The 121,896-nt window shown below is 40.8% G+C and overlaps 3 protein-coding genes and 1 long non-coding RNA gene across 11 annotated transcripts; 3 read left to right on the top strand and 1 right to left on the bottom strand.

The window, feature by feature from the left end:
* Positions 1-19,413: 19,413 nt before the first annotated feature.
* LOC113990585 lies at positions 19,414-23,295 on the bottom strand. Its single transcript, XR_005562592.1, has 2 exons — positions 22,872-23,295; positions 19,414-21,339 (listed from the first exon to the last, which is right to left on the bottom strand). It is a non-coding gene; the product is annotated as an uncharacterized LOC113990585 (long non-coding RNA).
* A 457-nt stretch (positions 23,296-23,752) lies between these two features.
* On the top strand, positions 23,753-81,735 carry MARK1 (microtubule affinity regulating kinase 1). 8 transcript variants are annotated; one of them, XM_039378786.1, is made up of 18 exons: positions 23,766-24,115; positions 46,562-46,765; positions 47,341-47,394; positions 53,750-53,798; positions 54,922-54,987; positions 55,969-56,039; positions 57,042-57,098; positions 60,814-61,050; positions 61,140-61,259; positions 65,525-65,624; positions 66,226-66,338; positions 67,609-67,783; positions 68,841-69,034; positions 71,110-71,210; positions 73,432-73,590; positions 74,401-74,655; positions 77,463-77,507; positions 79,640-81,735. In XM_039378786.1, exons 1-18 carry the CDS (start codon positions 24,065-24,067, stop codon positions 79,992-79,994), a joined length of 2,406 nt encoding a protein of 801 aa, XP_039234720.1. In that variant the 5' UTR covers positions 23,766-24,064; the 3' UTR covers positions 79,995-81,735. The 8 variants fall into 8 exon arrangements, with proteins under 8 accessions (XP_039234724.1, XP_039234720.1, XP_039234722.1 ...); XM_027726130.2 differs by having other exon boundaries at positions 23,767-24,115; positions 67,609-67,762; XM_039378787.1 differs by having other exon boundaries at positions 23,767-24,115; positions 74,404-74,655.
* Positions 81,736-85,056: 3,321 nt separating this feature from the next.
* CUNH1orf115 (chromosome unknown C1orf115 homolog) lies at positions 85,057-89,444 on the top strand. The gene is made up of 2 exons (XM_027726135.2): positions 85,057-85,500; positions 87,990-89,444. The coding sequence occupies exons 1-2, from the start codon at positions 85,210-85,212 to the stop codon at positions 88,107-88,109; spliced, it is 411 nt and encodes a 136-aa protein (XP_027581936.1). The 5' UTR covers positions 85,057-85,209; the 3' UTR covers positions 88,110-89,444.
* Positions 89,445-101,592: 12,148 nt separating this feature from the next.
* Positions 101,593-110,153, top strand: LOC113988048 (mitochondrial amidoxime reducing component 2-like). The gene is made up of 7 exons (XM_027721282.2): positions 101,593-101,858; positions 102,001-102,174; positions 105,619-105,781; positions 107,432-107,572; positions 108,611-108,672; positions 108,761-108,832; positions 109,364-110,153. Exons 1-7 carry the CDS (start codon positions 101,608-101,610, stop codon positions 109,491-109,493), a joined length of 993 nt encoding a protein of 330 aa, XP_027577083.1. The 5' UTR covers positions 101,593-101,607; the 3' UTR covers positions 109,494-110,153.
* Positions 110,154-121,896: the final 11,743 nt, after the last annotated feature.

The raw sequence follows: 121,896 nt of genomic DNA, 5'->3' as shown, positions 1-121,896 counted from the left end.
TGCACCTACTTTGGAGCAGCCGTACCTTGATTTTTAGGAAGAGAAAAGTTCGGTATTTAACTCCCCTGCCTGAGCTTTAGACGATGTCTGACTCAGAGAAAGTAATAGCCATCTACTAAGAAATGTTAGTAATTTTGAAAAAGGAAGTCTGGGACTTTCAAAAGATCTGATGGGGTGCTTATCTCAGACCACAGACTTCAGAGAATCAAAAAAAAAAATCCCCTTTTTAATTGCTCAGATTATCTGTTAAGTTTTTAAAAGCAGATCTCTGTAGTCTTGTCCAAGAGTTTCACATGGAGCTTTGGAAATCAGTTCCTGGATTCTCTCTCCTAGTGCTGCTTTTATAGGAGCATGTGTTTCCCCTGACATTGGCCCAGCCTTTTGCCTCCACAGTGTTACACAATGTGCTTTGGGTAGTGGCAAATTCAGCTCTAATCTTTTCATCTCCAGAAGCAGCTGATTTTCTTTAGGTGCTGTAAGAAGAGACTTTGGGGATCCTCTGGAGGGGACAGACTGGTAAGTCAAATTCTGCACTGTGTTCACAGCTAGAACAAATAGCCTAAGGTAGAGGGAATCCTCCTCTGCTTCAGAAGGTTTATTCCCCTGGCCCCAGGCCATAGCAATAAAGGAGTCCTCTGAAATTATTCCCCAGTCCATGATAACGTTTGTAAATCCCACATCAGGAAGGGATTTGGCAGAGTTATAGCTGCTGGTGTTGCCATTATTCTTTCTTTGACCATCATCCAAAGCATGTTTGTGCTGCAGAAGACAGAGTGAGTTTTCCCTGAGTGCCTGTGCACAGCATGGATGGGGAAAGGCTGTGAAGGGTCTCTGCTCTATCCCCTCTTTTCTCCACGCTGCTGTGCTGGACTCTGGGAAGGGTAAAAGTGAAACTTCATGCAATAGTATCCTAATTATTATTAGTCTTGGGTAATATCCCAAAATGACATCAAGCTCACTAGAACATATAATAAGTCATTAAGAGGATTAAACTGAACTTAAGCTCTTCCTTGCTGTCAATATGTATTGCTACCTACTGGCATCTGAAATTGAGGAGGGGAGTCTCTGTCAGTCAGAGCCTGGTTTTCATTTCCACCGAAGGAATATCACAGAGGCAAATCCATCAGTTTCAGGAGAGATGCTCCTGGTTTGAATGAGTACAAAAAAGATGCGAATCAGGCTCCTAATATTAATATATTAACCTTCTGCTTGGCTACCCACCATAATTCCTTATTCATGCCATAAAGACATGGATGCCCTTTTGGTTTCTGGATATAGTTAAACAGGAGCCTCCTCAAGGGATTTTGCTGGGAGGAAATTGGTAGTGTACTGCTCTGTGCCTGCAGTTGTTGTACCTGAAGGCTCATCAGTGCCCTACTCTGCTTTTCCTATATGTTGTCTTTGATGTGCACCTGATGGTCTCTGAGTACTTCAAAAGCATGTGAGGGTTCAGGCTCACAGTGGCCTTGTGTGATGGGACAGTATCCCATTTTACATGGGATTACATATTGACTGCCAACCTTTAAGCTCCTGGCTTGGCACATAGGAGCCTTAGGCTCTTTATAGAGTCAGTTAAGTTCCCCTGCCACCTAAATTAGGTATTCTGAATTATCACAAGAGATTAAAAACCTGACTTTCAAACATGGTTTCTAATTTAGGGATGTGCCATTTCTGATTGTTCTGGGAGCACCTTGACTTCACATGGAGTTGGAGGTGCTAAAGGCCAGGCCTCCAACTGGGCAAGCAAAACTAAACACCACAAAGCCAGTTTTGAAAACAAATGCTACAGCTCTCCACCAAAGGAGGCCTTGGATAACTTGTGGGGGATTGCTCCCCTACATGTTGAGCCCAAATGCCATACCTTAACCACAGTACTATCCTTTCCTCTTGATGAGAGAAGTTGCAGAAAAGTCTGGAAGCTACAGGCCAAGTCCAAGTGTTTTGTATGGAGTTTTTAAACAATAATGCAAACCTCAAGCAAACAATGTTATGGGAAGGTATTGGCTATTTAAAGAAGGGGAAAATAATTTACTGGGAGGAAGGGAATATGTTTTTCTTCCTACATAGATATATCTTTTGCTTGTAATGACAAAGTTATGAATAACCATGTTATTTCTTGATCTGTAATCATTGAATTTTTTCTCTAAATGTTCTTGTGGTTGCCTTGCCTGTCTCTGAGAAGTGCAGGGTTTTATTGATCATCATGGTGTTTTTAACTATATAACAGTGATTTGGTCTTTTACCTTTTCCCTCCTCCTTTTTTTTTTTCTTTTTAACATTTTCACTTTCTTTCCCACCAGATGTGCCTGCCTGTTTAACATTGTGTTCTGTCTTTCTTATAGTGAAATATATTTCTCAAATACTATAAGCTGTGAAACATGCTGGGCCATGCACGTAATGTCCCTCACATATCTTCACTGTATATTTGGTGCAGTGAGAAACAAGCACTGCTGGAAATTTGCACCATCTAAAAAGAGCTTCTTCTAATGAAAGAATAGGGATAAAGGTAAATTTTAAGGCCATAATCTGCCTTGTTTACTCAGAAGGCAAGGAAAACAGGGTTCAGAGAATAAAATAACTACATAGCTGCAGTATTCAATACTGCTGGATCCATAGGCAGAAATGAGCCCTAACTAGCAATGCTGGTGAAGTACCATAAAAAGTGAGAAAGTAAAAGCTATGCAATATGCTCAGATAAAATAAAGTTAAGAAAACTGGGGGGGGGGGGTGTTGTACTCTCTTTCAATTTCTTTATTCTCAGACATTGCTACATAAAACAAAACCAAAATCAGTGGGGAATTCTGAACTTTCCAGCCTGAACTACTTGATAGTGTAGAAACAAAAGGCCTTTGAAAAGACTTCTACAAATCCTCAGTAAGTTCCTGTATCTTAGACATTCCAGAGTTGACTAACTGAATGATAAAAATGTAAACTTCCATATTTGTGCTCAAAGATAAAAAAAGTCTCCAAATGAGCCTCAAGTTTTCTTGTGAATCAGATCCAATTTCCTTAATCTCTGCTTCCTGACCAAGTAGAAAACTACAAGGGTTACATACTAATCTATGAACAGAAGATTTCACGAGCCCCAAATGGGTAGATTTGTTCTCTGTATTATTAAGATTATCTGCCTTGAAAGAAATACTTTTAAACTGAGTTGTCATTTCTCTATCCCTTGCCCTCTTTATGATGTTGAAAGGCATCATGAGAAGATTTAACCTCTAAATAACATTGCCTTGCTTTTCTTTCACCTCGTATCATCTGGATTGTCAGTTCTGGGTCTTCACTATTTTTGCATGAACATCTGCTGGCATCCTGTAAGGATGATTAAAATCACCAGGAGGAGGTGATGTGAAGGGAAAGACACACTCAGTGGTGGATAGCTTTGGAACAGAGGTTTCCTTCTTCCAACACATTAATTAATTTAAACTCCAAACAGACAAGTGCTTTCTAGGAGAACATATGGATGGAAACACAGAGCCATCATTCCCTGACTCCATGTAAGCTAGTATTGCTGAGTGAATGCTGATGTCATGCCATCAAACGATGCCAGAGTAAATCCAGCCACCTTGTTTATTCTGAGGCTACATTGCCCCACATTAGGGCAAAAATTTGACATTTTGGGCACACAGAAATCACAAAGAGCTAAAAAAAATAAAAATCTGTCTTTTAATGTTTGGTTTTTATTTCCACATGGCAGGTCATTTTCAGCTGGTACTCTGTCAGCAGTACAGTAACCTGTCCTGTCTGCTCACCTTCAGGTGCATTTGGACATTTGGAAGAAGGCTGTGTTGCTTGTGTCTGTCATCACTTGTTGGTGCAACTTTTTAATTAAAAACTGACAAGACCAAGAAGACTCACTATGCAGTTGTCAGTGATTGATTTACAAGAAGTTTCTTGAAAGATCTCTTTATGAATGGAGGTTCTTTGTTATTCAACCAAAAGAAGAGCACACAAATCCCAGACGTTCTCATAATCTGAGAAGGCATTTGTCATGACTGAGTGAGAGTATTCATTTGAAGTGCTCAGGAAATTTGGCACGATAGATCCCATTTTAAAATCAATCCATTTTCTCAGCCTTAGGGGCACAAAGTGAGACACAGAGGAGAAATCTGACATCATCCAGTTGTCTGACAAATCAAATGACTAATAGAGTTGTTGTTCGAACAAAACTTTGGGATGGGCAAATGATTCACAGCACTATCCAGGGAATGATCTATGTGGAGTCTCTGGAATGTGAAGTTGGTCAGTGGTATATTTAAAAGACTGATGTGCTGCTCACCTCTATCAGTAACTGCTTGCATTTGTGTTAATTTCTTTGGTTAAAATTGTCTACACAATGCTGCTGGGAGAGTTCAACGACAATTGAAAATTATGTTTCCGTGACAAATATTTTTGTGGTCATTTGTTCAACTTCCTAATTAACCCTCTTCCACTGTATTAATCAACTGGCAAAAGACAATTGCTGCAAATTTTTTGTTCCCACAACCCTGTATGTTCATCAAATCACTTCATCAATAATCAGAGTTCATTTTTACAGAAGGGATCAATATGTCCCTTTTATGGATGCTAAAATGAAATCAGGTGTTCCTATGTACTAGTGTACTATCACTTCTGGCTTGAGAGTGCAAAACTGGCCACTGTGGCAGACAAGGTTGGCTGATGTGGTGATAGAAACCTCAGCACTAGCCCACACCAATTTCCTTGTAACTTATATGGTGGAGTTTCGTGAAGGATCTTAAGGGGCAGTGTAGTATATACAGGTAATTTGAGAATTTAATGTAACAGCAAAGTTCTACCTTTCGGATTGGAATAGGAGGTGCATGCATTAATCACATCGCTTTAAGTCTCCAGAAAACACTCAGCGTGTGAATTGCTGTATAGCAGATTTCAGAACCTGTGTTTTCACAGAGAGGTAGGGAGCAGGTTGCTATAACCATGCAAATATTCAGTCTGAAGAAATCAGAACAAGCCCCTATTTTAACAGAAGTGCAGACTATAAAATTGCAGTGTGTAGCTGGTGACTCTCACAAGCAACGGTACAAAATGATAGATTGCAGTCCTGCAAGGGTGCCAAGGAGCAAAGCTGAATTGTGTTGTGATGTCTTAGAGCTTGAAATCAATTTTCAGAGACAAAATGGAAACTAGCAGAGCAGTAAGCAGGTGTGGCATGCAAGATTTCTAAGTTACTATCAGGAACAACTTCGCTAAAGAAAGCAAATCTTATTGGTCTTGTAGAATTTCTATACTTAGAACCACATCCTCCACACCTCTGCTTCCTGCAACTGTTGCTGCCACTCGTGGACTCAAATATAGGCCATGATCACTGCCACCTCACACCACGCAGCTCTGTGGTATGCAAGTGTTGGCAAGCTGTGCTTAGCACTGGGACTTGCCAAGTTTCCCAGGCTAGGCTTACATTAGGAGCTGGAAGATTTGGGGTCAGCACTTCATATGAGGCTAGTTTTGATGTCTATGAAGACCCCAGGTTGCAATAGTAAGTGTGAATTTGCTACTATTTGATATTTTAAAGAAGAGTAACTACAAGCACAGTGTGCCTTTTCTGAGAGAGAAGGTTTCACTGGCACTCATAGAGACCTCTGCAGTCTGTCCCAGAAGAACTACCAGAATGCAGACAGAGAACATTTAGAGAACACTTTCAAGAGAAATAGGGGATAATGAATACACCACACTGGCCACTCTCCTAAGGCAGAGCTACTAAGCTCTAGGTGAATGAATTACCCAAGAACAAGCTGGATCACCTCACTGCAAGTATTACAGGCAGAGGCTCTGAATTTTACGTGGTGGTTATGTATTTGCAAAGCACCCAAGGCTGCAGTGCAGGCACTGAAGACAACCAAATAAACAGCATAAAATCCATTGCAAGCTCCTTTGATCTTGTGTATGCAGTGGGATTCAGTCAGGAGATTTATGAGAGCTGCCAATGCTGCACAAACCAGCAGGGCTGAAAATTGCACAAGAACCCAGCACAGAGAGGAATACTGAATAAGCCACTGGGCCATCGTTGTAACAAAGTCCTTCCCCTTGCACAGGACTCTTGCAAGACTCTTTCTGATTCCTGAGGCTGTAATATTCTCCTGTACAAACAGAACTGGGAGTTCAATGGAATTGCCAACCTTCAAACTGATGTCCTCTATTTCTACAGGCCACCACAGCTCCTACCCCCTCCAGCTAATTCCCCCGTCTTTCCATACTCCAAAGCATCTCATCATTTCTACATGAAGACCTACAGCAAGCAAAAGCAATTTGGATTACACTTTACTGCCCTGTCTAGACTCCAGAGCATGAACTGAAGATGGAGCAGTGTTAAGGGAGCAGTTTTGTTTCATTTAGCATGAGGACTGATTTTAAGAAAGTATAACTTTAAACCCCTTCCTCTTTTTAAAGATCTGCTTTAGGCTTAGATCTGCCAAAGCTCCCCTGAAGTAGTAAGCAGTGCACACAGACAGAATGACCAACATGTAGTTCAAAAAGAAAAAGGAACAAGAGAGGGATCTGTTCCAGCAACTGCTGGACCTAATCCAACAGAAGGCCCTAAAGCATTTCCCGGAGAATCCTCAGAGGACTGAAATGGAGCTCATTGCCCTGGAAAGAGCCCTGACACAGACATTGCAGGGAGAAGTGTCATGGATCAACTTCCTTTGTGATTGTCTCTAATGACTGCACCCTGGAGTGCTGCACTCTGGAGAAGATACACCGTTCAGGCGGTATTGGAGGGCCATCCCACATCATGCAATTGCAATTCCACCACCAGAACATGGATGACAACAGAGGCATTACCTACACTGGTCATTCTTAATCTGTGGTCTGTGTTTTGCAGACCTCCAGCACTTTTCGAGCAGAGGTCCTGATTTGTATTCAAATAACTTACAGCATCTTCTTGCTTTATTACTTACCTACCTCATTACCAAAAGGTCAGTCCACCAGGGTCTCGTTATTCGAGAAACAATGTGCTACCCATATTTTTACATTTCTTTTCTGTTATTGTTTATCACAGAATAAACTTATCCTGATACTACTCAGTTGTACAATTTCATTGCAGTACCACCTAAAAATAGCATAATATTCTTCCATGCTGTTAACTCCAAGAATGAGTAAATGCAAGCACATATTCTTGGTTACATGACATTCCTTCCCTATTTTTTGGCCTCTAAATGGGAAAATAATGCCTCCCTGATCCTGTTTCCTTGACCACACGAGGCAACTTGCCAATGTATCCTTTTTGGCTTACATATGTCCAGAGGATCTCTTGACCTCCTGATCCCCAGTCCTTCAGCAACTTTCTTTACACTCACAAATGTGCAAAAGCCATCAGACACTTAGCATGACAGACTCAAGATGCTAAGAAACATCAGCTTTTACATAGGCATTGCTACTGACTCAGTAGCTACTGACTTATTCCGAAGCACATTCATAGCACTCTGCAAACTCATAATTCAGAATTAGACCACTGTTTTCTTCTGTCCAACCAACTGATGAAAGATTTTAGAAAGCAGAGAAGCATAAGGCAAGGTGTTTTTTCTATAATGGTATAAAGCACTGAACTGACATATGTCAAAATCCACTAAGAATAACCACTCTCACTGGTTGATGTCTTTGCATGAAGGGTGTGAAAGGAATTTGGGTTTGTACAAATTACCTCTTCACCAAAGCAGGAATCTGTGTTTTGGGCTATGTGATTTAGTTTTGTGCGGTCACCTTATTTTTTATGTTATTATGAGTAATCAAAGTATTAATGTGTCAGCTGCTAAAGGTACATGACAAAGCCCACTTGTCAGAAACTGCTTGAAATGCAGTGCAACTAATATGTTTTTTTTCATTGCTATGTCTTATTAAGTGATACGGCAGCATCACAAGAATCACAAATGCCTATGTAACAACAACCTCCACAGTTGATCAGTCATTGTAAAAATGGATTTCTACAGCCATTAGCAATCTGGAGTGGTATCTGTAGAGAAGCTTTGTGTGAGTGCCTGTTGCTGATGCAGACAGGAATGGAACTTTTAGCAATAGTCACTCTCTTTGGTGCCCCAGGATGGCATTTGTACCCTGCTATACCCATCACTGCACCCTAAGTGGTGCTGCCCTGAGCAGGACTGTGGCAGGTAAATGTTCTGCTGAAGTACTAGCTCGGATTTTTCATAATCAATACTGTGAGAAGAAGCAGGGATATTAATTTCCAAGCCCCAAGACCCTACACTTTATGGTGGCCATCCCTTAGTGTACTGCCAGAGAAACCACCAGATGCAGAACAAAGGGGCATATCATCACAACAGGGGCTATCTTCCCAGGATACCACACCATTCCATTAAGTAAGGTCAACACAGCAGTCAACCAGGAGGAAACTATAAACACAATTTAATGATGTTTTGGCAAACAAAACACAACACAATATCTATATGTAAATGCACAGTTGTCGTAGAAAATAATGCAATGTTAGTTCCACAGAGGGGATCTCTATGCCTTAAACACTTCCAGAGTGGACAATAAGCCAGCCCAGCAGCTATCCTGAAAATCATCTTCCCGTTAAAAAGAACTGTGTGAATGCACAGGCAACATGCATTACAAGGTAGCCCACGGAAATGTTTCAGGAGCCTTTTGGCTGAGATCCAGCCTTGAGTCAGCTGAGCCTCTGCAGGAATGCTGGGCTCCTCACTGCAAGCATTGTCTTCCGGGCTGACAGCACCACAGCTGTGAGAAACCACACGAAGGAGCCTTGGCAGCACAGTCCTCTTTATTGGTGCAGAATATTGGTGTAACATATGATGTTTGGAGTAACTATTGGAGTTATCATTAAAACTCTATAAATGTGATGATACTCCTCCACTGCCTGAGGCTCACAGAACCATCAGTTTATCAGATATGAATGCGAGAATCTGGATCACACTCCAGAATTTTTTCATGTCATCCCAGTATAGGCTGCCTTAAAAAAAACAACCCAAACCCCAAAAGATAAATTAAAAAGAAAATTCCTGAATAAAGGCAAAAAGTTCATACCATATATGGCCAGGAATATTTGAGGAAGGCATGCTGATTATTAAAAAAAAATAAAAATATCTACACAGATAATTGCCAATTTTTTTTCTGACAAACACTTTTGGCATGTCTCATCTGATGGTGTCTAGTGCTTCTCAAGCACTAAAACAATTAAAATAAATGGAATCTGTCTTGTGACCCCATTGGGAATTGGAATTTAAGTGCCAGAATGCTATCAGCATTTTATCACAAGCTTACACACTTCCTAGTGGTCTTTCTGTCTCTTGGATTTGAAGATCACACCCCTTGAATAGAACACAAGAACTCCAGAAAGGGAGGCAGGGAAACCTTTATAAATATATAACCAGGGAAAAGGATAGATCCAGTAGACTAAAAGCATGACAAGCATGGGCACGAATAAAAATCATATAATTACTGTATGGTCAGAATCATAGTTGTTGTGGGGTGGTTTTTCTGTAGTTGGCCTCTAAACTGCAAGGGATGACATTCTTGCCCTACTGAAACTAGTGGGATTTGTGCCATTGACTTTAAAGACAGCTAGGGTTTTACCCCATGTAATGAGCTACGAAAAAAAGCCAAAAAAATCCCAAGTGTTCCTTGAACTCTGATGAACTGGAAATCCAGTTTCGAACTGCAGAGCGTGTGTTCAGCTCAGCATGAAACAGATGCAAAGCAGAGGCTGTCATCTGCAGAAATACATCCGTAGGGGAGCTAGTCCAACAGAAAATTTTGGGAAAAAAGAAAAACGACCCCAAAAAAATCTGGTTTTCATGTTGGTCTTGCTACTGCAGCTGTGTTCAAGTCAGTATGCCTCTCCAGTTCCTGCCAGTCCAAGAGTCTTTTCCCCCTTTTTTCTTGAAGGAAAGCATTTCAAGCATCAAAAGCTTTTGCTAAAATTTTGCCTGTTCATGTCCCAAGCTAAACAGGTGACTTATTCTTAACAAAAAGGAAAATATAATTTATTACTGTATTTAGAAGATAACCAGGTTCATGGTAACTTTTACGATATATGGGAGTTCCCTGTAGAGAATTTTCCCAAATACAAGTCCCCGTTTAACAGAAGAAAGAGATTCTTCTGTTGATGATTCTGTAACACAGAAGAAATTGGGGTTTAAACATCACATTTATCATATGCTATGTGTGACTTTATCTGCCAGTGTAATAGCTAATTGTACAAAAAGAATTGGCTGTGTTGCCTCATTGGCAGTATACAATAAACTATTTACAGAAAGAGTATGTGCCCAGTGGCTGCAAATTCCTTTCTAGAAGGAATATGGAAGGACCTTACTTTCTGGAGGAAATCCTCAAGTGCAATAGTTAATAGGTCATTTTTACTGTCCTCTCCCTGTTCTATCATTAATGTGTCCTCTCATGCCCACACTCATTTTATATTGATCTCAGCGGACTTCAAACTCAAAGAGCTGAGAGTGGTAGAATGATACTCTACTATGGGGAAATGAGAGAAATACGTTGCAAGTAGAAATCAATAATGGATTTGGGGGCTTGCCTTCCTCTACTTCCTTCCCCTGCACCTTGTACAAGGGAGGTTTTACATCTCCCTTGAGCAGACATCAGCAGCGTAGGGAATATCTGTCTTGGAGTAACCGATGTGTGGAAAAATAAGCCAGAGTTGGCCCTGAGGGCAGGATGTGACATGAGGTGGCTGCCCACTGCACAGACTTGTCCATCTTTTTAAGTGACTAACTGCAGAACTGGCAGCATAAGGAACAATCCGAAAGCTGGGAGGCATCCTGGATTCATTCCTGACTGAGAATATTGAGAAATACAGGCAGCCAGGGACCAGAAGACTTGCAGAAAATTCCTCGCCTGATTTGCTGACCGAAGTTAGGAAACCTTATTATAGTCAGGCCTCGGCAGCAACATCCTGAAAACATTTAGCAATAATATGTTTCCATTATATTTACAAGATATTCCAAGACAGCTATCCACATACTGTAGGCCATCAGTAGCATGAGATTATCAACACCCTCTCCCACATGTAAAAGCACAGAGACAGAAACTTTCACCTAAATTCCAGCCCTGTGGTTTTTTAGCAGTTGGATGTTTCTGTTTAGTCTTTCTCTGGATTTATTAAAATTGCAGTGGTACAAGAGCTCCCCGAAATTTTTATTCTGTACTATAAAGCTTGATAAAATATTTTGCAAGCAGGAAAACACAAGTGAGATGTTAATGGAAGCACAAAGCTGTATCCTGGATACAGTATGGTCCATTTACCTGTATCAAGGAGAAATGTCACACTGCAATGTGTGTGTGTGTTACCATGAGATAACACATGCCTTATGGGAATTAGGAAGCACTTTACCTTGCTTGTGCCTTCAGCAGACTGACAAGAATTATCTCATGGTAATAAGTAACCCCAAATGTCTAATTCTTGCAAGAAAGTGGCAAGGAGAAAACAAACAATTACTTCATTGTTATGAAAGATCACGTTCCTTCCCACTGACAAAAATGTTAGTGATTGAAGATGCCCTGGGAAGGTATCTGAGCTATCCATATGCCCCTACCTAGTATGTCTATGGGTGTGCAGTTTATTATGCATACAGGTATAAATGTATAGAGATAGGTACCATTTTCAGATGTGCATAGACATTTGAAAAAAACCTTTATGCCTATACCTAATAAATTATACACATATATTTAAATTTATAACTGTTTAACATGATGTTACTCTTTAACTGGAGTTTGGGATTGCTTTGAACATATGGTACTATTGCACCTTTTTAGATGTCCTAAATGTTCATGCTACAAGATGAAAATGAAGCTTTTACTACAAGGATTTGTGTATAGGTTCATAACTCAGTTTCAGAAGCATCTAACAAGAAGCATTTCATTTTGAAAACAACCAAATAGGCATATTTTAAATGATTCTATCAATTGCTTCTGTAAATGGCAATTAGTTTTTAACAGACTTTTAGAAAGATGCAGCTTTAATCCCAAGAATAATATCTTTTGTCCCCAAAATTTATTGTTTTATAGGTATTGAACCTTCTCTTGATTAGAGCAAACTGCAGGATTGTGACACATCATAAAGCACTTCCCTTAATACTTAACTTTCAAGGTTACTGCAGACTTACATGCCTGAAATCTGGCACAGAGAAGCAGGGACATGGCTATCTCATTATTTTCATCACCTCTGGGCAAAATTCTACCATTCTCAGCCTTAGGTTCTTTAGGAATTTGCCAGAAGCAAAAAACAAAACAAAACAAAGCAAACAAAAAAAAAAAAAAAAAAAAAAAAAAAAAAAGAAAAGAAAAAAAGTATGGGAGGATGTTAATATTTGACTTAAGGAATAGGATGGTTTTGTGTTAATTATTGATTTGTCATTTTTAGTGTATATGACATGTCCCTTAACATTGATGAGATAGCTATAGAATATTAACAACCTTTACCCAGACTAACACTAAGCAAAATATTAACAACAAAAATTGCATTCCTTTAGTCTTACTATTGGTAAAAGATCAAAGAACAAATTTGTAGCTCCATAAACATGGGCCTGGAGACATGTTCCTCAGACTAAGGAGAGGGAATCATCCCCTTCATTCATTTACAGAATCTAGCTTTCAGTGCTCATTATTATTTGATACACGACTAACACAAACATATTGCAGCCAATGGCTTGCTCATGAACTATGCATTAGGACAACTGCTTTGAGTACCAGCTGCCTATAATTTGGCCTGATTTGTTAGATGGCAGCATTGCTAATCCCTGTCTGTGCAACTCTCCAACCCATAGGAAGATTTCAGAATGGTTAATTCATGCAGTTTATGAACTAGACGAACACTTATACAGATATTTGCAAAACTTTCTCGCTATCTAGATATGCTTGCAAAGGAAATTCTGTTGATCAGCATTGTCAGAGGAAGCAAAACTGCATTTTTATTGAACTCAAGACCCAAAAATATAAGAAAAAGAAGAGAGAAGCTTGGATTAACATGTAGAAAGTATGGTTCCACAAAAAGAAATTCTTGGTAGCCACGGTAACATCCTGCATGTAAGAAGATTAGGTTTTGGGAGTCTCTCTCTACTGTAGACTTTCTGGATAGACTCATTTATTTTTTTCATGCTTTTGTTGCCATTACTGTGAAGGGTATGAGATTTCCTAAGAATCCCAAGACAGACAGGTAAAAGTGAATTTTGCAGTTGCACTGAGCAAGTCTGAAGGGAGGAGTACTGTAAGATCAGCGAAATGCAGAGGGGGATAAGAAAAGAGTTTACTTTCTTTCCCCTTCCCAAAAGCAACAGCATTCTCCTTTCCTCTGAGAAGGAGCAGCCCCAACCTCCTCTCCTGTGTCTCACAGGCTGCTGGGAATAGAGGGAAAGAAGACTGAGACAGTGGCATAGTCGTGTTGCAGGGAAACCAAGAGCAAGGGTAAAGAGAAGGATGAGATGGGATAGGGAGGGCCTGGAGCGCTGCTGCTAAGTGGTGGTGCCAGCAGCTGTGCTATCAGGGGGTAGGGATCAGGTACTCAGGCTAGGACAACCCATGCTGGCTGTGCAATCCCTGGAAGCCTGCCCCCCTCCCAGGGATGCCTGCTGCTGTGGACCTTCTTTACAGCTTCCCAATTGCATGGGATGTGAGAATTATAATGAGAAAGATGCTCAGGAGACATGGTAAAAGGTTGTATAAGTACAGGGATAGAATCATATAAATGGTCTGGGTTGGAAGCGACCTTAAAGATCATTTAGTTCCAATGGCCCTGCCATGGACAGAGACACCTTCCACTAGACCAGGTTGCTCAGAGCCCCGTCAAACCTGACCTTGAACACTGCCAGGGATGGGGTATCCACAGTTTCTCTGGGCAACCTGTTCCAGTGCCTCAGCACCCTCACAGTCAAGAATTTCTTTCTAATATTCAACTTAAACCTACCTTCTGTCAGTTTGAAGCCATTTCCCCTTGTCCTATCATTCACTACATGCCCTTGTAAGAAGTCCCTCTCCAGCTTTCTTGCAGGCCCTGGAAGGTGCTCTAAGGACCTGCCAGTCTTCTCCAGGTTGAACAGCCCCAACTCTCAGCCTGTCTTTTCATCTTGTCAAGGAACTCCCATATTCATTGATGGCATTGTTTTAGATCTATATTAAGGGACCTGATCAGTACCTTTCTGTAGCCTTTCATTGTGGTTTTCATATTGCTGTCACAATAAATGAGTGAGTATGTGATTGTTAAATACTAGTCAATTTTGTTGGACCATCTTCCCTAAACTAAACAATATTTTATTGGCTTTGTCCCTTGGTATTCCACTCCCACCCTGCTATTTACTATGCCCATTTATTGTTTAATTTGAATTTTAGGCTGCTCTGCCATTTGTCCTCCACATCTCAACATGCTATATACCGGTAATAATAATAATCAAGATCCATATTCTGAGCTTGTTAACAGGAGGATAAATTTGAAGCTTCTGTATAGGCTTCACCAGAGGTCTAGAGATCTTACAAGAACCATGATCTTGACACTGAAATTGCATATATATGCACTATTTTTAGTGCAGATCTTGTTGTAACATCAAGGTTTTTTTGTATGAAGCCTTAAATTCACTAGCCTCCTGGTCTCTCTCAGAGTATTAAAACAAATGAGCCTTATAAAGATTAAGTAGCACTTGTAATTAGTACCACAATTACAATGAGAGTGGAATCTATCACCATGCACTATTTAGATATTATTACTATGTATTAACATTTGCTTTATCCTCTAAGATGAGTCACTGTCTGCATTAACGATGATGGGGACCAGATTGTCTGCTGGTATATACTGGGATAGCCCCAGCGGGGTCACCAGAGAGGAGCTGCCTTATAGCCCCAGGGATTATGGCCCTGGCAGCTCTACCATGAGCCTCACTGGGAGTCAGATCCTGTCTCTAGTGTGTTTTCTCTAGAAGGTAAATAAAATGAATAGCTAACTAGGAATGAAAATTAGGGAAGGAAAAAATACTTGCACAAATGTGTGGTTCACTTTTGGTGATTCAAGTTTACTGTACATGCTACATCAAAACAAATCTTTGCAATTACATTTTTCTTGGGGGAAGGGAGGTGGTTTTTTTTTCTGAACTCCTACACCCTGGTTAAAAGCTTAAAGCAGGCTGAGTTGTGTAAGGTTGTGTTGAGACTGATTAGACAGGAAAGCACGCTGTGACACTCCCATCCGTGTGAAAGAAGAATGAACCAGCTCCTGAAGTCCGTCCTTGCTGCAGCTTGATCTTCCTCCTACATGTTCATGTCAGCAGTCCTGATGCAGGAGCAGCAGATGCATCCAGTTCTTACTCAGCAACAACTGCTATGGAAATCAGAAGGAAGGGTGTGGGCTCAGCTGGTTTTTATCCATCAGGATTTGAACTATTGCAAGTTCTCTTTCTAGTAAAAACTCAGTAAAAACTGACCAGGAGGCCTCAAGATTTCTTCCAGTGCATTTTCAATGTACTTCCGTGGGGCAAATATGAGCAATAGAATCATAGAATCATAGAATCGACTGGGTTGGAAAAGACCTCCGAGATCATCGAGTCCAACCCTTGGTCCAAATCCAGTCCATTTACTAGATCATGGCACTCAGTGCCACGTCCAATCTGCGTTTAAAAATCTCCAGGGATGGTGAATCCACCACCTCCCGGGTAGCCCATTCCAATGCCTAATCACTCTCTCTGTAAAGAATTAGAGTAGTGCCAAAACGAGAAGTGCCAAAAGTTAGGCTTATGACACAAATCTAACCTGAAATATTTGTATATATATTTCAGTTTTGCAACAGAAATAAACTTTGGCATTGTCAAAGATGGATTTGCAAACCATACCGGGAAAACATTTTGGTACCCCAGTGAGATCTTCTATCCCACACTTCATTGCAATCACATCGGGTCTGTGTAAAAAATGAAATCATTCTCTCAAGTAAACCATTAGCTTACTAAACTTATTCTCAGATATTCTATTTAGCTTTTTAGTGCTCCTAAAAGGTGCTGGACTTTACAGTACTTCAGCTATATGTCCTTAGTTCATTTTACATCACTATCACCAGCACTGCATAGCTGAGCATATCCCAAAATAAAGACTGGTATTTTCTTCCATCCCTGTAAGCACCGGCACCATCACAGAGCATTGTCACTGACTTTAAACTAAGCTCATGATTTACAGAGGGGAACAACTTTTTCTGTAGCAGCAGAGGCATATCAGGTGCCAGATAGGAACAACTGGCCATGGTTAACCCCTGATAGATTTGAACGGTGACCTAGATATCAGAAGCAGCATAGCACCTCACAACATGAAATACAAACAAAATCCATAACCTTTATTAAATACAGTGTTGCATTTCATCCCACTGCAGATACGTCATTATCGTGCTGTGGGCAAAGATGAAAATAGCATGCCTGATATTATGTATTTATATAATGCATAATAATGCTTAGCATACGTAGAGCACTGTTCATTCTCAAAACACTTAAAATCATTTAAACCTCAAAGAAACTGTGAGGTAGGGCAGTATGTTGCTTCTATTTGGGGTTTTTTTATCATTATTTTTCCACTAAAACTTACAAGTGCATCACATCAAGGAACAATAGACCTATGGTCAAATTCTGATCAAATTACTTTGGTGAAACCGCTAGTTATCTTTGAAGCCAATGGAAAATTTCCAGCACTATGACCAAAATCAGAACTTGGATCCTATTCATACGTCCCGTAAAGCTGAACTGTTATTGGATAGCTTGGTACATCTAAAAATAAACCCTCTGGTTTATTTTTATCTCATTCTGGAAATCGGGTTGACATTGTTTCTTACTTCTCTGGATAACTTGAAAAGTAGAATCTGACAACATGCTGCTTTTCTTGTTTTCTGTGTTCTCCTCTCCATTTCCAGGCACCCTCATTTCACAGGCTGGGAAAGCAAGATGACATGGTTTTGCACAGCAATGGTACTGGTGGCAGACTTGGGCCCTGTACAGTCAGTTATCACATCTCAGCAGTAACCAGGCAACTCAGAGTAAGGTTCCCTTTGCTCTTCCTGCACTTGACTTCAAGGTGTTGTTTTTGTGTAGACATTTAGTCAATTCAGAGTGAACTCTGGTGCCTTGCAATTCTCATCTGGTTGTTTGACACCCCCTAAGGACTCTTTAAAGGAGACCTCTAGAACTGGTCCTCTTTTAAATCCATCGCTGAAGCTATTGCAGACGAGGTTACTGCCAGCTCCAGCTCAGAGGCTGTTACAGGAGGTCCAGATGGCCTTTCTCTGCTCCTGATTACCTTGGAGAAGGCGGGACGGATTTCAGATTAGTCTTCAGTCCACTGTAAAATGCGGTCAGTAAGACTCATGGCAGTAAGCAGTTATTGGCCACTTTGTTCCGCATACAAGTTCTGAGAGAAATAAAATTTACTTTCTCTCATGGAAGTAGTGCATTCATTTGAACAGGTCATTGTGGTTGAACTGTTAAAAAAGTCCAAGAATGCCTGTGTCAGTTCTTCCCTTCCAACATTTTATTCTATCCTGTCATTTTGTCAATTAAGGCTATTCTGCCAGTTCAGTTCAGTCAGCGGAAAACAAAATGAGGAGTCTGCTTTTTCTGGGGGGGTGGGAGGGCTAGAGCAGAGATGGAAAAAAAGTACCACACGACTCCAGTCATATTAAGTCTCTAAAGTGGTAGAATGACTCAGTAAAAAAATGAAACCTAGTACACTCAACAAAGTATTTTAACCAAATAAAATATTACAAAAATAAGTCCTAAATAAGTAAAGAAATACACCCATCCCCTCTCCCCCCATACACATGCTGAAATGCTGCAGTCAGGAGTTTAGCTCAAATCTTTCTTTCCTTGCTCTCCTTAAAATGGGCAGAGGAAAGACTTCTCAAACTGACCCCATGCTCCCTGAGGATTACATAGGGTCTTTGCAACAGTTAGGGACTTTCCTGTTACAGAATCATTTATTGCATCAACTCGAAGCAAAACCAGGAAATTGTTCCTGGATCAAAAGCTGTTCTTCCTTGGATCAGAATATGCAATACTGCTGCAGGACAGCTTCGCACCTTTCTGCATCAAGGAGCTCTTGTTGTGCTACTGTAGAATACATCTTTGGAAAAATTAGATTTTTGCCAGGGGTAGCAGCTCTATTTAGCACAGAGTTTCTGTTTCCACAGAAACCGCACCACTGAAGTCTGCAGAGGGCAGATGCAGAGTGAGAATATCTGTGACCACTTAGGTTAATTGCCTTTCCCAACTCTTCCCCCACTTCTGGTCTCTAGTGGCCCTCTAAAGATCAATGACAGATCACCAGGCATCTCGTTGCAGGCTTTCTGCCATCCTTCCCCATCTCCTGGGGTTATCTAAAGCTGGGTTTAAAACAGTACCCAGAGGGTCCTTAAGGACCACTTTTAGCTAGTTTGCTGTCTCCTTTGTCCCTGGCTTCCTCTCTGTTCCTGGACAGGCCATTTAGTTCCTCTGCTCCTCAGATCCACAGCTGAGCAACAGCTAGGAAAGCTTCCCTGCTCTAATGCAGAGGTGCGTTATGTCTTGTGTGATAGCTCAGATACAGCTATGATAGGAATTGTGTAAGTACCTGATTTAAATAGTTATTTTACTCTTTAACATGTTTTCATAACAAATAAATATTTTCAGATAAAAGGAATACCAAGATATTGCATATACAGATACATTACAGGTACTTCCAACATGTTACATTCTGTTTTCATTGTTATTACTCTCTGATACATAGTCTTTTCTAAGAACATTAATGTTTCCCAAAAAAATGAATAGCAAAAAAGATATTGTCAGTGCTGATGCATGAAAATGATTTAAGCCTCACCTCCTTTGCCAAGATACTTAATCTAAACTCAAGCTACAAAAAAAAAAAAAAAAAAAAAAAAAAAAAAAAAAAAAAAAAAAAAAAAAAAAAAAAAGGAAAGAAAATGAGACTTTTTTAAAAAGCAAGTTTGAAACCACTACTGAAAGCCACAACAGTCAAAAAATGCTGCAGCAAATGAAATCAAGGGGTGAAATTCATGCAGTTGCCATTGCCCCAGGTTTCACTGTGGTTCTACCTCAGTGCTACAGTGGCTTGCTCGTTTCCTTTCTGAAACTTTTCAGATGTGGGAAGAAGTTGGCTCTGTGGCTGAAGAGACTGGGGGCGTCAAATGAAAGATGAGATATCAAAGCTGAAGGAAACAATCAAAACTACCTATTTTTAGCAATGAAAACCAGTGCAGAGATCTTTAACAAAGTGGGACCAGTTTACAACACACTTCTGGGTTTTTTAGGCCATCAGAGCATGCCCGAGGACAGAGCAACTACCCTTACAAGCTTCTTCAGACCATTGGCAACCTACATGTTTAAGAGATAGTTCTTCCTACTCTGGAGTAAATTTGCTGATACCATTTTAGAGGCCTTTGGGATGTGCAAGAATGCTCTGTAACTATAAAGTTGTACTATGATTTTATTATACTCCTCCCAGGCTGATCAGTGACAAATGCTGCTTTTATTTATTGTTTCCATATGAAGTTCCTACACGGGCATTCTTATGGCAGTTCCTCATAATGGCATCAAAATAATACAAATCTTCAGTTACTCAGAAAACGTGACGACACAAACTTAATTACATTTAGGGAAAAATGTCAGTATAACTGACCTTGAGACAAATTCCGGCCTGTTAAGCGTATCTAAAACTTTTTTTTGTTTTGCATATACATGATAAGAGTATTCACAAGGGGTATGAGTTGCTATTCAAATTAAAAGAAAAAGCTAATTTGTTTGCAGGTTTAACGTATTTGGGCAAATTACGAGTTCCTTAACTTTTCACTAAGACTGTACTTTCTAATGATTCTTGTAGCAAAATCAGAATCTTGACTGTAACTAATAATATATTTACAAAAGCAACACATATTCAGAGCACATATAATTTTGCCCTGTGTCCCTCATGAAAGTAAACAACCCATGGAGCCTTGTATTTGTAGTTTGTAATGACTCCAGGACTCCCTAATGCTATTGCAGCCTTATTACGTGCAGCTGGAGGTATTTTACTCTTTCATATTTGCCAGGTCTTTCATTTAGTTTTCCACACTACAGTAGATGTCCTGGTGTAATGAAAGGCAATACAGACCATGATTTTGCTCTATTTTATTCACATCTCAGTGGTCACCTGTTCCCGTGTTATTACTGAACCTCTTACCCTTTAGCTGTTGAGAACTGAATTTGAACATTGTGGGAAAAGGTTTCATTCAAGTCAGTGTCTGAAATCACCGCTAAGTAGTGGATAGGATCCAGTTACTGTTAAGGCGGTGAAATATCCACACTTTAAGTGCTGAAGTTCAAGTCAGTCACTAAATTAATGACAGACCATCCAAGGGGGGTCCAGAGGGAGCGCTGGAGCCAGGAAGCCAGCCTTGTGCCTGGCTGGAGGGACCAAGGCTCCTGTGCTTGTCTGGCTGCACTCCTCCCATCCAGCACATCCCTGCAAAGAAAAAGAGCAGGCCTAAGCACCAGCCATCTGGCTTCATGGAGGGGGAGGCACATGGGCTTGGCTTTACAAAGCACAAAGAAACGAAACTATTCTGCCTGTGTGCTGGGAAGCTGCAGCTGATTCACCGCTGGAGTTCCCCTTGGGAGGGAAAAGCGCCTACAAAGCTCACTGACACCTCAGTTTCCTCACTAAACAAAGTTGTCTAGTCACCAATAAACATGCCATTTCTGGCAAAATGAAGAAAATGAGCGCTTTTCTGAATAATAATGGTGTAAAAGTTTAAATCTTGAGATCTGCGTCCTTTCTCTTTGCCTGAACCAGCCAGGAACAAAACAACCAGGTACTTGCCTGGGGTTGAACAGGCATCTGTGCAAGTTTCTTGGAGCTCAGGGTAAAAGAGCACAACCTCTAGTCAGAGCTTTCTATTGACACGAGTCTGTTCTTTTTAATTCTGATGTGAGGAACCAAGGCTTCCTCCAGCTTCTCAAAACACGGTCTCCCAAGAGAAATGCTCCTACCTTTCCAAAATGACAGCCTTCCCCTCGCTGCCTGGTGCTTCCACCCCCCTACAGCTGCAGAGGCTGTGCTGCTGCCACCACTGGAGCCTGTGTGTGCTCTGTGACTCACGCTGGGCACCGGGTAGGACTTAATGCCACTTGAAGCAGCAATAACTTCCTGCATATTTTATTGCAGGTCTCAGATAGTTTGGAGCATCCTCCTTACAGGCCATTTTTGTGTTCAACCCATTGCCTCTCTTCTCTTTTGTCTCTTTGGAGAGTGGCCAGTGGATGATGGGACCATCTCTGTCATAACCTTCTCTTCCATGCAGCTCTTCAGTCATTGTCCCTGCATTTTTCCCACCTGGGGGAAAGAAGAAGCCTGAAGTAACAACACAACAAAATTAAACCAAGCTATTAAATGACTGAGTGACCTTATCAACAAGAAAGATGATAACAGTAACAACCACAGCCAAAGCAACTGCAAAGCAGTTCTTCAGAAAACAAGAATTATTACACTATTACACTTTTAATTTCTGATGACCCAACGTTTTGGGTCATCAATTTGAATTACTGACCAAAGCATATTCAAATTGTAAGCAGGAAGTCTTTCTAAGCTTTCCCTTAGTTGGTGGTGCCATTAAACACACTTAGGTACGTTCTTGTGGTCAGAGAAGAAAGGAGTGCAAACTCCAATGTCTTTCTAAATCCATACCATGATGGGTTTACATCAGTGGGAGTTTTGACCAAGTAAGGGTTGCAGAGTCAGACCCCACGCAGAGCCCCAGACACAGCCTTGTTCTTATTTGGGATAAAAGCAAATGCACTTTGATGAGCTAAGCAACTAAACTGGGTTAATATCCAGTTTGTCAACAAACTTGTTTTGACATGCTGGCTAGACCATGGCTGTTTACCTCGAGCAAACCCAATTCTGGATTATTTTGTTCCCAGTAAAAACAAAAGACCCTAAAATTTCCCTTGCAGTCAGTAGTGCCAGCTATGTGCGGAGAGAGCCATGAGCTCACAGAGGCCCTTGCCAGAATTTGGGAGGCTTTGGTCAGAGGACCAGCTGGGAACCTGTCATTCCAGACTGACAAATCATGAATGCTCAGAGCAACATGATGCTGAGTGTGCAAACAGCGAGTCCACTTATGCTGCTCATACAACACGGGGATGTTCTCTGCCTGTCCCTGCATCAGAAGCAGAGGAAGTTTTCTAAACATGTGGAAAACTCCACTCTAAGCTGACCAGTGCTGAGGAGCTGGGGGCATCTCTTGAATCACACCAGAATTAATACAGCCAGAATAAAATATCCTCTACTAGTGTATCTATAAATATAGGTGTGTGTATATATTATCTATAAATATAAGTAATGTATAACAGTCCATACTCTTTCACAAGCACCTAAGGGCTTCCTGAAGACAGACATACAACTCATGAAGTGCCTTCCAAAATGTTTTCATAAGGAAGATCTTACAGAAAAAGGATTGTGTTTACACAATTTATGAAGATGTTTACAGCCCCAGCTACCCAGATGTGTCGAAATATTGCAGTGAAAATTCAGACCTACTGTTTTTCTTTTGTTTTTGGTGCAGGCGAGGTTGTTCGTATTTTTGTAGATTATTTTTAGAATTTGGTGAAGGGTTCAGCTGGTTTTACAGCAAAAGCTGCTGCCATGTAAACACTAGTAACTTCTCAAAGATAAAAATGCGTATGGTTCTAATTTTAAGCACATGAGGTCACTGGTGAAGTGTTCGAGGACTGCGTACCCATCAGACATGAGTGGAAGGATGTGCTGCAAAGTCTTGTTGATCCCATTTCAGCTTCAAGTGGGTAAGGGAGGCCGGCTGGCCTTAGCAAAGGTGCAGAAATAAATGGTTTGATTTACACAGATGCTCTGTGGGGTTTACAAACCTCCAGAAAGTCGGTGCTTTGTGGACTTGGAGTTGTGGGAGAGGCAGGCAGGACTGCTCCTGGTAAGAAGAGACAACTGAGAGACGAGACAATCCCTGGCAACCCAATAGCCACCATCAGCGGGCCCCAGCACCCCCGCGGGCTCTGTCCCCTCACACAGAGGGTTTAGGAATCCCCAGATCCCCGAGCCCCGCTGGATTCCTCATCGCTCCCGGGCCTCCTCATCCCGCCGGGCTGAGGGACACGCCCGGTCCCCCGGCAGGCCCTGGCCCAGGGGCGCTGCGACACGCCCTTCCCGCGGCCTCCCTCACACCTGTGCCACAGAACCACAGGATATCCCAGGCTGGAACGAGCCCACAGGGATCATCGAGTCCAACTCCTGGCCCTGCACAGGACACCCCAAGAATCACACCATGTGCCCGAAAGAATTGTCCAAACGCTTCTTGAACTCTGTCAGGCTTGGTGCTGTGACCACTTCCCTGGGGAGCCTGTTCCAGCGCCCAACCACCCTCTGGGCGAAGAACCTTTTCCCAACATTCAGCTTTGACCTCCCCTGACACAGCTTCAGGCCATTCCCCCGGGTTCTGTCACTGGTCACCAGAGAGAAGAGATCGGTGCCTGCCCCTCCGCTTCCCCTCGGCAGGAAGCTGTGGACAGCTATGAGGTCCCGTCCCACCTCACCCCGGTCCCCACCCGGGCCGGGCCCGTGACGGGGCCGCGGCCACAGCAGCGGTGGCGGCGCCGGCCCCGCCCGCCCACGTTTGCCGCGCCCGCCCGCCCCGCGCGGCGCTTCCTGCGGCGGGGCCGGCGGGGCGGGGGCCGGCAGGGGGAGGAGGCGGAGGAGGAGGGGACAGACGGGGAGGGGAGCGGGGAGGAGGGGCTGGTGCCGCTGCCGGATGCAGTGAGGAGGCGCCGCGGCCCCCCTGCGCTGCTGGCCGCTCACCTGAGCGGGCAGGAGGGCGGAGGAGGAGGAGCCGCCGCCGGCGCCCGAGCTGCGCGGAGCCCGGCGGTGAGGCGGGCGGAGGGTCGGCGGGGCGGGCGAGGCGATGGCGCCGGGCGCGTAGCGGGCAGGAGGCCCCGCGTCCCGCCGTGTGCGCCCGGCTGCCGGCGGGGGCGGCCGGCGGGCTCCGCCGCGGCCTAGGAGCGGCCTCTCCCCTCAGAGCGCCGGGCGCGGCGCCGCGGCGGCCCACACCATGTCCACCCGCACGCCGCTGCCCACCGTCAACGAGCGGGACACCGAGAACGTGAGTGCCGCGCCGGGACGCCCTCCCTCTCTCCCTCTCCACTTCCCTCCCGCCCTCCTCCTCTCCCCGGCACCCGCGGCGGCCCGGCCCGCCGTGCTGCCCCGGCCGGGTGCCCCAGGGGCGGGCGGGCCTTGGCCGGGCCGGCACCGCCGCCTGCCCGCGCCCCGGGCTCCTCCGTGCGGCGCTGCCGGGGCGGGTCCGGCCCCGCCGCGCTCCACGTCGCCCCAGCGCCCCGCGGCCCTGGGCCTCCCGCAGGGAGCGCTCCCGCAGCCCCTTCCAGCGCGGCCGGGCCGGGCTGGGCCGGGCTGCCCTTATATGTCCTCGGCTGTCGGCGCACACGGGCCCCCGCCGGGCAGAGGCCTGTAGCCCCCGCGGGCGGCAGCCCCGCCTTAGGGCGTCCCCCGCACCGGGCACCTCCGCGCCTGGGCTGGGATATCCACTTGTGGGCTGTCAGACCGCCCGGCGCTTGGCCCTGTCTCGCTTTCTGGGGTTCAGCGGTACTTGCTCTTTGTTCAGTTTGCACCTCCAAGACGGTCCCTGGTGTTGCTGTATTCCTTCCTCTGTTTTGCTTTGTGTTGCCTCTCAGAGAGGCTGTGGTCGGGTCCTTGGTTCCTCCCGAGTTCGTTATATCTTCCTTTGTGCTCTGTTTAAACATCTTTGCGCTCTCCTCTGCTCCGCCCGGGCTCGGCGGAGCGGGAGCACGGTGGTGTTCTCTGCTGTGGTGGTCTTCCGTAGAAAACAACCAGTCTTGGCTACGATAGACGGTGTGCCTGAGGAATGCTGGACCCTGTCTGGTCCTGTCCATCAGTGGTGATTATTTAAATTGGTGGTAGTGTGGGAGGTGTGACGTTTTCCTCTTGGGGTGAGGGGACCAATGTTAAAAGTGGTATGTTTGCAATGTAGGTATTGTTAGTTGCCTTTGGGAAGGTGGCAGAAGGAGGGCAAAAGGAGCCATACCCACCTTCTACTTGGGTGGAAAGTGATTGGTAAGAAATGAAGAAAGATGACCTAATGGGTTGAAAGTGGTTGAAGAAGATGCTTGTTTGTATTGAATCAATCTACAGAGGTTCTGGTCAACAGTAGGAGCTTATAAGGTTTGGTACTGTACAGGCCCAAGCAATAGTCTCTTCTGAATAGGTTACTGACTGATATAAAATGAAAAGTGAATATGAGAAGAGGATTTGGAAGACAGAGGTAACAGAAATGAGGTAATATAGCTAAAGAAGTGAAACTCTAGCTTGGTGAATTTTTATAATGAGCTTTTAATATCAGCTGCTCAGTGGAAGTTTAATTGACACAGCGATATCAGCGTTATTACTGGTTAAAGCAAATAGATGTATTTGGTCTGTCCTTACTCTTCATGGACTGATGAGTTCTGTGTTATTGTCACAACGAAAGTAAGTCCTTGACATGAAAACTTCGATTTAATTAAATGATAAAGCCCAGGTTTGTGTGATATGTGTTACTCATGAGTCTCCATTTCAAATGTATATGGCAATGTCGCTGAGAGATAGATGACAGGAAGGGACATATATAGGTATATATCCAGTAATATAGTGCATAAGACTTGCAAAATTTACACAAAGCAGATGGAAATATTCCCAAGTGTCATCATCTTTTATAGAATGAAAACTTCAATTAAAATGTTAGTAGTTCATTTAAAAGATATGCTACTTGGAAGGGCTCAATTTTGACACTTAGGGAATAGTAAGTGTTATTTTTTATTGTTGTAATTTCAGGGAGTGCATTGGGTATCTAAAAACCCCATGTTTGTACAGGATATCAGAATACTGAAAATTGCACATTTGTTTCTGAAAACCTTGGTGTAAGTCTGCAACCTAATACTAATGAATATAATCCTCCAGCCAGATAAACAGCAAAGAGCTGTGCAGTAGTAAGTTCCTAAATCTGCACAAAGTAATTCTAGTACTGTCATTAGTGTGGCGTCTGCTGGGTTTTGGAGCAGAGACCTCGAGGTCTGCCCATGGTGTCCCTGACTTTTGCTAAAGTGGCAAAGGTAGGATGGAGGAGGTGGTCCGTTGCTGACTTCCTGATCAGCAGCATTCCTTGATTTAAAATGGATTCTGTGAGGGTGAGGTGAGACTCTTAATTTACTTTTAATGTGCTTCCTTCTGCTAATAAACACTAATGGACTGGGGAACTGTTTATGCTGATGGGTCTTGACGTACAAAGTCGAGCTAGTAAGCTCTGGGTAACTGAGGCAGTGAGAAGTTGCAAGAAAAGGGAGAAATAATTGGAAAGAGTGAGGAGTTAAGGAGCAGCTTTTGGCCTGGTAAAAAAATACATCTTTATAGTGCTTATTTCTAATCCTCGAGTATGTATATTAGCAAAGCTCTCCCAAGTTCTGCAGCCAGTGGTGATCTTCAGGAGAGGCTCTTTTCTTCCCTCTCATGCGTGTGGCCATCTTGGCAGTGTGGCTCCATTGTGTGACTCCCAAGGGACAGACTGTAGCTCTGTATCCCAGAGAGAGCTGATTGATGGTTCTGACTACAAACCTACGTGCCCATCCAACTGTGCTTTGCACATGGTGTGAGGTTGTTGCATGAAATCACAGGGAACTACCCTACCACCACCACTCTCTGTCTCTTGGCAGCTGCTTTCAGTACTTTAAAATAGAAAATAAATAAAACTTTAATGTGTCTTTCTCTCAGTGTGCAGGCATCTGTTACATCCTTTAAAAAATAGTGTAATAATTGGGTATAGCACCTATCATAAGAATATACATTTCTTGAGGAATTACAGGAGTTCCTGATGGGATGGGTGACAAACTTGCATATTTCCATAATTCTTTGTGCCTTTTATCCCACTGCATCCTTTGAAAGTAGTCTAGAAGGGATAAGATCATGCAGCATATTCCTTGATAAAGTCTTATCAGAAAGCTGGAGTAAGAAGTACAAGAACCATCAGCAACGGGCACACAACAGGTGGAGGGAGCCAGCGGTGGTGGAGCAGTGTGAGTGTAACTGATAGGTCTGCCTTGTGCAGATTCACAGCCTTTGTCTTTTCTTTGCCTTTTTGCTGTTCCTGACATCTCCCAGTGCTATGTTTAGCTTCTCTAGCAAATGTCCATAAATACTTTCCACTGGAAATGTTATTTCTCTTTCATGAAAGCTGTGTTTAAGGAAAATAAATAGATTATGATTGTCAAACACTTATTCTTACTGAACAGTTTATTGGGAAACTTGGGGAAATTAATGGGTGGAGGCTGTACTGTATTTTCATGCCTATTACCGGATTTGTTTTTTCAAATGAGGGGTAGGAGTGGTATTCAAAATAATAATTTCCCCGTGTTTTGATTTTGTACATGTAACTATTTACAGCTTCCTCTTGATACATTTTACGTAGGCTGTGACGGGTAATGTGTCAGTGCATTGAAACACTTGCAGTTGGGGTTAGTTTGGGTGAACTGAACTTCCCTTCTCTGCTCTCACTGGAGAAGGAGAAGGACAGGAATCAAAAGCTTTGAGCTAGAATCTCTTTTGTTTTCTTTGAGTTGGTATTAATTGAGGAGAGAGGAGCTTCTATATTTTTCCCTTCGTGGTGTGTTGTATTGTGTTGTTAAATTGGGGAATGGTTTTCCTGAATTAAGGCAAAAGAAAAGACATGCATCAGTAATATATTCTCCTAAATGTTTTTGGGGAGCTCTGTATAAGAAAATACTCATGGAGATTCAACAGTTGACTCTGTAATACTTGCTGTATAGTACTTTTAATAAAATTAATAAAAATGAGAATGCTGTAGTTTGCTTTTTTCTGACTTAAGGCCCTGGTTAGTTTGGCATAAGAATACATTTTTTTTTCTCTATGGTAAGTATAATTTAATCTTTCAAAGGTATTACTGTTACCTGTGAGGGTATTACTGTTTATCTGTGTTGTGGTCTCACCCATCTAGCTAAGTTTTAAGGTATTATTTTGTTTTGTACTTTTCAGAGGCATCAAAGTTGTTTAATTCTGCTGGGGCAGTCTGGCACGTTTACGGTGAAAGAAGGAACAAACAAGGCGGGAGTGCTGGATGATAACTCTGGCCAGGGTCAAGGAGGAATGTGGGAATTGTGGTTTGTCTTACCTAGCCAGTGCTATATGAGAATGATTGAGATGTCACATCAGGGGGAGTTTTAAGGAAGGATAAAACAGTGACCTATGGTCATGTGATTTGCTGCATTATCATATAAATAATTATGATTTTGACACATGCACACCTGTTTGTGGGCTAGTGAGGGAAGAGTGATGTCTCAGATGCCAGCTAAAGTGGGTGTGGTTAAGGATGCCTTTCTGATAGGGGAGACTACTGGACAGCTGCATTTTAAAGAGGAAAAAATTGAACACGGCAAGAGATAAGAGGATAGAGTGAAGTAGTCAAGTTGGGATGATAATGATTATACCATGTTTAATTTCTTTTTTTTTTCCCTTCTGGATTTGCTTTTGCACAATAAGAACACATGGTTTTGATTTGGACAGAGGGGGCGTGGGAGAAAGTATCTGACAAGAATTCTTTCCTTCAGTGCCTTAAGCAGAAGAATGGCCTAGTTTCCAAGCCTTATGGGTTCAAGAGTACAGCTGTATCTCTCTTATCCACAGGAGATGGACTTGAGCAAAGTGAGGAATGCCTGTGTTTTTTCCTTGCAAGATTGTTTTTCTTGATCATAAATACACCATTAGGTTGTATGTTTGTTTGAACAGGGTACGTTCTAATCTTATTTTGAGGGTTTGTGTTTCCTCTGTGCAGACTTTGTTTTTGTTGTTTTGCTTCACATCTGGAGCAAGCTCCTATGTTGTGAGGGGAAACCACACATTTAGCTAGAGCATCGTGCACAAAGAGAGCAAGGCTCAATTTGTTATAAAGTATGTTATCCATTTTGAAGTGAACCTTCTGTGTGGATCAGAGAGAGCAATTGGACAGGTGGTATAGATGTTTAGTTTCATTTTCCTTATGTAAAGAGAAATATTTTGGTACAAAGAAGTGAAAATGTAGCTTCATGCTTCGGTGCTCTTTCTAGGCATTGTGAAAGTGTTCAGAGTTAAAGTTCAGAAAGAGTTAATGCAGTTTGCTTGTAGTACTTGTTTCATTTCATACTTCATGGGGCTTTTGAGGTTCATAGGTAAACATAAAGTTGGATTGTTTGTGGTCGGTATTCTGAAAACTGTACTTCCATGGTCAGTGGAGTTAAACACTGAACTAGAACAAGGAGGTTATGTTCTAGGGAGACTTCTTGTCAGCGAGGTCTTTACTGGCATATTTTTCTTGATCATATGGACTTATTTATATTAATACAATCTTTTTTAAAAAAATTGACTCTACACTTAAAGTGTTTTAATCATCAGCAAAGGCATGATTTTTTCCCCGTAGCACCCAATTATATTTACGAATTAATGTTTCCACTATAAATGTGTTAAGTTTCTACCATCACAGTTGCTGTTGCTTAGCAGAGGAAGCTCCTGCTAACTTCTAATTGACCTCAATAGTTTAAACACAGAAAAAGGATTAATTTCATTTTTCTTTTAAGCACAGATACAGTGATTTCTGTGAAATTATGTTCTTGATCAGTGACTTGTATTCACACTTGCAGATCTTTTTTCTTGTTCTCAGAATTTATTATAGACCTGGCCTTTATATCTTACTGATGCTTGAGAGAACTTTAAACAATTTTCCAGTACAGCAGATTCACTGAGAAACTATCCTGTTAAGAGGAGAGACGATTTTACTATTAATGTGGAGCTATAAATCTATGGTGCAACTGAAGCCCTAACACAGGTTTCTACATGTTGGCCTACTCACAAGTTTTAGAGTTTGAGCAAACTTTTCATATGTTGCAATATTGGAGAGAAAGCATTTTACCACTTCTGTTTAGTTCTTATTTTTTAGTAGCTTCAGCCTTTCCTTTATTTTAAAATACACATTTGCACTCTGTGCTGCCCTCCAGGTTAAACATACTACTTGTAAGCTGCTGCAGACAGTGACAAGTTTTAAACTTAGCTTATTTATGTTGTGATCGTGACACCATCTATTTTGTTGTTGTTGTTATTAAAGGAATGCTTGCTTTTTGTGGTTTGGTTTGTTGTTGTGATTTTTTTTTTTTAATCTTTCTGGAATTTCAGAATAGCCAAAAAGAATTCTTTTTAAGGCTTGACAGTTTTTCCTGGGTCTTGATTACTGAATGTTTACTCTGCTCTAGATAGCGGTAAATTAAGAAGAAATGTTCTCCACAGTTGACTATTTGTGAAAAGAGCCATGAAAACAGGAAAGTTTCACCAAAACGTTCTCATTGTTCAGTGTAATGAATATAATGCAACTCAATCTGAGTTTTAATAAGAAGCTCTTTCTCCACGTCAGCTACCAAGCCTGTTTAATTGTTAGCATTTCTCTACTTCTTTCACATTCTAAATTAGCTCTTTTTTTGTGTGTGTTCTCTGTGCTCAGTGCTAAACTGAGCTTTAAATTGGGCCAGTTGTATTTCATGTAAGAATGAATCATCTTTGTTTTTCTGTGAATAACTTAGTAAAATAGCAAAGTCAAAAGGATTGATGAGATCTCTTGAGGTCAGTTTAAGACTTCATAGCTGTATGTTATGATGCAGCTTAGATAGTTTTCTTGAGCATCCTAGTCAATCTAAGGTTAAAAATTCCAAGAGGATAAGATGACCCTTGTTTTTAAGATATATTTCCCTGTAACTGTTTCAACTTTTGTTTCCTAAGTAGTCACCAAACATGCTATAGCTGTGGTGGTAAAATAGTTGAAGGCAAAAGCATTAGAAAGTAGCTCTCTGTGCTTATCATAATCCTGCTTTTTTTTGACCTGAGATGGCAATTGGAGAAAAAAAAAAAAGGTTGGTTGATGGGGTTTTTTTTTGGTTGGTTTGTTATTTTGGTGGTGGTTTGTTGTTCGGTTGTTTTGTTCTGTTTTTTAAGGTAAGCATTTTTATCAGGGTTTTCTTTTTGTGTGCTTTCAAAGAAAACAGCAACCTATGCTGAAAGCCATATGTTCACAGTTGTAATAAGGTGCCTGCACAGTTAAATTCAGCTGGGCTACAATTAACCTTTAAGGCAGTGAACCAGACACGCTCATGGAGCAGTGCCACAGCTTAGTCTGTAACGACTGATCAATAGAGTGTATTTATGTGAAACCCAAAAGCACAGCTTTAGTGGGCATCTCTGTAGAATGAAAGATCATTATGTTATTCTAAAAATCTCCATCTTATCAGGACAGCTGAGGGACAGACACCTGATATTGCTTAAATCACTGTGGAAAGCAGCTCTCTTTTGCTGGAATGAATGTGTCGTCCATGAGTTTTCAAGTTTTCCTGTTCTGCTGTTTGTTGTATATGGATTCAGGAAGAAGTAATTTTCCTTCTTTTATCTTGCTGTTCCTATGCTTGTGGGACACCTTAGGTGTAGATTGTGGTTGTCAAAAGGAGAAGTGGTCTGCACTCCATTTGTTTGGTTAGCATGAGTGTGCCTTACAATCAAGATGTCCTGCAGAGCTGTTCAAGATCTGAGTGCTCAGTACCAACAACTCCTGTCCCTTTCTGTGCAAATTATTTCAAGTTAGCAATATTTTATAAAAATGTAAGATTGTTATAGAAACATACATTCAAAATGCAGCAATACAACATGTATTGGACAAAAAACATTTTTCTTCTCATTTGTGTTCTTCAAAAGCCTGACAATATAGCAGAAAGAGGACTCTTGGTTATAATTAGCTTTAGCCAGAGTCATTGTTTTAATTTCCAAGATGTATACCGAATCTAAAAAAGCATTGAATGCCACACATTGATATGTGTGTTCATAGGTGTAATGATTTCCAAGGTGAGGATTGTTACACATAGTGGAGTTATACTGAGGTCAGAATGAAACACGTTCACGACTTCAGATCAGCCTCTGCCTTGTTCACTGTGACCTTAGTGATGTGTTGGTAATAAGCAGAATAATAATCCAGGTTTATGTTTAAACATCTGTAGAATTCACAAAAGTAGCAGAATGTTAATCAGATCAGAGAATGATGTCCAAACTTAATATATATTTTAATTGATTCTTGATGAGGAGCTTTGTCCAGCTGTGTTGCAGAACTGTATTTTAAACATACACAGCTGTGGGATGGGTAGCTTGAATAACAAGACAGAACCACCTCTGATGAAAGCACTTGTAGTACATTGGTGTTCATGTAGCTAAACATAGAGAGTTACTGGATAGCCCATGGCAGTCTTTTGCAAGAGCAGATAATGATAATAATACTACTGGTGACAAAGTCTAATTGTTTCTACATTATAAAGTAATAGTAGTACATGATAACTTTTAAAATCTCAAGCAGAGACAGAATTAGGCAAGGTTGTTAGAGAGAAGTGATATGTTTCATTAGGCAGATGTGGTTGAAGAAAATAGATTAGATTTGGATAGATTAGGCTCTAACAGGGCTTGCTGTAAAGGCTCTGCCCAAGGCGAGCCCTGTGGTAAAACCTGTAGAGCCTCTGCTGTGCTCCTGTAGGAGAGCCCATGCCTTACTCATGGTGCTGTAAAACACACACCTTCTTGTAAGCGGAGGCTCAGCCTTAGTCACTGTGGTACAGTGCTATTTTCAGCTCTCCTGGAAGCTTCCCTCCTGGCTTCCTCCTTTCCCCACTGTTAGTTCTTATCTTCCTCATCTCAACCCAATACTCAGGGAGCAAGTAATAGAAAAGCAAAGTAAAACACCTTTTACTTGTCTACAAGGGGAAAAGGCCATTTATTTATAATCTTAATGTTAAGGGTTATCACATAGATAATTTATCTTATTTAGTCCCTCAAATACTTGACCAATTTTGTTTTAAACCTGGTGCTAGTCTATAACCTACCATCACAGCAGCTTTATCCATACACATTTCCCCAATATCCATCTCTCTGAGTTTCTAATTGCCTATGTGGATTCGTTTCTGAGGGAGCTGGGGCTGTTTAGGCTGTGCCAGGGGAGGTTTAGGTTAGACATTAGATAGAAATTCTTTACAGAGAGAGTGATCGGACGTTGGAATGGGCTGCCCAGGGAGGTGATGGAGTCACCATCCCTGGAGGTATTTAAGAAGAGACTGGATGTGGCACTTAGTGCCATGGTCTAGTTGAGAGAGTGGTGTTGGGTCATGGGTTGGACTTGATCATCTCAGAGGTCTTTTCCAACCTGGTTGATTCTGTGATTCGGTGATTTGCTGGCCATTTAAAACCTGCAATTTGTTATATATCACGTTCTTGCTCCTCCCGCCTTGTTTTGTCCCCCATTTTGCTTAGTAATGTGTTTTTGTGCTTGAGCCCGGTGTACTCGTTGCCAGCTTCCTTGTGCTTCTCGCTCGTTCTGGGACCTTTTCCAGTTTTGCTCATTTAATGACATAAGCAAACCCAATACAAAGCTTTGCAAAAGCTACGTAGTTGTAGCTCCTGTTTATCCTCCAAGTAATACCCTCCTGTATGAATCCCAAGGAGCATTTTAATATGGGAATAATCTGAATTGTAAAGCTAAAGGGAGTGAAGAAATGCTTTGCTGTGGGTTGGTTAGGAGGACTTTTCTGTTTTGGGGGCTCTTTTTGAAGTATTAGCTAAAAGGATTGTTACAACTTGAAATACTCATCAGTTAAACCATATTTTCCTCTCTCCACATTTCCTTCCCTCCACCCTACTAGAGTTACTGTGCTTTCTTCTCTCAGATAACATCAGAGAGTAATCAAAGCTTTATAATGTTTTTAGAGATTTTCTTGATACGTGCAGATACTCGAGGATTTTAATGGGTGAGAACTGCAGAATTGGAGTGTAGGATGAACTGCAGGACATGTAGCAGTAGTGTAAATTACTTGTGCTAAATAGTAAATATCTGAAATTCCTTTTGAGAGTGCATGCTTGGCTTCGGTTGTGTGCAAGTATCTTTCTGTTTCATAGATGTTTCTGTCGTTACTTAAAGTAAGCAGAGACATAGCTCAGAAATTCAGAGAATCTTGAGTTAAGAAGAGTCTTTACTTCTGCCTTAAAAATTACCTTAGCTTGTGAAATGCTACGTTGAGCTCTTGCAGAGGATATGGTTGTTTTCCACAAATGGATTACATGTGTAATGTATTTACTCATATCTCTATTCCAGATAATACTATTGATTCAAGGTAATGTAATTCTTTAAAGCATTTGGGTTTTTATGTACTAATTTTCTTCCCAGCAGTAATCAGATTTTGTCCCCCTGCCATTATTACAGTAAGGACAGCCTACAAGTGGTTAAAAAGAAAAAGAAATAAAAAAAAAACAAAACAACAACAAACCCAGGAATATATATCTTTAATTGCTGGAGGACTAAAATAGTATTTTCTCCTTAAGATCAGACTCCAGAAGGAATAGCAATTTTAATCATTCAATACAAAGAAATGTGTACAGAAACTATTAATACTACTGTGCTGAGCAGTCTTTAGTAGGCATACCTATGTATAATATCTTTTCAAATTTGTATTTTTTTAATTTGATACTAAATGAACAAGACTGGCTGCTTTTAGAGTTCTTTCTTCCAGTTATGGACATAAGATGCACATGAACAAAGAAAATTTATAAAAGCACTTCACAATGAAACTCTTGCTCCATCTACTGCATAGTCCAGAGAAATCTTATCCTCAGAAAGTTGGTATGAGCAATGAGGGTTGAGCTAAAATAGGTGCTGAAATTAGTCAATGGAAGGCATAATTACTATTAGAGAATATATGACTACAGAGTGTTCGTAGTCAGGCTAAGGGAAATCTAGTCCCTCAGCCTGTGCAGAGTAGACTGATAAAATTAAAACTGCATTTAAAGGTCCTTTTTAAGAAAGCTATTTTTGCTTACCCAATGATTGCAGAAGTATAGTGCTCATATAAAAATGAGAAACATAAGAATGTTTTCTAAATACTACAAGATAACATATTGATTATTATTACTGATGCTGTTGTTACCATTACTAGTTTTATTTTACCTTTTGTAAAACCTTGTATTTTGTTATTGTGTGCGGGCTTTTTCACTGTTACTCATTAAATCAATTTCCTGGTGATGTGTAATATTAAGTTTCAGTAGAATTGTTTTCAAAGTGAGTGATGTCAAGCCTTCTGGAGTAGCATAGAGGAGACAAACTGGACTCCTTTATTCATGTGTTTGTTGTCTTTACTGTCACATAATAATTACTAACCTGAAGAAGCCAAATTAAATATAACACTTGACTATTAACTAGAGTTGTTATGATAAAGTGAAATGTTAATGGTGCATAAGCCATTTTCCTAATATTATCTTGATTTAATTGAAGATATTTCTAAGACTAGCTCAGCTAGTGACAAACAGAGGAAAATAAAAAAGCAAACCGGGAGACTGTCAGGTATGTGGGCAGGTAGCATTTATGTATATTTGAGTAAAGTATAACTCCACATAATTTCTGAGAAAGGGTAGGAAGCTATGCCTGATTCCAGGTCAGCTGTTGGGTCATAGGAAGGCAGTAGGAAATGAACAACTGGTTTGTTAACTGCTTGGTGAAATGAGAAAGATATTTAACACGGTAGCTCTCATCCCCTGAGATTGGAAGCATTCTAGTTAGTTTGGTAAATTAAGGAAAAAAATTCCCATTGAGTCTGTGATAATTTAGGGGTTGCAACATTACATAAAGGATACATGATCATCCTTCCTACAGTGCAGTGGCTTTCCTCATCTTTTAAAAGGCGAGGAGCATTTTAGGACCCTTGGCAGGTTGATGGTGGAAGAGAGAACAAAACATTGCTGACAGCTCATCCTAAGACTTGGAGTAATTCAGTGATGTCCGTTTGAAATCTGCAGAAGGATAACTTTCCTTTGAGATTTTGAGGGCGGATTCCCAGTTTCTGGTAGGGAGATTGGTAGTTCCTGTCACTTGCTGACATTGCCCTCAGGTTCCCATGACTTCTCTGCTTTCTCTTCCTTGAGACTGAATCAAATTAATCCAGCTACTCGAGCTGGAGATTTCCAGGCATGTTGTTTTAATGTTACCCAAACTGTTTGATGTCCAGCTCATGACAGAACCAAGAGTTGTCCCTGGTAGTGGAGGGCTGGAGGCCACCATTGCTGCTACTGGTTATTCGTTGTATCTCACCATCTAGATAAAGAAGTCTGGAAGTGTCCAATTTTGACAGTTTGCAGGCTGAGGTATGTGTAAAGCCCATAGCTGAGGATCTGGAATTCCTCACCCACAGATTATCAAGGACTCAAGAGAAAGTCACGTGTCTTTTCTCTTACTGTTGGATTGGCTGCTAATTTTAATGACTGTATTCATTTTGAATATATACTAGATTTGTTCAAACCTCTAATCGTAGATTATTTGGCTTGTCTTAAGTTTTAACCATATATATGTGCATACATGTACATTAGTTCTTCCACATTTTCTTACCTTTTTATTTTAATGGGCTGGGTAAATCCAGCATCTGTTGGTTTTAATTTTTTTATGCATTCTGTGATTTATATTTTTTCACTTCCTGTGACTTACATAACGTGGACTATTTTATTAATTCTTTTTCTTGTGCTTGGCTTTTATATCTCAGTTACACTCACACACGATTTCTGTTTATGATTTGAATTCAGGACGTTGACATGTATCTGGTGCCTATATGTGATATTGTCAGTATTTGTTATCTACTGTATTACTGTATCAGCCAGTTTAAAACATCTGAAGAAATGTATTCTTTTTTTTTCTAGCTATGTTACATACTTTGCAAAGTCTTTTAGGAATATTGCTGCTTTTTTTTTTTTAAATTAGCTTTCTAGTTGCATGCATCTCTTAAGTGCAAAATTACAGTAGTTTCTGATTAATAAATAATTGAAGCCCAAAGGTTAAAATAGGTGGTTACACAAGTTTAGAAAGAAGGGGCTCCACGGAAATTGTAGTCTCAGCTCTGTGTAAAGCGCACTCTTTGATCATTAGACAGGAGCTGGTCCAAGGGCCAGACAGTGTTTGGACAGCTTAAAGTTAAGCATGAATCTGTTGGGAATATATTTACTAAGCTGAAATGTGGGGTAGCATTATCCACATAAAGGTAAATAGTTACTGCAGCCCAACTGAGGACATTTTATTTGATCTGTTAATTAACACTTACGTGAAAAACAAGGCAGGGAGCACTCAGCAGAAGGCTGTCTTCATTTTGCTCTGTTTGTTTTCTTTGAGTTCACCAAGTTCCACTATACTGGTTGGCTTGGATACATCACCATAATCTTGCTCTGTATGTAAAGCATAGTTGGTCTTCTGAAAGCGTAAACTTAGTGGTGTCCTTATAACTATCTGCAGCTCCTACCCTCAGGTCAGGCTCTGCTAGACTGCTCTCAGTAGACAAAACCATTGTAACTGATTGCTGCTTGAGTGCAGGCTTGTTGGTAGGAATGTCCTATGCCATCTAAGGTGCTTCCTCCTCTTAGGAAGGTGTCTGCTTTTCCTGTGACAAAATGTGTTACTCCTCAAAGTCAACCTTTGTAGCAATATTTATGAAAAAAAAATGTCTGCAGAATGCTGGGCCTGATGATATCCTGGCTTGAATATGAAAACCACCTCTCCTTGGCAGGTGAGGCCCAGTAGGGACTCTGCACTTCACTCTGCTGAGGCAAGACTTGTTAATGACGTCAGAAGTCCTTGTTGCAGAGAGCTGGACCAGCACATAGTACTAAACCTTGAAGCTGGAGAAACTGAGCTCGTATGCTCTAGTGCAAGAAGCCATGAAAGTTCTCTCCAGCTCAGGAAGGTTCCCTGCCGAGGGCTGCAGCTCCTGTGGAAGGGCATGAGATAGGCCTTGTTAATCTGCTATAAGTTTATGCTCCCCCCCCAATTGGGCAACAAGTTAATTTTGAAGATTACTTTGTTACATTTATTTTGTATGTACTGTATTGTATGAAGGGAGATATCACGATGAGTCTCTGTAACCTTTAGATTCCTAAAAGGGATATGTCAAGAAAATATTGGAAAACCCTTCTGAACATTGGGTAACTGCATTTGAAACACAGCTTGACATCATCCTCAAACACTACAGAGTCCTGCACTGCTCTAGACAGTTTCTTTTCTAGGCCATGTGTGCATCAATTAGTATGTATTGCTATCAGGTTGGATATTTTAATTGGTCATCTCATCACTTTTTAGAAGCCGGCTTTACTTCAGGAATTTAATAAGACCTTGAGGTAAAATAGTCTTCAAAATGAGATGGTGATCTGTCTAGATGAATTCATCATTGGATCCATTGGATGAATGCAATAATGGGGATGTAAAGCCTTTAGAAATGCTGTCCAGCTTGTTAAGGGAGTAACTTAACTTTCTGTTTTGTGTAGCAGAAACGTTAGGGGTGCTTTGTCCATGCATGTCATTCCTAAAGGGGAGCTTCTTAGGCTCACATGGTACACTCCTCTGTCTCACACACACAGGGCAGGTAAACAACACAAATAAGCAAGTCTGTTTATTTGTTTGTGGGATTGGTTTTGATGGGTTTAGGAGTTTGTGTTTTGGGGGATTTTTGTTGTTGTGTTGGGGTTTTTTTCCCAGTCCTTCTGTTTTTTTTACATTGTTGTGGAATGGGAATAAGTATCTCCTGGCTAAAGTTTCGCTACTGGTGTCGATTTGCCTCTGGATTATCAAGAAAAGTGGTGTGATCAATTTTCTTTTCCATGTTGTTCCTGTTCTGATAGTGTGGTTCTGTGAGAGCTTAATGCAGAGCTGATGTGGTGCTGAATTCCTGGTGCTGGATGTTTCCCTTTCTCCATGGCCCTGTGCTGATGCTTGGGGAACTGTCTGGGGGTCCGTGTGCTCAGGGAGCTGGAAGTTACCCTGGCAGAAGAGTTGCCAGGGTTTGTCTGGCTTGGATGCCTGTGCTGGCTGCCTGTCCTGCTGCCCCATTGGTAGTGGGGTTGTAAGCAGGTGTAGACATGGGCAGTGTTGGAGTGGCTTCAGAAGCCGTCATGCCACATGGGGACTTATCCAGAGTTGTTTTAGGTATGCGATGGATAAGGGAAACGTTCTCGTTTCATAAACTTTGAGAGAAGGAATGAGTTGAGATTCAGAGCCTGGTCCCAGTTAGCTGCATGTATGCTTTCATTCTGGCCCAGAAGAGTGGTTGGTTGATCTTGTGTCAGACACACTTAACACTCTAATCTGGTCACTCTTTTGTGAGTAAACCTTGCCTCCTACTTCTGTTTTCCTTGTCTGGAGGAAAGCCTCAGGTTTCCAGATTGTAGTCTCTAGACTCTAGAGACAGCCCTTTCCCCTCAGTTTTGAAGTTTGATATTAAAGCATTTTTCACTTCTTGTGCCCCTGAAAATGTCTGAGAAGCTCTATGTGCTTGACATGATCCTGAACCATAAGTTGTTTCATGTCTCTTCTGTCTTTTATGAGGCCAGTTGAAAAATTACCTGGCTGCATCATTTGTAAGTGCAATAAAAACTCCTGCCAGTTTCCTTTGCCAGAAGTTTCGCTTTCTGGGTGTGTTCCTGTTCTTGTTTAGTTGGTTCAATTAATGATGAACATTAGCATGTAGTTTTCTTTCTGTTTCACTGAGGGTTTTGGAGCAAACTGTGGGTGCTGTACATTCAGAATCTGTAGTGCCCTGTAGTTGCCTATATCTCTGGGTGCTGGCAGGATGTTCTGGGTGAACTGGGAATGCTCACTGGGAGCTCTGTGCTGGCAGGTTTGAAAATCCCATGTAATAAGTCAAAAAAGATTGATGAAGTTAAACTGATCACTTCCTGAGAAAAGAGCAATGGCTGGAAAGAAATGTGGGAAGAACTCTCTGTCTCTGAAGGACTGTGTTTAAATATGTCCAGGAGTCTTTCTCTTTCCTTCTCCCTTCCATAAGTGCTTTTCTTCAAAAAGATAGGTTTGTGTTAGGTTTCATGGGTGAGGGACCTTAGCCATTTTATTTTGACAAGGTAGGAAATGTTTTACTCTTTTGCTCGGTAGGGCTGACTGTAGCTTCTAGCATTCTACCAAATGACAAATAAAAATGAGTAAACAAGAGGATCTTAGGAAAAACTTTGGGATTTTTCCCTCCCCTTGGCTCCACCTGTGGTTTACTGCAGCAGCTTTTAGCTGACTTGTCACAGTTTTCACTGGGGCTACGGGGAGGGTTCAGTTTTGTCATAGCAATTAATGGAGATGATATGGGCTGACTGTCCTGAATTAGCCCTGGAAAATCTTGTTTGTGTGTTTGGGATGAGTCAGGAAGGAAAGTGCCAGGTTGAAATAACTGTGCCAATTCTGAGTGAAATGGAACAAAGGCAGGAAGGTCCTGTTCTGCTGCACCTGCACGCCTGGCCGGGCTGAGGGCTTCGGGCCCAGGGGGAGGAGGAAGCGTGTTAGTTGAGTTCAGGTTACAAGACCTGATTTAATGCTGCGAAGGTATTTGTTTTTCTGTAATGTTTTCACTGACATCTCAGGGATGGACTAGCACTTTTTTTTTATCCTTTGAATAAAAAGGATCTGTGATTCCATGTGATAATGAACTCCACCCTTCCACATGATGTTAGTGCTGTGTTTAAAAAAAAATAAAGAGAGTGAGAGTAATATAACATGCACAGGATTAATACAGGTTGGTGCACCGTATGAAAATTAGAAGTATTCTGAAGATCCTTGTGTATGAAGTTCTGAAACTCTTACTAGCTCTGTCTGGTGCTGCACTGGTAGATAATGGGCTGTTTTCTATCCTAGATTGCTTCAAATATGGAACTGTAAACATTGCAGCCTGTGTATCTTGTGAGTAGAAAAACAATTCTGTCTTGAAGTGTGCAAGCTTGTTTCTGATATGTCTCACATATGTTGATCTATGTTGAGCACTTAAAAGACAAACAAACAACAAAAAATCTCAAACAAAACAAAAAAATCCACCAAAACTTTTAAGGGGTTTAGATTCTATAGTAACAAACACAGAATAAGATTTTACTCAGTGCTCAGCATGAGTTTACTTCTCGCCACTGTATATTATATGTCTGCTTTTAGAAAGGGAACTTTATTGTCTGTTGGCATTAAGGGATTGTATTTCACCTTGCAATAGAAATGTTTTGCTATTAGCTTTGAAATTGTTTTCATGAAATACAGAATATTACAGCTGGGAAGAAAAGGAAAAAGATGCAAAAAAAAAAGAATAAGGGGAAAGTTATTTTGTTCAGTATCTCTCTTAATACCATATATTGGACTTTTAATACTATATATTGCCTATAGATTGGATTTTTTTAGAAAGTTTTATAAAATGATTTTCAGAGTTGCAGCATCAGTTAATGAAATGTTTGCCTGTGCTTGACTGAGGCCAGCTTTATTCAAAATCCTTGTATCTTATTGCTGATAGCTTCAAGCTCTTTCAAAAGTTCATACCTGGAATTTCTACGTATTATGTAAATCTGATCTAAACAGAAGGATGCACATGCATGTATTTGATTATTTTCTTCATGCACTTCTGGAAAGCATGCATGAACAAGCGTGGGGTATGCATACATGTTAAATTTTGTCACAGTTTTGTCTGCTTCATTTCTGTCTCTGCCATATATTGACCTTGGTATCTGATTTAAAATCTGTATATATTTCTTCTCTCACTCTGCGTGTTTGTTGCTCGAGTTTTTCTGAGCTTAGTCCTGCATGTTATCTGCTGTTTCAATGGAGAAGGTTGGTTACTTTTCGTTTTGGAGATTTTTTAATAGCAAAGTTTCTGTCACACATTTCAGATCTAGTGTGCATTTAATTATTGATAAGAAAATATGAAAAAAATTGTGTGCATACATTGTCTTTTTAGTTGCCCCTTCCAAAGCACTCCTTCATGTGTCTGAGAGATGGGAAAAATTAATGCTTTAATAATTATGGTATGAAGTGATGTGTACGTGTAGCAAGGGTAGGCTGTAGTTTTGTGCAGATGTGAGGTGTACCTGGAAGAGGAGGCAATCTCCTTTTTCTGATGCAAGCTGAGGGATCAGGTGCTATAATCTCGTGCATCATACCTGTGCACCTGGACCTCTGGATGCTCTTCGTGTGTATGCAGAACAATCCAGTCTGAACAGCTCTGTTGGTTTCTACACTGAGGCTTACCCAGAGTTTTCAAAATATTTGACTCTTCCAACTTAGTTTGATTGTTACTTCAGTAAAAGAAGAGGACTTGCTTTAGGTGGCTTGCTGGAAGCTCCTACGTCCTAAAGGAATAGTTACAGGCAGCAAGCAGTTAAAACATGAAAACAGCTGGACATCCAGGATGTTAATTCACACCTCTATCCCCTTCCCCTGTATTGTCTATCCAAGCTCTTACAGATCACAGCAATATAGAAGATGGTCTTCTCAGCCCCTCAGACTCCTTCTGTCTGGGCTAGCTATTTTGAAAAATATTCGCATATTTGCAAAATATGACATCTGTTACAAATGCTCATGTGTGTGGCACATGCTTGAAACTGTTACGAGTTATGAATATAAAAATTGGCTGCGATGTACTTAAGTCCAGAACAGGATATAATATTGAGAGAGGAAGTGTGATGATGTGCCTTTTCTAGCACTGCATGTGCATACTTTGCTTCCGTGGGCTGACTCTGTCAAGGAATTTGCCTTGTGAAAATTCAGCACTAAAAGGTTTGTTTAATCGAGTGAGGTGTGTTTGTCAGCAGATCGATGTGTGGAAATTACCCTCTTACTCTGAAGGACTATGGAGACCTTCACTGTTGTTTGAGCAAGAAAGGCTGTGTGGATTGGTGACCAGAATGGTTTTGGGGAATTCTCAAGACTAAACTGTAAGAGCGGTTAATACAAGTTATGCTGTAAATTTAATTACAGTGTATAATCCATGAGAATACTACTCCAGTGGCTAGTAAGTGGATATGTTAAGTAGTGGAGCCCACACTTTGTACCTGCTTGGTGGGGTTAGTTCTTCTGCACTTTCTCAAAGATAATGTGTCTGGCCATCGGGTCATCTTGCTTTGGCAGAGTTACCTTGGGTAAACAAAGAAAACGATAGCTTTGAGTCTTGGGGAAGCACTGACTCAGGTTAACTCTCTTGTGATCTTAGTGCCATTGACTTTCTGTAGTAACTCTGATGGAAGGTGTCAGAAACAAACCGAACTGGGAGTAATAAGTGCTAATCGCGCTCTCTTCAGTGACAATTTAAACTTGGATGCTAGAAGCACTTTTTTGAGATTTCTGAAAACACAGTGGATTTTGTTTTGTATGAGTTTTTATGTTCTTATTTTTAAGTACTTGATTAGTGTGCAAAATACCTAAATGGCTGCTCTAATAGTTCCACCTCTAAACTTTTGTTACTGCTGCACCTTGTTTTTGTTTAAAACTGCATTTTATTTTAAGAAATGTCTAATTTTGTTTTTATTTCTAGACACATTATTTTACACTGACATAAACTGAATATATTCAGAGTCATATTCATGATGTACTAGTAAGGCAGTGTTTCCCACTACATTATACATATATTGAGATATATGATCAGGGTATGTAGAGAAATAACATAATTCCGAGTTAAAATCCCGTGTGGGAAATTCAGGTTGTTAGCTAGAATTGTTTTTAGATGGCAGTGAACTTCAAGAGGAGAGTTGGGTTTTGTTATCCCCTTGTTTTCAGCACCCTGAAAAATTTCTCAGAATTTAGAGATTGTTCTACTGAAATGGCATTTTAAATAGCCACATAGTAGCTGATGCATAATGAATGACTGTATTGTAATGGACCAGAAGGATCTTGAAACTATGTAGCCTGTCTTTCTAAACAGTGTGGATGTTGCATGCTTCTGTGAAATTCAGCTTCAGTATTGTTTGGAAATAGTCCCTGAGATACTGTTAGTTGACCTTGAATTTTTTTTTTTTCAACTTCTTAAGCTTTTGTTGTAATTTTTTTGAATGCTAATTTCTAGAAGTTGATGAGATTCTACTTTAAATCCCTCTGTACTTTCCAACAGTAGCAAGCTGTTTATGTGCAAAAGAGAGGCCTATTACAAGACTTAAGAATAATTTGAATTTCATTCAGTGTTGTTCAAATTCAGAAATTGTATATATTTATTTACATGTGGCTCACAAACTAGGAAACTTGACCTTCTTTATGCATGATTTCTATCATCATTGGGAATAGCTGGGGAGAATGGTTGACTCTGAAGATAATCTGTTTAAGAGGGAATAATTAGGAACCATGCAGGCTGGCTTAGTTTTTCTGTCACAAAAAGACCAAAATCCAGAGTCATCATGACCATGAACCTTGTTACTTTTTTTCCCCTCTCTTCAGATTTGGTACTGTGCTGTATTGCCATTATGATTAAATGATGCTTTTCCTGTTAAATCTGCATTAAAATAATCTGTCCTGTGAGGCCATCTTATTCTTTGTCCATGGCACTGGTTTAGCTTGCCTATCCAACTGTTTATCTAAGACATCTCTCCAACGATCTACTGGGAGGAGGCTAATCCAGTGAAGCATAGGAAACTGGCAATTGATATTAGGGTTGCTAATGCTTCTGGTAGGCATTGGATTTCCTGTAGTGAAGATGTAATTCTGTGTGTGAACAGGCTCAAAAACTTTTAAAACTTGCTTGTGTGGCACAGTGCTGTAGCTCCAGATGGGGTTCTAGGTACAGCTAAAGTATTCATTATTAGCACTATACTGATACTGATCTTGCAGGGTGTATTTTTAGGGAAGACTTTTATTTGGACTGTGGCTTATCACATCTGAGACTAGTGTCCGATTTTGAAGGAATTTTTCCAAGCCTTCTTGCCTGAGGCTGTCCTTCTGATCTTCTCTTTCCAAGTCCACAGAAAATATTTTAATTATGTGCTTCTAAAGGGTAAATACTATTACTAGCATGTTATTTCATGGCTGAATAAATTTGTCTGATATACAGAATCTAAACATGCCTGGCTTGCTTGGTTCCCCAGTAATTTGGAGAACAGTTTAGCAGTGGGAGTACAGTAGTGTTTTGCAGAGAGACTCAGGTAGTGAAAAGACAAACAAAATTATATTTAGGGCCATTCTCCTGGCCATAGTGAATAATTAATAATGCTGGAGATGATGTAAGCAGAGTTGTGCTACATTTGGGAAGAACATTCTGGTTGTGGTAAACTCCTTGTTTTTTCCGGTTGTGTTGCAGCTGTTTGCTAGTTTTCCCAATTCCACCAGTGCTTATGTCCTGAAATAATCTCATTTGGTTCAGTGGGACTGTCTGTAAGCCTGAGTGTTTACAGGATGGGTTTGACTTCAGTCTATAATAAATGCACTCTGAAGCTGCAAGTACTGATTTAAATTCTATTTTGTATACGAAAATAATTAATTCCGTAAGGAATGATGGGTGAGATCAGCAGAGAACAATGTTAGGTTGAGTATTGGGAGAAACAGTGAAATCTCTGGCTGCCCTCAGTCTGCTTAAGGTCAAGGATGTAGAAACAGGCTCAGTTAGTGCTCTGTACACAGATATCCACTCTTTGATTGAGGCAGTCAGTAATGGGAAGATATTAAGGTGTCTCTTGAGCTTTGTTGGTGCTTTATGCTTAGCTGGGAGTAAGCATGCCTTTCTGTTATAAAATCTAAAAACTCGTCTGGGAAGACACTGTTTCTACCTCCAGTATTTGCCAACCTTAAAAATCTGTAACTTGAAAGATCAGAAGCTAAATTTTACCTGTTAAGCGTTTGTACCCATCTGCCACTGTTAGAAAGTATTTGAAATACTGAAACACTTACCACCCCTTTGATATTTTTCGTTACTTGGATTTCTCCTTGGAACATTTCCAAGCCCCATCTGTATCTTGCCCCTTATATACTTGGAAGTTAGAGTACAGAAGCACTGCAGATTTCAGTGACTAACATCTAATGTGGGATGATGTGTTGGCATGCATTAAAAATAACTTCCTTTTAGTTCTTCAGACTTTTGAGACTTAAAATATTTTATGAGACATCACAGACTTTTAAAGAATAGGTATTTTAAAATAAAAATGTAGATTGTTACTCGAATGAGAACTTCTGTTACTTACAAAAAGATACCAACATGTTTGGGGAGCAAAGCTTACTTGAAAAAAAAATTTTTTGGTAATGTTATTTGAGTGAAAAAAGTTAAGAAAAAAAAAGGGAGTAAAACCTTGTTTCCAAATATATCAAAGTACAAGTATATTTTGTACTGTGTATTTTTAAAAGACTAAATTTGATTATGATTAGACAGGCAACATAATGCTATACTGTGTATTTGAGCATATTTTTAAAAGGTCTGTAATGGTTTGTTGATTACTGCCTAGATGTCTCTAGTTTTAGTTTGGAGCTGGTAAAATCTTTCTGCATGCTTTTTTTCACAAGACACGGATCAAACTCTGCCCAAAGACAGCCAAAGACAGCCCTTAGACTGCTGTCCAAAATTATCAGTTATATTGTAGAAGTAAATAAATTACTCCCCTCTGCACCTTTTTATGCTTTTAGTCTATTCTGTTGCAACTGCCTAAAACCCAAGTAGCTAAATTCCCAACTATGTTGTCTGCCTTCCAGCATACCTCTGTGGATGGATACACTGAACCACATGTCCAGCCTATCAAGTCAAGTAGCAGACAAAACATCCCCCGATGTAGAAACTCCATTACATCTACAAATGAAGAGCATCCTCACATTGGAAATTATCGCTTACTGAAAACAATAGGAAAAGGAAACTTTGCCAAAGTGAAACTGGCAAGGCATGTGCTTACTGGAAGAGAGGTAAGCCTTTAAAAAATAAAAGAAAAAAGTCTGACAGTCTGTTTTATGTTCCCTTTGGCTATCTTTATAATTAGTATTTCTTCTAGAGGCTGTTTCAGGATATAGAAGAAGTTAACTGAGATGCTTTCTCCTAACCACCCACCTCCTTTTTTAAAATGTAGCTTCCTGGGGAAAAGATCAAAAAGTTTGTTGTGCATCAGGGGGTATTTTGGGTCTGGGAGGAGGTCTGTTCATTCCCAAGCATTTCCAAAACTGAAGAGAAATATATTGGTGGGTAGATTCCATTGATATTGATAATCTGTTGATAGATCCTGTGTTAGAAGAGCCTGGTTTTGCAGTGGACAAGATAACATTGTTCTGTCCAAACACTGACAGAAGTATAAAACAAATTCCTTGCTTGCAAAATTCTGACATCCTAATAGGTTAGACAGTTTTGCTTGATGAAATGTATAGAAGTAGATTCATATGCATGTCTTAGAGGTGAATCTATGCTTTTGCTCACAGAGGTGCAATATATTTTCATTCAAACCTTTTTCTGAGTTTAGTAATTCATGTTTGTTTTTTTTTTAACCAAGGTTGCTGTGAAAATAATAGATAAAACCCAGCTAAATCCTACTAGTCTGCAAAAGGTAAGAATAGACCATAACATCTGAAATTCTGTAAACAGATGAACTGTGATCCTTTATTTACTTGACAAAAATATTTGATCCCTTTATCCTGTTAAACAACGTCTTTCTGTACATATGACCTTGGGAGAGGGTGATATCCTATTTTCTTTGCTATGATGTGCACATACCATTTGTCTGGGGGCAGTTACTCCATGTGGTTCCTGTATAAGCATTGCTGTTTTGCTCTTCCTTCCTCCTGCAGCTTTGCTCTTTGCCAAGAGTAAAATTTTTTTTAATTAGGTACATGAATACTTTGTCTACATACTAAATCAAGATGTAATGCTGTAAAGGATGGTATTTTTCTTGGATTTTTCTGTAATGGAGTAATTGTTTTTTGTGGACTTAGAGTACTGGTTTTTATTGCTTTAATGGGTTTCTCTACCTTCGTCTCTGTATTCTTTCAATTTTAATAAAATGTTTGCTAAACTCAGGGGACATGTGGCAATTACTTTTTGTGTATAGAATTGACAAAATGACTGAATATAATCAGAACGATCTTGTGTGTTTATGCCTGTAGAAAGAAATTCAGAAGTCCTTTATAATCATGCTGATAATTGTTTTATCAAAACCCTGGGGTTTTTTGTTTGGTTTGGGTTTTTTTTTTTACTGTTTAACTCTGCATGTGTTTTGTGGCTGAAGGACAGAAATGTTGTATTGTCCTACTGGAGGATACCCATTAAAAAAATTTGGGCTTTTTTTTTGTTTACAGATACTAGACTGCTGCTGTTGGTAGCTGTGGAAATGAGAGAAAGAGGCCAGAGCTTGTTGCTGTTCTTTTATCTCTGGCTGCCCTTACTTTTTTTTTTTTTAAAATTGTGTAACTTTGGTTACAGGGAGTTATAAACAGCTTTGCTTTATTTTCTTTTTTCTTTTATTTCTTTTATACTTGATTCATTTGCTTTAATTTCTCTTTTGTAGTACTTTTGAGTGTGAGTTCTTCCGGATTGGGTTTTTTTAATTCAACCTGCTGTGCAGTCCATGCAAAAGCTTTGCTGTTGTTAAGTCCTATGTCTTATATTAAGCAAATCTCTTTGCTGATATTTGAGCTAGTGAAGAGGGACCCACAGAGGCAGTATGTGACAGAGGATATTGTGGAAATCCTGTGCTGCTCATGTAGCTTGTTTCCTACCTAGCTGGCTGTTCACTTTTGGAGAGCTAGGTGAGTTTGTCTCATTGTTCAGCAATAAGAGGGTAAAAAAATGTTAAAACTTTATGGAAAATTAAGCAAGCAAAACTTAGTTCTGGGACAGTTGTTTTTATTATAAATTATATGCAGTTCAGCAAAACTTCTGGGCCTTCAGTCACTGCTGATTGTTATTAATCAAACAAGACAGATTTGTAGTGATCTTAGGCACAGGGTCATTGACAAAACCATCCCCTTTCCATTCACTGGATACTAAGTGCAAGTAGGTTTTGCCACGGTACTTGCTACTGACCTAATTAAGTGAAATGAGTCATCACAAGCTTGGCATGCACCATTCTGTTTTGTAAACAGAAATATTTGAGCACATACTTCAGTTGCTGAAAGTGTCATGCAAGCTGGGTCTGTAGTTAGTCACGGGTGTAAAAGCAAATAGCATTTAGGTTTTTTGTAGGTGTTCTCTCCAATGGCATTCATGCCATGTAGTATGGAGAGGGTACTTCAGACACAGTTGTTTTAACTGGGGTGGTCTCCTGACATTTGGAGGTTTAAGTAAGCTGACCTTGGGAATTTTTAATTTTGCTTTCTTGTACATGCAATTTGATAGTCTTAAATTACATTCTTTATCTCACTTCAGGACCTCTACCTCTTTAATTAGGAAATCAATGTTGGATTTGTTTTGGTTTTAGTTTGTTCGGTATATAGTTCCCACCTTACTCAGTGGCCACTTGTTTAGAAGACAGAGCTGGCTTTTTTTGTTGACTTTGTTACTATCTTGATAGTAACATATTGTACTGACTTAGCTTTTCCACTGTCATTATTGTAATTTGTTCCCAAATATAAGTATTTGGGTTTTGTCATAACTCAAATTTATATCAAAATAGCTGTTCTATTTTCTGCATGTCTGCTGCATTGGAAGTGTTGTCTTGTACTGGCTTTATCAGGGATGTTTCTGAAATAGCATTCTGCTGCTCTTCTGCAAACTGCTAGTGGAGCAGAAGGTGCTTTTTTCCCCCCCTTAATAGGTTTAATTAGGAAATTATATTTCAGATTTTTCCCCTTTTAAGGATCAGCGAGCTTTTTATTCTTGAAACATATTTGAAGCCATGAACTTAGGTTCTTTCTGTTGTTAAGGAAAACAGAAGTAAAGAAGTAGTAGAAGATTTGAAACAATTTCAATATGTTACCTTTTGAAAGCAATTTTTTTTTTTTTGCAACATCCCTCCTCAAATGGTTTACAAACTAGAGAAGTGTTCAAGTACATCTTTCAAAGCAAGAAAAACCCTTGGTTAACTGAAGATTTTCAGTTTGATTGTAGTAACTTAAAATAGTAAATCTTAAACATAGCTGTCAATCTGGCAGCAAGTAGAAGTGTTATCAATGGTGTGACATACCATCTTTGTGCTTTCTGCAATCTGTACCCTGAAAAATTAAGCTGGGAATGCAGGAATCGAATTTTTAAGTCTTGTGCCTTTTTCGTAAGTACAAGTTTTAGGAATTCAGTATGGTACTGACTGTTCTTTTTTGTAAGTGAAGCTACTAAGGCTACAGCCTCTTTACAACAAGGAGATGGTTGTTCAAGAGGGGTTTTTTGGATTGTAGCACTTTTTTAAGTATGAAGAGCAGTCCTATAAATGTGTGGTAGAGCTGGGGGAGAGAAGTCAGGGAGCACTTATACCTTCTGAGAGAGCAGTACACTGCTGCTCAAGAAAAACAGATATGCATGAATTCTGAAAATGCTATTTTTTATCAGTAAAATAGATTATAATCCTGCAGGTTGCCGTGTCGTGAAAGGAGAAGCAGTATCACTGTTATGTCCAGATTTTTATGAATTTAACAGACTTGACTTTGTAGGAAATAACTATAGTCTTTTTAAATACCTCTATGTGCAAAGAAAGATATGTATCCTGGGTGTTATTGAGGGGTGTAGTAGCTATTTTTTAAAGGTATCTCTATTTGTAAATATATAATTAGTGATGTAACAAGTGTTAATGACCAGGGGAGATTTATTGCGGAGTTGCAATGTAAAATAATGTACTCTAATACTTGAATATTGTTAACTCTTTTATTGAAGTATTGTCCATCATTCAGAGATTTTCTGGATTGTTTCTCTCTTGTGAGAGAAAGTTGGGGTGCACATTGGCATTTCCTTAATTTTTAAGAGTATGCATTTATACTGGACCAAATGAAATCCTGAATATGCACCAGGACTTCAGAGGACAGTTCATTTGTCCAATTTCCATCCTGTTCCCTTTCTGCTGTTTTGAACTATATTGAAATAAGGTTCCTGTTCTGTCTGCACACTCTGCTGAGAGACACTTAGACATCCGGTTGGACCCTATGGGCCAGGAACTACACAAGGTGTAATGTGGCTGTGTTTCTGGTCTCCACACAGTGCTGCTCCATTGTTTCAGGTCTTCCAGCCCTTCAAACATTTCTTTCTTCACGGGTTGGAATGTATGTGTCACATCAAGCAACTTTGAAGCTGTTTGACTTCATTACGTAGCAGTATTACAGACTATGTAAGTTACATCTGCCTAATTTGCAAGATGTTACTTCAGAAAAAGGTCTTGAAAATGTCGAGTTACAGGTAAACACTGCTGGAAACTGGTCAGAAGCTGGTAATGACTGCAGAGCACAAACTGAGAGGCATGTGGATCTCCCCTTGAAGAAGCCAACCTTGTTTACTGTAGTTTCAGTAGCGGGTGGCCTTTTGGGAAAGGAGTTTTATAGGAGTACAACCACTTAGGGTTTTTTAATCTTTTCTCAGAGCAAGCCATTTAGTCAGCAGGCACCTGCAGGTAGATTCCAAGTTTTAAGGTATTCTTTCAATTCTTACTCTGCTGATTTCTCTCTTTCCCTGCTCTCATGAGTTTATAGGGAGACTGACACCACAGGATATGCAATACAAGATGTTGTAGAAAAATTATTCATTTTTGTAAATAAACTGCCCATACTTCCAGTCTTGGTGATGTAATCTATTCAGAACTGGACCAAAATGTTTCTTTCATATAACAAAATATCTGCATCAGACTGGAGGTCAATAATGTTGTGTCTTGAAGAAAATAGACTTTGGTGTCTGTTTTCTAATAGGCTTTTCCTTTATGGAAATAAAAAATACACGTGAAACAAAATTTCATGATTTCATGTCACTGTAAGATCAATTTGAATCTTAAACTACGTACTTTACTTGAAATATAGAATTGTGAGATTTGAAATTACTTTTTATAGAAGTCTCATATTTGAATCCTGCTTATGAAGGTATGTGCTCATTGCTGTAACTTTTATACCAGCATTAAGAGAGTTAAGTTATGAAATATCTTTCTAATCTTTTGGCAGGAATTGCAGCTTTTCACATACCTGCTTAGAAGCTCTTCTGAAGGTGTACCATTTATTGGTTTAGATTTGTTAGCTTCTGACCAGCTGATACTGATTTAGCAGAAAAATTTATTCTTGTGCAACAAATTCAAATACTTGGAAAAACAAAAAAAATGCACAAAGAATGTCCTGGTGTGATGTTCTTTTTCTTGGCAATAACTGACTTTATGAGGAAACAGGAATATTTGCTGAAGTTAATTCTGGTGCACAGTATTACATACCCATGTGTTACATATTGTACACAACCAAACTGCATCATACTGTTCACGTTTTCTCAGAGAAATGCTTTTAGTCTTTGCTTCCTTCTGAAATTGTTTTAATGGCAGTTATAGGGCAAATGCACAGTAATTAGTGTGAAATTCTTAAATAATTTAAGTACAGAACTGTATTATTATTTCTTAAGCTGTAGCAATAGTACTTTATCAAAAGCTGAATTTCAAGAAGATCTATAGTCTTAACTTGTAGAACAAATGCAGAATTTTAGGAACGTTATGACGAAGTTGCACAAATGGAGTGAAAAACCATTAATGTTGTCTAAGCAAAAGAATTTTAATTTCTCTTAACTTGTAACCATAGCCATCATAAAATAGACACTAAAGTGCTACTCTTGAGGAGGTGCTTGGTCTCTGGCTTGCATAATTTTACCCTTTTGTGAGGGTTGGATCTGAACAAATGGGACTAATTTTGGAAATGGAGAGAGACATCAGGCAGAGAAAACAGCAACAACGCTCTTCTGCGTGGAGCCAAGTTTCTCTGTAAGGAGGGCTGTAGTGTTAAGATGTTTCCAAAATGTCTAAGCATTGTGGTGAAGCCACTGAGAATTTCTTCCTTCATTTCAGCATCCTACTTTAGCCCAATAAGGGACTAAAGAGTGTACAACACTGAGTGCACTTGATGATGGGGATGTGTCGTTCACTTGAAGTAAACCAGTGCAAGCTTATCAGTATTATCAGCCTCAAGTGTACAGCACCAAACTGTGTGGTCATTTTGGATTTCTTTCATTTGCCTTCTGTCCTTTGAGCACCTAGGTTAGTCTTGCTGCAGCTCTAATTAATAACCCATAAATTTAAGAATAGAAACTTAAGAGCGATGATCTCTTGTTTCTGGTTTAAAAAAAAAAAATCCACCATTGTCTTAAGTATATAAGGCTTAGGGCTATAAGTTTGTCCAGTTATCTCTAGTTATGTGACTCAGGATCATAAAGCAGACTTGCAGGAATCATAATCCTTCAGGCCTTGCTGGGGGGAGAGGAGGCATCACTGCTTGTGACCCAGTGTAAAATTTGGTAGTTGTGAGATGTTAACTCGCCTGCTTCAGCTCTGTGGAGCACCAGGACTGGAGGACATCAGGATTCCTGGTATCCATTCCATTTGAACACATGTTGGACTTGTCTGTAGTCCTGCACCTTGTATTTGCACCTGCAGTTCTGTCTGTATTCAGGGTAGTTGGCTGAGCTTGCCAGTCACCAAAGAATTAAGAGCAAAGAGACACTGAAAACTTGTGTTGAATAATCTGTTCATTTAGGTCAATGTGAAACTCCAAAAAGGGTTATAAAACTTAGTGTGTCTGTATAAAGCTTAAAAATTAATCTGGTTTTCATATGTAGTGGTTCTTTTTATATAATGCTTAAGATGTATATTGTTTTCTGGAGTTCACTGCATTATATTTTTCTGTATTTTACGGTAATGCTACTTTCTTTGGCCATTTCTGTCTCCTTTGTGATACTGAATTTACCTATCTTGTGTAACTTTCTCCAAATAAACATCCTCTAAGAAAATTTTCTTGCTTCCTTGACAGTTGTTTCGAGAAGTACGAATAATGAAGATACTGAATCATCCCAATATTGGTAGGAGCCCTACATTTCTACAAACTTTTTTTTGTTATAATGTTTACATTTTATTCTATTTGACTTTATTTGAATGTACTGCTATTAACTTTTTTTTTGAGATAATAGGACAGTAGGCATCCAGTAAATGCTTCATTATCTCACCTTCTTTGTTGACTCTGCTTGCAACAAGAATTTTACTCTAAGGAGGTAAACTGCTCAGTCTAGGAAAGCTTTACATAGAGTAGGAGATGTGGAGCGCTCCAATCTGTCAAGAACCCTAACTCCCCTCTTCCACTGAAATTACTCTTGAGACTCAAAAGCATGAGTTTCTTAGGTGAGAGTAGCAAAACGCCATTAGTTCAGTCTAGGAAAGGGTCCTGCTGACTGATATTTCCAGAAAATTAGAATTACCAAGTATGTAATTTTCCCTTTCTGCTTTAGTTCTTTCACCTACCCCACAGCTTCAGGGCCCTACTTTGTGATGACAATTCTTCTGGCTGAGGAGGGCTGGACAGTCTTGTTCCAGAGACAGTTAATGGTCCTGAATCGGCCAGAGGGCTTGTTGCATACAAGGTATGGACGAGGTGTACAAGTTATTACATGCTAGGCACTCCCTTCTCATCCCTTGAATTGTTTGTTGCTTTTTCAGCATTCATAGCTTCTGCTGTTTTTTGTTTTCTTGGGGGTGGTGGTGGGGCTGTGTTTGTTTTAAATGAGTGGTTACTATTGCAATCTGAGGAAAGTCAGACTTAACATTTCTGGTATCCATTTGGTTCTTAGCTGGTCAGAATCTCAGATTTCTGACTGTGAGCAGTTTACTAGCAAAACAGGGGAGGTTTGTATGATCTTAAAGACATCTGTGTCAAATTAAACACTAATTTCAGCATGAACTCATTTGTACAGTGTGCATAAACTTCTGAGAAAATTATGAATTAATATGCATTGTTATCAACTGTGGTTTAGAAATTAATTTTGCTTTTTTCCCCCCTCAAAAGAATGCTAACCTAAAGGATATAAAGTTTCTGTATGATATAACGTTATCACTGGCCTGAAATTATACTCATTCCATGAGTATAATTGTTTGTTTGTGCTATGCTTTTACTCCCAGCTGCAATCTCTTTCTCATTCGTTTTTCTTGCAGTAAAATTATTTGAAGTTATTGAGACTGAAAAGACGTTGTATTTGGTAATGGAATATGCCAGTGGGGGTAAGTGGATTCTTGAATCTGCGTTAAAGATAAACTGAAATGCCAGTTACATGCCTAGAAACGATTTAAGGATTTAACGGTTAATGGGTTATTGCAGTCTGGCCTTCACAACAGTCCTAGCAGATCTCCCAGGGCAGACTTTCTTCCTTGCATCACATTCCATAAAGTAACCTCTTAGGTTTGTGCTTAAGGGTAGTTCCCATTCTGAGGTTTCTGCTGCAGTATCAGGAGATAATCTGGTGCTGATTCTGGCAAAAACTCAGCTCGGTATTTATCTGCTATATTTAGGCAAGCACTGGTGCCTTATTTTATCTTGAAATTATATGCCAAAGCAATTGGAGAGGCAGATCTGGGAAGGGAATAAGGAACATGGGAAAGGGGACCCACAGGATCATAGTGAGAAGGGACAGTGAGTGCTTGCTTGAGAAGCTGCCTAGCACCTGAATGGGAGATGTTTGAATGTGGGAAGGGAATCCAGCACAGGGCTGGATTCACACAGCTAGGAAAAGCTGCTGTCAGACACTGCAAAGATGAGGTTCTGAAAGGCATTTGAGCAGCTTTATTAGAAAGAGAACAAGATGGAAAAAACAAAAGTAGTACAGATAATGTTAAGTGAAGCCACTAGATATATGTGAAACAAATCTGGTACGTAAGAAGTTGCCTGATTCCCACTGTGTCTTATATAAAATATGAATATTTTTCATTATTTCGTTCGCTTCACAGTGGTTATTAAGTCAATTTATTTTAAAAATTGAAGAAGCCTTAGTATTAAGTGTTCCATTTTTACACGTCTTGATTATTATGTGTCTGCAAAATTAAATCCAGTGCAAACAGTAAAAAAGAATTCTTATTGGCTGCTTCTATTTCCTTTCCATTCAAGAAAGGAGGGAGCATGGGGTGTGTGTTGTTTTCAAGCATGATTTGATTGTGCATGACAATAAAAAAAAAATAGTACTGATGTTTTGTCCTTGTCATGATCAGGAGAAGTGTTTGACTACCTAGTTGCACATGGAAGAATGAAAGAGAAAGAGGCTCGTTCAAAATTCAGGCAGGTATGAAATTAACGTTCACTCTTCCTTTTGTTTTTATTTATGGTGTTTTCAGATAGACATGAGTGTGAGCGTACTTCTTTTACTTCAGAAAAATATTAATTGTTTTGATAATGTTTATTAAAGCTGCAGTGGAAAAAAATCCCTGAAGAGAAAAATATCTGCTTCCTACATGCTGTCTAAAAATAGTCAGATTGTTTTACATTCCTGTAGTCGATGTTCCTAAGAGTCACTTTTTTTTTTTTGTGACTCACTTGAGGTTTAAATCCTTTTCTGAATATTTTAGAATTTAACAGATGTTCTATCTATAGATGTTGATATGATGGCATGTGTTGCTGTGTCATGTCACACCATTTTGTATGAAGGCTATTCTTTAATAGGATTTTGTATTCTTCTTACAAAGTTTCTCATTTTAATCCTTTTATTACCTTGGTTTTAGTGATTATTTTGGAAAAGCTTTAATTAGATAAATATAGCATGTTTGGTATTCTTCAGAATTAAGCTCTATAATTAACATGTAAAAAAAACTGCTCCGAACTTGCTGTTTCAGACTTGTTTTTTGTTATATATGTGAAAGACATATATGAAAATGTTGAATGAATTGTTCTGTTGGCGGTGAATTGCAGAGCTAGACAATTGATATTTTAGAAGATAAAATCTGAGATGATACATATGGCTATTGGGTTGGAGGGTGGATTAATTTCCTTTTAATAGTTATTGCTATTGGGTGATTTGCATTTAAAATATATTTCTCCTATTACCTTGAAGAGTATGTATTAAACTTATTTTTAGAATATTTTAGAAAAATGAGCTACTTTTAGTGACCTTTTAGTATTTAAGCTTTAATAAAAGAAACCTAGATGAATATTTTCTAAAATAAAAGCCTTATTTATTCATTTCTTACATTCTAATGAATCATATCAGGAACCAAAATTACTAAATAATATGCAAAAACTTATACTGAGGTTGAAATAAAATAATTCACTGTTCATCATGGTGTTTCAGATTGTATCTGCTGTACAGTACTGTCATCAAAAATGCATAGTTCATCGTGATCTTAAGGTAGGTTGTTACTTATTTTACTTTTTACTGCCTGACAGTATAGTCTTAATTTCATTCTGTATATTTGTCCTTGCCACTGTCTGTGAATGCCTCAAACATGTGAATGAAAGAACTCACTTTTTTATTCTTAGTTTTCTGAAGCACAAAAATAACATAGCTTGCCTGTTGGAACAGGGAAGAGACAAGAATAGAACATATGTTACTTTCATTCCAATTTTGGCTTTAAGGAAAGGACATGCTCTCCAGAGAATTATACCTGCTGTCATGCTGATATCTACACTGTGAAGCTGCAGAAGTTCAATTGATACCAGTCAGCACTACTTAATTAAAATATTTTCAGTTAAAATATATCTCAAGGATATGTAAAAGGGTTTTTTCTTAGTGATTTTTAAGAAATATGTTAGATTTTTAATCCATTTGAACTTCTGGTTTATACTGTAGTGTCTAATTTGGGCAGAAAAATAAATTGAGGGTAAAGAGAAATTAGTTGAATTTGCTTTTCTTTATGCTTTCTGGTAATCTATCTATGTAAACCACCAGACCGTATTAAGAGTTCAGCAATTGCTGAACAACAATAGGTACAACCTAGCCCTTCAGCATGAAGTTGTCTTAGTGCCAAGTTTAGATATCATGAGACTTGGACACAAGTTCCACTTAAAAGCTGTCTTGTGCTCTTGCTTTGATGTCTTTGTACATGTACAAAGAAAACATTGGTGTAGGTTCTTTTCTACTAATGTATCTAAATACTTGTGAAAAACTGAGGCTGAATAATTTTTAAGGTGATTTTTTTTTTCCACCAGTGTCCTTTGTCTTAATTTTCTTATAATACACTACAATGTTCTCTGAATTTCAATCTTAAAAATCTGTTCCCTCATATCTGTCGGTCTGCCAGCTCCTGCATGTGCACGTGGTGCTGGATAATACATCCTTTTCTGCTGAGTCGTCCCTGCCCCGGGATTGTTGTCATCTGATGGTGGAGGTGCCTGGCCAGCACTCTGAAGTCAGAATGCAAGGAAGGAAAGGGCTGGGATCTCACTGAAATCTTGATTTAAAAAAATTCCACCACGTCTTGCGTGGTGGTTTGGAGCCTATGAATGTTTTTTCAAACTCCCCGGAGCTTACGGCAACCACTGTTGTTGAACTTTCCAGAAGGCTGCTCCTAGGGACCTATTGGCTTGCCAGGACAAGCCACTTTTCCTGGTTCTCTCACTCCTACACTTGGCTGGAAATAGAATGCCAGCCATCTCCTCATGCTTATCTAGCACTGGCTTATTCAGCCCAGCTATACTACTGAGTCTTGCTGCATTAACTCCTGCAGTTCCTCAGTATCTTGCTCTTTCTCCCAAAGCCTGTTACAACCTCCACCACTCCTTCATTTCTTAGTTCCATAGCACACACACAGCTCACTGCATTCCTCGCAGGCCTGTCCAAAACTACTTTGCAGTGTTCACGCAGGAATTACCTGTCACAAGTAGTCTGCTGCTGATCTTCCTATTTGCAAGGCAGGCAGGCTCTAAAACAACTCTTTTTTATTTGATATTCTCTCTTCATCATCTCTTGGCTGGAGTTATGGTAGACTCATTTGTAAAGTTCAGTTAGGTGTAATTGAGAGCCAGCCAACCTAGCCAACAAAAAATACATTTCCCAAAGGAAAAAGGGCTAAATGTATGTATGGCTTTGAGGAGGTGTTCTTGCTTTGTCTCTTCTTTCCAAGTATTATGTCATCTGTCTCCTTTAAAACTATTCTCATGGAGCTGCAGAGAAGGAAAAAGCAACTTTAAAGTTGTGTCTGCATTCTCATCTGCTTCTTTTAGCTCTCCATGGTATCAGCACATTGAGCAATTGACGTTGCAGCACCACAAGGCAGAGGTCTACCACCACTTTGGATATTTTTGATGAGACTTTTTGACTTTAATAACAGGTTAAACTCTATCAAATTTAAGTTACTTCAGACTAAACTGGGAAGTTGTTTAAGAAAACGTGCAAGTTTGTCCAGGCTATTTGGCAGAAGAGGAGGAAGTGGGAACTTAAACTGTCTCCTTTTAACTTTCCGTGATTATAAACATCTATAACCAATTTCAGCTTTGCTCATCCCTTGATGCACAAAACTTACCTTACCTTTTCTGTTTGTATTTTTTTACCCTGAACATGTAACCAACAAGAGCATAGTCTTTCTATTTGGCTTATTAAAAAGGTTTTTTGGTGCTTTTGTTCGAAGTGAGGAACCCAAAAGCATGGGGTACTCGGGTAGCAGAGTACTGTTGAACCAGGAGGACTATTGTAATCACAGAGCAGCTGCACTGACAGTACTGTTTTCACCACAAGGAAAATGAAGTCTTTGTGCAGTAGTGTAAAAGGCTGTTAAATCTGGAAAATAGCTCTGTGAGTCTGTCTGCAGGCACATCAGCTGGAACCAGCTGGGATCACAGGTCCCATGAATTTCTCATGAATTGGGAAAATAAAATATTTTCCAGGATAGAGTTTTTACAAACAGGCTGTATTTTAGTCCTGATAAAGGCTGAGTTCTGTTGCGCAGCTATTAGCTTGATTTACTGATGGCTAATTGTCTCCTGTTCTGTTCATTGAGTGTAAGTGAAATTATTAAAAATAAACCCAAACAAACAAGCAAGCCCAAACAAAATCATATTTACTCTTTTAATCAAAGCAACTAACAATTAGTTAGCTGCTTCTCTGTTGGTGAGCTAAGGCGTTTTTATATTTTTCTGAGCTCCATTCTGGCACAGCATCTGAGATGTCTGTTTGCTATAAAACTGATGTTTGGCAATTAGGTGAACCCTTTGCACTGGCTATTCTGTCCTCCTGTTGAAAGAGGATTCCTGCACAGCTCAGTGCTGCTCCTGTGTTGCTGATATGCAGATCAGGAGCTGAGATGAGCTTCCTTGCATTTTGAGAAATGCAGTTTTTTTCCACGGTACTTATTAGTATTTCTGTAGCTTCCCCCTTTTAATCTTCTGACCTACCTGTGATAGTAAATATAAGATACTGTTTACTGACTTTCCAGGTACTTGTATACTTGCATCTATGTTTATGTGATGCATTGGTGCATGGGCATTAGTATTCTTAGATGTATGGAATACATACATTGTGTATGAAAAAAAATAGGTACTTGAGTGTTAACACTTTGGTGTTATTGTTGCAGCAAATGCTAATAATAAAAGGGAGAGAATTTTTTTTGTACAGAATGCTGAGATACAGCATGTAACTTGAAGTGTTTCATCTTGTAAGCAGAAGGTCTTCTTCTAAAGTCTTAAATCCCTTCTAACATTTACTCCACAAAATGGTAGATGATGTCTGGGATTAGATTTACTCTCCTTGGCATCAGAAGTTGGCATGAACCTGTCAAAAGCTGCAGCTGCTATTCTGAGATGTCTAGATACTTCAGTCTAAAGCTGAACTAAGATATTTCTTCCAGAAAATAAAATCTTTGTAGTTGATTCACTAGCTGACTTTTAAATCTATTTAGCTGCTTTTAACAGTTTTATTTTCCTGAGTAAACATAGTCAGTTTTCAGTCCTTGTAATGTATTTGGGGATATTAGTTTCTTTTGTTCTACAAGAAAGATGCAGATGGTCAATCATTTTAGAAAAAGAAACATTTTTTTATTGATGGATGATACAATGTACTCTCTCTCTATATATATGTACACTTATTTTGATACAAACGTTGTCTTTTTTCCCTTTTATTTTTCTCTTAGGCAGAAAACCTTCTCCTTGATGCAGATATGAACATTAAAATTGCAGACTTTGGCTTTAGTAATGAATTTACAGTTGGTAATAAACTGGACACGTTTTGTGGAAGCCCGCCTTACGCTGCTCCTGAACTTTTCCAAGGAAAGAAATATGATGGCCCTGAAGTGGATGTGTGGAGCCTTGGGGTGATTTTGTATACACTAGTAAGCGGATCATTGCCATTTGATGGACAGAATCTAAAGGTACAGTTACAGTCTGAAAGCTTGGCTTTTTACTGTCTTTAGATCTCCTGTGTCATGAGGAGCTCACCTTTTAAAACTCTATTTTAAAGGAACTGAGGGAGCGAGTACTGAGGGGGAAGTACCGCATTCCATTCTATATGTCCACAGACTGTGAAAATCTACTGAAGAAGCTACTAGTACTGAATCCAATCAAACGAGGCAGCTTGGAAGTAAGTCATTTCATCTTGGAAAAAAGGTTTTTAGATTAAGAAAGCGTAACATACAGTAATTTCTGAAGACTTGTTATTTTTCACATAGATACTTCCTTTCTGGTTAAAGGGCCTCAAAGTTTTGTTAAAAAAAATTAGTGACAAAATGTCCCAGAAACAGTATAGCTTGAAAATAGAAAGTGTTAATGAATGAAAGTCTAACCTTTTAAATTGCAGCTGACTATCATTGAAGAGCATTTCCAAGTGTAAGCTGCTCCCTGTTGTTTCAGTCAGCTAACAGAGATAGTTCAAAATTTGTGGAAAGCAGGACAAGATTGTAAATATTCTTTTTGGAGTTTTTCAGAAAAAAAAAACCAAAACCAACAACAACAAAAACACACACAAAACCCCACAAAAACAAAATACAAAACAAAACAAAAAAAACCCAACAAACAAAACCTCAAAAACAAAAATACAAAAACAGCAGCAGGCAGGACCATAATTTTTTTAACTTACTGTTTTCAGCATGACTTAAAACATATGTACAAGAACAATAAATGTGATGGAAAACTGGGATTTTTGCTAGTTTTAGTGCCATAATATGTGTAAACACTTAGGACTCTTTGAATGATAAACTAATAATTGCTAATTACTTCTGTTCAATCCTTTCTTTTCCCCCTTCTGGTAGTTTTGTTTCTGAATAGCTGAAAAATTAACATGTATAATAATACCTGCTGTGTCCCTTAGCTAAAATCTATTTTGAGGATTTCTACTGAGTTATAAATTTATTTTTTTTTTTTAGTCAGTAGATTGGGTTTTCTTTTCATGGGATGTAGAGTATATTTGTGCATAACTTGTTAAGTGTCTAAAAGGTTCAGTGTTTTTTAAGGTGCTGTTTTGTTCAAGATTGCTGTATTGGCATGTAATTACTGAATAACTCCAGAGCTGGTATTTAACAAATATGTGGTGTAGAGTTCACTCTAAAAGCTGCTCTGTTCTATTTTGTGATTTCTTTAACAAGAGATTTTTTAAAAATAGCATCTACTTACCATAGAGATGAAAGTAGAGCAGAAGATAAACAGAATGCTTTTAAAATAGTATTTGCATGAGTTAATCACCAGTGACTTTTGTTTCATCTTTCTACACATACTTGTGCAGCAGTGGTTGGTGTCCCAGAGAATAATCCCATTTAAGCAGCTTTTTATTTGTAGTGGCATGAGTTACGCTCCCTGGCATGGATGCTACCTGTGCAAGGAAGCTTGCATTCACTGAGCTCTGTCTGCATGTTCCTCATCTCAAACTGATGCTGGTTTATGACTTGTTATAAATAGTTTTACCTTGAATAAAATCTGTGCTGAAGAGAATAGTGAATGATGGGTTCTACTTCACTGATATTCATTAATTATGTACAATTATTACTGTCTAGTGGACATAATGACAAGAGTGTAGTCACTCGAAGATGCTGAAAAATCGCTGTTTTCTTGTCTCATGTTTAAGTTTTAGGAAAATAGATTTTTCCTTTACTGAGTTTTCTTCTGGATTTTCAGCAGTTTCTCTTCAGATCTAATTTCATTCTCATTCTAGATACTGTAGTGTTATCCAGTTCTTCTAAAATTCCTTCCAGTCCCTGGAGAGAGGTGTTGAATAGCAGCCTCGCTGAAATGGCAAGGTTGTCAGTGTGTGGAAGAGAGCAAGTGAATTTTGTGTGACAGAGGGTCTTGAGCCAGTACCAAAACACTGATGATAACAGGCAATGATTAGTATGCTAATCTGAGGGAGAGAGAGAGACATCACAACCTTTTTTTAAAGGAATATTCCTGAAATCACATTTGTTGAATTAAAAAGCTATGGTGTGTGGTTTGGAAAGAAATTACTGTTTCTTCTCTCTGAGCACTCCTAAAAATACATGTTTAGAATGAAAGTATATATTTATTACAAGTTTCTAAAAGTGGAAAGACAATGTCATCTTAGGTGGGGAAGATTTATTTGTGCATTGTCTTTTGATTATTTGCTTAGTCCCAGCCATAGACCCTCTGAGTTCCCATGCATGTTTTTTGCAGACCATCCCATGAGGATGTTTATCAGTGACATTAGCATCAAAGCTGAGATTCACACAGGGTCAGCACTGTATGGGTTAGGCTTAGCACTCATCCTTCGGTAAGGACCATGCAAATTTTTATTAAAATGCTTCATCTAGACTTTTTTGTGGCTGCAGCAGAGAAGAGAACATTTTAGAAGCAAGAGAATGTTGTTATAAACCAGTAAATCTTCCCAGGAAGACATGGGAAAAATGCATTGTCATAAAATATGTGGATCTCTCTGTCAGGATTTCAACAAATTCCTCTTTCCCTCTCCTTCAATCTTCAGTTCTTTTGCATAGTATTGCTTCGAAATTCCCACAGAGCAGATTTATGCTTATGAAGTGTAATAAAGCAAATAATTTTGACACAGACAGGTCTTGAGCCAGACTAGATTTTTATTAGATATTTTTCTGAAAATTGAGGGAAAGTTTCTTAATCGTACCTAGTTGGTTGAAATTCAGTTTGGGTTGGTGTTTAAGAGGTACAGTTTGGGTCAGATTTTTAAGTACCCTGAGCAAGGCTGCTGCTCTTCAGTCAGCTGACTGGAAGCCCAGCTGAACTTGCACAAATGTAATATTGATCCTGGAATTGGATTGTTTGTGTCGCTTCAAAATGCTTGATTGTAAGAGCCTGTTTAAGAGTTGTACAATAACTCAGTGTGCCTCTGAGACTGTGTATTTGAAAGACAGAAGCTAGTTTAGATATTTAACAGATGGAAATCGAGAACAGATTACATTGAACTACAGATCCACCTACTGAAGAGACATGAAAAACTTTAAGTGGGCATTGTTGGGTTTGCCTGTTAATTCAAGAAGCATCAAGATTGGGAGTAGGACTTGAGCAGTGATTCCTGTCATCCACTTCATTGTGCTTAAACTTCAGATTTACTTAATTTCAGATTTATTTAATGGTATCTTTAAAAAAGATGCCTTTAAAAAAGGACTGCAGATACTGCACAGTACTCTTTGGGGAGTTGCTTATGTTACTGCAAGACTGCAAATATGTAACCAAAGTCTACTGTCAAGTAGACTCATGCTCTGTGTGTCAGAAATACAATATAGCAATATGTGTTCACAATCCCTTCCCCTTTATCCCCCTCAAAAGCCAAAAAATCAATTCCATGGTAGAACAAATCTATAAGTCTTATTGTCAGCAAAATATAAACTGGCCCAAGTACAAAGTTCTGTATTGTTCTCGTAAGGATACAGCTATTGGGGTCTGTAATTTGGCAGCAGCACTACATACAAAGAATTTGGTTATATCAATGGAAAATTGAGTCTGTGGCTCTTTGTGAGAAATAACTTAATTCGGTATTTGCAAGGCATATTTGGAGCCTGTGGGAAACTTAATTTGCTGGCACTTGTTTCATTCTTCTGTTTGTGTAGTGAGCAGTATTAGCATCTGTCCCTAAAGAGACGTGTGCCCGTTGCAGTAGGAGGGAAAATGGTGTTAGGTGTTTTAAAGATGAATATGCCCTTACAGAGAAATTGTGATGCTTAGGGATTCCAGATGATCAATCTTAAAGGCATATAAAAGATCTGGAATGCAGCAGAAGGAAATTTTCCAAAGAATGCAGAAGAAATTTTTGGAGTAAATAACTACCTGGCATAGAGAGAGTTAAGAGGCATTTCTCCCTCCAGCCAAACTGTGAACATATTTAGGTCAAGTGCAGTGAGAAGGTCCATAGGAAAAAATGACCAGTTGGCATCATGATCTTGAAACTAATGACTGTAGGAAGCATCAGCATGCTCCTGAAATATTCCTTAGTTTCTAAACACTTTCCTTTGCTATTATTTGAAGGAGTTATTTATTGTGGTAGAATTGGTATTGTAGTAGCATCTAGGGATCTTAACCAAGATTAGGGCATGAGTGTCAGACACTCTGCAAGATGAGATTAGGAGACAGTGGAAGTGAAGGGGACAAAATGAAAGATTTTTGTGTTGAAACTGCCGGGGTTTTTCTCTCAGTAGTTCTGCTGGTATTTCAGGCAGGGGATTTGTATTATAAAAGGTAAATTGTAGGGAAAATGAGATAATGGAAACAAAAAGATGTGAAAAATGAAAATAAAGATGTGAGGGGGAAAAAGGTGTAAGGGAAAGAGCAGCATTAAGATTATTATGAATTTAAAATTGTTTTTCAGCAGACCAGCTAGCACATAGAGTCTGGTAAATGGAATGTTGACCTAAAGCTTATTTCTCTTCTTAGCAAATTATGAAGGATCGGTGGATGAATGTTGGCCATGAAGAAGAAGAACTAAAGCCATATACTGAGCCTGAACCAGATTTTAATGACACCAAGAGAATAGGTGAGAGTTTTACAAAGGTGTTGCATCTGATGTACACAGACAATTTTTGTCTTGTAAGCCAAACTAAACCCTTACTGAATTTGACCTACAGTCTCATCATACAAGTCAAATGCATTCTTTTTATTTAAATGAGGAATTCCATTACAATGCCCTCCTTATAACTACTGTTGTGACTTCACTGAGCTGACATGAATCTACAAACACAGTAGACAAATAAGACTACAATGGACTGAAGGGAACAGATTTTGTTATGAGGGCAACAGTTTTTGCCTGCTATGGTTAGACTAAGTTACTGTGTTGGCCCTGTATCTATTCATAGTTTCTATTTGCCAGTGCTTTATTTGTTTGTTGAATAACATTGAGTGTTGTATAAATTAGTGAAGAGTTGTATAATATAGTTGAGAGTTTTCAAGATGAAAATAACACTGAGAGAGAGGAGTTGCAGCATTTTTTATTTCTGCACAGCAAAAAAACTTCAGTGGGTTGCATTGAATCTTAGTTACCTGTAAATTATAAGATTTTTTCTATTTTCACAGTTCTTAATTTGTCACTAAACCCAAGCACTTATTCTGCTGATGCATCTGGTTCGTTTTACTTTTAGACATTATGGTCACAATGGGCTTTTCAAGAGAAGAGATTCATGAATCTTTAGTAAACCAAAAGTATGATGAAGTCATGGCTACTTACCTGCTTCTAGGTAGAAAACCACCTGAAGTAAGTGCTATCTAATTTACATTTTCTGTTTTAACCTTTATGTATCACTGGGTTGAATATTCTGCTTGTTGATATTTGTATTGATTATTTTGTAATGTTTTAAAAAAATTGTAATTAATCACTTATTAATGTCTTTCCCTTTTCATATCTCCTTGGATATCTTGTTAGATATCCCATATGAAGAAATAAGTTAAATTAAGTATCTTCATGTTTGCTTATAAATACATTAGACTGCTTTTTTAAAAAGCTGACTGTTAATCTGGCATAATTTATAAATACTGAGTCTTCTTCCTGTCGTGTGTTTTCAGTTAAAATCTAAAATAGTAAATTTGACTGCAGCAATTATTTTTCTAGCTACTCAGATATGACATCCTTTATTTCTCAGAAATACTCGTCCTTTCTCGCTCACGTTTTGTTTATAGTATATTTTATTATTTAATAAATAATTGCATTGTAGTCATTAATAAATTGGCGGTAGAAAAATCTTTCTACTATTTTGAAACTAGATGAATCTGTAAATCTTTTGGAATCACATGGATTTTTCAAGAAATCAGACTGAGAACAAGACTTTCTTTTTGAAGGAATTTTTCCTGCTGCGTCATTGGCCTTCCTTCAGTTCCAAGATAGTGTAGATCTGATACATGCATCCTTGAGTGCATTTTCTCACGTCTCTGAACCTGAATTCCCTTGTGATGGCAGAGCATGGAGGGAATCTGTCTAAAATCATTTTGACTCAAATTGCTTGGAAGAGAGGATATTTGTCTTTTTCCACTGCTCTTACTTACAACTTCTGCTTCTTAGATATCAACAAACCGGTGGCTGAGTTACATACCAGTTACATAAAGATGTTTAGAAGGCCATAAAGAATCCTTTAATCAGTACTTGCATTTTTAGCCCTTCTGGCTCAGTCCAATGCATTTTGAAATTGTTCTGAAGCTATGAATGCTTTCAGGCTTTAAAATAAAATCAAAAAAAACAGGGGGAGCCATTCTGTGGCTTAGGTTTTAAAATAGCACACTTTTTCTTTCTGTCAAGATTCTTCTAATTTTATTTTGAGCATTCATTAACTTAGCTTTAGCTATGTGTTTTTAAAGAACATTAAACATAGACGAAGTGATAAAATCCGTCTTGAAGAATATTCTACTCTGGATACAATTTTAAACTATAAGGAAAAAAAGCCTTCTATTGGGACTTTTTTGCCTTATTATGCCATAAAAATACCAGCACTGTTGAATTTTGTTTATGCTTTGAAAAACTGTTTTTCTTGTAGTTTGAGGTAGGCGATTCCTTGTCCAGCAGCAACTTGGGTCAAAGATCTCGTCCCAGCAGTGACCTCAACAACAGCTCCGTGCAGTCTCCCGCTCACCTGAAGGTCCAGCGCAGTATATCGACCAACCAGAAACAGCGGCGGTTCAGTGATCATGGTGGGGATGACATTCCAGCAAGTAAAGTAACATACACAATCTGAGCCTGGATGTGCAGTGTTTTGTGAACCTGGCAGGTCCACCACTCTGTGCATTTGTTGTGTATCTCATCTTGCTTCTATCTGTATGAATGCTTCTGGATCAATAGAACGTGCAGATTTAATTTTTTGGACTTGATACTTGGTTGACTCACTAAATAAGACATTGTGGGTGCGTTCTGTTTAGGAACTAATGGCAAATATTGGCCTGGATAATCCCAAGGGCAGCAAACCATTATTTTTATCAGTACATTTGGAGGCGGGGGCAAATTATTTGGTTCCAAGAGACAACAATTTTACCAAGTATTCAGGAAACATTTTCGGCTGAAAGTGCTTACGTCACAAAGGAGTGCATATTTAAAACACTAAATGGAAGATGATTTTTTTCCTCAGAGAGCTATCAAATTGCTATAAATACTTCTAAAATGTTTGACCCTCTTCTCTGCCTAATTCACATTATTGTTTCCCCCCCCTTTTTTTTTTGTCCAAAAAAGCAACCAATATTATAAAATTGTTAGCTGATGTGCTTTTATTTTAAGGGAATATAGAAGTCAACTGACAAAAGAGTTTTTCCAAAGCATTTTAAAGAATGGGGGGGGGGGAAACTATAAAACATGCTTTTAAATAAAGCAGTCCTATGGTTTTCAGGGGAAAATAATCTTTCATAGTATTTAGAGGAAAAGGTACGTGGCAAAAAGTACTAAAGAAATACTTTGAAAAACATCCTCTAATTCCTTTTGTCATAATATCGTACAAATTGTATGGGTTTAAAATGAGAACTAAAATACTCTTCTGGGTTTTGCATACTGATATGAAATGGGAACTAATTCTGAACTGCAAATTGGTGGTGAAGAGAGAGTGGGTTAAAAGAAAACAGGCTGTCAAAGCTGAGTTTAGTAGGTTGGTGTATGTGCTGAGTTTGCCATCATAGTTGTTCAGATGCTTTTTTTGGACTCAGGGAACTATATTTAGACTATTTTGGCCAAGAAAAACACAGTGACTATTTTTAGGTATTTATTAATACTGTTTTTATTTGGCAGTTGGTCCCTCAATTCCTCCTGCTGTGTCATACACAAAAAGGTCTCAGGCAAATAGCGTGGAAAGCGAACAGAAAGAAGAGTGGGACAAGGATGTCTCGCGCAAACTTGGCAGCACCACAGTGGGATCCAAAGGAGAGATGGCTGCAAGTCCTCTTGTGGGTCCAGACAGAAAGAAATCAAGTGCAGTTACCAGTGTGAGTGTGTGTGCTTTTGGCTCATTATATTTATTTTTTCCTATTTTAACAAAATCTGCAGCACAGGGTTGCTATAGACATAATGGTTACTGACTAAGCCACTAAGCCTATTTCTGGTAACTTTTACTGGCAGACAGAAATAGGCTACAGTGGATCTTTTAAAATAAACCTTTCCCTTCCCCTCACCAACTTTACTTTTTGTAACACTAACATAACAGTAAGCATGCGAACGTCTGCACTTGAGCAAACTGAAGTTCTGTCAAGACAAATAGTGGATATTTAGGGAAAGAACATAAGAACAGAGCCAATATGGGGTGCTCTTTTTCTAGTTTCAAATGCTTGTGTATCTACAAGAAAGTCAAGGGACTTTCTGAATCAGAGATTTCATCTATTAATCCTATATAATATCCCTCATGAACCTTCTCCATAAATTTGGCTGTTTCTTTTTCTGCTTCATTTTGGACTTCAGGAATGGGGTGAGGTGGGGGGAAGCAACCCACTTGTTCATTGGTGCGTGTGCCTGTTGACATTATGATTTACAATCTGGTTCTTGTATTCAGAAATTGAACAAGCAAATTAATATTTTTAAAAAAAAAAATAAATTTTAAATATGATCATTGTCCCCCAACCCCTCCCCAAGAGTCTTTGAAATTATGGCTGTGTGTATTGCATGCAGGAACTTTTGAATCTTCTAAGATTAGATTTCATATCTGAGCTTTCCCAAAACTATATTGCCCCAAAGCTGATTACAGTCATGTATGGTACAAGCTGATATGTCAAAAGCATTTCTCTGCTTTGTGAGAACTAATTAAATGGAGTATCTTTGCTATGAAGAATGAGAAATTGATTTACTTGCTAATGGCAACTTCAGTATTTGTACATTTTTAGCCCTGTTACTATTCTGGGACTTTGAAAGGCTTTATGATGGGCACGATTAAGGAATATTAGTGTCTGATATTGCAACAGTAGTTCAAGGTTGAGCAGCTTACACAGAAAGTGAAATTGGTTTTTTTAAAAGTCAAACATTTAAAGTCAACAAAGCTAACTTGATGTGGATAATTTTAAAATATTTTTGTGTAACTTTGGGGATAACATGATGTTAGGGAAGGCAGAATTTCTTGAAAACATTTATCACCTTCATTCATATTAGTCTAACTTATTTAACTTCAGAAACAATTGCTGCAGTTGTTAATCTTCCTTACAAATTGGCCTTGAAACAGTTTATTCAGTAATCTCTGTGGGGTCATATTAATGCTGAAAAACTGTAGGTGAGAGGGACCTAAGCACAGTAAATCTTGCAGAGTTCATAATGTCCTACAGTACCCAAGTCTAGTGTATTTGAAATCTTTTGCCAGCATGTGTCAGTATGTAATCTTACCATGTTGGAACCTCTCCCACTCTAAATTCAATATCTACTGCATTAAAAACTGAGATTTGTACATCATGTACTAAAAGTAAGCCTTCAGCTGGTAACCTGTGTGTGATAGGGTTGGAGAACATTTCTAGGTGTTTTGTGAAGTGTATGCAAAGTGAAATTAATAGAAAGAAATTCCTGTCGGTATTTGCTGATACAAAACCTATTTGTTATGTTCTGTGCATCATAATTTCTGGATTGACTGACACAGATTGATAGTATTTTCATTTTCCTGTTGAAAGCTGTTTTGACAGGGGCAACAAACTGAAAGGCTGGAGCCCTTGTTGGCAAATTAATCTGTGCAGGGAAGCCTTTCAGCCACCCATAGGTGTGTTCTCTGGGATTCCACTGTAGTTGATCTGAGGGACAAATAATTCTCTAACACAGGAATGGCATAATAATACTAAGTTAAGCAAGTGTCAGCAAAATTAAATTCCTGTGTTTTCTCTTAGCATACTTGCAATGGTGAATGAGCTGTTGGATAAAATAGCTGATGGTATAAATTATTTGTGTCAACAGATTAATCTAGTATGTTTGAAGACTTCAAGAATACAAATGAACAGTTGAAATGCTGTTTTGATTTGCTTCTGATGTTTACATTTTTGTACAACATAATTACAGTAGAAGAAAGTATTTAATTTTAGTCTTATTTTTCTTCTAGAATAATGTGTTTTCTGGTAGTGGAATGACAAGGAGGAACACTTACGTTTGTGAACGTTCTTCAGATCGCTATTCTGCAATACAGAATGGGAAGGACAACAGGTATTGTTCAACTTTTCTTGCTTATTAATTTGGGTACAAGAACTGAGGCACAGAAGAAGCAGGTTATGCAATTAATCAATACCATTACGAAGCATGGTGTGAAATACATAAAGTTCAAATGTATATTTTCATCTTGTCTTCCACTGCTGTTTCTGTGTTTGTGGTGAACTTTTTAACTACATGTGTCAATCAGCCTTTGCCTCTTTGAATGGAATCACATTTATTACCAAGGGTTGCCTTCCAACACAGAATAAAATAACCGTGCTAACAACTAATTGCTAAGTGGGCAGATGTACTGTGGAGGACTTCAGATGGATCGCTCTGACAGTGTAGCTTGATCCTTTTTCATTTCCCCCTGTAATAGCTGAAAAAGCTGGTATTGTTAAAACTTGTTAGTCATTTTCAATACGACTTTTTGGTCTAAATAATATATTCATAGTGATGGTAACCAAATTGTGTCTTTATATGAGACGATAATTATGCTCAGTTTAGTATGTTTTGTTAAATAGTGTTGTATTTAACAATGCCACAGTTAACTCAGGGTTGACTCAGGGTTTTTAAATATGCCCTTTGTTCATCCTTGGTGTTAGTTAAGCCCTGTGCCTGACTAAGAGGCAAAATATTGGCTTTAATGGAGAGTAATAAAATCTGGATTTTTTTTTTTTTTTAGATTCAAGTAACAGCTCTTATTCTGATGTTTTTTAAGCTATTCAAATAAAACAGTTAATGTAAAATGAACAAAAAAAATCCATAGCATGAGATAACATAATCTAGTAAACTAGTTTGATTTTCTTTTCTGTCACAGAGCTTTAATTTTTTTAATGATGCATGTAATTTTGGAAATAAGAGAAGTATAGGGTTATTCATCTATCATGAAATGATGAGCTGTGGAACCTGTAAAGTACAGCTATTTAAATAAGTTTTTAAAGTGCTATAAGGAGGTACATTAAAAAGCAGAAAACTAATTTTCAGTATTAGTTTCAAATTATTGGATGGGTGCTTTCAAAAGTGTCTCCTCAAATTTCTGTCTAATGTTCAAAATATTTGAAACTAAGGTAGTAAGAATCCTTTTTTGAGAAGAAAGAAAATGTTTTTCAGATATAGGGTTAAAATATATGTTACAATATTTTTTTTCTGATCTCGCAAAGATAGGTAGTTTTTTCTTTCAAGAGATTTAGTACAAAAAACGCTTTAAAAAGTAGGGATTTTATTTCAAAGTTTTTCATTTTACAGTTTAATTTTTTCTATATATAGAAAATATATATTTCTATATAAAGATTCTTAATCCCTGTTCCTTTTGTGAGTGCAGTGAATATCATACTCAGTTCTTTGGGCATATTCTGAGAAATGAAGAATTTTTTTTTGAGTTTTATATGCCTTTCCCACAAGACATTGTGTTGCAGTTGTATTTGGATTTGGTGCAGATGAATGTCTTGTGTCATCGAACTATTAATCTGAAATCTTTACCTCTTTGCTACTGGTATTATTTTGCTTTGGGACTGTAGTTGCCAATACATTATTAATGCAATTTCACTTAGGCTTGTAGAGGCAAAGCTGTAGTTTGCCTTAAGTCATTTGAGTTTTCTTTTGAAAATTAATAACACAATAGTTTTACCACTACTTTCATCTTTCTTGCCACTTTAGGAAGGAGAAATAAAAGTACCGGTAGAAGAAACTACTTTGAAAGGGTTGACTCAGCCTAGCAGGGACTGGGATAGTCCAGAGGAGAAATACAAATTTGTCCTTTAAAAACACAGTCACTTCCAAGTGATAGTGCGACAGCAGTTCCAAATGTTTCAAGTTTTAGATGTTTGTTTTAACTGCAAATAGGGGTATCCACAAAAGGAGAGTCTATTTAATCAATCTCTTTAAGCCTTTTGCAAATTTATTTTTCAGTATTTTTTCCTTTATCTATGTATTCTTTGTGGTCTTTCTTCGTTACTTTTTGTGTGTAAGCTTTAACCTTGGGAGGAATGAAAAGGCCCTAACTTAGCATGCGTGAATTGATTTATGGTGAATTGATTTATGGATGAACATAATTTTCTCACAATTCTGTGTTCTTTACTTTAGCTGACTAAGACAGCCTGGTCACTCAGTCCTTCTGGTTACTTAAACAGCACTTGATGTGTTCTAAAAGAAGAATCATTTAAAGGGTTTTACACTAACCTTTCTTTTCCCTTTCCCTTTCCCTACCTCTCCTGCCTTGCTGCCACGACGAAAGCCTGACGGAAATGTCTGCGAGTAGCACATCTTCTGGAGGCTCTGCAGTAGCCTCCGTATCCACGCGCCCTCGACATCAAAAGTCTATGTCTGCCTCTGGTCATCCTATAAAAGTTACACTGCCAACCATCAAAGATGGTACTGAAGCTTACCGACCAAGGTAAGAAATGGGTGGTTATTTCTTTAGTGCTGTGCACTTCAAAAATGCTGCTGTTCAGTTCACGATAGGCCTCAGTATGTTTGTAGTCTACTCGAAAGTGTCACATTGCGTTCTGTTTTGAAGCAGTAGCTTACTCAAGGACTGTGGGCATTACAGATGATTTAAGCCTGGTTTTGTTCATGACAAACACGTTTGCATACAGTTAAAGAAGTTCCTTGACTGCCTCCCTCTGGAAACTTTTGGAAAACTCAAGTTAAAAATTTGACTACTTTAGACAGGACCGTACCACGCAGGCCACCATAAATTCAGATGAAGTACTGAAATGTTAACCTCTCTGATTTGTAGATTGCTAAACTAATTTGTGTCTAAAAGCACCATAGTATAGTTGTTCTTACCATTAACTGCCTGAATAGCTTTACACATTTATTTCTGTCAGACAGTTACTTAAGAAATATCCGTTAAGTTTTTTGGGAGTGCTTGTGTTAAAGGTTTTGATGAACACATTTTTTCAGAAGAGGGCTGGGAACACTTCCAGATTTTGCTACAGATTTTTCTCCCTTTTTCCTTTGTCCTGTTCTCTGTGTATACTTTTTTTAACTGCTCCTAATACTTGAGATAACTTGATTTTACAATGAAAATATCTCCTGATCGTTTCTAAGTATGAATCATAAAAGCGAATCAGTAGCGGATTCAGTTTTTAAAATAAAAAGAATCAAGAGTGGGGTTTCTTTCCTGTCTTCGAAGAACGGTTGTCATGTAGGAGGGTTTTTAGCACAGTCTTTCTCTTTATTCATGCTTCTATTTTCCCAGCAGTGCAACTCAAAGAGTGCCTGCTGCTTCCCCGTCTGCTCATAGTATTAGCACTACCACTCCAGACCGAACCCGCTTTCCTCGGGGGAGTTCAAGTCGAAGCACTTTCCATGGGGAGCAGCTGAGGGAGCGGCGTAATGCCACTTACAATGGACCACCCGCCTCACCATCCCATGAAACCGGTGCTTTTGCACATGCTAGAAGAGGGACTTCGACTGGTATAATAAGCAAGATAACTTCCAAGTTTGTCCGCAGGTTAGTACCTCGATTTTTAAGAGGAAAAAAAATTTAAAAAGCTCAGCCTGTAACCAGGGCTGTAATTGCGAAGTCTTTGAGAATTTACAGTTTAAGTCTGAAGTAAATATAAATTTAGTTAGAATGCTGCTTGTTTGGTGTGTTTCTTCCAGAGTCTGCCTTGTTTTACTTCTCTGTATATATCGTAGCTGTTATGTTTGACCAGCTATCTGACTTCTTTGTCTTTAAAGGAGCAAGAGAATGCTGCTCAAAAGGAGTTTTTGCTCCTGCTTTGCAGCTAAAATACAAAGATGATACAGTTAAGTTAAAATCAAATTAATTTAAATACTGAAAACGGGGACTTCAAAATGAGTCATTATTTAATTTTAACTATTTTACTTTTTAACTGGATGCCGTTTGTTGCAAGGGCTGTATTTACAATGATTTTATTACTGCGCTTAGAAGGAATATGTATTACCAAATTATTTTGGGGAATTCTGAAGTCTGTGAAGAAATGAGAAGCTTAGAAGCGGGCAGAAGTCTGGATGTCTGGAAGTAATAATATTTCAGTATCATACATCCTCTTCTATTATGTCACCAGCTTCTTGCAATTTAAGTTCAGGATTCTGAAAGAAGAAAACCCACACATCCTGGATCTGCATTCATTCCTGCAGTGATGCTAACAGTAATAATACTGTGAGAAGAGGTGCTGGGAAAGATTTTCAAATATACTGTTTAATATCAAGTAACTGCTGACTTAGCAGTCAAAAACCTTTCCCAAAAGGGGGCTTAATTTTCAGTTTGCCTCTTTCTAACAGTGATTTACCTGTAATTCTTAAGCCTGTTCATGGATGCGTCCATACTGCATTATTGTCAGTTTTACAACAAACTTATATACTGGAAATTTGTCTTTCCCTTACAGAATCATGCTGTTATACACTGAATTCTATCATTTGTGTGTAGGGGAAAAAAAAAGATAAATTCAAGGCTACATTAAGCTCGTAGTTGCAAATTTGTAAGGAAAATATCATAACTTGTGTAGGGTGGTACTATAAGAGGAAAGAAGAGAGAAAGTTAGAAATGCAGTGATGTTCCTCATAAAATTGATATCACCTGATGCATCAGTGTGTGCCTAAGTAATAGCTCCTTTGATGACCTAAAAAAAAAGGATATGAATTAATTTCTTTTTTCAGAAACCTGAAGATACAGGACTATGATCCTCCATTATTGGTATTTCCAGCACTTACATAGGTGCAAGGAGAGAATTGTCCTCTGGTTTTAAAGAGGGAAAAAAAAGTTACAGCAAATTAGTCAACTGTGGTGTCAGTGTAGGTCTCTAAATGGGAAGAAGGTATCTTCTGTTGAGTAACTAACCAATTTAAAGAGTTCAGGCTGGGTTTTTTTGTGTAATAGCTCATTGTTATTTGCAAGGAATAGTTTCTTGCTGATTTTTTTTTTTTTAAGAGATCAAAGAATTAATGTTTTCATTATGTTAAACCACAATATGAGAAGAGTATTGTAAAATGTGTTTAGAATTAACATATCTTAAATTGATCTATCCATAGTATAGAAGACTTGTATACAATTTCCTATTATGTTTTACAGTGTTAAAAGTATATTTTCCTATGGCGAAGGCCTTGTAGGGAATGTGTTTGTTTTGTTGCTGGTGATGGTGGGGTGTTTTGGTGTTGTTTTGTTGTGGTTTTTATTTTGTTAACATATGTGTTGTTTGAGACTTAGTGGCTGGGATTACATGGGTGGAGGTTCAGGGTTTTATTTTTTGCTGTTCTTTGAGTTGGATCGCATAACTGCGTGCCTTTTAACTTCTGTACTGTTCAGGAAATAATGCTTTAAAGCATACTTTGACTAGAAGGTGTCATGAAAGACTTTTTTTACTAACTTTTGGCAAAGGTAAATGCCTTTCCTGGTAAGTATATAAAATCATGCATAATGAAGAATGTTTAGTGAATAGGGTATTGAAGTAATTTGAATCAATGGTTTATGTCAAGCAGTACTTCCCTGATGTTAATTAATAAAATATTGGTGTTTTGAAGGTATTAAATTAATTAGATAATTGAAATTGGGTGCTAAAATGTTTGTACAGCAGCACTAGGAACATATCTAGGTGGCTTATACAATGTGTGGATATATTTCAAGTTGCCTCATACTAAAAAGACATAATATAAACCAGTTCCTTGTAAAGCACAACTTTAATTCAACAAGATAGAGATATGTTTAACCTCAAGCTTGCCAGCAATCTGACTGAAGTCAATGTAACAGCTGATTTGCTGAAGCAGATCTTGAAGTAACCTTTGTGAACTGGGCTCCAAACATTTGGTCTCACAAACTCTTAGGCACATCTTACTGTTAATTACTTGAGTGTGCTTAAGCATAGGCATGTCCTGAAGTGCTTTCAGGACTGACATGTAAAGGCCTGACCCACAAGGGTGCAGAGTGGAGCCCCCCTGGACCACCTTGACTGACTGCTCCTCTGTGCTTGCTGGAATTACATGTGGCCATTGCTCTGTCTGCAGTAGGTTGAGAACAACGTGTTAATTTTGCCATCAGTTTGGGGAAAAAAAAACAAACAACAAACAAACAAAACCAAACAATTACATGTCAGAGTTGGAAGAAGTTAAGGTTTCATAAAGGGAAACTAAAATTACAGCTGTGAAAAAATACTATTAAACAATATTAGGCTTGACATTATTATACTGATCTTTTTTTTTTTTTCTTCAGTAGCTATTTAACATTGTTCTGGGTGTAGGTTTTCTTAACTTTTATTTTTCACCTTTATCATTGAATCTCAACCTTAACTTTGTTTTGAGGGATCCAAGTGAAGGCGAAGCCAGTGGCAGAACTGACACCTCAAGGTGAGGAGTCACTATTAATACTTCGCTCCTAGGTCTTTCGCATCAAAGTTTAAGTGATTTCTTAAAGACTTTTAATCAGGATGTAAAATAGAATAGTGCTTAAGCAATCTGTATTTCAAAAATGTTTTTTATTTGGGGGGAGGGGGTTTTGGTGAGATCCTCTATATCCCTCTTTATATCCCTTTATATCTGCTTTCCTGCGAAGTATTTAATATAAAATTTTATATAAGCATATTTCTTTGAATAATAAAGCCCCTTGTAGGAGTTAACCAGTCATTTAGGCACTTCAAATCATGTTTTGGCTTATAAATATTTAATGGTGTTTACTTTTGGTTTCAGTGGAAAATGTAATATATTTTCTGTGTGTCTGTGTGTATATATGTATCTATTAAATTTTTACTGTGGTTACATACTGTGCTCATTACTAAAGCTGCTGTTTGCCAGAAGTAAACACCTTATAGTCCCTGAGGAATGAATGTCCCTTGCACTGAGAAATAAAACAAGTGACATTCAGACAAAAGGGGTGGTGACTGCCAAATATTGACTTTGTATGGCAACCACTGTACACAAATCTATAGGTGCTTTGTTAGTAATAAAACATTCCTTCATGTGCTCATTTTCCAGTATATCTGCTCTTTTGCCATGTTTCAGCATTTGGTTCTGCATTTTTGGTGTGCTTAAGCACAGTGCATAACTCTTTATTTTTCTGCTCTCTAATGAACAGGCATTGTAGTTTGCATTCTAAACTGGTCACTTACACGAAGTATCAACTTAGTTTTCAAAAAAGAAAGCCTCTATTTAAAAAAACAAACAAACAAAAAAAAAACCCTAGCACATTTTTAACAGGATACACTGTATAATACACAATGCATTTATCTAAGTTAGCCCTTTTCAATTCAAAGTCTATTAGCTGTCATTCTTGGATGTGGAAAGGGAAAAGAGGTTATCAAGTGTTCAAATGAAACAAAGTGTGAAGTTGCTTTCAGCTTTTGCTTTCATTCTCTAGCTTTCTCTGCTTTTTGTCATCCTACAGTGTCTGTTTTGGGCTAAAAAAGTCATTTGAGATCTTATCTCTGCCATGCTCTATCCCTTAATATCAATGTGGTTCTTTGGGGATCACACTGAAAGTTAAATTAAAAATGCTTGTTTTGACTCCTCTCTGAAAAATGATGGTTTGTAGACTTATCAAAATGAGAACAGCACCTTTCCCCAGTGACAGATGGGGAGGCATCAGCATCATGGGTACCTGGGACAAGAACAGATGTAGCTAACTGTGGAGTGACTTTAAAATAATGAGTGCTGTTTCTCAAAATGCTTTCTACAGTGGAATAAGTAATCTACTTGGTAAGGAAGCATCAGACTAACAATGTTAATTGGAAATTATTCCATTGCAATTTTGTCTGAGTCATTGTATCAAATAAAATACTTTGTGTCTACATGTCGCTGTTTCTTCTGTGAAAAAGCTGCTGGCCCTATACTCAAATGGTGACCTCAAGCTCTTTACAACCAAATTACAGCACAAAATTCTGCTTCATCAGTTAAAATAAAACATGTTATTATAAGGTCTTTTGACACAGAGAGAGGTCAAAAATACATAATAAACGCAAAAGGGGGGAAGGGTGGAAAAGATGGGGAGGGAATTAACTGAAGACTTGTGAATCACAGGGTGGGTTTTCTTCCTCTGCTGCTTTTACAGTATGATTTATGCTTCAGGATTGTGTCCCTCAACTTCAGTTTTGTTGGTGTATGGCATGCTCCAGATCATGAAATCAGCAGAACTTCAGTCATGCTTTTACATAGATTCCACTTTCTTTGGAGCAGTATGGAGTAACGTGTGTCCGCTGCAGTTACCATTGCACATGTTGTCATCAGAACGTTGTAGAGCAGAGGTTTCCAAACTTGCTTTGCTTGTGTGCCACTACTGTGGCACAGTGCTGTGCTGAGGCACACGTGTGCAGGAGATGGGGCACGACTGTTCCAGCAGTATCTATCTAACTCTTGGAATTCGCTTGCGTGTGACTAGTGGCGGGTCAGTCGCAGTTTAGAAACCCCTGTTCAACAACTGTATTTCTCTTCTATCTCTTGGTTCTACTGCTTTTGGTTTTGACTTTTCTGTATGTGACTTGTTCCAGGAGTGTTTCTGGGGAGCCAAAAGACAGAGAGAAGGAGGATAGTAAAGATTCAAAGCCACGCTCCTTGCGGTTCACGTGGAGTATGAAGACTACTAGTTCTATGGACCCGAACGATATGATGAGAGAGATTCGGAAAGTGTTAGATGCTAATAACTGTGATTACGAACAAAAGGAGAGGTTTTTGCTCTTCTGCGTTCACGGCGATGCACGGCAAGACAGCCTTGTTCAGTGGGAGATGGAAGTCTGCAAACTGCCACGATTGTCGCTCAATGGAGTTCGTTTCAAGAGAATATCTGGGACTTCTATCGCATTTAAGAACATTGCATCCAAGATAGCGAACGAGCTTAAGCTGTAAAGAGAACCTAAATTCTTTGGGATCAGGGAAGATTCATACATGATCTACACTTTGAATGTACTGGTTACGCCTAATGTGATTGGCCTGTGAAACTCCCCATGTAGAAATTGCCCTTATTGCAATAAGGTTATACATAGTTATTCAGAATTGTAAAGTTAAATCCAGTATGACCTATATTAAATAACTGTAGCTAAAGAAGTTATGTTCACATGTACAGGTAAGTATATAGAGCATTCTGTTCATTTTATGTTCATAGAGTTGTATAATAAAAAGATGACTGCTTAAATTCAGATCTTGTATAGTTGTCTAGATTTCTGCACAGAAATGTATGTTTGATGCTTTGAGTTGGAAAAGTTCTTCCCTATCATTTACATTTTTGGTGTTTTTATAAGTCTTACCTCTACCATGCGTTTTTTAAAAAACTTGTGTCCTGAGTCAAATGCACAATTTCACAACTGTAGCATGACCATTTTTAATTATTTAAAGATTGTTCATGAATTGAACCAAAAGTCGAGGAATTGGCTTTTGTTCTACACGAGACTGTTCCTGCTTATCTTTGGCTCTTATCCTCGTTATTGGACAGTGTTTAGTTGAAAAAAGAGACAAACTTGTTTACAGTGTTGGCACTTACAGTTTAGAAACTTTGTTTTGCCTTGGGCCAGCTCAGAGCTGTGGGGGAACAGAAACCAGGCGTAAGTGGTGTTCTGTCTGCAAATTCCAGTCCTTACTCCCATGGCCCATTAACAAATGTAGCACCAAAACGGAGAACCGGAATTATTTCATTTGAATATCATGGTGTAAAATATCACTTGTTTGCTGCCTTCAGAATACTACAAATTCCATTTTATGGAAATATATTAACATTGGGACTGTTTAATAGCACAAGATAATCTGAAGTGTTGACCAATTGTATAAGTTAATAATACCACCTCAGGAATTAGCTTGGCTTTTGGAACGTGTGCCCCCCAAAGAGTACATGCAATTCCACATAATATTTTACAGCTAAACATACATTGTTTATAATGATAAATTGTTGATTTATGCTTTTGTGGTTGTACAGTTTGTTCCCATGTAACCTGTTTGTGTTTAATATTTTACCAGATTTCTTGTATTTATTCCACATCATTATGCCTGTAATGTGCAGCTTTGCAATTAGGCACTTGCCTACAGAAAAGAAAAAAAAAAAAACAGCCCCACATTTTTTTCCTTCATAATTAATGATTATAAACTGTGTAAAACCACTAGTACTGGTACATTTTAATACTTGTTCTTTTGTACTGAATTAACCATAGAGGTTGGTTGTGCAATGTTATTTAATGTCGTAATTACTGTAATATCAGCATATGGGCCCCATCTGCACACTCTTGTGAAGAATAGAAAGTTCATTAAGAAATTGTCACTTTAAAAAATAAAAATTAAAAAAAAAGCTGTGGTAAACTCTGTAACCCTAAGTTAGAAGGCTGTAAGTGTAGTAAATGTGCCATTCTCTAATGGCTTCTTGACCGAGATGGACTTTACATACTGTACTGTGATGTAGCTTTCCTATGTAACAGTTATGTTCGGAAATGGACGTGTATTGTTGCCTTAGAAAAAGGGTGGTGTTTGGAAAGAAAGAATTGTAGCCCCTTTTCTTTTTTTTTTTTTTTTTATCTGATGTTCATGGAAACAAAATCTGATGCAAGTCATCTTGATTCACTGGTGCACTCTATTAAAACTTACTTGAACAGTTCTCATACTAAAATACTTGTTGTTTGCCCTTTATAAAAGTGCAATAATTACCACGGGTAGCAAAATAGTTTAAAGGTGTGCAGGCTTCATCTTCAACATCGTGTGAATTCAGGATTAGCATTGCAGCGGTTCAGTGATCCTGTACTGTCCAGAAACTGTCAGTGGTTTAGAAACTTCTTAGAAATAGATGTCCAAGAGATTTTCAGAAATTCACCAAAAATCAGCCTTGCGTGGGGGTTGTGTGTCTGCTCAATTTACCCATAAATGTCCATAAATGTTCAGTTATCCTTGAAAATACACAAATGGAACATAACCACAGTGCTAATGCAAGGTTGTGTATGAACTTAGTCATGAAACAAAACCCTTTGCCTTTTCAGAAGGTTCAGTGGAAAAAATATAGGTCATGCTGTGAGACAGTAGATTAAGTACTTAGGATAGCTTCCCGCTTTACAGGCGCTGTTTTTCCATGGCTAACTTTGCCCTAGATTGTCACTGCTTTTCACTTCTCCATATAACCAGAGATGTATTAATGTTCCAGTAAACACAGATTGTTTCCAGAGGAGAGAGCTTAAAAATTTTAGTTTAACTCTCCCATGGAACAAAGTGCCAATTTAATGTTTATATATAGGGGCAGTTTGCAAATGGCATTATTTCCAGTGACTGCCAGCAGTGGGAAATGCCCTGGTTCTCAAACCCTGCTGTCCTCCTCCCTTTTGCCTTGCTGCAATATGGGCTGTGAACCACCGAATGCTCTCCATTGCAAATACACCAGGTGCTTCAGCAAGGGCATAATCTGAGTGTGAAAGGCGTAGCTGCACCCAAATGCAGCATTTGGCTTTCCAAATCTCCTGCCCCTGGCAGGAATAACATGGGAAGATTCAAGAAAGAGAGTTTTTTTCAGAACTTTCTTGTTTTTATTGGCAAGTAGAGTGTACTTAGTATGAAAATCATTGAGATGGTGCATACTGAATCCCCAATGCCTGGTTTTTGGGTCTTTGAACAGCTGCCATGTTGTGGACCTGTTACATATAAGTTACTCCTTTGATAAGAGTGGGATAAGCTGCATTTTGGATCCAAGTGTTCTTGGCTTCCATGTGGGAGGGGATCAGTGTGGTGTTTCATCAGCACAGCTTCAACTTGAGAAATTTGGAAAAGTTTTAAATTCTGTGTCATGTTTCACAGGTCCAGGCAGGGAGGGATAGGGATGCCTCAAATCTTCAGAAGGTTTACATATTCAACTGTGATTTCATGGCAGCATTTCTGGGGGGTATTTGGGATGGGTGTAGGGTGAGCAGTTGGACTACTGCATAGTTTGGGTTGGGGTGGTTTTTTGAATTATTTCTTCAAGGTATACAGACACTTCCAAACTTAGTGCATCCCTTTTCACACAATCCAATTTAAAACATTAAAATGTATATAGGGCAATGAAAGGAGTATAAATGTTGACTCCTGCTCCACTGAGTGAACAGCACTGCTGGAGAAGCAAGTGGTGTCATTAATGCCATATAGTTACGATGATGCTAAAATTCCATGAGTTAAGAGGTGAGATTTTGATGCCAGGTATACACCCAAGGGTACCTTGGACCTATTCATCTCAGAACAGGCTGAGTCCCCTGCTGCCACATAAATGGAGACAGTAAATCTCAGCTGAGAAGTGTGTTCTCTGAGGTTTTGGTAGTTGAATTTGGAAAATGACGCACACTTGTGAATTACAAACCCAGTCTGGGGAAAGGCCTGTCCCTCTTGAGAAGACATATAATCTTTTGCTATTTTTGTTTCTCATTTAGGGGCAAGTATACATTCACTAAGGGATCTATAAATAGAAAACCTATACATAAACACTTTCCAAAGCCCCAGAAAAATATTTAATGCATTTTTTTTCTTTAAGATTTTTCAAGGTAGCTTTCGGTTCACAAGATGAAAGATCCCCATTTTGCAGCTTCTAAACAGATTATTGATATTTTATTTCTTGATGCTGCTACTTAATCAGCATCAAGCAATTACTTCAACTCTCAAACTAAGAAAGTAGCTCATGAAAATCTGCAGCAGTGCAAAATTTACCTCCTATACCTCACTGCTTCAGGCTCTGTACCGTGCATGGAGCTATGGTGCTACTATGTTTCACTGTCTCTTCAGCGTTCAGGACACACCTGCAGCTCCAGGATGAAAGCTCAGCATCTGGCCCCAGGAGGTAACTCAGAGACGGGCCTTGCAGGCGCTGCCACAGCCAGAGCCCAGAGGAAGGAGGAGCTCTGAGTGCCACGTGCGGTCTGTGGCAGGTGTTCGTTTGGGATGTACTCAGAGCACAAAACGTTGTCCCGAGTTTAGGTCTCCACCTCAACCTTCTGGAGACTCTGGTAACAGGAGCGGTGACGCCATTGATATGAAACAGGGAAAGGGATAGAGCACTTCTGTAGCGACAGACCCGAGACTTAGCTCATGCCTCCCACCCTTCAGTGGGACTGGCCCACTTGGCCATCACAGCTTTCTGGCTAGAGCTGAGAAGGTGGTGAACCACCAACCTTGGGGCAGATGACAAAGCTAGGTGCAGGAGTTACTTGCTGAGTGTTATGGGAGCATCTCGGGGAGACAGAGATTCAAGGCTTTGTTCCTTGGTAAGAAAAGTCCATGGTAAAGGATTAGTTTGTCCCTGTGTTGCATCTGTTTGTCCAAAGCGTTAGTATAAGTATCAAATATTGATAAATATACCAACTGTTTGGATAAATTACACTGCTCCTCCCTATACAATTTTGCTTTTCTTGATCTACCCCAGCTTAGGAACACCGCTCAGGAAGCACAGTTGTTGAACTGCAGCATGCCCAGCTGCAGAGGCACGCGGCTATGGGCCTCCCGCAGCACCTGGGAAGAAGCCGCTGAGAAACTCTGCCTTTCAGCAAAGGCTCAGGCACTTTCCTCTTGGCCAGGGGGAGCCCAATGCAGCCCTGGACGCAGGAGAGGCTGTTCACTCGAGGCTTTGGTAGGAACACTGATAGCAGAGGGATGATCAGGGAGCTTGGTTTTTTACTCTGACGGGAAAAGAGCGTGACCTCCGAAAGCGGTGCTGCCGTCGGCCAGTGCGGTGCGTGCGGTGCCAGAGAAGGAGCTTCCAAGGGCTTCTTCCAGCCGTTGCGGCGCGGAGACCGAAGCAGCCCGGGGGCGATGCAGGGACTACACCCCGCCGTCCCCTCTGAGCTGACGGGGTCGAATCCCGGGCTCCCCGCGGCAGGTCCCCACTTCTCCGGCAAGCTGAAAGACAAGTTCCCCGCACCAGAGCGGCGGCGGGGCCGTGGTCCGGACCGGGGGCACCGCCAGCCCTCGTCCCCCGCCCCGGGCCGGTGTCCGCACTGCCGGGGGGGGCCGGGGCGCCTCTTCCCGCAGCCGTCCCGCCCCGGGGAGGGGGCAGCGGCCGCCTCCGGCCACACCTGTGGCGCAGCGGCGGAGGAAGCGCCCGGAGGTTGGCGCAGACGGGTCGGCGCCCGGCGGCACCATGACCGTGGGTGCGCGGCTGGGCGCCAAGGTGAGGGGCAGGTTCTCCCGCCGCGGGCCCGGCGACGACCAGGTCTCCATCCTGCCCGGAGAGGAGGAGGAGGCGGCGGCGGCGGCGGCTCCTGGGGGCAGCGCGGGGGTCCCGCGGGCGGCGGCGCTGGAGGAGGAGGAGGAGGGCACCGGGTCCAGGAAGGTGCGCTTCGCCGTCCTGCCCGGCTCCTACGAGCCGCTGCGCCCGCCGCGGGCCCCCGCCAAGCGGCCCTACGGGAAGAGGCTGAAGAAGTACGGGAAGGTGAGGGCACAGCGCGCCCGGGGCGGCCGGAGCGGGGACCCTCGGCACAGGGGCCTCTGGCACAGGGAATCCCAGCACAGGGACCCTCAGCACAGGGACCCTCAGCACAGGGATCCTCGGCACAGGGATCCTCGGCACAGGGATCCCCGGCACAGGGATCCTCGGCGCGGGGGTCCGCGGAGGGGGCGAGCAGCGGGGTCTCGGCACCGACTGTTTCGAGGGGCTCTGGGAAGTGCCCCTTGTCCCTCGGGCATTTCAGTGCCAGCGCCCAGCTCCGAGGCGGGGTCAGCCCTCGGGCTTGCTCTGGACCTTCCCGGGAATGAGCCGGTGCTGCTGGGGAGGGCCGGACACCGACCCTCGCCCGGATCAAAGAGTACAAAATCTGCCTCTTCGGAGTGAAAATGACACTAAGCTGATCCATGTGACGAGTACTTTGCCTTGCTTGGTTCTGCGTTTCCCTCGGCGTCATTGTTTTAACACTATTCCTTAAAACTTCCAGTTAATTGGCCTGCATTTTTTTCCACTTCTACTGAAGTGACCGAAAGAAATGGTAAACATCCCTCCAGTACATTCCTTGAACGAGTTTACCTTCTAGGTGCCCCCTGAAAATCACTGCTGTGAGTTACAGAAAAAAGTGCAACATGTTCTTCATCTGTAACAGCTATTTTGGATCAAAACTGTTCTTTTGCTCTGTGTGGGAAGTCACCAGTCCTACAGTCTGGTGGTTTGATTTTCTTACCACCAGAAGATGAGTGTCTTTGGTTACAGAAGTGCTATGTGGAAGAATTCGATTATTTGTCTCTTGTTTATGTCACTTAAGTACATCTCGGGTATGTCTTGGATATTTGTAGCAAAAAATAGTTTCTGTGTTAGCAAGAAAAGCCTCTCCGTTGTCAGGAATTTTTTCTTACTGCAGAGATTGCAGATGTAAGTGTGAGCCATGACTTTCTACTGCATTCTTTTAAAAGTGGTGATTTTGGTAAAGCTATGCTTGCTATGTCTGACATGCAGAAAATGCCAGTCAGCTCGGCAAAATTACTTACTTTTGAAATTGAGTTTTGAAATTGATGTCAGCATAGTCAGGAGCTCCCTCTCAAATCGTACTGTTTCGTAAAGAGTTGAATAGAATATTTCATTCTTTCATGATGCATTTGATACTTTGAGTTTCCAGCTCTGTGATTTCCAGGTCACATGCAATAGGAAGCTGTCTCAAGCCAGCAGGCTCAATCTATACGGTGCAGTTTAGTGAGTGTGGTTACATCGCAGCAGGTCATAACTTTGCTTCTGGTTCTATTGCTGCATGTGCTGTTGGTATAGGGGCACTTATAACGATGTTCAGAGCACAGGCCAGTTCTTGGACACTGCGTATTCCCTTTGTGTTGATCAGACGACATTCCCACAGGGAAGGTTTACCAGTTTGGCCCTGGCATAAAGAACAACTCCTGAAAGTGCAGGTAAGGTCCAGGTAGGTAAAGCTGCACACAGGGCAGGAAGGAGGAAAGAAGTGTGACATAGTGAGACCAGGGCAGATGTTGAAGGGAAGGCCACGTGTCTCCTCCTCCGGCCTCAGGCTCTGCCCCCAGGATCAGTCTGCCTTTTTATTTTGGTATCTTAACTCCCTTCAAGTAAGTTTCCATAGGAATAAAACAAGCAAAATTCAGCTATATAGTAGTATCACAACAGCTGAAGGTTTTCATGTGACAGTACCACTGTAATCCAGATTTAACAAAACCAAGAAATATAATATTGACTGGATTTCACTGATTTTAGAGTATTTACTCTGTTTAGTGTTTTCCATGTTACAAGAGATGCTTTTGATCTAGTTCCACACAACCATGAAGAGTTACTAACAATTGATTATGATATTCCTCCCCAACTGACCACACTATTTATTCCCCAGCCATATGAGCAAAAACCATCAGAAGTTAAATCAAAATTAGATTAACATTTTCAATTAAATAGTCTGTAGCAAGTTATCTCTTATGCAGTACACAGATGAGTTCTTAAACATGTACAGACATGAAAGTGGATTGACACATTCTTATTTTAGCCAAAAAATCTTATTTTGACAAAAAGCCATAAAATTTCCACAAATGTATTCTCAGCGATTACTGTCTTCTTGTTCAGCTCCAGTTTTAACACTTTATGTGCTTTTAGAGTTACCAACACAGCCAGAACCTGTGTGTGTGGGAAACATGCACCTCTACAAACTAGGGTGAATTTGAACTAATTTTATTCTTGAATAGGAGCCCACGTGAAAGCCTGGCTTCCTGTGGAGGCTGCATCCGTTCAGTTTAACTATACCCTGTGGGTGTGTATTTCTATATAAAAATAGATGGTAAAATGTTTTTCCACGCTCAAGCCCTCATTAGCTGTGGGAGAAGTTCATCTTCTGGGACGGCGACACTGGTTGTCGGAACGATTTTATGCGAAGGTGTTTTCTACGGCCTCTCATTTTTTTTATCCCCTTTCCCCGCCTCTCTTCGCAGAACGTCGGCAAAGCTCTGCAGAAGGGATGTCGCTACTTGGTGGTCGGCTTGCAAGGATTAGCGGCGGCCTATTCCGCTCCCTTTGGGGTGGCAACACAGGTGGCAAACTTCGTCCGCTAGAGCAGCTCCACGCACCCCACAGAGGGGGATGTGAGGCCATTGCTGCTTTCTCAGGATTAAATTTGAGACCTGCATCAGAGAAACCTCTTGGACCAACAGTCCCAGCTCCACACCCCTGCACCAGCCCCTTTCCCAAGACTGAGTACTCTTCTCTGCGAAAACTTCCAGCGCTTTATAAAATCAGATCGGGTCAAGGAAATGCAAGAATGAGGGAAAATCTTTGATGATTGAGCGGAAGTTTGTTCTCGGGCATGAGTTTGTTTTCTAGAGCTTCGTGCTATGTGTGAAAGGAAGCCAAGGAAAGATGGAAAAGCAAGTAGATGAAGGAGAGAGAAATGAAAGAAAATAAAGGATGAGAGAGCAGCTGGGGAGGTGGAGATGAGTTTGGGTAGGGAGAGGAATTGTCGAAGCAGTGGAGGAAACAGATAACAAAGGATCAGGAAAAGATAGTATTTGGTTTTCTGAGGTATTTTTGTGGTTTGGTGGCGGTTTTTTTCCCTAAGAAGGTTAAGATTATGAGTGTACTTAAAAATATACTTGGATGTAAATGGACTGTGGCCTGAGACACAGATAGCTTTGTTGCATCGTGGTTGTTCATTTCAAACGCTGGACATAATGAGCCTTTAAATCTTAAGAATGATGTAAAAACCCAGAAAGAGAATGAAGTGTGTATGTCTTCTTATTTTGGGGCATTAAAGGTTCACTGTGATCAACATTTTAAGCTTTTCCTCTGCTACTATGAAATCTGCTGATTTTTTTTTACTGAGAACAGAGTTTGTATCTGACATACCTGCTTCTGGAAGCTGGGGCATAAAAAAAAATAGTTCTGTTGTGTTCACCAGGGAAAAAAGTGGATTGCCAGCTGCATCTGAAAAAAAAATAGATACAACGTTTGGTGTAAGGATGTACAACTGTTGTGTATAAGAATGGGACCAAATAACCTGCCAGCTCCATCTTCATTTCTGTATCTGGGTTGTAGCCAGAGGATGTCAACATCAAATGGCTCAGCTCTGTAATGCGGGTGGAGCAGCTTCCATGTTGCACATCCAGGGATGTAAATCTTGTATTGATTCCACCACAGGAACAAGGTGGTTTATGGGCCTTCAAAATTCTGTGGATTTTGTTAGTTTGTTTCTGTCAGTCTTTTGTGGTAGCAGTAAAAGACTTCCCTGATAGCACTTTCTGTGTATTATAAATCTTTCTAGTTTTGATAGTGTTTGTAATCAAGGAGTTGACTTCACTGGAAACTGCTTGCTTTGCCTTCTCTGAACGAAGGGGTTTGTATGTCTTAGCAAACCACACTGTATTTGTTTTAAATGTAGCAAATGAATCAAAGGTGGGGGGTTTTTTTATTCTCTTTTCTGACTGGTCTGTAAATAAAAGTAATGAAATCCATGTCGTGTTTTTACCTACACACACAAGTAAGTGCACAGAGGAGGAGTCTCTCAGCAGTGGCCCAGCCATTGAGGGGAAGCTGCAGTGTAAACTTCCCCACGTTGTTTTGCCCGTGGCCTCAGTGCCCTTCCAGAAGGACAGGGCTGTAGCCCAGACTGCATAGACATGCTCAGGAAAGGCAAGGTGTGGAGATGGGGCTGCTGAGGATCTCAGGTTACATGAGTTGGGGTAGGAATAGCCACAATGGGATTTCACTCATAGATGTTATGCCTCTAGTTGTTTGTCTTGAACTTCTTTGTGGGGACAGACCCATTCCTCTGATTTGCCCCACCAGCAGGCCAGAGGGTCGTCAATACCAGCTGTCTCTTCTGCAGTAATAACAGGGCCGTCCTACCACCCACGTGCCACACCAGCCTGAAGAGTGTGGGATTAACTTCAGATTTTGTTACACTCCTCTATCTTTTATAGTGCTTTTACAGCATGAATCATTAGACCTTTTTGTTTAAATTACTGAAGCCATGCAGGAGGGATTTGTGTCTCCATTTTTCTGTGTGAAGTGAGTGTCCATCTATTTCTCTGACTAGAAAGGCTGGTCACACATTGCAACATAAAGGGTCCAGCCCACTCAGTGCAGGGACTTTCCACTAAGGTAAACATGAACTTTAGCTCCTGAACTGCCAGCACACTGACTTTTGCCTGCTGACGTATGGTCTCTGCTCACCTGGTGCAACTTTAAGAGAATAGCCTGCTTGCTATCCATACAGGACCCAAATGACACGTACGTGGTGTTCCTGTGTGAGCCTGAGAAAAGCAAAGCCTGGTGCATGTTGGTGGGTCAGCTTCAGCTGAGTGGTGTTTCTAAAACAGACCAAAAACAAAGAAAGAGGAGGGAGAAAGAAAAAGTAAGCAAGTAACCTGTGCTGTTGCTATAAAACACCTGGTGATTCATTCTCCTTCTTCAAAATGAAATGATGGTTCTCACTGAGGCTACCAATTAGTGCTGCTTATCAGTTCTCTTTGAGCAGTGATTCACTCCTCAGCTGGTGGAGTGAATTTGTGAGGCCAAGCCTTGGCCTGAGGGTTTGCTACTCTCCTCAATAGCCCAGTTCACACAGCAGCACCCAGAAAATCTGAATCTGAAGCGTGAGGTTCATTTTTCAGAGAGGTAGATGGCAGAGTTCCTGTCAGTCACAGCAGCATCCCTGCTGGGCCAGATCTGGCTTAGCGCTGATGCAAACAGGTGGGACAGCACAGATCCCGCAGCGCTGTTGCTAAATGTTGTCTCAGTGGTACAGGAGATGAGGAAATATTCCCTGACTAACTCGGCATTGAGTGGCAGCTCAGCCCACTCAACCAACAAGAAATGGCAACCTCCATCTGAAATAGTGCTGTTGTGCTGGAAGTCTGTGAGCGACTCGGAGGAGGTTGGGCTCCCCAGGCAGCCCTGAGAGTGTGCCAAGCTGGGAGGGCAGTCCAGGATTGAATTGGCTTCTGCACAGGCATTTTGTGCTCTTAGCAAGGCTGTCTTTGGAGGAGCCACCCCAGCAGGCAGAGCTTTCAACCCAGAGGTTCACACAGGCTCTTTTATTAAAATAGGCCTGTCTGCAGCTTATCTCCTGGTGCCTTTGAGGAACAAAACGGACGCTTGACTTGCTCAGAAAGGTGAGATGTGGTGGATACTACGGTACAGTGCATAGAGGGGGAAGATTTGATTTGACATTTGAGCTAGATGAAATGTGTTCCTCCCTCAGGCACTTGTGTGGAGTTGCTTCACTTGGCAGGTTTTTGTCACCAGTGGTGTGCTGCTGTACTATCTGGTTCCCTTCAGATTTCTACGCAGCTTTCACTATGCTTTATAACAAATGGCAGGATAAATAAGTTTGGGAAGGTAAATACATGTAAGAGTGGCAAGAAGTAGATAGTCAAGCTAGGAATGAACTCCATAACCTGACAGCCTGGCAAGTCACTTTTCATCTAAATCCCTGACTATTCCTAATGACTGCTCAATGAGTCACAGAGCAGAATAAAGCATATTTTGGCTGTTTTTGCCAGAGTATTTGATTACTACTCTGGCTTACTGTAGGCTCTGAGGAAATGGCAAAGGACTCATAGCTATTGTCCTTTGTCCTGCAACATTAGCAGCAAGGAAACACTCTAGTACAGCTTGCTTTTGAAGTGCAGTGACTGAGGAGAGCTGTACCACACCATGGCACACCAGGTTCACTTCAGGGATGAACGACCTTTCTGACCTCTGGCTGTAAGACTGGGACAGGGGCAGGTTTTGTGTTGGGGTGCTGTAAAACCAGTTGTCTCTTTTTCTGTATCCTGAGTCCCTTGTTAATTGGACACTGGCCTCTTCTGAGACAAAATTGGTCCTAAAATGTGTATGAAGTTGCTGCAGTTAACTGTACAATGTGCTTTGGAAATCCTTATTTCTTCAAGGAGCAGTAGAGAGTCTGAAGAGCTTGGAGAAGAATGGAGACAATTAAATTAAAAAGAAGCAAAGGAATAAAATCCTTGCCTTCCTTCTTCTTGTAGGAAACAGCATGAGGCTGCCAGGCTTTTTCTGGGGTGAAGTCTAACCTGAGCTCAGAGAGGGTGATGCACCTTCCTGAATCCTGCATTGCATATGAGGACAGGGGCAGGGCTTTTGACTTGTTCAGCTGGAGGAGGGAAGACTTATGAAAGCCTAGACAGCAGCTTTTCAAGACCTAAGAAAGGGTTGCCAACAAGATAGATCCAGGCTCTTTACTGCGGTCTGCAGCCAGACAGCAAGAGGCCATGGTCATAAATTGAAACTGGGGAGTTTCCAGCCAGGGACAAGAGGACAGTAATATGATCAATAAGCATTGAAAGGAGAGGTTTCTTCAGGAGGCTGGGAAGTGTCTGTCCATGGAGGGTCTCAAGGCATGATGTTCAAAGTGGAAGACAACCCAGTGTGAATGCAGTGTTGACTCTGCTGTGAGCAGAGGCTGGAGGAGAAACCTCCCGGGATCCTTCCAGTCTGGATGAGGCTGTGACTGGAATCCTGCCATGGTGAGCAGAAAGCTTATAAATCTACCTACCGTACAGAAATGTGAAAGACTGATATCCTCACCCTTGCTAGGAGCACTGACGCTAAGAATAAAGGTTTGCTTCTGGTAACAAGGAGCGACTGGCGAAGGTGGCAGTGCAGGTTGTCCGAGGAGCTGTTTGGCTCCCACCAGTTTCCACTTCACTGCGCTGCGCCGGCTGTAAGGCAATTGTCCTTTACTGCCATCTCCTGGGAGAGAAACAGATTTCCAGCCTTGTCTGCCTGCCTCGTTGTTCTGCCTCATCTCCTGCAGGGATTTCCTGCCTTCCCCTAGGCTGGCCTCCCGGTTTGTCCAGATCCATCCTCAGGATGTTGGGTCCCAGAAGTGTAACGTGCGTCTCTGTATACCAGTGTTTCCTAGCCAGTGGAATCCTGATCCTCCTGTGTGCGAGTGTTTCAAATGTGTAGCCAAAGGAACATTGTTTTTGTGGGGGTTTTTTTGGTTGGTTGGTTGGTTTTTTTCCTGTAACATCTCAAAATGCATTACACTTTGCCCTGAAGTTCTTGCTGTGCCTTCAAAAAAAAAAAAATCATTAAGGATGCTTCACTGGAGGTGAGGGGATGAGCCACAGCCACTTCTTGTTTCTGAATCTCATCTTCTGCTGGAAAGATGACAGCTGCCTATGACGGGATGTGTGATTTTGAATGGAGGGCAGCAGACTGGAGTGCCACACTCCCCCCAGGAGTTGCCTTGGATTCCAGCTCCAGCAGGCCATGTATACTTGCCTCCTCATGCTTTCTGTTTCTGCTCATTCTTCTGTTTCTGCTCCCATAAAAAAATCCTTGCTCCTTCCTTTCTCTGGACACTAAACTAGCATCAGATTGTTTTTTCAGCTGTGCCTGAATTAGGGAGGAGACTTTCCTGTCCTTGGTGAATCCCATCCGTCCCTGTGATGGCTGCTAAACCCCAGCTGCAGAAGTATGTTAGTCCTTGTGCTGCAGAACAAATGCCCTGCTCCCCAGTAAAGCCTCTCCTCCTGGTCCTTGCCTGCTCTCCCAGATGACATGCAGCTCTACCCTGACTATTCGGACCCCTAAAGCTGCCCGATAGATACTTTATTCCTGGACAATAGCATTTACAGAACATGGGGAGAAATCCAAATGTCATTAGCCTGTGCTAGTTAATACTGGGCCAAACATTTGCCTGGAACAACCACTTCTGTATTGTCCTGGTGCATTCGGGCAGACTGAAGTTTAGCTTTTGACTGGAAGAAAAAGATGAATGTTCAATTCATTTTCCTATTGGCTGGACAGTGACCAAAGTAGCCTATCAACCTGTATGGGTTTTAGGTATATATGATTCTCTGTATAGGAAAAACCTCACCATAAAAAAAGATCCTTTTATCTCACTGCTCTGTCTCCATTAAATGGCATTTATCATTAATGATTCTATTTATAACTCTATCATCGCTAATCACTCGACTGAGGTTTTTTCCATACAAGAATTTCACTGAGCTCATTTCTAGTGCATGACTCACTGAACTCTGATTTCCTTCAAGATTTTAAGAGGAAACAGCAATGCTTTTATCCTCCTCTTGTCTTTGTGAAGGAATCTTTTGAATTTACTGGGTTTTATAACTTTGGAAAAAGGATATAATTTGTCTGTGTGTGGGTGTAATCTGACTTTTATCATATCTTGTTGAAATCATCCTATGATCGCATACTTGGCATGTCATCCCCTCAACCCTGCCTTTTGCTGAGTTATCAGGGAGTCACTGAAAAAATAACTGCCATATCCATGGCACAGGCATTTAATTCCTTCACCGAGACAAGTCCAGCCTACATTTAGCTCCATCCTAACATTCTGTCACCTAATTGAGGCCAGCATTTTGCTTTTTTTGTCACTGTGGATTTTTCCATAATGTCCATCCAAACCTACCCTTCAGTGCAGCACATTATGCCTTTCCAAAGTACAGCACTGTGCACGTATTGAAAACCTAGAAGATTCCTAGTCACTTGTCTTTTAATGGAAACAAGTAAAATTCTTCAGCTCTTTCCTCCTCATTCATCTTAGACATCTGATTGAGCCGCTGCTACAAGGGAGTCTAGGTTTGCCTGTGGAAGAATTATCTCAAATCACCCTTCAGGCAGATATGTCATTACTTTTTCTGTAAAATTTATTCCACCTGAAAATTTATTCTGTGCTTTTGAGTTAACACAATGCCTTTTCAAGATAGGTCACCATTGCTCATTTTCATGACTGAGAGAGCCTGGCCCCAGTTTGCTGCAAGACTGACACTGTGAATCCTTCATCTGATCAGACACCTTTCAAGGGAACCTAAGGCAAGAACTTGGTGCAGGGAATTTCAGCACAACTGTCCTGAAGTTTGATGAAGTTAGAAGGAATTGAAAACACAGTCATTTCCTTTTAAGTGCAGGAATACTGTGCCTGCTCTGGGTATGACAAATACAATTCCATCGCACTAGATGCTGTATTTGGATTGCAACAAAACCAGTACCTACACTTTGTCAGAGTGGCTCAATTCACGTTGCTTAACAGCAGAAGGAGCTGGTGGCTCCTAGGTAAGCACAGGAGTACCTGGGATGGAGGATTAAACAAACCTACTGGTCAAGCTATTTACTGGGGGCTGTTGGAGAGGTGCCTGGTGCATGAGTGAAGAGGGCTTTTCTCAATGCCTGAAGTCTGAGGCCTGAAATGTTTAGCCACAACCATGCTCTCTGGAACTATTTCTGATTTTACATTCCTTGTATCACAGCAAGAAACAAGAGATTATACAGACGCTGCTGCCTTCTGTTATTTCTTTAAGCTCCTCACCATATTCTCCAAGAATTAGGGCTGAATGCAACAGCAGCTATTTGGGGCTGGTCTGAACAAAATCTCCTCAGACTCCAGGTCAGTCAACCTAGGAAATGAAAGTTTAAGGTCCTTCATGGATTTAGAAATATTTTTTTTCTTTTAAGTAATATCCAATTGTTGGCAAAGGTGAGTTATTTCTGAATTTAGTTAACAAGTCCTTCAAACTAAAACAATCTGGTTTTGTACACCACTGTGCTGCCTCATTGCAGTCTTCAATATCCTCACAAGGGGAAGTGGAGGGGTAGGTACAGAGCTCTGTAGCACTATACCTGATGAGAAACTTGTTTAAACATGTCTTAAAATGGCTCTTTGTGGTCCCTTTGCAAACACGTGTTTCTTCTTCCCAACACCCCCCACAGCAACTGTTATCTCCCATGCAGGAGTGTCCTGGGAAAGGTGTCCTGGGAAGATGTCCCGAGGTGTCCCATTGGTCCTTTGTTTAACCCCTTCCTATTGGCTGTTGACCCCTTACCTGATGGTTTCTTTTGTGTGACCCTGAACTTGTGATTGGTCCCCTTTGACCTTCCTAAAAGCCTTATAAACCCCAACCCCACAATAAACTTCCTCTTTCGTCCGTCCCTCCCAGGTGGTCTGTGTGTGCTCCTTGCGGGGTCACCGGGCCACGTGCAGGGGTGGGGGGAAGGGCATTCACCTCGCAGGCAATGGGGCTGGAAGCATAAGGCCTGGAGGTCTCCCCCTATCCCTCAATTCGCCGTAAATTGGTGCCCCGTGTGAGGAAACGAATCTTGCTGAACTCTTCTATGAAGATAGGTGGATTCCTAAAGCACAGATGCGATATCTGTGTTCCCCGGCGCCCCGAAGTCTCCCCCATCCCCCTCAATTCGCCGTAATTGGGCCACGTGGTGAGGCCACGATTGTTTGAACTCTTCTGTGAAGATAAAAGCAATCCTAAGCACAGGCTGGGGCGACGTCTGTGTCAACGGCGAACCGGGTCTAAGCGGCAAAAGTACTAGCAGGCTGCATCACCACAAGAGAGCATCCTGTTTTGAGTATTTCAACCTTCCTGAGGACATTCAGGTAGGAGCAGACCCGGCATATCCCCTTTTAAGGAAACTTCGGCATACTCCCTAAACCTCTCCCCCTGTAAACCTGTAACTACAAGAAGCGTGCATGCCTCTTTAAGAGAGAAAAAGCAAGCTTAAAGAACATATGTAATTCCATCTGCAAGTCATCTAATAAGACTGCTTGCTAACCTGAAAGATAGTTACCACGCCAGCATGGCGAAAAAAGGGTTAAAGCTGCTCGAAACAGCTCCGCAGCAATCCCCCTGCGCGGCCCCGCGCCGCCCGCCGTGCCGCTCGCGCCGCCCGGCCCCGGGGCGGCCCCGCCGCGCCGCGGATCCGGGGAAGCCCCGACATCGGCCGGCCCCGCTCCTGCCTCGCTGCTGCAGCTCCCGCCGAGCCGCCCGGGGCGGACCCTGCCCCGCAACAGATCGGACCGGACACCCGCGGTGCTGCCGCCGCCCCGCCGAGACCCCGACGCTGCTGGCGGCCCCGGCCCCGCCGATCCCGCCTGCACCGTGCTCCTGCTCCTGCACACGGCAACCCCCCGTCCCGCCATGCGGCCGCAGCAGCCACCGCCGCAACCCCTCCGGTCACCGAGACTGCCTCCGAGAAACAGAAGAAAACAACCATTTGGACTCTAATGAAACTAAAATTAACAGCAATAAGTAGTTTGTTTGGTTCTGCAGTAAATTGAAAATTTGTGCCAGTGAAAAACTTGTTTCATCAATAAAACCATTTTTAAATGCTGTCTTATAGGGACACCCTCAGACACTAAGAGAATAGGGTAAATTTAAAATCTATATATCAATAAAGACATATTCATCTTTAGAGAATAAATAAGGTTGGGATGTAGCACTATACCTGATGAGAAACTTGTTTAAACATGTCTTAAAATGGCTCTTTGTGGTCCCTTTGCAAACACGTGTTTCTTCTTCCCAACACCCCCCACAGCAACTGTTATCTCCCATGCAGGAGTGTCCTGAGAAAGGTGTCCCGAGGTGTCCCATTGGTCCTTTGTTTAACCCCTTCCTATTGGCTGTTGACCCCTTACCTGATGGTTTCTTTTGTGTGACCCTGAACTTGTGATTGGTCCCCTTTGACCTTCCTAAACGCCTTATAAACCCCAACCCCACAATAAACTTCCTCTTTCGTCCGTCCCTCCCAGGTGGTCTGTGTGTGCTCCTTGCGGGGTCACCGGGCCACGTGCAGGGGTGGGGGGAAGGGCATTCACCTCGCAGGCAATGGGGCTGGAAGCATAAGGCCTGGAGGTCTCCCCCTATCCCTCAATTCGCCGTAAGAGCTCTTCTTCACTCTCATGACCAGTGACAGGACTTGAGGAAACAGTATGAAGCTGTGTCAGGGGAGCTTTAGGTTATGCACCAGGAAAAGGTTTTTCACCCAAAGGGGGTTGGGCACTGGAACAGGCTCCCCAGGGAAGTGGTCACAGCCCCAAACCTGACAGAGTTCAAGAAGCATTTGGACAATGCTCTCAGGCATCAAGTGTGATTCTTGGGGTGTCCTGTGCAGGGCCAGGAGTTGGATTTGATGATCCTGATGGGTTACTTCCAACTCAGCATGTTCTATGATCCTATGGTAGTGTGTAACTACGGAGGAGCTGTAGCTTCTCACAACTCTGCAGGTCCCTGCTTCTCCCTACTTATGCTGGTAAAGTATATATACACACCAGACCTATTTTCTCTGGCACCCAGATAAAGCAAGCAAGTAGTGAATTATGACACCTAAAAGATACTACAAGGACACAGTGTAGCTCTGCTTTAGCTCGTCTAGCTGAATTCGGAAAAAAACTTTTATTACACGTGATTGCTACAATTTATCATACTTGGTGGAGGGATACACAGACTACAGGGTGAGGGGAATGCACGGAACTTCTTATCACATAGCTACACATTTTTCAAACTATTCAAACTCTTCAAGAACCAAATTGCAACATACTTGTTACCATTAGTTAACTGACCAATATATAGTCAATAAATGGAACTACTATAAACAGTTTATAAACAGTCTTTTAGCCTCAGAATTGCTTCTTGTCTTAGGCATACGTGGCATAGTCTCACTTTGGTGGAGCTAGCAGTTCTTTTTCTCTCACTCAGGCTCCAAGGTCTCTTGCTGAATTCCGTGGTTATCTCTGAGGCTTTTCGCTGAACACCTGCTCCTACAGTGAATCACCCAGGTTTTTTTCCTCCTATCCCAAATTCTGTTGTTTTGATGCCTCATAGACAGAAGTTTGGAGAGCAGAATCTTTCTGCATTTTGTAATCTACACAGTGGAGAATACTGCCAATGCTCAAGAAATCATAGGAGTTAGTGACTCACCTTTGCCTTAAGCTTATGAAAATAAGTATTAATGTTTGTCAGGAGTGGCCAATTAATTTTGTTTTCATTTATTGCATTTGATCCATCACTTTTTTTGTTAGATTCTAAAACCAGTTTGTGGGGGTTTTTTATCTCTTCAGTACTTACCTTAATATGTTTTGATTCATGCTTGCAAGCACTGCTTACAAGACAGTCACTGCAGTTTTGTTGAACATTTGCTAATACATTAGATGCCTGGTTCCCCTTACAGTATTCTTCTGCTCCTGTAGGTGCATTTGCAGATTAAAGCTCTCTATGTGAATTCAATTAAGTTCAACAAAATATAGACTCCATGTTAAATGAGAAGATTAATGGTTACAAAGAGTGTTTGAGGGCTCTCAGTCTTCTCAGCACGGTTGTCTTCCTCTCATGTCTGTGATGGAAGTAATTAATCACAAGTAATTATTTTTGACCCAATTGGTCAATTATTTGAAGGTGGTGGGGCAGGTCTGGTCAAACCAGACCAAGAAGCACAGCACCTATGATTCACCTGAGCAATATGGGGGGTCTCAGGGGTATGGAGGACAGGGTGTCTCACCATGGTGAGTGCTCACAGCCTGTCTGTACTGCAGTGGGACAGCATGTGATGGATTCAGGCTTGCTGGTGGGCAGCTGCCACGGCTGCCAGGAGCAATGGAGCAAGGAAGGCCCATGTGTGTGGAGATCAGCCCTGCTGGACACACCCCTCGAGTCTTCCTGCATTGGTCCCATCTCAAGTGCACTAGTTCTGTCTCATTGCAGACTGTCCTTTTAGGGATACAAGAGGGAGCAGGAGGGGAAGGCTGTACTGGTGAATGGAGGGGGAAATCTGCAGTGTTTGACAGAACCTCACATCCTCCTGGGGGGCCCTGGGGAGCTTACAGGGACCTGTGTTCTTGAGGCCAGGCAGTGTGACTGAGCAGGGTAGAAAGGAAGCAACCCTCAGAAGATCCTCATGCCACAGATGCAAGACAGGTAACTTGTCTCATTAAAAAAAAAAAAAAAAAAAGAAATTCAGTAAAGTAGCATAAGAAGGGGTTTCAAGTGATGTGGAAGGTAAGCAGGTGGCAGACTGTCTCTGCACATGCCCCCCCTGCCCAGTCCAACAGCAGGACAAGGCTCTGCTGATCAATAGTTAATCTCCAGAATAAACCAGGCTTGCTCCAGAAGTAAATTTAAAATAAACACAAGTCTCGCTTATCCTTAATGTCATGGTCTACTTGAGAAGGAGAAAGATCTCAAAACCCATGACTGGCATTAGGGCATGATTTAAACTGCAAAGCAGTGAACAAGAGGGTAAAGGGATTGCTCTCCCTCCTCCCTTTTCCCAAAGCTGGTTACCAGAGACCTTCACACCAAAACCAGTCAGTAAAATGCAAAAAACAGGGAGCAACCATCCAAGATGTCTGGGAAATTTCTCAAGTAACACTGAGCATCCTGATGAGGAACGTACATGCTACTCTCTTCTGTACCACAGATGGTCAGGTGGGCTGTTAGTGTCCCAGCATTGCTGCCTGCCCAGCACCCCTCATCTGAAAGAAGCAGGCAAAGACATCTACAACAAAAGCAGATTGATTTCCCTTCTCTGTGCTTAGGCAGATGTCTGATTCTTTGGCACTATTTGTGTCATGCTTTCGTGTCCACAGTCATATCCTGGTCCTTCTAATTGAGGTCTCCCCTGTGAACTCTCTTCTTGCCCATGAAGAAGATCAGGGCTTTGGGGGTCTTGCCAATAGATATGGATCTGCTGTCACTGCCTTTGCTTCTGATATCCATCACTTTGTCTTCATCCACCAGCAGGTTATCACAAATCACTTTTTGCCAGCTACAGTGATTCCAGTTAGCAGGAATATTTTCTGATCCTGGCTTGTGATCAAGCCCACTTCTTGAGACAAGACAGCTGCGAGGACCACTCCTGGCTTAGCTGCCCACACACCTCTTGTCAGAGAGGCCCACAACAGCCACATCTCCATGATTCCTGTCCGCCAAGATGCTCTTGATGTAGTACGTAAATGCAGGATGGCTGAGCTGTCTGCATCTTTCAGAAATGCCCAACACAAAGCTTCCCCACTTTCCACCTGCTGGGCCTTTAGTCTCAGCACACTGATTTCAATCTGGGAGTTTGGTCTCCAGATCCTGGCAAGCCTGATTGAGGGAGCTGGGGTAAAACAGCAGCCAAGGCTCTTGCTTTGCCTATGAGGAGAGGCATGTGGTGACAGCAGCGTTCTCCACTCCAGCCTGTATTTTATGTCATATTTGCCTTGTAGCTGGGTATCCCACAAAATCACTTCCCTGCGACCCTGCCAACGGGAGGGAAGCTCTTGGAGAGGGTCTCACGAGTTTAGTACCAAGCAGCTGGGGCAGTGGTGAATATATCCCAAAGCAGCCGAACGCCTCGGGACATCCCTTCCACATCAGATGCCCACCACATCAGGCTGCTCGTCGCACCAGTTCTTCGCCTCCGTCCGTCCACCCGTTCCCCGCTTCTCCGAGTCAAACCAAACGCGCCGATTTGACGCGCTCGGTGCTTTTCCACACAGCCTGTACTTTTCCTGTAGCACTGCTTCTAATAAAAGCCCGGATATCAGAAGAAACGCATCCACTGCCGGCGCTTTGCCGAGCCGGACGCTCAGCCCTTTATTTTCCGCGCTGTGACCGCCCTCCTCCTCTCAGCGAAGGTCGCGGCCCCGCTGCCCCCTCAGCGCGGGGCCGGTGCCAGCCCCGTCGCGCCAGGCGGGGCCGGGGGCGGCCGCAGGGGGCGGTGCGGGGCCGCTCCGGGGCCGCTCCGCCCACGGCCCTTTCGGTCGCGGCGGGGCCGCGGCGAGGCCCAGTCGCCATGAGCGGCCTGCGGGGCTCCCTGGGGCCGGCCCGGCCGGGCTGGGTGTGGGGGGCGGCGGCGGCGCTGCTGGCGCTGGGCGCCCTGCTCGGAGCCTGGCGCTGGGCCGGGCGGCGCCGCCGCCGCCGCCTGCAGCGGGTCGGGACGGTGCTGAGGCTCTTCGTGTACCCGGTGAAGTCGTGCAAGGGGGTGTCGGTGCGGCGGGCGCAGGTGACGCCCATGGGGCTGCGCAGCGGGGACATGCGGGACAGGTACGGCGGGACGGGGCGCCGGGTTCCCCGTTTGTCGGGTGCTTTCCTCGGGACGTGGGGAGAGGCACCTGCTGCTCCGCGGGTGCCGCCGTGCCCACCATTAACGCCGTCGGACGCGTTTCTGTCCCCCGGCCCGCCGCAGGTTCTGGCTGGTGATCACGGAGGATGGACACATGGTCACGGCTCGCCAGGAGCCGCGGCTCGTCCTCGTTTCTGTCGGCTGTGACAACGGGCACTTGACCTTCGAGGCCCCAGACATGGAAAAGCTGTGCTTGCCTGTGAATGTCCCCAGGAAAAACCCCGTCCACAACTGCAGGTACTGAAAAAGGTATTTTTGGCCCCCTCCCCTCTCTCTAAATACAGTCTTTCTCATACACTGTGCTTTTCAAGATTATGTGAGGCTTTGCATTTTCTAATGCAGAAACTGGAGGGTGAAAGTTGGCTGCTTTTGCATCTTTTCTGTAGGGGTGTGTCTCCCCATCTGGATAATGGAGAGAGACTTCAGACCGGGGCCTGTACCGACAAGATAAGGGGTAGTGGTGTTGAAATAAAAGAGAGTAGATTTAGATTAGATAAAAGGAAGATGTTTTTTGCAGTGAGGCTAGTGTGGCACTGGAACATGTTGTCCAGAGAAAATGTGGCTGCCCCATCCCTGGCAGTGTTCAAGCCCAGGCTGGATGTGGCTCTGAGCAACCTGGTCTAGTGGGAGTTGTCCGTGCCCATGCCAAGGAGGTTGTCCTAGGTGATCTTTAAAGGTTCCTTCTAATCCAAACTGTTCTGTGATTCTGTGAAATTCTCTCCTGTGTGTTACACAGGAGAGCCAGGATTGATTTGGTTTTAATCTGATAAACACTAGTGAAAACAAATCTTAGGAAATGATGACACAGTATCAAAGACCATGCATTTTACATTAGCCAAATGAACTGTGAACTTGCATCTTCATAGAATGTTATGTTTGCTCATTTGTTTTCACTTCTGGTGTTTTCACTTATGCTTGGGTGAGCAGTTGCATCTCAGAGCCTCAGTCATGCCCTTTGGTATTTCTTGATCACAGCTAAAATCTGCATCAGCATTTTTGGATGCACGCTGGCCATTCAGAGCTGGTGAGATGTCGGAGTTTAGATTCCCTCACCCCTGTCTGTAGGCATTTAATTGAGGTGCCTCTTTTAAAAACTTGGTTGCCCAAGGCTCACCCTGTGGTCACAGGAAAGGCAGGCATCCCTGGAGACCTGTAGTTGCTACCTCAAAGGAGTTTCAGGTGGATGGGTTACAAAGAGTGATTTAGCTGTGTGCTTAGGGTTTTGTTGTATGATTCCAAGCCTAATTGTTTTATCTGTGTATTGAAATCCATGCTGGAAAACTACCAGGGGGAGCTGGAAAATCTTTTCTCTGCTACAATGTCAATTAATATGTAAGAGTATTTAATAACTGTAAATGGTGTTACAAAGATACCGGTCAGTGTTTGTCCTTTGGATAGCGGAGATGGTTAATGCACCAGCTGCTATAATTAAAACTAAAAGTGCTGACAAGGAGCTGCACTTGCTTGCTTTTAGCATAAATCTGTTGCTGTGGAAACGCTTGATCAGCAAAGCTCAGTATCTCTGTTTATACAAGGCAGGAGCAAGTTACAAATGGTAGAGAAATGGAACAGTCTTTTAAAAAGGTGTGTGCATTGCCTATATGTGCCAATGACGCATGCACTACAAAACCATGCAGTTTTCAAGGTGCTATTTTTCTAAACTTTGTTGTGCTGTTAGAAAAGTATTTAAATAGCCTAATAGATTTCAGTAATTAAAAATTATCTTGGATTTTCCAATTTTAGAGCTTGGTGATTTGTTCTTCTGATTTTTTTTCTTCTTTCTTTGCCTTAATAAACCTGCACTCTCTGCCTTTAAAACTGCTAGAATTTAAGGATCCAAATGATCAAAAGTTAAATGCATGTAAACGGACTTTAAGAATTACGAAGTTGTCTGGCATTGTAGGTGGTGTCATAGGATGTGAAATTAGCAACACCCATAGTTGGAACATTGCCTTGTACTTCTCAGGAAGGATCCTAAGGGTTTGTATGACTCTTGCTGTGCTTAAACAATTTGCCATTTGTCAGCTCAAGGGTGACTCTTTCCAATCCATCTGTAAGAACGAGGTTTGGGAGTAATACTGTGTTCAGAGAAATGAAGATTTGGGTTTTGCTCCCAGATTCTTTCCTTCCAGCATGTGAGTGTGAGTAGCTGTCTTGCTGCACAGTGTACTCTGCTGGCCCTGCACAGACTTGTGTGTATTCCACCTCTGGGCCAGCACGATGCCTTCACATGGGTGCTGGCTCGTGCCCCATGGTTTGGAGCCAAGGCAGTGCAATAGTGCCCCTAGTTGCATAGGGCTGTGCAGATACCAGTCTTGAAATCTGCTAACTCCAGTTGCAAATTTCATGTGGATAATTAAAATCCTGTCTTTGGGAGAGTCAAATGCAAGACTGAAGCCAGTGCATAGGCACATCTTCTTTTGTGCAAATGTTAGAGGGTTTCTATAGCACTCTGGTTAACAAACCTTGTGCTCTTCATTTGTGCCCAATGTCTCTAACACTTCAGTTGCATGATCCATTCCTATGGGACCCCTAAACCACTGAGTGCTTAGGATAGATCTGCTTTGTGACTGGAAAACAGTAGTGTTGGAAGCTGTAAGATCCTCATGTCTGTTGACCTGCCAGTCAGAAGGCACACAGGGACTGCGGAATGGAGGGAAGAGAAAGATTGCTGTCTGGGGCAACGGCGTTTAATCCCAGCCTGTGTTGCGGAGTAGATACAGGAATCCCAGCAAATGGAGCAGGGATATTGCTGCTTGCACCCTAATGGTTCGTCTCTCCCCCGATGAGTAGAGGAGGGCTCCTAGGGGCTAACTCTGGATTAACTGTGTGGGCATCTCTGTGCTTTAAGCTGTCCAGGGTATGATTGCTGAGGTATAGGAAACTGCAGTGTGTTTGGGTCAAAATGGCTGCTTTGAAGAATGTAATAAAACTATTAATGACTGTTGTTGAAGTTTATTGAAAGGTTGAGTTGAGGTCTGCCTTTTCTTGCCAGGAAAGTGTTCCTTGTGTAAACTTGTTTGTATTTTGGTGCCATTGGCCTTTTGTGCGCCATGGACTTTGTTTCCATTATAAATTTTTAACCTCTCATAAGATACTGATCTATTTTATATGTGAAGTTTTAGCTTAAGTTTTGCTCAACTCTAGCTAAATTTTAACAGCACTAAAATCTGAAAGAAAGTTTCCATCACAATTAGGGACACTTACAATAAATAACACTTGTACATCAGTTACGGCAACTAATCATGTCCTTTCAAGCTATCGTTTATTTTCTAAGTTAATTACCTTTCAGTTGATTTCTTGGTAGAAATCCTTTGGTGTTGCAGTCACATGGAAATGCAAGAGTAGACCTGGCAAACAGGTGGGTTTGTTACTGGCCATTGATGTGACAGTCAGCTCTGGGCACCTTAAGGCTATTTCAAGGCTTATTTCACCAGCTGGTATTGTCCAGCCATGTCCATGTTACTTAGCTTTCCAAAACATGGTGGCCACAAGGAGATTGAACACTGGGATTGATCCTTGTGCCAGATTTTGAAACCAACCTCCAACTTGTTATAATTCAGGGGATTTGTTTTCTGTATATTGCTTCTACTATTAAAACATGTTGTTTGCCTTCTAATAATAAGCATCATTGAGCCTTCATCTTTCCAGCTAACTTGCTGATGTGTTGTTACTCTTCAGGGTGTTTGGACAGGATATCCAAGGCAGGGACTGTGGTGATGAAGTGGCTCAGTGGATCACCACTTTCCTGAAATCACAACCCTATCGACTGGTGCACTTTGAGCCCTCCATGGTGCCAAGAAAGTCAAAGAATACAATAAACCTTTTCCGAAGCACTGATGAGGTAAATAAATGTTCTTTTTCTCAGAAGTACTTCCTTTTAACCACTTCCCACCCACCCACCAAAACTTGCCTGTTCCACCATTGGTGATTGAGCCCAGTTTAGCAAGGTGTGTAATCATATACTTGAACCATGTGAGTATTCTCTTTTTCTGTGGTGAGGTGACTTGCTTAAATTTTACTTCTAAGCTGTTGACCATTTGCAGCAAAAGAGTCTGAAACTCATATTTGAAGAGGAACCTTTCGTGTCTCAGTGAATAGAAAAAAAGTTACATTTTTAAAGATGTTTCCATGGTGTAATCTATGTTGCATAGAAAGCCTCCATTCCCTTATTAGGTCTGAGAGTGTACTGATGCAAGTTGTTACTTCATATTTTGTTTAAAGGAATGATACTTAACCCAGGGCCTTATAGCTGTGGGCCTAGGAGTTAAAATCCAAAGAAGGTTACAGAAGTTTCATCTCTTTCTGTGGGAAGAGGCTCGAAGGTGTGATATTAGAGAAATTTAATGCAGGTATGGGAAGGAGGTGTTGTGCTCGGATATCCTCATGTCATTTGAGTCACTGATGCCCTTCTTTTTGTTTGAACAACTCTCTCAAGTGAAGGTGATTTGAAGTGTCCCTGATGAGTGTAAGGTTTTTAAACAAATTAAAATTGTGAGTACCTTGTCTTACTGATGTTATTATTTGTATGGCTTCAGTGTCTTGCTTGTTGTTGCACAAAGAGGAGAAGGTATATTCGATTACGGATTTATAGATATGCTTTTTATTATGTAAAGGCACTGAGATCAGTACAGAAGACTAGGTTTCAGCAAAAGGGATGTGAGATTAGGAGGGGTGACATGCAGGAATCCTAGCATGAAAAAAGGGCAGAATTTTTGTATAATTATTTTAGCAGTTGTCATATGATGGTTGAAAGGCATGTACAAGGATAGGAGGAAGAATAATATAAAAGAAAGACAGGAGTGCTATACACTAGAATTCTTGCCAAAAATTATCTTTTTTGTTTTGTTTTGTTTTGTTTTCCTGTGGAAGTCCACTTTTAGGATTTTTGTGAGTTTTTTTTGAATACTCTTCTTTGGCCCTGTTTGCTAATATGGCAGCCCTTCCTGTCAAGCAAATTTAGACTGACAAATGGACAGTTGTAATTGAGTATTGCTGTTCTGGGTGTGGAACTCCCTCCTGAGGTTGTGATAAGGCAGATTCATTAGTTAGAAAAATCCAGTTAGTTCATTATAGTCAACTGGATCAGTTCAGCAGGTCTATAAATGTCTTGAGTATCTTTCATAACTCACCATAACATGTTTTACTGAAATGCTTGATTCTGCCTGTAACACCTGGAATAAGCATCTGGGACATGCATATGGTATTACTTTGTAAGGAGTTGTGGTAGCTTATATAATTTTGGTTTAATTCTGTAGGGAGAAGTTTAATTTTACAATTTGAGCAAATGAAACTCACCACAGTTACTGAAATAGGAAAGAGCATGTTGTTTCCCTTGTTAACCTAATTCCAGGAAAATGAAAACCTGAATGGAGCAGCCTAACAGGCTAATATGTGGCCACTGGTTCCAACACACCTGTCCTTTTGCTATTCCATAACTTTTCTCCTGTGCTTTTACATCAACCTTAGGATTTTTTTGTGTTTGTTTGTGTAGGTTGCCTATCCTGACTGCAGCCCAGTCTTGCTCCTCTCTGAAGCTTCAATGGATGATTTAAATACAAGGCTGGAAAAGAAAGCTAAGATACAGAACTTCAGACCAAATATTCTTGTGGCAGATTGCAGTGCTTTTGAGGAGGTAAAATTACTGTCTTAAATGTCTTTTGAAGACTTGGTTATGTTTCTTTGTAGCTCAGTTTCCTTGTATGGTGGTGCTCTGAAGGCGAAGAAAGCTGCTATTTGTGACTTTTACAACTGAATTCCAGAGAGATAAAACTTCTGCTCACATCAGTGCACATGAAACATCGAGGGAGGAGGCAGGTCTGTGAACTATTATTTAGCTTAGCAAAGGATAAAATAAATGTGTTTAAATGACAGGCTTGCCACTGAGAGTTCATCTTTAGGTGTAAAGTAGGCAAAGCTCTGCATAGTGTAATCGATCAATTAATGATACAAATGAACAATTTGTAAATTGTCGGTGTCATATTTTTTAAATAGCCTTTGGCACGAGAGTAGAACTAACCCTTGCAATACTGCAGTCCATCACTACATCTCTGACAATGTTCTGGTAGTTCAAAAAAGCACTATTTAGGAAGGTATCAGGTGATGAAATGAACTGGTAATGGTGGCATTTATGTGTTTTTCTGTCATGTTGCCATTTTTTAAAAAAATTTCCTCTGGATAGATCTGATAATTTCTCAAATCTAAAAAGTTCCTGAAGTGGGAATAGATCTCTGTCTTTCAAGAGGAGGAATAGGAAGCTTGTGTAGATGAGAAGCGAAAAGTTACTTCCACTGAAAATTTCCTTTCTGCAGAAATGGTGATTTGCCAGAGGCCACAGATCAGATTATCACCCACACAGTAAGAATAAACTTGGTTTAGGTTCAGTGCTTCAGAGAAGGGCACATTGCAGAACGAGATTCATTATTTGTGTATCGTTCTTTTCAGATATAATTATTAGTTGGTCCTGAATTGGGATAAATACCCTGAAATGGGATAAATGCAGTGACCATAAAGTTTTCATTAAAATAGTGCTGTAATATAACTGCATATTTTGAAGGTACAAGTAAAGGTGAGCATCTCAAATGATGCAGCTTTATGAATGATTGTGCTGCTCCTGGAAAAGTGATTGCATGTGGGCGTGTCTAACCTGTGCCCAATGTTTACCTTTCCTCAGGACACGTGGGAGGATATTCTTATTGGTGATGTGGAGATGAAAGGGACCGTGTGTTGTGGCAGGTAAATGTTTGAGACCTTTAGTTTATACAGATGCAAAGAGGTTTATGATAAGAAGCTGTTACTGATTTTGCACTGTGTGTCTTTGCAGGTGTATTTTAACAACTGTTAACCCAGACACTGGAGTCATAGACAGGAAGGAGCCTTTGGAGACATTGAAAAGGTTATAAAAATAGCAGTGTTTCTTAGGTTGTGGGAGAGGATTTAGGCTAGGTCCCAACATGTTAGACTAGTACTTTAGAACTGATTTGAAGTGTGTGTGGGACAGAATCATGCAGTGTAAGGGTCTGTGTATATTGGCTTCCAGTCTACTTTTTGCAGTATGCTAAGAAAATTCAAGTTCTCTCTTCCTTCTTGCAAACTTTACATTTCATATCTCTTCCGTCTCTGCTAGGGTGAATGCTTGGGGTAACAGGTATTTAAGATATTTAAAGATCTAACTTTGCTATGTTGACTTTTATTTTTACAAAAATTTTTGTATATATATTAGACATAGATGCATGAATACAGTCAAGCTTTTTTTTTTCCTCCATTTGAACTGTTTGATTCTTGTAACTACAATATTTATTTAGTTTTTAGTCTAGTATGGTGACCAAAACAGGGCTTCATTGTTCATATCCTCTCTTTCATCACTGATATTTTGATGTTTAGGTTTTGCTATCACTGATTCTAAAGAAGGGCTTTCTCTCTGCAGTTACCGCCTTTGCGATCCATCCGAGCGACACATCTACAAAACCAGCCCTCTCTTTGGGAAATACTTTGCTGTTGACAAAACTGGAACGATTCAAGTTGGAGACCCTGTGTACAAGATGATCTGGGAATGAAAGAGACTTTGATCAGAAGATGCTTTTTCACCTTGTACACAAATTGTTTTCCCATGAACACAGTCACCAACATAACCTTTTCTTATTCCTTGCAATATTTTTAGTGCCATGTCCCTTTGTAAGGTGCAGGGGGGTCTATGAGGCTATGAAATGCCAGTCATTTCAGATCATGTAATCTACTAGCATTCCTGTAGCAACCACATCTTTAGTTTTTCTGGAGGCTGTGAGAGAAGAAACTGATCCAAGACATACTTCACAGCACTACTGTGAGCATCACACCTCCTAAAATTTCATGTCAACCTTAATATCGGAATCTGAAATTACATACAAGGGTTTTCATCGTGTATTAGATACATTTAGTGCCTATAAAGAACCACAAAAACAGTCATGCCAAGCACAAAGTATGTTGGTCACAGAGCTGCCTTTACAAGTGAACATGGAGTGGAAATGGCAGGACTCTGTCTTGGATTCCACCCTTCTTTGGTCCTAATCATCTTACCCATCTGTAGGAATCTGATAATTATATTTTCTACTGCATAAAACAAATAGAGCAGGAAAGTATTTGGATTATGGCAGTGTTATCTTTTCTTTAATTGTTATGTGATTTTTTTCTTTTAAAAAGGAACTCCAAGATAAAAACCAGCCATCTTTCAAATGCTTGTTACTTGTTTCAAAAGCTTGTTCCTTTGTTATGAATTACTAGATCTAGAAAGAGTGTTCCTCTAGCCAAAAGGAGGAATCTAATTAAGTGTGGAGAAGGGCAAATATGACCCAATTTGGTGTTTAGATTCTTTCTTTTCTGTTGTAAGTATGAACCTGAAATTTTAATGCATGTTCACAACTTAGACCTGAAAAATGAAGAGCCGTTGGGCTTTGAACAAGTTCAAGTGGATGTGTGTGACAAGCCTGAAGCAGAAATATAGGGAAGGTATTATTTGTGAACTCAGAGTTGCTCTGAGTGTCATTTCTTTAGCAGAGTGCTGGGTAAGGATTTAGTTTTCCTGGGACAGACAAGTGCCCCATTTGGACTGCACATTGCATATTTGTGTAGTGTTATGCCTCATGCAGCAAACAGTGAGATATGAGAGAAGAAGCATCTTTTGAAAACAAAGAATTCTGAGGGTCACTTTTAAAAAGCACATGTTGGAGGTTCTTAATGTTAGAAGCTGAAAACTTGTGGAATTCCTAATGGTATTATTAAGCACAGGCAGCCTGCTGGCCTGCCAAAGCAATTAGTTAAGTGTGTGTCTCTTCGTTAAGTCAAAGAAGCGGAAGGAAAGAGAGCTGATTTTTTGCCTCTAGCAAAACGTATTTTTTTAGCAGCACATCAGCATTTACATAACAAATTGTGTGATATAGATTCTGTTGCCTCTTGTTAGGCTGTTGTCAATTGGGCTAATTTGGAAATGGGGCTGTCTTTGCAATGAGAAACAGCCATCTGCTTTCTTACTAAGAAGAGGTCTTAGATCTAACCCCCTGATTTACTCCTGTAAAACCTCTTAGAGGAATATTTCTAGAATCCTAGAAAACTATTTAGGAAATTGACTGAAAACATGTCAATCATAAACCACTGTTTTTAAATTGTGTACTTAAAAAGTTAGTTCTTTTTTTAACTCTAGAAGAAGAAAACAAAAGTATAAACTTTTGTTAAATCAAACTCTCATAAGGTGTAGCATTTGTGAATCTTTCTTTCCTTTTCCTTTTTTCTCTCTTTTCTGTGTCCAGGTTCTCACATATAGTTAATACTGATTATTTGTTTTTTTAATCCTACCTCTAAGTTCAAGAATACATGCAGTTAACCAGAGGATGTGCGTAAGAGAACAGAACCATCAGATAATAAGTTGGTATCAGACTCAATTTTACAACCCTTATGACAAAGATGTTTACAGACTAAATCATTTTTTACAAATATATGAAAATAGGAAAAAATGGGTTTGGAAGTAGGAAAGTTTAGTACACTGAAGTCAATGCAAGGTCATGCTTCCTATTTCGTGTCTCGTAGGATAAAACCAAAACTTTTTTTTTACAGGACTTATTACACCAATAATTCTCGCAGAAGGCCATGTAAGAGAAAGACAGTCATTGCAGGCAGAAATTTCTGGGTTGCTTAAGATTTAAGGTGGGTGTGTTTTCAGCCAAATCTACCTGACCCCCAAAAGCCCAAGAAAGATCATGCTTCTGCTTCTTAAGGAGGAGAACAGCCTTCCAAAGGCATCACTCTGCTGCTCTATAAGAAGTAAAGAGATTCCTGGTCCTTGCCTCTACAAATGGCAAAAGTTTCAAAAAGGGCTGCCACAGGGTGTTAATTTCTGGTCTATCCCAGCACCTTAAATTGCCTTTTCCTCATTCAAGATCCATGAGAAATTCCCTGTGCTGGATAGCTACGGGGCTGAGGTCTACACATACGAAGTCTTTGTTTCTTTTGGACAGAAGATTCTTAATGCAGGCATAAAGCCCACATGTGTATCAGTCTTCGGTCGAAAGAGAGGCAGCATTCATACTCAGAAAGGTTCATACTTTTAAATAATCTACGTTGTGTTAATGCTAACAATCTCAATTTAGAGAGTCACGATTACTAGTTACTATTTTTGCATTTTACCTGTGTGGCTGCCTGTTCTGAAGGCATTTCGGTGCAGACAGATTGAGAATGAGCCTTTAGTTACCAAGTAGCCTCAATTTCCAGTATTCAGCCATAGCCTGGCTTGAGGAATGCCACTCTCCTCAGTGGACCACAGCTCGTCACACTGGCTGCAGGAAATCACAGAATTAGAATGGGTAAGGTTGGAAAGGACCACAGTGGGTCATCTGGTCCAACCTGCCTGCTCAAGCAGAGTCTCCCAGAGCACATGGCACAGGATTGTGTCCAGATGTTTCTTGAATATCTCCAGTGAGACAGACTCCACAACCTCTCTGGGCAACATGTTTCAGTGCATGGTCACTTGCATAGTAAAGAAGTTATTGCTCATATTCAGGTGGAACTTCCTGTGTATCAGTTTCTGCCCGTTGCCTCTTGTCCTATTGGTTGGTACCACCAAGAAGAGCCTGGCTCCATCCCCTTTTGGGGATACTTACTGCAAGTATCAGGAGTACTTTCGGATACTTACTGATAAAATCAACTTACAAGTAACTGTAGCCTGAGTTAAACAGCAGGTAGAGGTAGAGATTACCTTCCACCTGTGAAGACCAAAGACATGGAGTAGCTTGTGGTACATCACTGTGAAGAGTTTGGGTGGGAACCTCTAATTTTCTGGAACTATGTAAAGAAAAAGTATCTCCCCTTTGCCCCTGGACCATTATGCACAAAGCATCTAACTGGCTGAAACTTCACTTTCCTCCAGGAGCAATATTGTAGAGAATTGTATCTTCTCTAGTGTACAAAATTGCTCTGACAGCTTATCACTGCTTGTTTAACAGCTGACTGTTCTCACTTTCTTTAGGCGCTAGATAATAAGCACAGTGAAACAATTATTGTGCTCCATTGATGTGCTAACCCTCAAAGCCTCTTTGCTGTTGAGTTCCAAAAAACAGCTTCATTCACTCTTAATTGAGGTTTGTCTTCCAGAGCTTCTGAAGGATGATGATTCTTCAATCATAGCAGCCACAATTATATTCACTGAGTCATGGACAGTTATTTTCAACAGACCTACCTATAATGCTTTGGAATAAGTTAAATGTGATGGCTAAATCTCTTCATTTTATCAAAATTTTGTGCATAGAAGTGTAGGACTGGAAAAGAAAACAAAACAAAACTGCTGGATCAGAGTACAGTCTTCTCTAGCTGCAGAAAACAAAGCAATAGACATTAATTTCAGGATTGGAGAATACCTCCTTCATCTCTCTCCACATACCAAGGCCCACAGGGCCAACTTCCTGTCAAGCTTTAAAAACTTTAAAATTTTAGTAAAAGATAAAAAGCCACAGTGATAGTTGGACTACAAGAAGATCATAAGAGAGATCAAGAGTATCACCAGTGTCTTAGATACTTTCAAAGATAAAGACTGAACTCGAAAAATAATCTTCCACTGTGTTTACAGTTGTGGGGTTTGGTGGTCCATATTAATTCTCCATTCCTTGGGTTTATTTAAGGTAAAGCAGAATGTCAACCTCTTTTCAGTTACCTCAAGAAACAGATAACATGAAGTTTCATTTCCCTCAGGTCTCCTTTAATTCTGTTTAATAGACCTAAAGCTGTCCAACAATGGTTTGCCGTATCCTGGGCTGCATCATTTTTAGCAGAACTCTCTTCCAGCTCATGTTCATGAGCTCAAAAATGTAAGTCACAGACACCCTAACTGAGGATGCAGGTTGCTCTGTAATTAATCCTGGAAGGGGCACCAGGAAGCCAAATAGAATCCATCAATCTAAATTTAGTTGTTAAAAGTCTGGAAAAATACCTCATACTTTTAGAGTTCCATGAGAATTATCTGGTCAGCCCTGGAAGTAGTTTTAGGAAAAGGCTGAGTTTACTTGAAATGCAACTCAAACACACTTGAATCCTTCAACAGCCACTTCAAAATAGAGAAGGCTCTTGGCACTGTGTCTGATGGAGCAGAAGGTCTGTGCTGAACCTCGCTTGTAGGCAATCCTGTGTGCTACTGCTCTCTACTTGTGGGAACTGCACTCTGTTGTGCAACCAAAACACCTGCCTAAGTGGTCAGCTGGATCCTTCTCATTGCAAGACTCTTCTCTGCTACATAGGGTGGCAGTGTTGGCTGTGCTTTCTGGGAGGACCTATTTTGGGAACAGCCATGCTCCAGGAAGCCGCTGGGACTTACCGGCCCCTGGGAGGATGCCGAGAGCAGATAAAATTGAAACAGCTTGCAAGGAGTTCTGTGGCCCTGCTGAGAACCTGGCTCAGATTATCACCTGGACTCAACTTGGCCTTGTGGAATCTATCTTTGGAAGCAGTGGCGGCAGTGCTGGAGTCAGTGTTGTGCAGCTACGAAGGGTAAGCAACGTGTGTGTTTATTTTAAGATTGCCAACAAGAGCAAAGTCCATCTGACTTCTTTAGTTGGAACATGCAACTGGACCCAAGGGAAGTCAGGCACTGCAGCAGACAATGGAAAGCTGCTAGAGGAAAAAAAAAACCAAAACGTTAGGGTGCTTTTCCACTTTTTTTATTCTATTAGAATTATAGAATGGCTTGGGTTGGAAGGGACATTAAAGATTACAGTTCCAACCCTCCTGCCATGGGCAGGGACACCTTCACCAGGTGTCCAGGTTGCTCAGAGCTCCATCCAGCCTGGCCTTGAACACTTCCAGGGCTGCAGCACCCGCAACTTCTTTGGGCAACCTGTGCCTCACTACCCTCACAGTCAGTATTGTGCTTACCAACTGCAAACATGGATGGCATGGCTAGATAATCTTCTTGCCTGGGAGCAGAAGAGGTTAACCTGGGGAGTTTAGAGGTAGCAGTGTGTCTGAAGCCTTAGTTACATGGCTTGACTCCCTAATCCATTGCTGTTAGAAGTTTTTTTTGGTTAGTTTGTTTGCTTTTCAGCAGAAATTTATCACTTTATTTACACAGGTATGTTAAAATATTATTTTGTTTAATTTTAAACAAACAAACCCAAAAATACTTCCCCTCGCAAAAAAGAAAAAAAGGAACCTCCAAACCCTAAAACTAAAAATCCCTGGGTTTTTTTCAGTTGCTTGTTATGAAAAAGATTCCCAACAGCACAGCTTCAGGCAGTAGAAAAGCCATATTGCCAATCAACAAGCAATGCATGTAATCATTATGGAGCTATCTACCAGCATCTCTTTCCTAAAAAGCCCTGTCAAATTTAGCGTTCTTACAAGAGCCTTGGAACACCAGTGCTTGTCTTGTGTTCTGCTGACCTTTCTTCAATCCAAAAATAGCTGTTCTTACCCCACTGAACTTTCTACAAACAGAAAGACATTTGATGCCAGTTACATTTGAAGAAAATAAACTATATTTAAAGCTATTAGTCAGTATCACAGATAGTTCCTGCTGTCCCCCATACCCCTGGGATTGTTTGCCCTTTTTAAATGCAATAGGTTTGGATAGAGTATGTTTCTCTGGCATGGTTGTTCTGAAGGGGCCTCCCACAGATGCTATTTAACATATCCTCTGTTAATTCAAGGGGAGGTCAGTGTATTTTATCTGTTCATCTAGATGGAGCTGTCAAAGTGGATTTGGAGCTGGATTTGAAGATTGGTTTAAATTTGTAAATTTAAAAGTGGAGAAGTATGCCCGCAGGTGAGTCTGAAAGCAACCACTCTTATACCAAGCTCGTTTATCCTTTTTTAAAAATAAAATTTGATTGTGCATTTTTTATAATAGACTTTAGATAATGCTTTTGGGTTTGTTTAGGGTTTATCTGTGGAGTGTCAATGTTTAGTCTGCATGTTCTCCCCAAAATTACAAAACCCTGAAATTCTCCACAAAAAAATCATACAACACAAATGTGATTTTGAAAAGCAATTCAATTCCTTCTGTCCTCTCTCACTTTTTTTAATTGGGTAATGCAATATGGACATTGTTTCCTCCCATCTTAAACCCTTAAAGTAGTCACCTGTTTGTAGCGTGTCCGTGTGTATATGTGCATACTTACATATTTATAATCGAATGTGTAAGAAATCAACCTTGGGTTCAAAATGGTGTGCTTTGCATTTATACTCAAATGCTTTGTTTTGTCAGGTTCCCCAAGGTTGCCCCAAACAAATGTCTGAGGGCATCTCAAAGTTGGCAAGATAATCAGCTCTGACCAGTTTATTTCCATTCCTGATTACTTACTTTTTCCCATGAGAAAATCCTTTTGGATAGCATGTTTAACTTGTGGAAGGGAATGGAAGCTCCGTTCCTGCAAAATGTGAAGGTTCCCTGACTTGCTATTCTTGTTTCATGCCCACTACAACCTATTATAGATGCATGTATGGTTTTTTTTGTTTTCTTTCCTGGTAGGTTTCCAATAAAAAAAATGGAGACATCACTTTTGGTACATCCTCTGGACTAAAAGACTCTTGGCATCAGCGAAATAAAGCTGAATGGTACATAGTGTCCCAGCACAGGATGAAGCTGTGATAATTAACTTTTAAAGCTTTAAAACTTCATTGGCTTGTGGGGTTTGTTCCTTTTTTCTTTCCTTTTTTTTTTTTTTTTTTTTTTTTTTTTTTTTTTTTGTTTTGTTTAGCTTTCTTTCTCCTTTCTTTGTCCATCTTTAGTGACTGGGAAATGACCTGGTGTAAGGCACCTTAAAGTAAGTTTTTTCTAAATTTCCAGCTTCGGTGCTTTCTGCTGTACTTTAAGTCCTTCTCTGACATACAAATGGTGCATCCCTCAGTGTATCAGAGTGCTTAGTCCCTTTTTCTGCAAGTTGAACATCTTTCCTAGAGTGACTCTTAGTCCATTTGCTCATGGAGCCATTCAGGGTGTAGTGCAGCCAGACAGGATAGCATTGGGACTCTCTGTTCACCTTAGTGTGTAGTGAGGTCAGGGAAAGGAAAGGAGGAAGAACAACTAGCATAAAGCATTAAAATGGTAAATAGTTTGGGTTTTCTGTTTGCCAAAGTCCAATGAAAAATGTGTTTCTGCTGGATAAAGACAAGCTCTGTTGAGATCATAGGACCCTCACTGTTGCTCCCAAGGTTCTGTGTTTTACCCCACCATGTCTGGCAGGTTCCTAGAGAGCGTATGGCCATAAATACAGGCCCATTCTAAAAATGCCAACACCTAATGCATGTTGGGGTGCACCTGGCTGTGTGTATATGCACCTTTGAGAGTGTCTGTGTTGCTGGGGTGAGCCAGGGTTTCCCCCAGCCATCCCAGTAACATCTCTGGGGACACTGAGCACAAAGATGGGGAACTGTCCCTGCAACCTCCCCCAGTGCCGCAAACCTGAGTGGCAGCTCCAATGCGTGCACATCTACAGAGCCTTGTAAAAGAAGACTCTGTGTGCTGGATGGTGTCAGGTGGCATCTCCAGAGGTATCCAGTGGAACTGGAAAGTAGCCTGTGTATCAATGACCAACTGCAGTGTGTAGTCTGCTTTAGCTTTGCCTGTGACTGGATGTACTCTCTGCTGAGGGCTGCCTTCTCTGGAGAATGATGTTGCTTATCTTGGTTTTGCAACTTCAGTAAATCTTTTGATGTCTTTTGTACTATGCTGGGGCATGTGGGGTTTTCCAGTGTGATACACTTTCGTGTATCACAAACAAACAGTGTTCTCAAAGAACTGCAAGCAAAGTGTAGGGAACAAAACAAAGGTCTCTATGTAACTTTTGTTGATCTCACCAAGGCTTTCGATACCATGAGCAGAAAAGGTCTATGGCAGATTTTGGAATGCTTAGGTTGTCCCACAAGTTCCTTAAGATGATCATCTCACTCCATGAGGATCAACACAGCCAAGTCAGATATGGCAATTGGGAGGTCTGGAGACACGCTATTTATAACGCTGCTGATGCTTTCGAGAAAGCAGGCAGGATCACTCTCGAGGAGAAAAGACAATGCAGAAAGAATCGTGCCTTGCAGAATATACCACCTAAGGAGTCTTTCTGCTGTGCCTTTTGCAATCGGACATGCCTGTCTCGGCCTTTTTAGCCACCAGCGTGCTTGTAACAAACGTGGGTAGAGCCCTTCCAAATCTTCGTTCACGAAACCCAGCCATGATGGTGATACTTTTGTGCATGTTTGTTGTGCCTGTACTGTCACAGAAATATTTGATTAATGTATCATGCGTATGCCAAATATCTACCTCTTGAAGATGATATACTGAGAAGGAAAGATGCAAAATCAATTTGGGATATAGGATGTCCCGGGCTTATTTGCTTAGAGTGAATTTATTTATGTCTAATCCCACTGGTGTCAGAAGTTCTGCTTTCAGTCTTCACCCCATACTGAAATTAAAAGCCTTGGCACTCATCAGTGCCAAGAAATAAATAACTGCCCGAGGTTCTCTCTTCAAACCTGTCCCAAGTGAAGTTTTTTGCATGATTATTTTTGTTTTATTTGCATCTGTGACTGGAACCAGTTCCTACCAGTGTCATGGCTGAATAGCAGCCTGCGCTTTAGGGAGTCTTCCATAAATTGCATGGGACAAGTTCAAGCCAGGAGTCACAAGGGTAACAATAAACACATGAAGGTTTCACACAGATCAGCTTCTTGAAAATGCTGTACACACTATCGCTCTCTGAGAAGGAATGACTATGTTAAGCACATCTTTCAATCTACTTCTCTGCTTTAAGATGCCCTGGCAAATTCTGCAACAGGGGCTAAACAAGTGGGGAAAACAATCACCTGAAAAGGAAATCTCTGGGAACTCCTTTTGAGGCAGGCATAGGTGACATCACAGAAATGATGTTTCTTTCAACAAAGCAGTACTTTCAGGGAGTCTTTTCTAAAGTCAGGGCAGGATTCATCTCTGATAACCCACAATTGCTGAATTGACGTGTGAATAGTTGAAATAACCAAGAAGCTCTCTGTGAACAACATGTGGGCATGTAAAGTCTGGGTGGCACACCCTGAGTGAAGGTGCTGCATTACTGGGCTGTGCATTACTGGAGAGAAGGGGAGAAATGGCTCCTTGTTTTCTGAGCATGGCTTCTTGGTAATGGTTTTCCTTCTCATAAAGCCTTCCTTTTGACTAGAAGTTGGATATTTTTAACATCATTCTTTTAATGTGCTTTTGATGGGTAAGAACAAAGGGAAGAAAACACTCTTCATGTGCTACAAAAAAACCAGGTGCATTTCCACTGCATTTTAGAAGAGCACCATGGAAGTTACTCCTCAAAGCACTAGCGTGCTGTCGTTCAGCCCTTGCACCAGCCTGCTCCACATTGCTGTTCAGCAGTGTCCCATCAGCTGTGTGCAACTCTCTTTCATTGGATGTTGTTTCTGCAGCCAACAGGAGGAGCAGGAAACTGCTTCTGAATTAGAACCAGGAGTCACTTGTAAAATACTCCTTTGGCCACCTCACGAAGGGCTTGCAGCACCTCAGGGGTGTTAATTCAGTACCTGGCAAGCTTTGGGCTTCTTACAAAACCGAAGGAGAATGGATAATCATCCTCTCTTTCTCCGAGAAGAGCAGAGTGAAACACAAGAGGTGAAATGCCGTGATAATGACAGTCAGGACCTGCCAGCACTTCGCAGTCAGAAAGCGGTGGCTTCTGGAGGGCTGCCAGGCGTTTCTCAGTGACAGGCAGGAGCCTGTGTGTGCTGTGTGGGGCATGCACAGTCAGCTGGCAGCATCCAGGAGCCTTTGGCATGCCAGCAGGCACACTGCACATAAACTGGGCCTGGAAGCCCCATGGTGGCACATGCCAGGGAACTTCAAAGCAGCAGTGAGCGAAGGCTGCCAGCCAGGGCTTTGCTAGGTTGCACCCAGAATGCAGATAACACATGAATCCTGCTTGAGGACTGTCTCTGCTCGGTGCTCAACTGTGCTCTGAGGAGCTTGGGTTGATGTGGCAGAGAGTATTTTTCTTGTCTTTGGATTTGCAGGGTAGAGACACCTTTATCTCCTCCTTCCTCGAAGTATAGGTTGTAGTTGTCTCCCTTTCTGAAGCAAAGGCTGGTGATAATCATGTGTTACCATCATGGGTACTCAGCGTTGATCCACAGCTGCAGCAGAGGCAAAACTGCATTTTATTCTTTTGAGAGGAAGAGAAAAGGCTCACTTAGGATTTGATGTTGCCTACTAGGACAGGAATTGGAATGGCTTCCCTGTGAGGTATCCCATCTTAACTTTGCTGCAGCCCAGTCTGCCCTCATAAACAGACAGGATTTAAGAGACATATATGAACAGTAGCCCTCAATTTGTGTATAGCTGAGCAGCAAGCTCATCCAGGTTAGGCGTCGGGAGAACCTTTCTGAGTGGCCAAGAGGGGGAATCACAGAATCATTTAGGTTGGAAAAGACCTCTCAGATCAGTGAGTCTGATCTTTGACTGATTACCACCTTGTCAACTAGACCATGGCACTAAGAGCCACATCCAGTCATTGCTTGAACACCTCCAGGGATGGTGACTCCACCACTTCCCTGGGCAGTCCATTCCAATGTTTAACGACCTTTTCAGTGAAGAAATTCCTCCTGATGTCCAACCTGAACACATCCTGGAGCAGCTTGAGGCTATGCCCTCTTGTCTTGTCACTAGTTGCCTGGGACAAGAGGACGATCTCCACCTGGCTACAACCTCCTTTCAGGTAGTTGTAGAGAATGATAAGGTCACATCCGAGCCTCCTTTTCAAGAAAAAGAGAATCCATACGGGGATGTACAGGTACTGGGAAGGGCTTTGCTGTGGAAGATTTTCAAGGATGAGTTGGACAAACCTTGCCCAGAAAGTTGGGGGTTTTTTTTGTTGTTGTTTGGGGTCTTTTGTCTGTTTGTGGGGGGATTTTGTTGTGGTTTTTTTTGGTTGTTTGCTTTTTGAGTTTGGGGTTTTTTTGCATTGGATTGCTGCTTTAATCTGTAAATTCTCCCTAGAACTGTAAGTGCAGAAAGGTGTTTAAAACATTGTAGCCCATAGGTTCAGACTCTTGCATAATCGATCTGGCGTTTTAAGTCATGAGCAACAAATGCTAATTTCTGCCTATTGCTGTAATGGATAACTTTGGATAGAAAAGTCTGTACAAAGAATAGACAGGCTAAAAGAGATTTAAATTGCTATTAAACTCTTTGCACCTTCTGGAATAAACAAAGCAAACAAACAACCACAAATTAAAAATCAATCTGGGACATCTGTAATCTGTGCACACAATGAAAAGCTGAATTGGGCTCACATATCCATAGAACACAACAAACTTGTGTTGCTTCAGTTATCATTTATACTTTTCAAAATTCACAGTGCAATATGGTGCATTTTCACCCTCAATTTCTACTGGAAATTGCTTTTGGAGTGACTTATTCCTTATTTGTTCTTTTTTGTGATTCCTGACACGTTCCACATTTCAGTAGCTCTTAATTTTAATATGCATAACCTTAATCACTGGCCTTTCTAGTCATCATGTCTGAACTGTTAAAGTTAAGGGTTTGTAAGCCCTAAGAAGCTATACATCCAGCATCTCTAAGAATAAGACATGAAACTGAAGAATTGTTTCACCTGAATAAGGTGAGTAGGACTTGACTTGAGATCTCAGTATGCTACAGATGATCTTCATCTTTCCCTTTCTTCAAGATGTTTTTATGAAGCAATACTTCAGGGATTTGTGCTGCATCCTTCAGAGCTCTGCTTTTCTTGTCTGAACTGATTAGCCTGATAAACTCATCACACAGGAGCGTCACTGTTTGTGTTGCCGTGTTAATTGTACACAAAAATGCAGCACTGGAAACATAGCACTTCTGCTGTGAGACCTGGTCCAGCTGAAGCCTACATCCAAGAAGTCCTGATGTGGTCTGCTGCCATGTACCTGATCACTAGGATGGCTGTGTGGGTGAATGAGAATTTG

The sequence above is a fragment of the Pipra filicauda genome, unplaced genomic scaffold (assembly GCF_003945595.2).
Source record: "Pipra filicauda isolate LSUMZ 115617 unplaced genomic scaffold, ASM394559v2 scaffold147_size4022426_pilon, whole genome shotgun sequence".
NCBI classification, from domain to species: Eukaryota; Metazoa; Chordata; class Aves; order Passeriformes; family Pipridae; genus Pipra; species Pipra filicauda.
Note: the sequence above shows the minus strand (reverse complement) of the source record. Positions and strands in the feature narration are given on the sequence as shown.

Bases quoted from the DNA above. Each gene is read 5' to 3' on its own strand.
- MARK1 (XM_039378786.1), top strand. From the start codon at position 24,065: ATGTCCACCCGCACGCCGCTGCCCACCGTCAACGAGCGGGACACCGAG. The intron at 24,116-46,561 runs GTGAGTGCCGCG...TCTGCCTTCCAG, and splicing joins ACGAGCGGGACACCGAGAAC to CATACCTCTGTGGATGGATA. The intron at 65,625-66,225 runs GTGAGAGTTTTA...TTTTACTTTTAG, and splicing joins TAATGACACCAAGAGAATAG to ACATTATGGTCACAATGGGC.
- CUNH1orf115 (XM_027726135.2), top strand. From the start codon at position 85,210: ATGACCGTGGGTGCGCGGCTGGGCGCCAAGGTGAGGGGCAGGTTCTCC. The intron at 85,501-87,989 runs GTGAGGGCACAG...CTCTCTTCGCAG, and splicing joins GGCTGAAGAAGTACGGGAAG to AACGTCGGCAAAGCTCTGCA.
- LOC113988048 (XM_027721282.2), top strand. From the start codon at position 101,608: ATGAGCGGCCTGCGGGGCTCCCTGGGGCCGGCCCGGCCGGGCTGGGTG. The intron at 102,175-105,618 runs GTACTGAAAAAG...GTTACTCTTCAG, and splicing joins AACCCCGTCCACAACTGCAG to GGTGTTTGGACAGGATATCC. The intron at 108,833-109,363 runs GTTATAAAAATA...TTCTCTCTGCAG, and splicing joins CCTTTGGAGACATTGAAAAG to TTACCGCCTTTGCGATCCAT.